Raw genomic sequence first — 134,704 nt, forward strand, 5'->3', positions numbered from 1 at the left:
CGGATTTGATGCACTTGATTGAATGTCAGTCATTCAAGAGAAGTTGCAGGTCTAATGTGTTCGAAGAATCCTTTAAAATATACAACAACATGACAACAAGATAATATAGTTTATAAGAAGCAATTGCTTTCAGATGATGCTAAGTTTACCTCCAAATTCTTCCAACACCAAAGTATGCAACTGTTGAAGAACAAACATCTCATAGACCTCTCATGCAAAGGTGCCTGTAGTATTGATAGAGATAATCTAGCTTCCTTTAAGAAGTGAGTAACATCTAAGTAAAAGTGAGTAACACTTTCAAGAATGGGCTCACACGATTGATATATTAGCAAAAGTCATATTTCCTCGTTAACGACGGATAACATAATCTGAACTTACCAATCTTCTCTTCCTAATGATTGATGAAGAGACCACTCCCTATGTAATATAAAGCGATAAAGAAGTCAGCTCAAAAGCATCCCTCCAACAGTCCGCCTCAAGCACCAGAAATCACCCTCATTAATATCTCTACCGTATAGTGTAAAAGGGGCCGTGGTGAATGCACATCCAGGTTGCTTAGCATATAAGTAAAAAAGCTAAGCCGTTGATCAAACTGGGACAAGAGTTATTTACTCTCTCACTTACATGGTTAATCTATCTCTTCGTCTCTTTAACTTAAGCATCCGAGGAGTCGAGCCAGGATGTCCCCGATGTAGACCTGTTGTGCGGGACTCTCGACGCCCCATCCAAGAGCTCTTTACAAAAAATGTTTTCATATTTTTTGTAAGGAATGCAATCATTTTCTTACAAGAAAAGAAAAATAATTGAGATTATGAATTTACATGTATGCTGAGATGCAAGCAGTCTGCTTCAGTAAGGCTACCTTCCCATCAATTTCCATGACTTCAGATGCTGTGCTTTCCGAAGCAAAGAAAACAGAAACAACTGATGTGGAAACACAAGTTGGTAAACAACACTGATGAGGATATCATTTGGAAAACCATGCAATGAATGATTCTGAGAAGAGGAATCCATATATGATCTTTGGAGTCAGTGACAAGTCTTATTAACATCACCAAACTGTTTTTTGATTCCTGCTTTCCGCTTTAAGCATTGAATGCTGCCTTGGGTTTATATTGTGGTCATTCAATCTCACTTGTGAACATCTGTTGGACACCAAAACAAGAACAAGTCTGTCAAACAACAAAGGCAGACTAAAATCTGCATGATGGTCAACTCAGCTTTGTTTTACTTTGACTAATTGACACATGAACAACCCCAAACATGTTCACAGGAGGCTCTGGTCAACGAATAATAGTATTATATTCTTCTATTTTCCATGATATAAAGAAAATTTTAAGAATGGGGAGAAAAATGGTTTCGAAATCAAAATTGATTCCACTAAATTTGGAACTGAATCAAATCGATTCCAAGTGAAATCATCACTGATTCGATTTCGATTGTCGATCGATTTGGTTCCAACTTCATTTTAATTTGATTATGATCTCTGATAATATCTTATATAAAGGAGCCCACACATGTAGGCGCCACGTATGACATGATGGATTTCATGGGTGATTTGGTCCACCTGAATTGTATTATGCCCGTTTGCACTCTTCACGATTGCGTAAGTAGTCACGTGGGACGATGGCATTGACTCGAGATGTGGTGGCCGTCTCTTCTTGAAGAGTGGGTTGACCAACTAAGGTGATTGAAGTCAAACAACGCCGAGAGGTACGGCGGCATAATATATATATATATATATATATATATATATATATATATATATATTTATTTATTTATATATATAACATTGATGGTGGAGTCGACAAGCTTCCTTCCCCCAACTTGACATTTATTTCTCTTCATTTAATACCACTTGCATAATAAATGCCCAATATAAAACTAATGGGAGATTCATCCACAGTGACACTTGTTATCATGACATATATCTCTAATAATAGTAAAATAGATGAGCATTTTGAGGCCTTCAAATTAAAATTTATATTCATAGTTTAATAACAAATTAACTCATTCATGTGCATCTTTCAAAGAAATTAGAAATTGACATGGATCATTACGTAATATTGGTGTCATTTTTTGCAGTATAAAATTCGTCATAAATTCCAAGTATAAGTTAGTCAGTCGAAGACGAGCATGTGACTGGTCCAAATATAGGGGTCCCACTTGACGAGGAGTGCTCTCATATGTAATCGTGTACAAGGTAGGATGTGGGTTCCGACGGGGCAGCGTGTGGGACACAAACCGGTTCGATTTTTTCGGTTCATCGAACCGCCCGGTTCAAAGAATGCAGCGTGCGATTGTTGACCGACGAAAGGGCAATTCTTACGCGACTAACGTGGACCCCGCGTCAGGTTGGCAATTCCGTGGGAGATGGCAAGATTGGGTGGGTTCCACACAGGTAGCGCGTGGGACGAACGTATGCCGTGGTACGCTTTCGTGGACTCATCGAACCGTCCCGGTCAATTGTTCGGCTTAGCTCGACCGGGTTCCGCGTTTCTTGGCGATCGCGAAGTCGACTATATATTTCCCCATCCCATCGCCTTCCCCGCATTCCGTCTCTCCACGTGCCTTCGGAGCTCCTCTCTCTCTCTCTCTCTCTCTCTCTCTCTCTCCCGGCCCGATCTGGTAGCTTTCTTCTCGGGTTTCTGTCTCGCCCCGATCGATTTGCGATAGTCGATTTAATTTCTCCTTCCGATCGTTCCGGAGACGACGTCGGCGGTCGAAGGTGAAGTGGTGTCGGCTGGTGGCCTGGTTGAGTGTGCTAACCTGCGCCGTGGGTCCTTGGAGGTCCCTCTTGCGTTTCTTTGGCTCTCTGGTCGAATTTCGAGGTGTGTTCCATTCCCCGGTTTTTTGTTCGGTCATCAAGATCGGATCCTTTTTTTTTTTTCTTTTCTTTTAAGTTTTCCGCATAAACATTCCCACTCTCTGTGCTTGCCTGTAGATTAACCCAAGATGTCTGATCTTCTTCTTGGATGAGCATAGTTTGTAGTCATTTTGAAATTGGTTGATTGGACCGAGTAGTGCCTTCTTGGATAAGCAGAATTTTAAGGCCGCACAACACCTTTTCGATGGAAGTTAGTGGTATTTATTTCTTGTTGGAAGTAAAGTTGTGTATGAGAATGGAATTTATATGGTCGATGAGTAGTGTCGTCCTGTGGGAGCAGTGTCGGGTGTCATAGCACAATTCATTTGGTCGAAGAGTTTTCCTGAGGCAATTGTACGAAAAATAGCACAAAGTTGAAGATGTGAGAGAATTCCTGAGGATCTCACAATGACTACCTTGTCCTTCCAAAGAATATTCAGTTTTTTTACAACCATGTTTGCCTTTCCATTTTATTGTTATACCTTTTAGAGTTTTATCTTCATGTCAGTCATCTGATCTCTTAGGTCATTCCCCACTGCAGGCTTTTATTTTTCTGTTGATCCCATCACAAGCTGTAACTGAAATAAGGACACTTGACTTGTTGGTGCATAGTAAGTTTTATCTCTTTATTTAACACAAAGGAAGCCTGTTATTGTAGTGGTATTATTTGATGCTTCAGTAATGGATTGTCAATTGAGATGGTGAGCATTTGGACCCAAGTCAAGGAAAGATGTGCTGGACAAAGAGCAACGGCTGTTTTAACTCGCAAATTATGTCAGACAAAATTCTATAGAACCTAAATCAAGTTTTAAGTGTGATGGATAAAACAATCCACCAATTCAGTCCAACAAAAGCTGATTCAGTCCAATTAAAAGCTGGTTCAGACTTTTTTAACTGGTCCACAAGACTAACTTGTTACACAACTTAATATTCTGACAAAACAAGAAATATCAGCCAAAATGGTAGTTTTTTGGGCCAAAATCCTATATCCATAGTAGGAATATGGTTCCTTTTCATATTACGTGACCGATCAAACTAACAAATCATTATTCGTCTCCTTCGATATATTCCTAATTTTGATTTCTGCTTGTGTTAGGTTTGATATAATATCTATTCTCAATCATGTGTTTATTTTTGCAGGGAATTTTTTGTTTGACAAAAGACAAGATCAGCAAAGAGAGAAATTGGTGGTTTAGGAATACACTATGAGTTGTTTCTCTTTCGTATTTCAAAGGACAAGTTGTTCAGGGGAACAAAGGAATCAACTTTATGAAGGTTAGACATGTCACACCGAGGTCTAAATAAAGTTAATTTTGTTTTCAGTGTTTGAGGTAAATTAGGATTCACTTGTTTCGAGCGCATGTCATAGGTTGCATCCAGTAAGTTCTTTCCACCCTCAATGGGTGCTGATTATGTTAATCTTTTCCAGATATTCCGGGAATCAGAAACATTAAAATCTACACATATAAGGAATTGAAAAATGCAACTGGTGATTTCAGCCTTGCCAATAAGGTTGGTGAGGGAGGTTTTGGTTCTGTCTACAAGGTAAATTCTGCAGACTTTTAATTAACCAATGCTATTTAATTTTGGAAGTTTTCCTAATGATTAGCTATTTTTGAATTAATTGGTTTAGGGAAGGCTTAAAGATGGGAAAATTGTTGCTGTGAAGGTGCTATCCTCTGAGTCAAGACAAGGAGCACGAGAGTTTTTGACTGAAATGACTGTGATCTCTGATGTTGTGCATGAGAATCTTGTTAGTCTGTATGGTTGCTGTGTTGAAGGAACTCACAGGATACTCGTTTACAATTATCTCGAGAATAATAGCCTTGCTCAAACCCTTCTTGGTATTCTAATTTCTTTCTAGTGCTTCGATGCCTGATTCATTATTTATAAGTACTGTTGATGCTGTCAGATTATATCTTAAAGTTCTTGCTTACTTGCAGGTTCTGGCCACAGTACTATCAAATTCAACTGGAGAACACGGGTAAGAATCTGCATTGGCGTTGCTCGTGGGCTTGCCTTCCTACACGAGGAAGTCCAGCCTCGTATAGTTCACAGGGACATTAAGGCCAGCAATATTCTTCTTGATAAGGATCTTACACCCAAGATTTCTGATTTTGGTTTAGCAAGGTTTCTGCCACCAAATACTACCCATGTCAGCACTCGAGTAGCTGGAACAATGTAATTCCACTGTTTAATTTTCTAGCTTCTAATCGATATTATTCTCTCAGTTACACAGTAACAACTTTGCATTTGACTTGATACTGCTTTTTGTGCTCCGTGGCCTTGACTTGTTCACTCTGGAACATGGAATTGCAGTTTGATGCAAAAAAATATAGAATCCAGTTACACCTCAGGCCAAATTGGTTATCTAATTCCTTTTAAATTGTTCGCTTTATATTTTATGCAGCGGTTACTTGGCTCCTGAATATGCAATTAGAGGGCAAGTTACACGGAAGTCTGATGTGTACAGCTTTGGCGTGCTTCTACTAGAAATAGTCACTGGCCGGTGTAACACAAACACAAGATTACCATATGAGGATCAATTTCTACTTGAGAGGGTAAGAAAATATAATTAGACATGGATGTAGTTTTCTATCTTTCCATTTGAATCTGAAATATTTGGTTATAAGCAAGATTTATTTTGTTCATGTCAGTCGACATTTTTGCTGGAATGCTTTTTTACTTGTGTCCATTGGTCTAGTATATAACCAAAATGTTGCGTATGGTCATTGTTGTTGATGGTGACATGCAACTTATGTTTCATATGCTCTATAATCCTGAGAAGAGTTACTACTTTTGCCAGGTTCTTAAAATTAAATCCTAAGAAACACATTTATGTCTTAACTCATTATTGTGCTTATATCGTGTCATTGCTTTACCTCTCCAACAAGCTCAATCAAATTAAAATTAGGCAGCAGGCACTTCAAAGTATCTAAATTTTAATGTTTCTTTTAACACCTTTAAATAAGAGGTGCTTACTTATCGGAATTTCAATGCACAACTTGACATGTTCATGACATATGTATTCTGCATATTGCGTTGATACGAGAAAAATTGTGTCAGATGTTATGCCGGTTGCCACAATCTTTCTGTTATGAACAATTTCAGGTCGTGATTAATAATAGATTTGAGATCAGAAACATATTGAAGATGTCTCTTACAAAAAGAAGCAAGAAATTTCAAAATTTGTACTGTTACCAATAGTAAGGACCATCCTAAAATTCTAGTAGATGCATTAAGATGTATGGAAATTTTATGATAAGAAGTAAGGATGATCACGAATTGACGTCTAAACAAAAGTTTTGACAGACATATATTTCTTTTATGAAAAAAGATCAACGATATAGATATAGAAGAAAAGAAGAGGAAATTTGCTAGTTGTTACTTGCCTTAAATCAATGTCTTCTATTTTAATTATTGGATATAGAATTACAAAATTACAGAAATTTTATTTTTTTAACACTAGGTATTTAAATTCAATCGGTGTAAGTCACCATTTATTCTTTTGCATGAATCTATGCTGTTAATTAAGTTGCCTATGCTTTTTCATCCCAAATCTCCCGAGCAACGTAATCTGATTCCTGTTCATATGAACAAATGACAAATATATGATCTAGCAAGATTATAGAATTTGACTATACTTCATGATTTCCATGATCATATGCTCATCTTAATTTGGCATGGATGCTAAGAGACCCCAACTGCAACTATTGCCTGTCTAATTTTAGTTTTATAAACAGCATGCCATGACAGCTTGGTTACATTACATCAATGCTTTCATCCTGTTAATTTTTTGTCAATCATTTGGTAACTTGTTAATTGTGTCCCAGTTATTCTTTTTTATATGCTTTTCTCTCATCCTCAAATATATTGATGTAAATTTTCTTGTCCTCTCTTTTTCATGCTTGACCATGATTACTGTTTTCAGCCAGTTAGAACTGTATTATATTGTCATTCATCTTCTTTTATATTTGAATCAAAGTCATTTGGTTCCATGACATTGTAGTCAAAGGTCACTGATATGCACATTCTATACATACGCTTGCTCCCAGATTTCACCAAAAAAAGAGAACATACACACTCAACAGCTTAAACTTTACAATGTTTGAATGCATCAAATTCGACTGCTAATTCAAATGTGTTTAGCCACCGAAGCAATTTCTATACCAAACTGCCTTTGCGGAAGTATTTCTGAATATGTATTGACTGCATTCTGTCAGAAGGTAGAAACTGCTCTCATGATTAAGTCTCACTTCTTACTTAAAAATGTCCCAGTTCTTATGATTGAGCTTTCATGTGCATTTATAATGATGAAATTCATACATTAATGATTAATCAATAATGAATCGAAACTCATGGTTTAATCCATAATCCCCAGACGTCATGCTTAGACTTCTCATATTGCAGATATGGTCGCTATATGAACGTGGTGAGATGACGTACATTATAGACACTGATTTGGCTGATGATTTAGATGTTGATGAAGCATGCAAGTTCTTGAAGGTCGGGCTTTTATGCACACAGGACGCTGCAAAGCTGCGCCCTTCAATGTCCGATGTTGTCAGGATGCTGACCGGTGAAAAGGATGTTGACTTAGAGGAAATCACGAAGCCTGGTCTACTTGGTGATTTCTTGGACCTTAGAAGCCAGAAGAGAACTGATGACATCCATGTTCCCTCCCTCATATCCTCCGGTCATGATAGTTCACCATTGTTATCAGAAAATACTACACTTGCATCCATGACCTCTACATGAAGATCGGATTTAGGCTCAAATATCAGTATGCAGAATTAATTGCAAGGTACATAACTTCATGTATATTCCGTGAAACATTTTTTCATTTTTTTTTTGTGAGAAATTTTGTCTGTTTGTTTGCATCCTCGTATACAAATTTTTTTTTTGTTTTTTCTGTGAACATTCAGTTGGAGCCTAATAAATATTGATCTGGGTATTTGCTGGAGCTAAAAAAAAGACTTGAATCCAATCTTGATTAGTTTGAGCGGCAAGTTGGAAGTTAATGCTCGATTACTTTCTCAATTTATGAGAATATTTTTGCCGCACGCGAAGTTTTGTGATTTTAATGTGCATTGCATGGCCCAATTTGTACTTTATATATATTGCAGGTATGAAACTATCAAATTGGAAAACTCTTTGTTGAGTGAATCAATGAAGCCATCATGTGTCCATGTCTTGCCCAGTGTGTTGTTTGCATGAGTTGGACACCTTATTTACCATAATTCTTTTAATGTTCTGTTAAAAGTTGGGATTGGTGATGATTTTTCTACAACATGCTACCATGTTCTTGTCACTTGGAATAGCCTCCATATTAGACTTATTGTTAGACTAATTACCTTCAATAATTGCTGGAGAGGGACATCAGACCAACTTCTTTAATTTAGTTTGTTCAACATCTTCTGTCAAAACTGAGTGGATTCTTTATTCCTTCATTGTTTCCTTTTCCCCTCCAAAGTAATTTAAGATTTGAACCCAAAATCTTATATTACCCATATGGTCTGTTCAACCGATCCGCGCTACGGTTCTTTCCATTTTCGATTTTGTTCATTTTTTCTCTCTATTTCATCATTGTTATTTTTATCGGTCATTTGAGAAAATATTAAAGTTTTTTTATATCTTAAACTTTCATGTTTAATGGTTCAGAGGTATATGCGCCATTGAGACTTGGAATTTAGATTTCCCAACTGTTTTCTAGAGGTCTTCCTTTACAAAGCTTCTTTTTGGATATTCAAATTTTCTGAATCCTAGGAAGGATGGAAAGCTGATCATGACATGGCTAGATTTCGATCTTAGATTCTATATGCTCACAAATTTTATCTCCAGCCTCACTCCTCTTGCACTTTATCACGAGAGAGAGAGAGAGAGAGAGAATGCTTCATTACAACAGAAAGTTATGATGCAAAGACAGATTTCATCCACTTCTTCTGAACCATCTCGACAAATAAAATAAGCATACACCAGAGAGAACATTATAGTGCTCTCAGAGAGAACCTCTGCGGAGTGAAATGAATGAAATGATTCGTGTGTTTTAGAGAGAAAAATAAAGAGATAGACATATATTATATACAGAGAGAGGGAGAGAGAGAGAGAGAGAGAAGAGGCATGCTTGGCTCCTTGCACACCACCCACAGTCACCAATCACCCAAAGATTGGTGTCCATGTGTGGCATACAAGGAGCCAGGCACAACCATTTGTCACCTTCGTGCTTGCACCATGATCAGCTCTTCTTCCTTTGAGGGGACAACCCGATCTCATACAGGAAAAGAATCGACAACATCGTTCCTTCTCTTGCCGTTCTCTCACAATCATCGAAAGCCCATATAACTCTTCCACCCTACGGATCTCCTGAAAGAGAGATGATCATGAATGGGCAGCCATGGAAGAGGTGACACAGGATGATTCCAGATTAAAGGAGCACTTATATATATCACCCACAGGCAAGAGCTCAGTTGCTGTTCTCTGAACCCAGCTGCGGGAGTAGGTGTGGGTAGGGAAGGAGAAGAGGAAGAGTGGGAGAAAGCAAATGGCTGCTGGCTTTCCTCGCTTGCTCCCGGGGGGGGTAGGGATGTATCTCTTTTCCCCGTCTGCATATGGACTGAGTTTTGTCTTGAGCGCTTGGATTAACTGTGATTCTCTCAGACAACTTGACAAACAAGATGTCAATATTTGACAAGGTTGGCACCCAATGGACAAAGGTCTATGTGACCTGAAGCAGCCATTGACGTATTGCTCGCACTGTTTGACCCAATTGGACCACCTAACTTTCGAATCCAGGCAGCAAACATGGCTCTATGTTCTTCTCGAGTTTTTCTTTTTGGTCATTGAGAAGGTTAATAGAATAAGATAGTGTTCTTCACAGAGTCATTTTGGAGAAGTAAATTGCATGTAGTTTTTACTATGAACATGCAAATTCTTCAAAATTTTCACTGTTGTTTAGTCAGTAGCTTTGGGAATGCTTTAGGTTTCGATGAGAATGCCTATTTTGCAACATAGAGAACAGAATCATTTTGCTAAATCATGTCAGGATTTTGTTTCTAGGGTTGAAACTACAGAAACCTTTTTACTTGACAGAACTAACAGTTCAGGAAAGAACATATTGTTCTTGTTCTTCTTCTTCTGTCTTGCTGGAATGGCAGGATGTAGTTGACTTCTCATAGATTGATATACTGTAAGCTAATAGGAATTGTTAATGTTGACAAGGAATTTTTTGGGTTTTGACAGCCATCGCTGCAAACTGTTAATCAGTGACCCCAAACTGGAGTTTTCAGGCTTCAATGTATCTGAAGTATGTTGGAAGCAAGCAATCTTCTTACCTTCAGATTTGATGACACTTATAGAATATTAAAATTTGCAAGAAACACTGAAAAATATAAAGCTCAGAATAAAGAATGAATGATAGTAATATTAAGGAGACCATACTACAACATTTCCATCAAATAAATGGCTTATGAATTCTATGTTCAACTAGGGTGAAGATTGAACAAAATAAGCATATGTCTGATGTTGCAGATTCAAGATTTGGGAGAAGAAACTTTCTTTTGTTTAAGCTATGGGCTTGGACTAGTATTCATGGAAATTTTTCTAGACTTGAAATTCCACTGTTTGATTGGGGCTTCTATTGATTCTTGTCCAGAGATTAGCAAAAAAAGGGAAAAAAAAAGAAGTCATTCCTTCCTCTCAGTAAAAAAACCCTGAATATTCTGAAGAAAGTCATCTGGCTTTGTTGTGCTTAAGATTCTTTCTTTGACAAGCTTGTGAATGCATTGGTTCTTTATTCTAAGATGGATATGACCTATGAAGATAACTGAAAGAGTTAATGGGTGAGCACATTTGTTAAGTTGTTTCATTAATTGCAGTCTTTTTGGAGAAACCTTTTATTGATGATGGAAGTTATGGAGCTCTGCCATCCTATCATCAGATCAAGGTTTATTATGTCACAACATTGCAATATGCAGCGATGCCACAATCTTTGGGAACAAAAGCATGCTTATTACTACTAATGAGAGGCATCTATGATGGGTAAGTAAAGTGAAAGGAAGAAACAGAAAAACAAATGGAGTTGCAGAGAAAATGTGGGCAAACCTCCTTATAATTGGATTATTAGAGCCAGAATCAGAGTAGAATAAGAAATCTAGCTGTGGTGAATGCCCAGCTTGCTTATAACTTGGTTTCTTCAGAGGGCACAATGTTCCTTTCTTTTCCCAGATGTTAGCTTATTGCATTGTGATGTTGCAGAATATATGATTCTTAACATTCACATTGAAATTGGTATACAAAAGCTTTGAGGTTTCACTTAGCTTGAGAGCCACTCTGTTCTACTAACTTTCCATAGGATGTATTATAGATGCTATAAAACTTGGAAATTGGTGCTATCCTCTAAGCATGCTACCCTCTGATTCATGATCTTAACTTTGATGCTTTATATTTCAAGCATGCAAGCTAAAAATATTTCATGTTTCTCATGTAAATATTATTTCTCTTTCCCTTTTGAATCTATTTAGTTATATTTATAGACTGGTCTGGGTCTTCCAAGTCTTATTCTTGCAGCATGATCTTATGGTAAACTAAAGTGGGTGTATTCATCCTTGATGCAAGCATAAGAGAATATTCTTGGAGTTGTTATTGACATCAAATATATATGGCACAATAAAACTGCTAACACCCTCCTTTTCCTGGTTTCATGAATACATATTGGTCTCTGACCTCTGCTGGATTTTATTGTTTCTTGTCAGAGCTGATGAGTATTTATTTCACTGAGGTTAAATTTCTGTCACTGATGATGGCATGACAAGTATGACTAGCACTAGAACTGCTATGGTTCCTTTCTTTTTCTCTTGAATACTGATACTCTTGTGGATTTCTCATTTCTTGGATCATCAAATTGCCTTGCACATAAATATTTTTATGTTTTACATCAAAGTCAAGTCAAGGCAAATTGATTTGGCTCCAACAAAGACCTGACATCCCTTTGCACTTTCATTCCCCACCTGATTCATTGTTATCATTCACATGAGGCACACACTGTGAAGGATCTCACCCCAAACAAATACCATACAGTTGTTTGTGTGCCAGAGAAGCAGCACTGCAGTCATTCGAAAACAAGTTACATAGATTTTGTTCTCCTGATGAGAACACACGGTTGGTGACCAAGAATTAGCTGTATTTGCTTACCATAAATGTGTAGATCTGAAACCTGGTGGGTGTTGGCAGCATTGCTGTCAAGGATCTCAGTTTCTGCTACATGATTTAGGTATTCTACTGCTGAACACATCAACCTAAACATCACACGTTCCTAACAATCCAATTTACTGTAGTTAACTATAGGTGAAGTATGTGCATGTTTGTGTGTCATGAGAGGGCTTGTGGTTGCAGCTAAAAAGTGTTCCACATGTGGGACAAGCCATTGTCAGCGAAGAAGAAGCCCTCCGAGCTTCCCTGAGGCAGAGATGGAGGGAGGAAGTGGTTCAACAGAGTCTTGATGACCTTGTCATCACGGTCACAGGCACCCGAGTCTGGGAAGCCACCTATGGAGGAGGTCGGAGGAGCTGCAGCATCTTGCAGGGGCACCGAGCTCGGCGGGAGGTCGGAGAAGCAGGGCGCCTGCGCGTTGCTCTCCAGCCTCGCAGGGTCGAAGCTGATGAAAGGCTCCATGAGGGGAGGAAGGGAGGAAGCGTTTGCGTGGTCATGGCAGGAAGTCGTCATGGAGGTGGTGGCACCATATCTGCTCTTGTGGAGCACCCTGCACAAGACCCAATCTTCCTGCTCCGATGGAGAAGGACAGAGATAAAGATTGGTGAGGCACCGATCATTTACCGTGAGAAGCTGTAGGAGAGAAGAGAGCAGCGTACACGGAGAGGAGGGAAGCTTGGTGGATCACTGGATTCCATTCGGAACTCATGCATGACCCAGTCGGTCTTCTTCCCCTTGGGAGCTCGTCCATGGTAGAACACGAGCGTCTTCCTCATGCCCACCATCGCCCCCCGCCGCTTCACCTGCCGGTCCTTCCCGGTGGCCTTCCAGTATCCGGTCATGGTGGCGCGGTTGGTCCGCTGCCCCGTCGCGTACTTGCGATCCCGCAGGCTGTAGAAGTACCACACCTTGCCGCCCACACATGCCATCTCTGCAACAACGGCAAAAATCCATGCAACTCTTTCAAGAAGAAGAAGAAGATTTTGTTATTGGGGGGATGGGATGTCACAATTGACATGAAAGATTCATCTCCGATGCATTCACAGCATGGATTATTGTGGTGGTGTGGATGCAATGATGTAATTGGCACATCCACCGCCGCCACCCATGGCCAATAATTCCACCTTGGGAGGATGTGGTGTCTGCATCAGGCTGACAAAACTGGTGATGGCGTAGATCATATGCTATCTACTATTCATTTTTATCTGAGAAGATCAATAAGATTCCGACATAAAATCTATTAATTGATTCTCAGCAGTCTACAAACGATAAATCCTAAGAAGAAAATAGAAACAGCCAATTAAGTCTAAAATGTGGAGATTATACTCTCAAGCGTAGCATAAAAGCAACCAAAATCTATTCTCAAAATATCTTGGAAATCATCGAATTGTTGGGTACTTTTGTTGCCATAGAATATAGTAAATTGGGATCTTTTTTTGAATCAAGACACAGGATTTCCATCCAGCGAAAACCAATAATTTGTGGTGATGAACGAACAAGTGTCTTTTAATCCTCAGAAAAAGAACAAAAAACAGAACTTTGGCATGAACAGATTCGGCTTCGCTCTTCGTTGAGCTTATGGCAACACAGTCAACTGTGTGTGTGTGTGTGATGCAGCGAGAGCGTGATCATCTCACCGGGAAGGTCCCATGGCTCGCACTTGTTGAGGTCGACGTCGACGATGACGGGGTAGCCGCCGTGGGAGCTGCCGGCGCCATCACTGCCGCCTCTCACCTTCTTCTCCAGGTAGTCACACACAAGCTCTTCGTCCCGCGGGTGGAATCGGAACCCCGGCGGCAGCCTCGCCTCCGTCATGCTCAAGAAGCTCATCTTGATCTCTATAGTATGTATCTATACATATATATATAGAGAGAGAGAGAGAGAGACGATGGTGATGAGGGTTGAGGACGAAGAGATGGAGGTGTAAGCCTCCGTTGGCCACCTACATGGCGTATTAATAAGATGCAAAAGTCAACTGCTCGAGAGAGAGAGAGAGAGAGAGGAGAGAGAGCTTGACATGGAGAAGGAAGCAGTTCACACACGGCCATGAGAAGTGGATGCTACAAATTGCATCATTGATTTTTATTCCCACGCATGTATCGAATCATTAAATAATCCGTCTTGCAAATGATAATTATGATTCTTTTATGATGATAAAATCGATAGATCAATATGATATCAGAACAATGATTGTTATGTTAGATTTTGACGTGCCGTGGTAAACTCTCAACAGTAGATATACACGACATACTCCATCTTCTTCTTCTTCTTCTTCTTCTTCTTCTTCTTCTTCTTCTTCTTCTTCTTCTTTTCCTTTTCCGAGTTAAATTCGTAGTCTTCTTTTAGTAAACCCTAAAGCTAGGAAAGCTACGTGTGTCACTTTACTCTCTTAAATCCATTGATATGGATGTTATAAATCCGACTCTTCACCAATTCAGCAATCGAATTGCCAATCTCGAGCTAGAAAGATTGATTCATCTTGGGAGGGGGGGAGGCAACAAATTTGCATCGAGGAATCCTCCCAACTTGATTTAGTTAGACTCGCTATCCTCGAAGATGTTGAGATAGATTGGGGGCACACCCAACACCAACACCTTTTATCTCGTGCTTCCCACATGGATTTCATGTGTTGTCGGTCACTTGTCTTGTCGCTCGTCGTCCTCCGATCACGATCGAACGTCCATAAATCATCGATGAATGGACCCCATCATGCCAAGAGCCATCTTCGCCCATACATCTTTATGGCACACACAACTAATAAATGTCACCATCTATGATTTGGAATTGTCTTCTGATGCCCAAAGGATGTCTCCTAATAATTTCTTATCTATCTTTCTATTGCCATTTTGTCTTTCTACCGATAGCTACCTTCTTATCGTCAAGCGATTAAAGAACTCAAATGGATGGATGAATCATCTTGTCAATTCGGCTTTCATTTACTGATAAATACATGGATTATGCTTCGATAAGATATCAATTATCATTTGATGGTCCATATCGATTATCGATCCTCATCGGACCAAGTATCGATCGATACCTATCAAATTTTTAAAAATTCTAAAAAAACAATTCTAATACTAGTTGGAACAAGTACAACCCTCATCTATATCAAACACATCATTTGATTTATCTTGATTCATTTAAAAATAAATTATTGAACCGATAAATATCATATGTATTGAATCATATTAACTACTCTATTGGGTGCCAAATGGAGACTTATCACCAATTCCATGGGAGAACAAGTTGCTCAAAAAAAAAACCTGAATGCCACAGTTGATGTAGCTTTAGGCCATGAATGATTGCACATGAACCAACTCAAGGAGCAGTGAGGAATTCCATTCCATGATATGAGCAAATGGCTTGTCACATTCTCCATCCACCAATGACAGAGTCCTGCACACATGCTGCTGAGGGTGGCTCTTGGAGTGGTTGCTGCCACCATTGCAATGTAGAAAACTGAGGAGAAAAAGTCAGAATAATATGGCAAGAAATGTATGCTGCCAAACTGTCTCTCTCATTTCGACCTCTGCTGAGACTGAGACCTCTAGTGTGCCTTGGTTGGATAGACATCACCAAGGAGATGAACCTGGTCATGGTGAAGAGCAAGGAAAATGAAGAGACTAGTGCTTTCCATGTAATGAGGATCTCAAAGATGTGGTGGATCCAAGCAGCAAGTCAATGATCAAATCTGTTTGTTTTGACTGCATCAAGGAATGGCTGCAGGAGATTGACCACATGGTTTGAGCCAAAAAGCCTGCATCACAACAAGTAAAGAGATCAAAGCAAGCTATGGCTGTGTTTGAGTCCCCAAAGCAATGCATACTTTGCCCAGTCAGATATTATTAGGAAATAGAAATCATTGTCAATGGTTCAAATAAGCACAAGAAAAACACATGGAAAGTCAAAGCGAGATTGGACACTGCTCCTTCTTCTTCCTCCTACAGTGAACTCTGAGAGAGAGTACGAGAAACTTCAGGTTCTACAGTCTGGAAATCATGAGGTCAGCACAATCATGTTGAAGTCAGATGTTATTACTTGGTCACAGTGATGCATATAGAATTTGGTCTCTTCTGCTTTCATGATCACTGTAGCAATCCTTTTCAGGATATTTTCACAAGGCTTGGTCTTATCTATTGTGGCTCTGATAAATTGGGATATCAACTTCTTCTTTTTATTTGTAATAGAACAATGATTTGAATATCTCCACAGATGACATGTTTTCGCTTGGAATGAAAGATCATCATTTTACTTCACTGAGCATATCTATCACAATGTCAGGTTATGTTAAAGAACATGCAATATGACACTCTTAAAATCCTGGAATCAGAATAAGAGAATAACAATGTTAATCCAAATATATCTTCTTTTTTTTTTTTTTTTTTAAGGAAAGGATGGAGATATCAGCATGTTTATATTCACAAAACATGAAAAGGAAAAATAAAACATGGACCAAAATAGAAATTAGTTCATTGTTCGAAGCGAAATTGGAATTTGTTATTTAATGTTTATGTGATTAATTCACTCTTAAAAGTTTGTGATATTTTATATATTTACTGTTTATTACCTTTTACTTATTTTTTAGAGTTTCATGTTATTTAATTTTATATTATCTTATTGTTAAAAAAATTGTACTATATTTTATATTCCTATAATATGTAAGTTTAATTTCATGATTAATATTTATACTAGGTGGAGCCAGGAATGAATTCCAATTCCTAAGGATACTCCAATTCAGCTCCATAATTGGAAGAAAAATGAGGTTACCTCAATCCAAACACCAACAAAGAGAACCAACAATTCTCTTTCTCATTTCCAACACAATTTTCTTGTTTAGGGAAAGCAAATTCAAAGTTCAAACAAGAAAAAGATGATCCCATCCAAAAGCTCATAATAAAATTCAAATTGCCAACATATTGTGTGTGTTCCACAAGCATCTTTTTCAGTGAGCATGAAGAATGATCAAACAGTTTAAGAGAGATGTAGTTGGTCTGATGATAATTAATGCTGGCAAACATGGGATAGGTGAAGCAACACATGGAGGACTTGGTATTAATGCCAAGTCAAGTTAGAATACTACTTTCTGAATTGGTAGGTCATCAATTATAAGATGCATGGGATTCCATGTATACAATGTTCTACATCAAGTTGCTCATTAGGTACATAGTCTGGGCTTCTCTGATCTCAATATTCTAATCACAGTTCAGCAATACAGCTCATAGAAATCAAGCACAATACATGAGATACATATGAAGTTTGAAGACAATTAACTTCCTCATATGCAAAACCCAAACACCTTAGAATACAATAAGGCTTCATTTTATTCCTTCACCATAAAACAAAGAAGGTAACATGTTTTCAAGTCAGTTTTAGCAAGCAGTGAATTAGTTCATAAAACAATCCATCATAGGAAGCAGTTGAGGAAACACTTAAGACACAGCATTATTAGGTGGATGCAATGGATCAGTTTGATGATATATCCTTCAGTCCATTTAGAGAATTCTGCTTTGTGTAATGTGAAGATAGAGGAGACTAGTCAACCAGAATTAAGGATAAGCTTTAAGACAGAACAATACATCACAACCAGTCAAAAAGTTGGATCATCATGATATTTTTTTTCTCTGGAAACAAATTATTCCACTGATCATTATTATCTTGATGTGTAACAAACAGCAAAGTAAAAATTCCCTGAGATGAGGAAAACTATTGGCTGAGATCCATGATATACTGGAAGACTAAGTCATAGGCAGAGCAAAATCTATATTGGCTGAGATCCATGACAAACTGGAAGACTAAGTCATAGGCAGAGCAAAATCTATGTCAACTCTGAAACAGACTCACTCTTGCAGTTGGCTACAATATTCTTTTACATGAGCAAAAGAAAACAAAAAACTATGCTTGTTCTATCCAGGCAAATTCTTGTGTTAGAATGAAAAGATGTAGATGTATCTATTGATACGTGCAAATTGTGCATTGGTTTCTGCATTCTCTGAGGAGTTTTTCCTGTTATCTCAATGCATTCAGCACAATGCTTTTTTATTGATAGATGCTAATATCTTTTTGGCTCCAATTGCCATTCAAGTTTCACATGTCAAAGGTGTTGACCTTGAAATTTAATCATGTCACAGTTGTGCTACTTTATTGTTATTATCTAATTGAGCTTAGCTGTCTTCATTTTTCCTAAAATATCTGTGAAATTTACTATTTTCTTTTGCTAGAATGTTTTCCTAATGTTTATATGCATGTCTTTCTATAACCTACTTCTGCAGTGCATTCTCTTCATGTTCTATGTACTGAATGCTCTGTTCTATGCACACATCTTCTCCCTTCCAAATCATGATTTTTGATCAAGAATTTAGCAATTCTTTTCTTGGTCTATTCCACAATGATCAAGAATCCTAAAACAGAAAAGCACCTTAAAGAATGTAGGGAAAATGCTAACAGCTACTGTATAGAGCTAGAACATCGGGAAAGAGTAAAAAAGAAAGACTTATGATCATTATGAAAAAAAAAAAAAAGAGAGAATGGCTTTCCTATTTACCATAAATATAAATGATACAACAGAAATGAATCAAGAAAGTGTAGCATTCATCACTAACAATTAATTGTTTCTCGTCTATCCCTGTATAAAAAAGATAGGCAATTAGCACAGCTCCCTCCACACCTGTATGATGAGACTTCTTATTCTGTATCCAAATCTTCGTTTTTCCAAATATAACCATATTTGCTACTTCTATCAAGCTAAGCAATAGATGGCAGTTATCGACTTCCTATTCGAAGTCTGCAACTCCATGCAAATCTAATTATACGCAATTATATTGTTGCAAGGATCAAGTCAAAGTGTGATGACTGATTGTGAGCCATAACCATTAGGATGTGCTTTCTGCCATCTCCATGCAACTGAAAGGCTTTCCTGAAGATTTATATACTGCGCTGTCCAGTTGAGCTCCTGATTTATCTTCGATGGATCACTGTAAACCTCAGCATAGTCCCCAGGCCTCCGGCTGAGATACTCAACTTTAACCTCCACCCCAGTTGCTTTCTTGCAGGCTTTGACAAACTCTTTGACGGATCTGCCTGAAAAAAGGATGGAAATAATTCTTGAACCCTCTCGGATATAAATATCAGAGTACATTATTTCTCCATTACTGATAGGTTAGGTAATTTTATTACTATCTTGTATTGTAATTAGCTTCTCTAGTAGCAACAGTAACATGAGAAACAACAGTATTCACAGTTCATTAAGTCTACTCTAAGAGCATTTATTTCATTGTAGGTTTGCTAATATAATATATTTCTGTTGCTAACATGTATAAAAAAATTAAGTTTCTCCACGTAATGGATAAGAGGAGAATGATAAGCAGAATCAGGCAAAGTGACCTTTTCCAGTGCCGACATTGTATATGCCAACTTTGCTAGGCCTTGCTTTGTCAAGGGCTTTCACATGTGCATCGACAAGATCAGTGACATCGATATAGTCTCTTATACAAGTTCCGTCATTCGTCGGGTAGTCTGTTCCTCTAACCTAATGGACGAAAACAAAATCAGTATCTCAGAAAAGTCATTGTTCAGCTTCCTGAAGCATTACATGACATCAATTTGTACAACAGAGTAAATGGAATTTTAAATGTATACATACATGCTATAAGGAAAAGAAACTAAAGATACCTTCAACCCTGGTATTATCCCGAGTGCTGCATCAAAACATGCACCAGAAATTCGTCCATGCTCCCTTAGCTCAGGTCTGGGGGCTTCACCTAATCTTCCTTCTGGATCTGATCCGATGACATTAAAATATCTGCACATGAAGACAACTAAATTAATCTAAAAACTCAACAGCTCGTGTTTTGAGCTGTTATTAGTAGCAACATACCTTAAGATCATGACAGCCATGTCTGATTTCTTTGAGAAATCCAAAATTATATCTTCTGCCATTTTCTTAGCCTTCCCATATGGGTTGATAGGAAGCTGCATTTGAACAAAACCTTATTCAGTGGAATATCTGAAGCTGCTACTTTAAATATATTAAAGGTTGACGTTATTGAGGTAACACATTTTGAAGGTAGGTAATCATGGAAGTTTATTGAAGGCTAAGCCAAATTGCTTATCCTATTAGAACTAAATGCAATCGATCAAAGCAATAAAATGTTATGTTTCACCAACCTGAGGTGTTCCTTCTGTAATGGGCATTTTTTCTGGCTCTCCATAAGTAGCACAAGTACTCGAGTAAATAAGAGTTTTAACGCCATGTGCTGACATAGCCTCAAGAAGTGTCAAAGTATTTGCTGTGATATTATGATAGTACCTGTTGCAGACTTTGATACTGTTTTAGCAACTATAAGCATGTAATAAATAATGAGCTGACTAAGACACTCTATTATTCACAAATAAACAAAGTAGATTACGTATCAGGTTGGTATAATGATTCATTGCAGTTAAATCATAAATGTGAGATAAGTACTTATGATGAATATTTAATAAATTTAAAGTACAAAAAAATACAAGTAGATTAATATTCTATTTAATAAAAGTAGTAGATAGTGTCATATTCTGCTTTAAAGATCACAACTGAGATAATTTTAACTCAAAACTCGAAATATATAAAGAATCAACGACATAATGCTAAGGACATGAGACATCTGCAATCGAAAGTACCATGCGATGCCAATCCCAAAATTTGACCAAACCTGTTCGTTTGCTAAGTGAGTGCTGATATGATGGGAAGATTTTATCTGTATATTTGCATTGATGACTAGTATTCAGCAAGAAGGTTTTAAAGCATAGGTAAAAATTATCATATTTGTAATTTCTAACATCATGTTACAGGAAGTGTACATCAACTATGACATTGAAAACTAGTCTGTGTGTGTAATTCAGATATCCAAACAGATGCAAATCCAATTGTCTGATGCTCCTAGTAGATATATGGTCACTGTTGAACGAAGAAAAATATGATCAGAATATTTTGAATGCGGTGGAGAAGATGCACAAGGTACCTAAGAGGATCAAGTGTACTTTCACCCACATAAGCAACAGCTGCAAAATGCATAACCGCATCAAACGCGTTTTCTGCAAAAATCCTGTTAACCTAAATGTTGGTTAAGAGAATGAACTGTAGGCCCTTTTGCAGTCAATAATATAGAAAACAACATCACTAGTTTGTTAAAAATCTGCATTATCAGGATACAGCTCTTGCATCGCCTAAATCAGCATAAATAAATTGAAGTCTCCCAGGTTCTGGAAACAGCCCCTCCAGAACTTTGATGGCTCCGATATTTCCTCTAGAAAGGTTGTCCTGTCAAATCATGGCTGAAAATTAATTATTGCTGTAGAAGTCTTGAATCCTTTTACATAAACTCTTATGAGGGTACAGAGATCACAATGATTTTTTCCCGAAAGTGTAGCATAAATATTATTACCACTATGGTTACTCTGTATGAGTCCTTCAATAGGCGAAGAGCAGCATGTGAACCAATATACCCAGCACCTCCTGTTACTAAAACATGGGTTGCTCCGACTTCACGACGTAAAAACTGCAAAATTAAAGATACACTGATGTCAACAACACCAGGGAAACCAAAAAAAGAAACAAGGAGGCACATGGATTTAGATTTACCATTCATACGTTAGCCATGAATTATAAAATTTTTGTCAGCATTTGCAACTAATTTGCAACGTAAAGTAAGCCTGCTAATATAATTGAATCTTTTCAAGAAGAGCACATCAGTGCTGAAGATCTATATGAAAGAAGTTACTCAGCAGAATTTAAGTTCTTTAGCTTTTATAGAAATTAAGACCAACAACGGCATGTAATATTAAAAGATATCTCAGACAGAAAGTCGCTAAATATATAAAACATTAGGGCACATCTCTCATCTCAAGTGTTCACTTGTTACGGATCATATCTAAGTGAATTGACATCATGAGCAAATGTAGTAGTTGAGATCTCCATATGCCTAGACCAGATATTTATCTCAATACCTTCATAATTTACCTGTTAATCAATTCATTTTTTCTCAATTTATCAATATCTATAAACGTAAACGGTCATGTTATCGAGTTCTCTAAGATAACCTCGGGGCTTCAAAAATTAACAAGTCTAGTGAGACAAAAAGTATTGTCATTTTTAGGATGAACAGTTTACTGCATTTTATTAATAATGAAAGAACTATATTGGCTTAATAAATAAATCAAACTTTAATAGCCAAAACTCAATCTGGATGTACATAGTCGTGTCATCAACTCATCTAACTTCCTCCATATATCAAATCAAGGAATCAAATTGCAAATTTGCAGTATCAGTTTCAAAAGTCAAACTGTGAAAGATGCTAATCAAACATGACCCGAAAGAGAAATTTCATGCATCGTCCAATATACTTTCAGCAAACACTGTAAAAAAAGTAAAGACTTGCGCAGAAAAGGAGTCAAGAGAGTACCAGGCTAGGTCCACTGAAAGCAGGGGATTGCTTCAAAATGAATATGCAAAAGGCAGTAAGAATAGCCACCATAACAAGTTTTGCAACAACCTGTGGTTTGCGCCTTGAATCTGAGTAGTCCATTCCTGTAATCTCAGTACATTTAGATCAAAGAAGAATTTATTGTCTATCTCAAAACAATGGTAGAAACTATATCTTGATGTGAATCCCTACCATGTTGATAGTTTCCAAGAATATACTGCTAAAATGCATATAATTCAAAGGATAAGAATGACTACCATGATCATGAGATCAAACCGGTGATCATATGGAATCAAACTTTACTGACTTCAAACCAATTTTATGGATTCTTATTAATCAAGAAGGATGTACTTCAATCATCAACAGAAGAGAACATAGAAAGTATACTAAGATATAGCTGAAACCTGGAAAAGACCAAGGACTACCAGCCCTGGACTGACTTCTGCTCCTATTGATGGGTAGCATGTGAGGAAGACCCTTCAAGTCAAACCACAAGGATCAAACATGCGGTACCCTCAGAGAAACTGGGGGTAAAACAGATTGCTCTTTTCCTTGAACTAACATGAAGTTGCCCACCAATTCCACACAGCTGTGGAACAAAGAGTTGTAAAATTTTAGAAGAAAAAACCAGTTGTTTCCACACTGCAATTGAGGTGGAAATAAAAGTCACTTCAAAAACGAACTTTTCTTAATTGTAAGGGATCCAAATATTGAGTAAAACAACAAGGAGGTCATCCAACCATGACAATCAATCAGACCCCTTTGGAGGCTTGGGATGCACCTTAACATAGACAGCATTAAAGTCTCAGCCATCTCAATCTACCAAAAATTGAAAGAGGAAGACCGCAGAAAACACCAAGATTCAGGAGAAAAGCACCTTACGAATTCAAGGACTGAAGAATGCGAATTCATACTTCCGCCTACGACGAGGAAAGCTTAATCTCCGTATAGTATGAAAGAACAAGTACAACGACGACAAGTAAACTGAAAGAAGAAAGAAAGATTCAACTTACACTCGAAGAAACCAGAAGAGGTTGCTTCAATTCCGAAAAGTAGAGACGATCTCATAAAGATAAAGAAAGCCAATAGAAAGAGGCGGACATATCAAGAGAACACGAACCCACAACGCCAAAGGAACCCCACCGCCCGAAAGGCACCAACCAAACCAAAAGGCCACCTTTAAGATCTCTACATAGGATCCGAGCAACAAGACCCCATTCCCGGAAGGAACGAGCGGCACACGGTAAAAAACCTAAACGGGGTTGCCACACCCCGCACGGAAAGAAACCCGCAAAAGAGTAACCGAAACACATCAAGATCCTCGCAGGGAAATCCACCGGAGAGAATTAACGCGCGATCAAAATCGAGTCTTGGCAACGGCGAAGGTACCTGGCAACAATAGAGGAACAGGTGAGGGGGAGAGAGAGCGAGGAGGGACCGAGAAGAGGGGAGGAAGGTTTGGGGGGAGATTGGACCAAGCCGCGGTGTGGACCATTTAGAGTGGTTGGGAAGAAGAGAGAGAAGAAATTGAGACATTTGTGAGATCTCTTTGACTCCCTCCCCTCCCATGTTCTTCCTATGAGGAGCTTTCCACAGACACAAGGTCCACATTTTGAGCCTTGATCTCATTGGATGCCTTTCCTTGGAACAGAGAGTGAAACAAACCCATTTTTCTTCCTAAATTTCATTTTATTTCTTCATCTAAAATTCTATTTTTCCCCTTAATTATTGGTTAATTCTTCATGTTTAGGATCCTCTCCATTTCAAAAGGAATTGTAGAGTTCCTAATTCTTCAATGCTACACACATCACTAACAAAAAGATGAACAATTTACTCTGCTTTTGCATGTATTTGTTCCACAGGAAGTCTTGCTTAACACATAATAAGTATGACACTGAATCAATTGTTTTTAATTGCTCGACCCAACTTCTGATGTCAGTTCATCAATGAATTGATGCATTTGGAAGGAAGTGTCAATGTTCAAGAGGTAGGTGTTGACTTTGAAGTTTGCATTTGGTAACATTGAAGGATGAACAATAAAGGGGTCTTTGTGGTGGAGATTTGGAGAACCATAATGGCAATATAATTTACATTGGTATTAGCAACAATTTAATATAATAAGGTGGACATTCAAAGCTGCTTTCTTAACAAAGTTATCTGAAGCACTTGTTGAACCATTTGATTGCCTAAACAAGTATCAGAACAGCAAAACATGAATCTGTGTCAGATCCACTTGGTTTGAAGTGAAGCTTCTATAACCAATAGATCTCTACATGATAAGCAAATGAAGAAGGTAGAAAACATTTTCCTCAAGAGATTGTTTCAAAAATCATCAGCACCTGATGCATGTAATGTCCTAAATTTCCATTACTTGGGTTAAAGTCAACCAGATGAACTACCATCATGAATTCTTTCTCTCTTTTTTTTGGGGGTCAAATCATGTCTCTAAAGAAGCCAAGCTGAGTTTAACAAGTCAAACTATTAGGAATAAGGCCACGAATGGCACTCCACCGATTCCCAATCCAAATCTTCTTCTCCTTCAAATGTTCTTCTCGAGTCTAAGCATCTGAAACAGCTTTGAGTCTGATGCTGAACCATCACAACTTGCCAAAGATGCCTGCTTTGGCATGTCCTCGTGGAAGATTTGGTGGCACTCTTTCTCTCCACACTCGAAAGTTTTGACACAGGTGAAACGAGAGCAAGATGAGATTGGGTTTGGTAAGGCCTAACTCACAAGTATTCTCATTGACTCGGGGATTACAGACAATGACCTGCCACCGGCCCTGCTTTGCTGGTAACTCTACACAAGCGGATGCCTGCAGCTGATGCAGAGCACACACATAGATTATGTCATGCACAGTCTCAGCAAATTCATGTTTGAGATCCTGTGATTGAACATAATGTGGCCTGTCACCAACCTTCGTTTGCAGATAACCCCATGGATGCTTGCATCCGATGCAGAGCACTTGATGATAACCGAGTTGAGCTCTCCTCAGCTTCCAACTCTTAGTGTTGGCTCACTACGTCGGACCCTCAGCCGCATGGACAAGCGTGGACGATCGAAGACGAAGCCGCCGCCGGGATTAGAAGGATCGGCTCCGCCGCAGCGGCTGTGGAGGACGCGGTCGATCGAGTTGGCCGGACGGGGAATGCTCTGCTCGTCTGGCTCTGTATGTATGCAATTTTTCATATATAACCCTCTAAATATGTTATTTTTGTTTTTATTCCTCTAATTTTAGATTTAATATATATTTATATCGTACCGTCAGTCGTAACCCGTGAAGATGCCACGTGTCATCGCGGATCCTATCACACTTCGTTCGCTTCAAAGTCTCGGACGCGTCGCGACGCGACCGAACCCGATGCACTCGGCCCTACTCCGCCCTACGGCCGCTGCAGCCGCATTCTGTCGCCTCGGCCTCCGTTCCCTGCCTCCGTCCCGCCGTCCGATCCTCCCCCTGTCCGCCGCCCGGCTCTCGTCCTATTGTGGTGGTGCCATGGACGGCTGCGGCAGCTCCACGGTCCTCGTCCTGGCCGGCAAATCTCCGCAAGAGGACGACCTTGCTCGATTCCTCAAGTCCAGGAGCGACACCCTAAAGCTCCTCGACGAGGAAGCAGGGGAGGTTAGGGTTTTACTCCGCTCCGAGGCGTACCAATCCACTTTCGATCCTCAGTTCTATATGGGCGCCCTCACCGCAAGCCGCTTTGGGCGGCTACTCATCTGGTCCCCGAGGCTTCCCTCCACCCACGACCTTGTTTCAAAGTGAGAACACGGAAAGATCCCGTCTTTTCTTCTGATTCCCATTGCTCGAATCGTTTCTTGGATTTGAAGCCTCATATTTGATTTATGAGTCGTGGATAGGAACTTCGGTGAGCTGCCGGTCGGCACAGTCTGCGTCACGGATGTCCAGATCAAAGGCAGAGGTGTCGATCGAAAAAAATATATGGTTTTTGGTTTCCTCTCTCGGGGTGCGATGAAGTTTTCCTTTCTGATAAAGACCGTATATGTTGTTATTTGGCTCTGAAGGTCGGGCGAAGAATGTGTGGGAGTCGCCCATGGGCTGCCTTCTGTTCTCGTTCACGTTGCAGATGGAAGATGGGCGAAAGCTGCCGCTGTTGCAGTATGTTGTGTCTCTTGCGGTGACTGAGGCAATCAAGGAGTTGTGCCAAACCAATGTGAGCTCTTTCATCCTAATTATTACTCGTCCCCTGTGCCTTCTTGTTATAGTCTCTTTCGGCCTCGTTTTTAGATCGTTCCAAATGTGATCGATATGTGATGGTTTGGTTTGTGAAAAAAATATAATTTCAGGGATTACCACAGCTCGATATTAGAATAAAGTGGCCAAATGATCTTTATCTAAATGGTCTTAAAGTTGGCGGAATCCTTTGCACTTCAACTTACAGATCGAAGCACTTCAATGTTTGTGCTGGTAAACAGGTCTCTTTTTTCCATGTGATGGTGTAGGTTTCCAATACTTTTTATTTCTTTTGACTGCTCTGACCTTCTGAATATAGCAATAATGGATGAAGTTTTAATGGATTGAAAATTTACTTTGATGCTTTTCTCCTCTTTAACAGACTAATTTGATTTACCTGTTTCCTGCTTAGGATTTAAATTTGGATGATGACAACAGCTTAAGCATTTTGTTTGTAACCAGATAGTTTTTCCCTTTGGCTTGATGAATGGATAATTCTATGTTTATAGGTATTGGATTGAACTTGGATAATGAGAAGCCAACTACATGTTTAAATGCAGTACTGCAAGAGATTAACTCAGGTTCACTTTGCTTGAGGAGAGAGGATATACTTGCATCATTTTTCAATAAATTTGAGAATCTCTTTGAGGTTTTTCTAGATCAAGGTAAACTACTACATGATTCTTTCATTTTGTTCTTTTATCTCACTATTAATGATGACAATTGGTCAGTTCCAGATGATCTGTGTTAGTAGGCCCAACCTGAACTTGCTCTAACCCACAAGGGATCAAGGATTCTGGAAGAATGATGGTAACTTGGAATTTGACTGGTTAGGGATAGGTGGATTTGTATTAGACCAGGTTAATTGTCATATCAAGATAAGTTTCTTAATTTGTATGGAGGAAAATTAGGTCGGACTAGTCCAATTCTATTTAAATTTCTATCCGGCTCGAACTTGACTGAGCTCATCAACTTGTAAAAGTTCCTTGAGCTTAAATTTAAGTTTGATCAGATCCATGTTAATCCATCCTCTGTATCAGGATTCTTTACACCTTATCTGAAGTATGTATCTGTTTAAGGTCAATCGTATCACTGCCTTCGTGTTAAAACCAAAGAGTTTAACACAAAGCTTAGTTAGATTGTATTAGAGATGGATTGGCTTACTCGGGTTGTATGTAGCTAAAATAGCTAAAATACAATTTGTAAATAGTTACATAACTCATAGTCGTTCATATTCTAATTTTTTATGGTCTATGCCCTATATTGTCTAATCTTGTTTGGTTTGGTTATACAAGGTCTCGGTTGAATTTATGGTTAACATTATGGAATTAACTTGGTTACCCAATTAGCTTTAACGCTTTTTCTTTTTCTTCATCTGATTATCTGGGTTTAAATACTTCCATTGTATGATTTTGACCCTTCTTAACTCTTGTGCACTTCATGTATTAAATCTATAACCACCAATTTAACGCATAACCCTTAGCTTAGCCTGAGGAATTTGTGGTTGAAACTGGTTGAAACCCATAGAATTGTTTTCAATCATATATCTGCCATCCATTTACTGCTTTTAGTTCTTCTCAGAAATTCATATCACCATGCTTAATTTGAAGGTTCAGTTATAGAGTGAGAACTCCTTTGGATGCATTACAATTTTTTGGCTGGAAGCCAAAGTGGTTACCATGGCTAGCTTTCATGTCATAGATGGTTGACCTTCCAAACTCGGGGGTGATTCTGTAGTGCATCTTGCTTCAACATCATTGCCAATATGTTTTTTCACCCTCCTTAATGAGGCTTCTTTTTTGTGGTTCCTTGCCCTGTTCTTATAACAACAGCTAGTAAGTCAATGTTTAGAAACTTGTAACTGTATCGGGTTTTGTTTTCTTGCCAGGCTTTCAGTCTCTTGAGGAGCTGTACTATAAGACATGGCTTCATAGGTATATTACAATTCCAAAATCATTCTTTTATTTTTATTCATGCACTTGTAAATACTTTAACTTTTTCTTAAACTTCTCTGATTTTCCTCAATAATTTCTTTAAAGCAAGTTTAATGCAGTACATTTTCTTCTTCCTTCTCTTTCTATGAAGATATGTGCAATAAACTTGTATTGGATATACTTAACTTGCAAGGTGTAATGTATCCATCTACTTAATAATTAATTTGAAATGATTTGATTACATAAATGTTTTACTTGGATGATTAAGCTTGGAAATATACTCAAAGTTTTTCTCCCATCATAGCATAATATAAATTCAGAAGTTAGACATGATCCTGTTACCATAGCTTACCTAGATCAACAAGATGATCACTTGCTATCATGAGGCACGACCAACATTTACTACAAAATTTGAATAGCCTACCCGCTGATTGGAAATTGACTAAACATATTATTCCATTTTTCAAAAAAAGTTTAAGAATCTAGATTCCATCCTTCTTGAATTCATATTATTCCTACGTATGATTCTTTTCAGTGATTTAAAATGCGCTAGGCGCCAAGGTGTCATGGACAAAGTTCTAAACAGAATGTTTGATGTAATACTTGTGTATGTCCGTGTCTTTTTGTTTGTTTATGTTTTGCACAGCATGTAGAGGAACGATTGAAGGCTTAACAACCTCATTTTAGTTGAGTTTGATAGCCTTCTTAGGCTTGTAAATAAATATTGTGTCATGTGGACACTTGTGAGAGATATTCGGTCTGTAGTGGACCATTTTGACCCTTTATTGTGTAACCATTCAGAGCTTGTAAAGTCTGTTTGTAATTTGCATTGTCTATGAAGTATTTTTTGGAATGTTTACTTGTGGATCACGAGTGAGACACTTTCTCTAACCCGTTTTCTCTTTTGTAGGTCCTAAGGGACCATGGGAGGTTTCGGGGAGGCTGACTTTTGCGGACGGACACGCAAGGGTGCCGCACGACTTAGGCAAAACCAGCTAAGTCCATGACAGATGGTATTAGAGTGGGACAAGCACTCATAGAAACACTTGGCATGCAAATGTGGGGGACCTAGCGGGGCTGCGTTGAGGGCAATCAGCACACTCGTGACCGTTTGGGGAAAAACGGGCATGGAGATGTAGGGAAAATGAGTCGCTCGGAGGAGCGGGCATCTGAGATTGACATTCAGAGGAATGGCCAATCCTTTGCGCAAGAGGCACCACGAGAACAAGCAAGCTTGGAAGAATGCGGAGTGCACAAAGGTTGGGATGGCTGAGTTCGAGCTACGGCTCGACGTTGACAATGATACTTGATGGTGCTCAAGGCAAGCGAGGCGCTTGGTAAAGGATGAGACCATGCAAGGTGGAATGAGTTGCTCATCGACCGAAAGAGTTGTGCAAAGCTCACAGAGGTGAGGGGAATTGCTAACTCGAAGAATTCGGTACTCATGCATGGGCTTATATATGGACGATAGAAGCGTAGAGAGATGTTGCTCCAACGGGACAGTTATCCAGGAGGGGTAGATCCCGGTTCTCCAGAGGTAGAATCATGTGTAACAGACCGCATATGTTGAGGAGAAGTACCTCAAAAACAATAACTCCATGAAGCTCAATGGATCGAGTGAGCGGCGAGGAGTCATCGCATGATCTCACTTGAGAGAATGCATTGGTGGATACATTGCGAGATCAAGTGGGGGAGCGACCCAAAGCAACACAAATAAAGGCACACTTGGAGTCGATATAGAGATCGGACTAAAGGGAGGGCTACTCAGTGGAGTAGGCGGCAAGGTTGATGGAGAAGACGGTACAATCCCAGAGGCGACCAAAACTATTAGAAACTTACTTCAAGTTGGGGTAAAAACTTTCTGCATTCCAGAAGTTCTATGGCATTGAGAAGGTGAATCACAGTAGCTAACTCAACGCAAGGAGTGCAAACACTTCGAGTGCTTCAGAAGTGTGAGCAAAGAGCAGGCGAAGGCCAGTAACCAGCTCGATGCATGGAATATAACCCTTGAGGAGGCGGGCGAAGTCAAGTAACCATTGTCTTCTCAACTCTTAAGAGAATGGGCGAAACCGAGTACCCCAATTCTCTTATCTATCCAACAGAGGAGCTCTGCATAGGTTCAAAGACCCTTCAAAGATATTAGAAGACAATAGTTGTCAAATCCTCACCAATGGTGATCAGTGCTACTGAGAGTAGATTATCCGCTTCATTTCCCAACAGAATGCCAATCGAAAGCGGAAGTGATGCGAATCTACTTGGAAGTGACAACTAAGTGAAAGAAGAGTCGATGAACAAATTTTGTGGAGGAATGACCCAAAACTTCAGAAGTTTGCGAGGCGATGCTCGTTAAAGCTCCAACAAGCATCCACCCAGTTCAAGCAACATGAGGCATTTGAGAGACTGGCGCATAGTAAGGATGGTTTTTTCCTTTATCTGGAGGATCCGCAGGAACCAACAGGGATCAACACAACTCAGCCAACCCCACACTAGAGTCAGTCATTGGCGAGTTGAAGCAGCATGGCGGATCAAAGGTTCCGACTACTCAAAAATAACAGCGGAGAGCAATTGGGAGTCAAAAGACGCATTGCAGCTGGAGCAAAAGATTGAAGACTCAGTAAAGGCGAGGAGTTGCAGTGTCGGCAAAGGCTTCGACGAGGACGTCGAAGGAATAAGTGGGGGAGAATGTCACGAACAAAGTTCTAAACAGGATATTTGATTTAATACTTATGTATGTCCGTGTCTTTCTATTTATTCATGCTTTGCACAGCATGTAGAGGAACGGTTGTATGCTTAACAACTCCATTTTAGTTGGGTTTGGTGGTCTTCTTAGGCTTGTAAATAAATGTTGTGTTATGTGGACACTTGTGAGAGATATTCGGTCTGTAGTGGATCATTTTGACCCTTTGTTGTGTAACTGTTCAGAGCTTTTAAAATCTGTTTGTAATTTGCATTGTATATGAAGTGTTTCCTGGAATGTTTGCTTGTCGATCCCGAGTGAAGCGCTTTCTCTAACCTGTTTTCTCTTTTGTAGGTCCTAAGGGACCATGGGAGGTTTCTGGGAGGTTGACTTTTGCGGACGGACACGCAAGGGTGCCGCACGACTTAGGCAAAACCAGCTAAGTCCGTGACAAAAGTTCCAAAACGCCCGAGGCACTAGGTGCTCGCCTGAGCGAAGCAAGGCATTCTAAAATATTAAAATATAAAAAATATATAATATTATTAATATATTAAATAAAGATTATTTTGTATAGTAATTAATAATATATTATTAATAGTATATTATTTACTGTTAATAATAGTTAGAAGAGAATAGTATAATTGTTAAAAGGGATAAAAAATATCACCTAGTGAAACCGATAGTGAGAAGTTAGAACTCAGAAGAGAAGCAACGGTGAGAAGCAACGGACAATAGCCGTGGTAGCGAACAGCAGCGGCAGCAGTAGAGTCGTGGACAGCAGTAGTGGAAGTTGAGGAGACTCAATCAACGACAGAGGAAGACTCAAAGGCAGCGAGAGAAATTGTTGGCGATGGAGACAGAGGGAGAAATCGTTGACGGCGGATGTAGAGGGAGAAATCGTCGGCAGCGGAGGCAAAGGGAGAAAGCGCATGCTAGGTTGGTAGTTGGGGTCGCGCGCAGGTTTTGAGGTAATTGTGTGCGTTAGTTGGTTTAATCGAACCAACTAACGCACATTTAACCAAACCCGGTTGCCTTATATCAACGGGGCGCTCGCCTGAAGCACCTAGTGCTTGGGCTTAGGCGAACACCTAGGCAACGCCTTATTGAAGCGCATCGCCTAACCCTTATATGAGGTGCTCGAGCCTCGCCTCGCACGAGCACCTAGGCAAGCACCCGAGCGCCTTTTATATCATTGATTCTTATCACAGTATTCAAGATGGACCTCGGAGACCCAAAAATAATTTAGACCAATTATAAGGACATTCATCTAAGAAGTAGTTTTACGCATCTTCATAAGTCTAGTAAAAAAAAAAACTCATTTGTTTGTGGAGTCATTTAAATTCCTTTGTTAGTGTACATTTTTTCACATTTCCACATCTGTGAAAACAGAGTTAGCATCTGCTTATGACTTTTTTTTTATAATTATATTGTTCAAGGACCAAATGGTTATTGTGGTTATTGAAACCAAAACTTGAATTTGATATATATTTTTTCTTTCATAACTGATGGTTTGGTCTTGGTGATAGCTTAGGTTGCGATGACAGAACAAATCCTAGAAGTTTCATCTCATTGAGAAAGTCACATAAGTGTAGGAGCAAGGGAATGTATAGGGAACTCAGTTTTTATTGGCTTGGAGCACTCTTACCACTAAGTAGGCTCTGTCATGATCACAAGACAATTTCTTGTTACAAAAGACCCTTCAGAGAGCTTTATTGCTTCAACTAAACGTGCTTAGATAGGTGACTTGTGAGTTGCAAATTGCAACGAGTGGTTTCACTGAGCAATCTGATATTCAGTTCTGTAGGTTTGGTGTTAATAACTTTTTTTCATTGCAGAATTAACATAAGTGGCTAGTTATATGGTTAGACATGGCAAATGTCCAACTACAGAAAAAACACATTGCACATGATGATGGATCTTCAAGTAACAATGACATGGCAATCATTACATTTTGTTGTTTGTTTCACAGGAAATGAGTGTTTGATCTCTTAGCTACATCAAAGTGATGTTCCAGAAGGGAGACACATTATAATTAACCAGATTAGTTACTTGAAGTTGTCCACTTATATAATTGACATTCCACAATGAAATAAACCCTTACCTGACTAGCATGACAATGCAGACAAGAAATTAATGGGTGAAGAACTTGGCATTGATTTTCTCTTTGTTCTTTGTCTTTCTATGTGTACACATTTTCGACAACCTCTTATCTGCTTTCTTTTCCATTCACACGCTTTTGTTGGTATCATTGCATATAATCTGATAAGCTCTTATGTTTAAAAATGCAGTGGTCAGAAGGTTGTCATAGAAGAAAAACAAGAGGGACAACCTGAGGAAAGCATTATAGTTACAGTTCAGGTAAATTTTGCAATTGTGAAATTCTGAAATAACTGTTCTAGCTTATCTAATTTGGCTTATTCTACACAGGGATTAACATCCTCAGGATATTTATTAGCTGTTGGTGAGGACGATAAGAGTTATGAACTCCATCCTGATGGCAATAGGTATATTCTGTGTCATCTTACATCTTTAACAAATGATAAATACCATTCTATGCTTATGCTGAGTACAGATGCAGCAATCGTCTGTGTCCTCTTTAAATCTTTGACAAACGGTACAGACTATGTTATCCTACATGGTCTAATTAAAGAGGCAGCATGCCTGCCCTCAATTGTGAAGTATTTCTGTTGTTTATGAGTTTCTTTTTGTGAAAGATATCTGAGCATCAAATCCGTGGAAGGAATTGAATCTCTCATCATCTTGATGCATGATTTAAAAACTTGTTAACTTGAAACTTAGCCAATGTAACTCCAACCAAATTTTTGGTTTTAAGTTGGTGCCATACTCGGTTGCCTGAAACTTGGAGTCGAACTCAATCGACTCATAAATTTCTTGATAGACATGAGCTATAGAACTCATTGATGGCTAACATCACAAAACTATTGTTTTTTAAATGATTTAAACATTACTTTGCTTGCCTTGTCTGATAGTCAACTAAAATTTGATACATCTATTTGAGTTACTTTTCTCACTTTATATATATATATATATATATATATATATATATATATATATATATATATATATATCCTTGTATTTGTTTATAGTCATTATATAGAATTGTGAGTGTTTACCTGCCTATTTGATGCATGCAGCTTTGACTTCTTCAAAGGACTGGTTAGGAGAAGGTTGGAGTGAAGACTAAGAAATTGTGCAGGCAGCAAACAGCACTAGCGGATGTGAGAATTTTGGTGCTTAACCTTCTCAATAAATTACAAATACTCTTAGTAATTAAAGATATGACTTGACAAAAGACTCGTGTAATCAATCAATCTCAAGTAGTTGAAACATTATGTTTTTTTTTTTTAATTATTGTTGTTGTTGTTGTATGTTCGTCAATAAACTAATCAAATAATTGAACTGATTTCAGAAGTTTATACAGTGACAAGTCATTCTTGTCCATCGAAATCTTGTTAAATTGTATAGAATAACAAATTATTGTCTTCTATTTGGTGTTGGTGGGTGATGAACACTGGAATACCAGTGGGTTATCATCATGTATCGTTTTCTCATCTATACAATGTTTGAATGTGTGCAATTTTTTCCACTTAAGTTTATGTTTCCTACTTGTTATCCATGAAGATAATAGATAGATACATACATTGGAAAATCGATTGGAACTTAGAAAGAAATATACAACAATAAATAAATACTTTTAGTTTGTCGTAATTGAGCTATAGATGTATTTAAATTTTTATTTATAGGTTCTAATAAAAATCTGTTTTTAGGTCTATCTCTCCTAACACAATTAATATTAGTTATCTTTAATCTTTTAATTATAGTATTTTTTATGTCTCTTTATCACATGTTTATTATGTTTATGAATAAAAAATAATTTATTTTATTTGTTTATGTACTCCATAAATCCATCTTAACAGTACTTATTTTAATATGTATTATTTCTTAATTAGCACAACATTAAGAATTGACATGTAGAATTTTTCATTCGATTTAAACGATAACCGATGACATCAATCCCTCTTCAATTTAATCCTCTTCTTTATATTATAAAGAATGCTTTCATCAATCTCTTTTTATCTTATTGAATAAATCATTTATAAAATCTAAAACTTCAATTCATCACAGGAAAAAAAAAAACAAGTGATACTAACAAAACAACCGACACAATTTTGGATAGGGCAATGTGCATCATAAACAACATGCAGATAGTGAGATTTCACATGGACCATACAGGTTTAACAAGTAGCAACGTGAAGAAATCAACAGGCACAAGTACCCCTCTCAAGCTGCCTCTTCCTCTTCCTCGTACTCTTCCTCCTCGTCGTCTGCTGTTGCATCCTGGTATTGTTGGTACTCGGCAACCAGATCGTTCATGTTACTCTCGGCCTCTGTAAATTCCATCTCATCCATGCCTTCGCCGGTGTACCAGTGCAAGAAAGCCTTCCGCCTGAACATGGCCGTGAACTGCTCACTCACTCTCCTGAACATCTCCTGGATGGAGGTTGAGTTGCCAATGAAAGTGGAAGCCATCTTAAGCCCCTCGGGAGGACTGTCGCATACGCTGGATTTGACGTTGTTGGGAATCCACTCGACAAAGTAGGATGAGTTCTTATTCTGAACATTTATCATCTGCTCATCGACTTCCTTAGTGCTCATCTTACCTCGGAACATGGCTGAGGCAGTAAGGTACCTGCCATGGCGGGGGTCGGCGGCACACATCATGTTCTTGGCATCCCACATTTGTTGGGTCAACTCGGGAACTGTGAGGGCACAGTACTGCTGGGAGCCTCGTGATGTCAATGGTGCAAATCCTACCATGAAGAAGTGGAGGCGAGGGAAGGGAATAAGATTCACCGCAAGCTTCCGGAGGTCAGAATTAAGCTGGCCAGGGAAGCGAAGGCAGCATGTCACACCGCTCATGGTGGCAGAGATCAGATGATTAAGATCGCCAACTGAAATGCAAAGATTAAATAAATAAGAACTGAAGATTAGCACAAGAGAAACCAAGATTAAATGAAAAGGTTACAGTTCTTGTGACCATTACTAGTGCTGCCACACATCAAAACCCTTTAACTTTGGAAAAGCATATAGGCATAATTTAGAAAGAAAAAAAAAAGGAAATATGGAAAAGCATACATAGCAATTCCATTGTCCACAGTAGAAACGAAAGCAGCAGTCATAGAACAGAGATGCACAGGCCATAAAGGTAGGTGAGATAGATGTAAAGATCTTAACTGTGATAAGAAATAACCTGAAGAATTTCAGAAAATTAAACATGATTATGTTATGTGCTAAAATTACGTTAGAGAAATCGATAAATGAATCAAGCCATGCTTAAGATCTACCAGATGGATCAGAACAGAAAACAGAGGAAAGAGCAAATAGGCTTTTGTATATGCAACAATAAAAGCAACAGCAGACGTGCGTGTTAAGAATGTAAACATTCAGAAATGTAAGTAAATGGTATTAAAGATGGATGTCGACGGTCATAGCATCTGATTATAATGAAAGAGCTGTTCTCGTTGATAGGGTTTACTTACAAGTAGGAGTTGCAAGCTTCAGAGTGCGAAAGCAGATGTCATAGAGTGCCTCGTTGTCCAGGACCATACATTCATCAGCATTCTCAACAAGTTGATGAACGGACAGTGTGGCATTGTATGGTTCCACCACGGTATCTGATACCTTAGGTGATGGAAAAACAGAGAATGTTAGCATCATCCTGTCTGGGTACTCCTCTCTGATCTTAGAGATAAGAAGGGTGCCCATTCCGGAACCCGTTCCTCCTCCCAAAGAATGGCATACTTGGAATCCTTCAGACCAAAAGGGAACAAAATCAGAAATTTTACATGCAGCTATAAACAAATCAGGTGGAACACAGTAAAACATGAACTAATTTTTCAGAATTACATAAGACACTTCACTCATTTGGCAGCAAATCTTGGTAGAAAGATGGAGAAACATGGATAGAACCAATTTTTATCCGGAATCCCTTTGCCCTTCTCTCCAGAAGTGGAGAGATTTGGAGAGGCAGGAAGAACATTAAGTGATAGCTTCTCTTTTTGCTGATCCAAACCAAGTTAACTTTTCTCTTTTAATTTCTCTTCTGCCCTTGCCTTCTCTTCTATTCCCTTTTTCTCCACTTATTTATTCTCTTCTCCTTTGGTTACTATCCAAACAGATATCCAACTACTTTGATGCATTTCCAGACTCAAAAATAAAATATTTTTAGCTCTTCTAATTTGATATAAGATACTACCACTACAACAACAAGGTCACAACTACTTGGATTCGGCTAATTTGTTACAAATGAAAAGGAAAAAGATGCTTGACGATTCATAGATACAAACATCTATTTGCACATGTTATTAAGACAAAATACATTAGACTACAAATATGTCAAAGACATATATTATTTCAAATATACTTAAAACTTTCTTTTCTCTCTTCTCCTTTCAGGAAAATCTACTTGAGCAAGAAAAGAAGATTGAATAGGGTAAAGCCTGTCGGCACCAAGATGGCTACATGATTGTGAAAGAAAACAAGAAAATTCATTTAGTTTCAGTAAACAAACTTGAATCGTAGGTAATAAATTCCCAAAGTAATTCTCAAAATCAAGAAATAGAAAACCTAATTAGTCTCATTTCTACTCTTTACAAATATCAAAGCAATAAAGAAAAATGTCGAACATTACGAACAAAATATAAGTACAAAAATGAAAGTACCTTGCAAGCAATCGCAGTTCTCCGCCTCCTTGCGGACGACATCAAGGACAGCATCGATGAGCTCGGCGCCCTCGGTGTAGTGCCCTTTGGCCCAGTTGTTTCCGGCCCCGGACTGGCCGAAGACGAAGTTGTCGGGCCTAAAGATCTTGCCCACGGGACCGGATCTGATGGAGTCCATGGTGCCGGGCTCGAGATCCATAAGGACGGCGCGGGGGACGTACCGGCCGCCGTTTGCCTCGTTGTAGTATACATTGATCCGCTCGAGCTGGAGGCCGGAGTCGCCCGTGCAATTACCGGTGCTGTCGATGCCGTGCTCCTCGCAGATCACCTCCCAGAACTTAGCACCGATCTGGTTACCGCATTGGCCACCCTGTATGTGCAGGATCTCCCTCATACTCACCTGCCGGAGATCCCAAGGTCGCTAAGTTTAGGGTTCGGAGCGACGGCGAAGGGAAGAGAGGCGAAGAGGAGAAGTAGGCGGAGAAGACGAATGGGATCGGAGACTCACAACCGCCCCTATTTATACCCGAGTTAGTCGTGCTTACCGATTATTTAGGAATTATTTTTAGGAGAAATGGTTCACTTCGCAGAATGTGATACAACTTAAGCTACGAATCACGATTTAGACGCACATCCTTCCGTCGCGACGTAACTCGGACGATGTACGCAACGGCGTCAATCGCCGTTCACAGAACGAGGATGTTAACGACCACCTGGCTCCGGTTTGGCGCGGGAAAAAAACGCTCTTTCGCCTTTGTAACACAGCGATATATGGCGTGCGAACCCGTTATGGACTCTTCGGTAAATCCCGGTTTCCAAGTTTGACTTGTCGATGCCAAGAACAGTGAACTCGGCATCGGATGTCATGATCTACACACATCACAGTTATATCTGTCGTTGGATGAAGCAGTAGGTGACGTTTGATTATTAAGGTCAACACACACACACACACAAGACAAACAAATAGAATTCTCTAGCTAGTTTGTGGTTCCTAGAAATGAGCCTGAATCCGATCTATGATCTTCTTGTCCACCTGAAAGGCCTTAGCGAGGATATCATCCGAGATGGCTGGTTTGGACCCGAAGACGGAATTGGCGATGGTGATCACCCCCGGATTTTGGCTGCTGAGACCGGAGAGTGCGACGGCCTTGCTGGTGCCGTAGTTGAACTGGAAGTGGATGAGGCCTTGGGGGAACACAAACACATCACCCTTGCGAAGCACTTTGGTGACGAGCCTGTTGTCGGGGTTGGAGGTGACGAAGCCGACGTAGAGCGAGCCTTCCAACACCGTTTGGATCTCCGTCGCCCGGGGATGGATGTGAGGAGGGTTAAGGCCAAACGGCGCGTAGTCCACCCGGGCCATGGAGATGCCGAGGGTGTTGAGGCCGGGAATTCGGTTCACGTTTAGGAGCGTCACGTTGGAGCCGACTTTGTTGGTGGTGTCGCGAGGCTCGTCGAGACCGGAGAAGAAGAAGTCCTCGGCCTTGACGAGCTTCGGATCCTTGCAGACAAATCCGTTGACGAACACTGCATGGGTCGAAGCAGGAATCAACATCACGATCCATGATAATAATCAACCCGATCACAGGTACATTAGATAAGCTGTTAGTATACCATTGGACGTGTTATCTGCGACACACAGGTCTTGGAGAGCACCGGGATCACGGGCCATGGTTGGGGAAGAAGCCAAAGCAAGGAGAGCAGCGAGGAGGAGGGCGTAGGCTGCAGCCATGTCTTTGAATTGTTCCGCTACGTAACGAGAGCAAGGAAGTAAAGAGAGGAAAGGATCACGAGAGCTTTTGTCGTTGGATGCAGATAGCATGAGCAGATGGATACATGTATATATATCACATCGGAAGAGTTGACGCTTTCCCGTTGAACAGGAAATGATAGGCGGCAGCTGCAAGAAGGAGTCGATCGCAAGTGATATATACTAGTAATAATAATCAAATGTTTGATGCAGTCCATCCTCTGCTTCACCACGTAACATCATATGCACGCGGAATTATTGATAGCAGCACCAAAGAGAAAGAATGTTACGCTGTGACTGCATCAAACTTGTACTTGTTCTTATCGGCACATGCGAACAATGACTTGTTCAATCAATCATATGCCGGCGGGATATTGTTGATCGATCGTTCACAGCTACTGTAAGCCTTCCTGTTGAATGGGAAAGCATTACTGTGTCAACGCTTTCTTATTGCCAAAAGTCTCTCTATCTGTAGATATCCATCCATCTGCTTCCTCCTCGTTCTACCACCAACTAGTAAAGTTCTCTCTTGGCTCCGTCTTGATCACCAAACACTGTGCAATGAGCATAATATTATTGATTCTTAGGCCATTTGGCAATCGAACTTGCAGAATTGTTGATTCCTTGACACTGTCATGTGATCTAAACTTATCCTAATTGTGTTCTTACACCTCCCTCTTTAAGAGACTTCTATGTTACATAACATTTGGTATCAGCATACTGTCTTCAGCATACAATACATACTATCAAAGGAGTATTAGCAGATTGTAAAAATTAAAGCACCGGAGGCAATGTTGATGGATACACACAAACAAATAAAGTTGGAAGAACAAAGATTCAAAGATCCAAAGGCAAAGAATTATCTTTTCCAAGCGATTGATCACCGAATCTTGAAAATAATTCTTTGTAAGGATACTTCCAAGCAAATAGTTTGGGCTTTGATGGTACTCTTCGGGATCTATTGAATGTCGAATTCTTCAAGCTCGACCGACCATTTGAGCATCTGTCCTGATACATCGAACTTGGATAGAATATGACGTAGTAGTTGATCGGTCACCACCTTTATCGTGTGGGCTTGAAAATATGAGCGCAGTTTCTAGTCGCTTGTGCTAGGGCTAATGCCAATTTCTCGATCAGTTGGTATCATCCCTCGGGCCCGTTCAAGATGTGGCCAGTGTAGTAGATTGGTCATTGTGTTCCTGCATCATCTCGAACTAGGACCGAACTAACTGTGTGTTTGGACGACATGAGGTAGAGGCTAAGCGGTTCGCCCAAGATGACCAAGGCAAGCTGAGGTAGCTAAGTGAGATATTCCTTGAGATTCCCAAAGGCTTCCTCACATTTAGAATTCCACTTGAAGTCTTTGGGATGACTTAAAGCTGGGAAGAAGGGAAGGCATTTGTCTCCCAATCCGGACAAGAATCGGGTAAGGGCGGCTAACCTTTCTGTAAGGTGTTGCACCTCCTTAGCCGAGCAGGGGTGCAACATATCAGTTATAGCTCGAACCTTTTTGGGGCTATCCCCCTCTGGTGAATGATGAAGCTAAGTAACTTACCAGAATCGACTCTGAAGGCACACTTGGCGAGGTTGAGATGTATGCTGAACTTCCTAAGCATTTGGAACATCTCAGCAAGATATGCCAGATGGGTGCTAGCGAGCTTGCTTTTCATGATCATGTCGTCAACGTATACCTCCATGTTCCTCCTGATCTAGTGCTTGAACATCTTGTTAACTGTTCTTTGGTATGTTGCTCTGGCGGTCTTCAACCCGAAGGGCATAACCTTGTAATAGTAGACTCCTCGATTTGTGATGAAGGCAATATGCTCTTGATCTTCAGGAGCCATTTTGATTTAGTTAAATCCCGAGAAGGCATCCATGAATGTAAGGAGCTCGTGCCCCGAGGTTACGTCGACCAATTGGTCAAACCTTAGGAGCGGGTAGCAATCTTTCGGGCATGCACAATTAAGATCGGTGTAGCAACACATATCTTTTAGCTTTTATTAGATTTTTTGACGAGGACTACATTGGATAGCCATCAAGAATACCTTACCTCGAATATGAACCATGCCTCCAATAGACAATCCACCTCATCACTGACCGCTTTCTGTTAGTTGTGAGAAAACTTTCAAGGCCTCTACTTCACCGGCCGCACTTGGGGGCAATTATTCATGTGGTGTCGTGCTACCTTTGGATCAATTCCCAACTTGTCTTTTGGCAACCAAGCAAAGACATCGACATTTTTTTACAATAAGTCAATGATTTGGACTCATTCTTTCTCTAGGAGCTCAGACCCGACCTTCACAAGTTTGTCTAATCGACTTTTGCGTAGGGGGACATCCAGTATCTACTCGGTTGGCTCAGGACGATGTGGTAATTTGGCAACATCTTGGGGGTTGGACACATGCAGCTTGGGTTTTAGCTTCTTACGTAGCATGACAGCTGCCAGATTGCATTGCCTTGACTCCCGAGGATCACTCCTTCTCTAATCCCAATGCAAGTTAGGAACTTTATTGCCCAGTGATAGGTGGAGATGATAGCTCTTAACTTGTTAAGGGTCGGGCAGCCTAGGATGATATTATATGTTGAAGGGAGTCCGACCACTATGAGGTGACTATCATAGTCTTGGACCTCGGTTCCTCCCCAATGGTGACCGATAAGGTGGTAGTGTCGAGGGGCGAGATAGAATCTCCCGTGAACCTGGTGAGAGTCGAGGACATAGGAGCTAGGTATTTTCTAGCTAAGCTAAGCTTCTAGAAGGCGTTGAGGTACAATACTTTGGCTAAGCTCCCGGTATCTACCATTATCCTTTTGACCTGGGCGTTGGAAATCCTGATTGAGATCACCAGGATGTCGTCATGGTCGGGGTGCTTGACTTCCCCTATTGGGAAGGTGATCTCGGGCTCATCCCATTACTTGGGACACCTTTCCACGGTTGCTCGAGTGTAGGCTTTTTTTGTCGATGCGATGTCTCCTCCCAACGTAGACCACCGATGATGACATCAATCTATCTTTCTACAAGTCCCAGGGGGTGCGGGGAGGATTCTCGTGACTTCTTAATGTAGCATCCAAGATGCCCCCTACGAATGAGCTCCTCGATCAGGTTCTTTAGGTCATGACACTCCTCGGTGTCATGACCATAGTTGTGGTGGAACCGGTAATAGTTGAAGTGATCTCTGAGCTAGCATAAAGTTTTCATCGGGTTGGGCACTCTTAGGAGCCCCTTCTCTTTAATCTAGATGAAGATCTCCATTCTGGATGAACTCAAGGGTGGGAGAGGTGGCCACGAGAGTGGTGGCTCGGGTCGATCGAGCCTTCGTTTTAGTGGGCTCGAGGGCTACCCTCAAGATTGCTCCATGCGAAGCCTCTTATGTTCCTCACGCTTTCCCGCTACTGGGGCCTCGGCGGCTATGTACTAATTTGTACGTTGGAGCATCTCGGGGATGATCACCAGCAGTCGCTCAACCAACGACCAAAAAAATTTGGATAGTCGCACGCCCATCAAGAATGCTTGCATGATCAATGAGGGGTGCGTGTCGGGAACTCCTTATATCTTAGCGACGAAACGAGCGACAAAGTGAGAGAGGGGTTCGTCGTCCTTCTAACTCAGACTAAGGAGCTTAGCTGCAAATGGTTTTGGCCATGCACTAGCTAGGAAATTAAGCTTGAATTCCCTTGTAAGATGGTTGAAAGATGAGACCGAGGCTGGCCTAAGTCGGCTATACCACATCCAAGTCAAACCTCGAAGAGTGGTGGGAAACGCCCGACACATCAGGGTCTTCGAAGTACCATATAGGGCCATTTGAGCCTAAAAGGTGGCGACGTGCTCTATCGGGTCGGAGCCACCATTGTAAGCCTCAAGCATAGGGAGGCGGAAGTTTAGTGGTATCGATTTGTCCTGAATCTCTTTCATAAAGGGAGACCCTATCGAGGAGGCCTCCCTGAGCTCTTGGACTTATCAAACTCCCTTTGGACCTTGTCCAAACATCGATTGACCGAGTGCAACTGAGCTCCGAGAGAGTCCACTGAGTCAGATGATAGGGTGTCGGGATCGGGGCAGCTCGGGATGGTGCGTCGGAGGCCTAGGGCGTTGTGCTCTGTTGTTGGTCTCCGGTTCCCCGATTGTTCCTCAGGTGACAGATTCACATCCGTTGCTCTAGGTTGGTGAGGGACCAGAGATGGCTCTCGTGGCACGGTGATAGGGGTCGACGGGTCCCATGACGGCAACGGTTTAGGCAGTACCGACTGCTAGGCATGTTGGGGGATGAGGGGGCTAATAGTCTTCATCATCCCTGCTAAAGCTTGGACTTTGTGAGTGAAGCTGAGGAGCACCTCGGCTGAGACAGCAGGTTGCACCATGGTGGTCTCGGGAGGTGACAGCCCAGGATCATTGAACAACCGTCAATAGCGGCTCGAGGTCGCAGCCGAGGTATTCCATTCTAGGCTTGGAGGAAGTGGGAGCTATCATCCAAACCCGAAGGTCGGATGAGTCGGGAGTGGCTCTTCTCCAAGGTGCTCTCTCGGGATGCTCAATTGGGGGCGTTCTTGTGACATCGGGCTCTCCTTCTAGCACTAAAATATTGGGGAACCTTTATGTTGTAATTGAGGTGTTAGCACGGCTCGGTCCAATCCTGAATATGCAAAGTCGCCCATGCAAATGCTTGGATAGTAGAACTAGGCATCGGGTTGGGTTGGGTTCGAGTCTCGTCTCCCGAGTGCAGTCTTCTCCCTTGGCAAGTTGCCTGCTTTTTTATCACTGAGTTCTTATACATAGGCCAAAGTCGGGAGAGGAATTTCCTAACTTAACCCCTCCAAAGTTTAAGTTAGTGTTGAGTGGAATTAGGGGGAGTTGAGTGCTCGAAATCCCTCTCGACCTTGGTTAGGGGGTTGGCTTTTAGACATACGAATAAGGGTTGATCGTACATGTTCCTTTAATGACTATCAACTCCTTGGGAGGATAACTTGTACCCTACGGACGAGCATCGATGGATATGTACGGATCCGTGCTGTGCGGCACTATTCCGAGCTTTTCGGAACGACTCCGTGGTGTTCGACGCTGACTTGTATGGTGCCAAATAGCCCGAGGGAGTGTGATCGTCTCGTTCCGATCCGAGGTGTTACGTGGTGTCAACTTGTAGGTCCTTTGTTGGCCTTATCATAGTCACCATATGCTGCCACGTGGACGGTGGAGAAATGTGCCACATCAATTACATATTACAATCGGCACCTTGTTTTGCAACGGAAGAGAGAGAGAGAGACTATATATATTACCGAGAACTCATTGAGATAATTAACGATAGCATTAACATTATTCAATCTAGAAACATCAAGAACGTTCACAAGGGACAAAATACATACGACGATCAAATCAAACGAATGAATAGAGAGAATGATGATGATGACAAGGAGCAGCATGCAGCAGCGGTTCCCTAGCTCGTTTGAGATCCTAGAAATGAGCCTGAATCCGGTCTACGATCTTCTTGTCCACCCCGAGGGCCTTAGCGAGGATATCATCCGAGATGGCCGGTTTGGAGCCGAAGACGGAATTGGCAATGGTGATCACCCCCGGGTTTTGGCTGCTGAGACCGGAGAGTGCGACGGCCTTGTTGGTGCCGTAGTTGAACTGGAAGTGGATGAGGCCTTGGGGGAACACAAACACATCACCCTTGCGAAGCACTTTGGTGACGAGCCTGTTGTCGGGGTTGGAGGTGACGAAGCCGACGTAGAGCGAGCCTTCCAACACCGTCTGAATCTCCGTCGCCCGGGGATGGATGTGAGGAGGGTTAAGGCCAAACGGCGCGTAGTCCACCCGGGCCATGGAGATGCCGAGGGTGTTGAGGCCGGGAATTCGGTTCGCGTTTAGGAGCGTGACGTTGGAGCCGACTTTGTTGGTGGTGTTGCGAGGCTGGTCGAGACCGGAGAAGAAGAAGTCCTCGGCTTTGACGAGCTTTGGATCCTTGCAGACAAATCCGTTGACGAACACTGCATGAGTTGAAGCAGGAATCAGCATCTCGAACCATGATAATAATTAACCCGATCACAGGGACATCGATAAGCTGTTAGTATAATACCATTGGATGTGTTATCCGCAACACACAAGTCCTGGAGAGCACCGGGATCGCGGGCCATGGAAGGGGAAGAAACCAAAGCAAGGAGAGCAGCGAGGAGGAGGATGACGTAGGAAGCAGCCATGGCTTTACAACGAGAGCAAGGAAGCAACGAGAGAAGTTTACTTCTTGGTGGCAGAACAAGGAGGGGGCAGATGCATATATATATAGATAAGGAGATGGGTAAGGGAGACTTGGCAATAAGAAAGCGTCGGGGTTTATGGCAGCTCTAACAATCAATGATATCCGCCGGCAAATGATTGACCGAACAAGTCATCGTTTGCATGTGCCTCCAAGAAGAACAATTAAAACTTTGATGCAGTCCGCTACATAACCTCATCCGTGTTTGATTCTTTTGCTTTACGACCATGAAGATACATCTCTTGATGACGGAAAAGGTCAAAGAGAAGCTAATTAATTGAGGACGTTACGTGGTGAAGCAGATGATGGACTTCATCAAACACATAGTAGTTGTTGTTACACAGCACTCGTAGTTGACTTCTTCTAGCTCAGGCCGGCTATGAATGCTTTCCTCTTCGACGGGAAAGCGTCAACTCTTCCGGCGTGGCCAAGTCTCACACACCTTCGATCTCCATATATATCCATCTGCGCCATTCTATTCTGCCATCAAATTACAGATTGCTTCTCTTCTCTCCTTGCTTCCTTGCTCTCGTTACGCGGTAGCACAAATCGAAGACATGGCTGCGTCCTACATCCTCCTCCTCTCTGCTCTCCTTGCTTTGGCTGCCTCTCCAGCCATGGCTGGGGATCCCAGTGCCCTCCAAGACTTTTGTGTCGCGGACAACACATCCGATGGTATACGGCCTATCTAATGTACTTGTGATGCGGTTAATTATTATCATGTATCGAAGATGCTAATTGGTGCTTCGACCTATGCAGTGTTTGTGAACGGATTAACCTGCAAGGATCCAAAGCTCGTCAAAGTCGAAGACTTCTTCTTCTCCGGTCTCGACAAGCCTCGCAACACCACCAACAAAGTCGGCTCCAACGTGACGCTCGTAAACGTGAACCGAATTCCCGGCCTCAACACCCTCGGCATCTCCATGGCCCGCTTGGATTTCGCACCTTACGGACTTAACCCTCCTCACATCCATCCCCGGGCGACGGAGATCCTGACGGTGTTGGAAGGCTCGCTCTACGTCGGATTCGTCACCTCCAACCCCGACAACAAGCTCTTCACCAAAATGCTCACCAAGGGTGATGTGTTTGTGTTCCCCCAGGGCCTGATCCACTTCCAATTCAACCATGGCACCAAGAACGCCGTCGCGCTTGCGGCTCTCAGCAGCCAAAACCCCGGGCTGATCACCATCGCCAATGCTGTCTTCGGATCCAAACCGGCCATCTCGGACGATGTCCTCGCTAAGGCATTTCAGGTGGACGAGAAGACCGTACATCGGATCCAAGCACAATTCTAGGAACGCAAACTAGCCAGACATCTGCTGCATGCTGCATACTGCTACTTATCCTCATTCTTTACTCTTCATTCATTTATTTGTCATGTGCTTGATTTTTCCGCTAAATAAATTTCGATAAAGTTTTATTGTTCTCGTAGCAATAAATGCTCAACAATTTGTTGAAGGAGTTTATGTTGCATATTTGTCATCCAGATTTTGGGAAATTGAAATATATTAACCATACTCAACAATCAAACCCTAGAACCTCTCTCAACCGCCACTGTCATGTTCCGTCGCACCCGGGTCTAGCCGACTATGCATCGACGTGTGCCACCTATGGTCATCGCGGTGCCACCCACATCACCACCCATGGTGATGTCATCACCCACAACCGTTGCTCGTCGACATCATCGTTCTCTTTTTCACTACTCAACAATTGAAAATCATAGCCTACGACGTCCAATCAATGTCAGCCGCATCCAATAGATGCTACAGCGATGTTAATGCTATCGCCACACACAGCGCGAGACTATCACGTTGCACGATGATTCCGCTGAGTATGCAGCTGTTGCCGGCTAGCGATAACCAAAGGTCCCTGCCCCAATAATACTATCGGTAATAGTAAGACATCGAGTGATCAAATATATATCAACAGATTTGTTTATTTTTTTAAATAAACTCGTTAAGAATCATCATGATATTAATAATTTATTATAATTTTTAATTATATCGATGTGAAAATAAGTTTTTTGAATGAGAATCTTGAAGTAACCTAAATGATTTGTAAAGTAAGAATCTTATAATTGTACAAACAAAGAGTTATTACTGTTGGAGAACCTTTATATCATGGTCGAGGTGTCAGCATAGTTCGATCCAATTCTGGATGCATAAAGTCACCCATGTGAATGCTTGGATAGTAGAAGTAGGCATCGAGTCGGGTTGGGTTCTGTTAGGACTGTTTTGGGTAGAGGGGGCTTTCGTAAAAATTATATCGATTCAAAAATTTCTTTCGATAAAGGTAATATCGAAAAAGAGTTTAACTTAAAACATTCATAAAGTAGTGAGCAATTAAATCAGTTAGTAATAAGAATGAAAAGCAAAACAGAAATACAAACCAAATTTATAATAGTTCGGTCATCGCTACATACATCTACTCTCATTCCTCTTCCTTCGAGACTATCGGCATTCACTAACGATATTCATGGGCAAAAATAAACTATTCTCTTACAACTCTTTCTCATTTTTCTTAGGTTTAGGAGATAACCTTTACAAGTCTCACAAAAAGATCACAAAACTATAAGAAGGAGGAGGACTCTTAATACTTTTCAAGACTTTTTCAACTCTAAATTACTAACCTTTTTGTTCACTTTTTATGCTTTTGCAAACAGGAAAGTGTGGGGTATTTGTAGGCCTCAAATGACTTCAAAAATAGAGCCATCGTCATTACTAGGCTGTACCACCATATGCTAGATTGATAACTAGTGGTACCATCGTTTGCCAGATTAACACTAGGTGGTATCATTGCCTAACATTGATGGTACCACCATCAGGTCTTTCGAAAGAAATACATTTCATACTTTTCTAGCTCATGAGCAGTTCCACTGCTTGGTCGTGGTGCCATTGTCTGACCTAACCTTAGGTTACTGAATGGGCCTCCCAATGAGCCCAACTCAACCTTAGATCAGACCCAATAGGCCCTAAATTGGGTTATCATGGTTACCCTCTGAAACTGACTCAATTAAACCTAAACTACTTCGATCTAAACACACACGATTACAAGACTAGAATACTATGTTGTCCGGCATGTAATTGGTTCATCCAATGCTTCGTCTGATTCATCGGTGCATTGTCTTCTCCTTCGGCGTATTATCCAATCGACATGTTGACCTCCCGTAACATTCGATCTCTTTAGTGCAATATATGATCTTTCGGTCTGATGCTTAAACTCATGACATGAAGTCCTTCTGGCACATTGACCAGTCCTTCAACCCGATGTCCAATCTTCTAACATGTTCCACTATGGCCCAACGTTTGATTCTTCTTGTTTTAATCGAATTATCTTTCTATGATCGAAGTTAGTCATGCGTCACTCAAACGTACATTTGATCATAACTTCCATTGATTTCTTTATCAAAATCCAAGTATCAACAATCTCTCCCTTGGAAAAACTACCTCGAGTGGGAGCACCGCCTCAGTCCTGAATGCTAGACTGAAGGGTGACTCTCCCATGGCAGTCTTTTGTGTGTTTGGGATGCCCATAGGATGCTCGGGAGTTCATCAACCCACATGTCATGCGCCTCGATAACCCTTCATTTAGGCCTTCTAGTATTGTTTGGTTGGTCACTCCGGCAAGGCCATTGGTTTGGAGATACTCTACTAAGTTGAATCTTAGTTGAATTTTATAATTTTGGAAGAACTTCTTGAATTTTGTGTTATTGAATTGGGCTCCATTGTTCATGATGATGGCCTTTGGGATGTCGAACCAAGTGATAATGTTTTTTCTAGACAAAGCCTTCGACTTGTCTTTGGATGACGGATGCTAAGGGCTCGGCCTCGACCCATTTGGTAAAATAATCCATCTTGACGTTAAGGAATCTTCGTTGTCTTGAAGTTGGAGGGAAGGGGTCGAGGAGATCCATTCCCCATTATGCAAATGGCCATGTGCAATCTATCGAGGTCAGGGGTACCACGGGCTAATGTTGCACTTAAGCATGCTTTTGGCATTGCATGCATCGTTGCATATAGGCGACGGTGTCCCACCGCATGGTCAGCCAATTGTAGCCTTGTATGAGGATTTTGAAGGCTAAAGTATGGCCGCTGATATGCTCCCCTCAAATGCCCTCATCCTTTTTGTAGTAGAGAATGTCCTCCATCCATCTTGGAGTCACTTCGGTTATGGCGATATCCTTGATTGCAATGGTTCAAAAGGAGAGCTTTTCGACCTCCCGGCCCAAGGCGAGTTTTGCTAGTGCATCTACTTGTGTGTTCTGTGCTCGGGGCACCCTTGTCACCGTGAAGTGTTGGAAGCGAATTGCCAGTTTATCACGGACTTAACTGGTTTTGCCTAAGTCGTGCGGCACCCTTGCATGTCCGTCCGCAAAGGTCAGTCTTCCCGAAGCCTTCCATTGTCCCTTAGGACCAACAAAAGAGAGAACGGGTTACAGAGAACACCTCAATCGGGATCCACAAGCAAACATCTCTGAAAAACACTTCATAGACAATGCAAATTACAAACAGACTTTACAAGCTCAGAACAGTTGCACAACAAAGGGTAAAATGATCCATTACAGATCGAGAATCTCTCACACGTGTCCATATGACATAACCTTTATTTACAAACCTAAAGAGGCTACCAACCTAACTAAAATGAGACTATTAAGCCTTCGGCCGTCCCTCTACATGCTGTACAAGGCATGGATATGCTAAAAAGACACGGACATGCATAAGCATTACATCAAACATCATGTTTAGAAGTTTGTCCATGACATTCTCCCCCACTTATTCCTTCAACATCCTCATTGAAGCCTTTGTCGACACTGCAACTCCTCACCTTTGCTGAGTCTTCAATCTTCTGCTCCAGCTACAATGCGCCTCTTGGCTCCCATCTACTCTCCGTTGCTGTTTTTGAGTAGTCGAACCTTTGATCCGCCATGCTGCTTCAACTCGCCAATGACTCTTGACTCTAGTGTGGGGTTGGCTGAGTTGTATTGATCCCTGTTGGTTCCTGCGGATCCTCCATATGAAGGAAAAGACCATTCTTACTGCGCTAGTCTCTCAAATGCCTCATGCTGCTTGAACTGGGTGGATGCTTGTTGGAGCTTTAACGAGCATCGTCTCGCAAACTTTTGAAGTTTTGGGTCCTTCCTCCACGATATTTGCTCATTGACTCTTCTTTCACTTAGTTGTCACATCCAAGTAGGTTCGCATCACTTTCGCATTCGATTGACATTTCATTGGGAAATGAAGCGGACAATCTACTCTCAGTAGCACTGATCACCGTTGGTGAGGATTTGACAACTATTGTCTTCCATTATCTTCGAAGGGTTTTTGAACTTGTGCAGAGCTCCTCTGCTGGATAGATAAAGAGAATTGGGGTACTCGGTTTCGCCCATTCTCTTAAGGGTTGAGAAGACAAATGATAGATAAGAGAATTGGGGTATTTGGCACCATGTTTTGCGACAGAAAGAGAGAGAGACTATAACAATTATCGAGAACTCAATGCGATAATCAACAATAGCATTAACATTATTCAATCTAGAAACATCAAGAACGTTGACAAAGTAGAAAATGCATACAACGATCAAATAAAACGAATGAATAGAAAGAATGATGATGATGATAAGGAAAAGCATGCTGCATCGGTTCCCTGGCTAATTTGATATCCTAGAAATGAGCCTGAATCAGGTCTATGATCTTCTTGTCCACCCCAAGGGCCTTAGCGAGGATATCATCCGAGATGGCCGGTTTGGAGCCGAAGACGGAATTGGCAATGGTGATCACCCCCGGGTTTTGGCTGCTGAGACTGGAGAGTGCGACGGCCTTGTTGATGCCGTAGTTGAACTGGAAGTGGATGAGGCCTTGGGGGAACACAAACACATCACCCTTGCGAAGCACTTTGGTGATGAGCCTGTTGTCGGGGTTGGAGGTGACGAAGCCGACGTAGAGCGAGCCTTCCAACACCGTCTGAATCTCCGTCGCCCGGGGATGGATGTGAGGAGGGTTAAGGCCAAACGGCGCGTAGTCCACCCGGGCCATGGAGATGCCGAGGGTGTTGAGGCCGGGAATTCGGTTCGCGTTTAGGAGTGTGACGTTGGAGCCGACTTTGTTGGTGGTGTTGCGAGGCTGGTCGAGACCGGAGAAGAAGAAGTCCTCGGCTTTGACGAGCTTTGGATCCTTGCAGACAAATCCGTTGACGTACACTGCATGAGTCGAAGCAGGAATTAGCATCTCGAACCATGATAATAATTAACCCGATCACAGGGACATTGAAAAGCTGTCAGTATAATACCATCGGATGTGTTGTCCGCGACACAGAAGTCTTGGAGAGGACCGGGATCGCGGGCCATGGCTGGAGAGGAAGCCAAAGCAACGAGAGCAGCGACGAGGAGGAGGACGTAGGAAGCAGCCATGTCTTTACAACGAGAGCAAGGAAGCAACGAAAGAAGTTTACTTGGTGGCAGAACAAGGAGGGGGCAGATGCATATATATATATATAGATAAGGAGATGGGTAAGGGAGACTTGGCAATAAGAAAGCGTCGGGGTTATGGTAGCTCTAATGAGTCTTCCATTTCTTTATACCACTTTACAAAATATGGATCAGATTTCCATAATCATATATTTAGCACATGGATGACCTGAAAAACACATAAAAGGAGAATCATTAACAAATTCAATTAAGAATGTCAATTGAAACGATGACCATTTTATTTATCTTCATCTGTAAAGCATGTCCAGAAAAAATTTACTTGATTGTAATTTCCAAAACCAACAAAATTGTCTTTAATCAATTCCTAAATCTGTCTTATTAAACAATTGAAGGTTGCATGAATCGACATAATTTATGAATGTTTAAAGTTAAACTTTTTACTGATACTGTCTTTATTGAACGAAATTTTTGAATAGACATAATTTTTACGAAAGCATTAATTCAACCCCTCGTAGTACCAAAACGGTCTTAACAGAACTCAATCCGACTCGACGCCTACTTCTACTATCCAAGAATTCATGTAGGCGACTTTATCTAGAATTGGACTGAGCTGTGCTGATATCTCAACCACGACATAAAGATTCTCCGATAGTAATAACTCTCTATTTGTACAATTTCAACATTCTTACTTTGCAAATCTAAAATTATAATTAACTACTAATATCTATTAACGATTCTTAACGAGTTCATTTAAAAAATAAAAAGAAGTCTTGTTATGATCGATGGATCACTATCGATGTCTTACTGTTAGCGATAGTATTATTGAGGTAGGGACCTTCGGTGAAACGTGACAGTCTCGCGCTGTGTGTGGCGATAGCATTAACATCGCTGTAGCATCTATTGGATGCGGTTGACATTGATTGGACGTCGCAGGTTATGATTTTCAATTGTTGAGTAGTGGAAAAGGGAACGACGATGTCGACGAGCAGGTTGTATCGTTAGCGGTTGTGGGCGATGACTTCACCATGGGTGGTGATGTGGGTGGTACGGCGATGACCACAGGTGGCACGCGTCGATGCATAGTCGGCTAGACCTAGGTGCGACGGAACATGGCAGTGACGGTCGAGAGAGGTTCTAGGGTTTGATTGTTGAGTATGGTTAATATATTTCAATTTCCCAAAATCTGGATGACAAATATGCAACATAAACTCCTTCAACAAATTGTTGAGCATTTATTGCTATGAGAACAATAAAACTTTATCGAAATTTATTTAGCGGAAAAATCAAGCACACGACAAATAAATGAATGAAGAGTAAAGAATGAGGATAAGTAGCAGTATGCAGCATGCAGCAGATGTCTGGCTAGTTTGTGTTCCTAGAATTGTGCCTGGATCCGATGGACGGTCTTCTCGTCCACCTGAAATGCCTTAGCGAGGACATCGTCCGAGATGGCCGGTTTGGATCCGAAGACAGCATTGGCGATGGTGATCAGCCCGGGGTTTTGGCTGCTGAGAGCCGCAAGCGCGACGGCGTTCTTGGTGCCATGGTTGAATTGGAAGTGGATCAGGCCCTGGGGGAACACAAACACATCACCCTTGGTGAGCATTTTGGTGAAGAGCTTGTTGTCGGGGTTGGAGGTGACGAATCCGACGTAGAGCGAGCCTTCCAACACCGTCAGGATCTCCGTCGCCCGGGGATGGATGTGAGGAGGGTTAAGGCCGTAAGGTGCGAAATCCACTCGGGCCATGGAGATGCCGAGGGTGTTGAGGCCGGGAATTCGGTTCACGTTTACGAGCGTCACGTTGGAGCCGACTTTGTTGGTGGTGTTGCGAGGCTTGTCGAGACCGGAGAAGAAGAAGTCTTCGGCTTTGACGAGCTTTGGATCCTTGCAGGCTAATCCGTTCACAAACACTGCATAGGTCGAAGCACCAATTAGCATCTTCGATCCATGATAATAATTAACCGCATCACAAGTACATTAGATAAGCCGTATACCATCGGATGTGTTGTCCGCGACACACAAGTCTTGGAGGGCACTGGGATCCCCAGCCATGGCTGGAGAGGCAACCAAGGCAAGGAGAGCAGAGAAGAGGAGGATGTAGGACGCAGCCATGTCTTTGATTTGTGCTACCGCGTAACGAGAGCAAGGAAGAAAAGAGAGAAGAGAAGCAGTCTGTAATTTGATGGCAGAATAGAATGGCGCAGATGGATATATATGGAGACCGAAGGTGTGTGAGACTTGGCCACGCCGGAAGAGTTGACGCTTTCCCGTCGAAGAGGAAAGCATTCATAGCCGGCCTGAGCTAGAAGAAGTCAACTACGAGTGCTGTGTAACAACAACTACTATGTGTTTGATGAAGTCCATCATCTGCTTCACCACGTAACGTCCTCAATTAATTAGCTTCTCTTTGACCTTTTCCGTCATCAAGAGATGTATCTTCGTGGTCGTAAAGCAAAAGAATCAAACACGGATGAGGTTATGTAGCGGACTGCATCAAAGTTTTAATTGTTCTTCTTAGCGGCACATGCAAACGATGACTTGTTCGGTCAATCATTTGCCGGCGGATATCATTGATTGTTAGAGCTGCCATAAACCCCGACGCCTTCTTATTGCCAAGTCTCCCTTACCCATCTCCTTATCTATATATATATGCATCTGCCCCCTCCTTGTTCTGCCACCAAGAAGTAAACTTCTCTCGTTGCTTCCTTGCTCTCGTTGTAAAGCCATGGCTGCTTCCTACGTCATCCTCCTCCTCGCTGCTCTCCTTGCTTTGGTTTCTTCCCCTTCCATGGCCCGCGATCCCGGTGCTCTCCAGGACTTGTGTGTTGCGGATAACACATCCAATGGTATTATCCTAACAGCTTATCGATGTCCCTGTGATCGGGTTAATTATTATCATGGTTCGAGATGCTGATTCCTGCTTCGACTCATGCAGTGTTCGTCAACGGATTTGTCTGCAAGGATCCAAAGCTCGTCAGAGCCGAGGACTTCTTCTTCTCCGGTCTCGACCAGCCTCGCAACACCACCAACAAAGTCGGCTCCAACGTCACGCTCCTAAACGCGAACCGAATTCCCGGCCTCAACACCCTCGGCATCTCCATGGCCCGGGTGGACTACGCGCCGTTTGGTCTTAACCCTCCTCACATCCATCCCCGGGCGACGGAGATTCAGACGGTGTTGGAAGGCTCGCTCTACGTCGGCTTCGTCACCTCCAATCCGGACAACAGGCTCGTCACCAAAGTGCTTCGCAAGGGTGATGTGTTTGTGTTCCCCCAAGGCCTCATCCACTTCCAGTTCAACTACGGCACCAACAAGGCCGTCGCACTCTCCGGTCTCAGCAGCCAAAACCCGGGGGTGATCACCATTGCCAATTCCGTCTTCGGCTCTAAACCGGCCATCTCGGATGATATCCTCGCTAAGGCCCTCGGGGTGGACAAGAAGATCGTAGACCGGATTCAGGCTCATTTCTAGGATCTCAAACGAGCTAGGGAACCGATGCTGCATGCTGCTCCTTGTCATCATCAGCATTCTTTCTATTCATTCGTTTGATTTGATCATCGAATGCATTTTCTCCCTTGTGAACGTTCTTGATGTTTCTAGATTGAATAATGTTAATGCTATCGTTAATTATCTCAATGAGTTCTCGGTAATATATATAGTCTCTCTCTCTCTCTCTCTCTCTCTCTCTCTCTCATGGTAACATCATCTTCCCATCGGTCAGCCGTTCGATCTTGTTAGAGTTCCTCTTTTGAGACAAGTATTGTTGCCTCTTACGCTAGGATGCCTTCCTCCGCAGATCACTCTGAAGGCAATGGTGCCCATCGACCACACGCCACAACGAATCTGCGTGGTGGCGCAGAACAACGACGCCGCCGCATACAACTCCCTGCTCCAACCCTCCATCGACGCCCTGAGTGCTTCGCTCGTCCAAAGCAGGTTCGTGTACGTGGACATCTACACCCCACTGATGGACATGATCCAGAACCCTAACAGAAACAGTAAGAAACCCTTCTTTTGCCTTCAAGATCGGACGTCCTCGTTGTCTTCCTCAATGATATGATGCCAAAGGTTTTGAGTCGACGACGTTGGGGTGCTGCGGGACCGGGACGGTGGAGGTGGGTCCGTTGTGCAATGCGATGACGCCGGTGTGCTCGGCTCCTTCTTCCTTCATGTTCTGGGACTCCGTTCATCCATCAGAGGCAACGGACAGAGATCTTGCGGAACAGATGATTCAGGAGGTGCTCCCAAAGTTCGGATGACAAGAATAAGTGACCGTGGATATATATATATATATATATATATATATATATATATATATATATATATGTTAAAATTATTTTTCCCATAAAAATAAAAAAAAAAGTCTTTTAATTTATTCTCAAGGATGACAATGAGAGAAAGGGGTTGATAAATTCAAGTTGTATTTATATATTAGAATATTTTATGCATGTATATTGACTATTAGAACAAAATAGTATAATTTTATTTATACTTTAAATATTCATATTAAGTATTTTTGTGGGACAATATACATAAGTATTCTTAATAATTGGATTTACATATTAGAACTTGGAGTAATTTTTGAAAGGATAGATATGTAAAACTAAAAAGAAAATAAAAAAATAAAAAAAAGGAATAAAGAATAAAAGCAAAGGAAAAGCGCTTCGAATAAATAAACTAAAGGTGGTGGATGCCACCACGCGGAGCCCTAATCCCGTCCCTCGTCGATCGCCGTTCTGCTTCCTCGGCGACGCCCCCAAGGTGCGATCTCTTCCCCGCCATGATCCCTACTTGCCGATGCGTTCGTAGCCCAACACGATGTTCCGTGGAACTCGTGTTTGGACGGGTTTCTTCGTGGATGCTGGATTTGGATCCGCTCTGGTTTGGTTGTCGTCTTGCACCGAGGTTCTTGCGAGGTGCCAGGGGAGCGCTTGTGACCCCTTAGATCCTCTTGATGGGAAGTAGCAGAGAAGGATCGCGCCGGGAGGAGAGGATGAGAGGGAAGATCAAAAGCGGGCGATTCGAAGGCGTAAAATTAGATCCTTTCTAAATCGTGGTTTGAGATGGTGTTATGGTGCTCGTCGATCGCTGTTTGAGCCATAGAAGAAGTTGACCTACCTCTTTCCTGCGTTGAGGGTTAGATAAAATCTTTTAGTACTTATTCTACTTTTCCTGTGTGTGTGCCGATGTGTTAGGCTTCTTTTATAGATGTGGGATTCAGTGTTGAAGGGAGAGTTGTGGGTTTTACTTGTAGTTTGAACCAGATTCTATCTGCATTTTGAAATCTGAGGTTGATAGCTTTGTGGAGGAAAATTTTCAAATGAATAGGATAAAAACTGATAATAAAGCAATGATTTGATGTCTGGGAGCTTGGATTATGGCACTAGCAGTGGCTTCTGCAATCTTGTGCCAGCCAAGTATGTTTAAGACAAGGATTAAATCTTCTTGTTGCAGTATCATTTCATTACTCTCTCTCTCTCTCTCTCTCTCTCTATAATATATATATATATATATATATATATATATATATATATATATATATATATCCTCTAATGTAACAAATTTAAATGGTATTATCACTGAGAAAGATTCAGACAGTCTGCCTGTACATTTCTGTGCTTTTGTGATCATTTGTTATGTTCTGGGCTTATCCTTGTGGTGTTGTTTATTTTATCTAAAAGGTAGCATCCGTCCAGTGGTATTTTTGTCTTTACTGTAGGTTGGGATCCTTTTTGCAGCCAAATAATTATATGGGAAAGCAATTAAACTACTAATATACTGGAGGGATCTTTCAAACTTTAAGGTGACATTTTTAATGTTCCTGTACTGGAATCCTTATTGTTTACCTTTTGGTCTTTGAACAACTTCCTGTGCTTCATATTTGATTATCTGGATTTTCAGTTATGATTGGCGGCAAATTCTTAGGATAATCCGCCTTCTTTCCAAGTTCTCCTCACACTAATCCTTCTCTATCTTTTGAACTTCTGTTTTCTGATCAAATGCACATCGTTAGGTCTTGTGATTATAATCTTGAATATGAAGCTACATGGCTTAGTTTGTTTGCTGCAAGAAGGCTTCAACATAGATATACCAGTTAACTCATTTCTAGATATACTGCTGATATTGTCAGTTTTTTATTTGCTGTTATTATAAATCTTTACGATTAACTGACTTTGCTGACACAAGGTTTTTACAGCGATGATTCCGTTTATCAGGCCCAGAGAGGAGGATCATTCTAATAGATGCTTCTTTTGTGGAAATTGTTATGGTTCTTTAGGAAATAGATTATTTATACATGATCATACATTCATGCAACCTTCAGTTGTTTAATAAGATAGATTTAGGAATTGATTAAAGACAATTTTGTTGGTTTTGGAAATTACAATCAAGTAAATTTTTTCTGGACATGCTTTACAGATGAAGATAAATAAAATGGTCATCGTTTCAATTGACATTCTTAATTGAATTTGTTAATGATTATCCTTTTATGTGTTTTTCAGGTCATCCATGTGCTAAATATATGATTATAGCACCAGGTTCTTCCTTGCAAGGTCCATTCATTATGGAAATCTGATCCATATTTTGTCAACTGATATAAAGAAATGGAAGACTCAGGGATCTCAAGCTTTTGGGGACCTGTTACATCCACTACAGAATTGTGCGAGGAAAACTATGCCCATTCTTCATATATTGCAGAATTTTACAACACCATATCAAATATTCCTTGCATTCTTTTTGCACTTATTGGCCTTACAAATGCCCTTAGACAAAGGTTTGAGAAAAGATTTAGTGTGCTTCACATTTCCAACATGATACTCTCAATCGGGAGCATGATATTTCATGCCACATTGCAACATGTGTAAATTTCTTTGCTCATCTCTGAATTCTTTTTGCTGTCTGTGTCTTTTCATTTTATTTATTCTGTTTATATCGTTCAATCATACTAGTTACTCGCCTTGAAATATATTGGGTTCTGTAGCAAAATAATGTGTATGTTTGGCAGAAATCATTACTTCTTTACATGCATCTGCACCTGAGGCAGATAACATGCGAGTGAGCATCATTTCTTCAATCTTTGAACAACATATGTGCACATCTAATGTTGCTATTTGTGTGCTTCTTGATGGTTAGCAAACGCTCATCTGCATACTATCAGGGCTTCTGGGGTTGGCCCTGGCCAAGCTATTGTAACTTCTGCAACCACAGCATTTTGTGGGGTTGCTTGTGTTTTTTGTGGTCGCTCATAATAAAAGCCTAATAGATGGATTCTAGGTTGGCTTTCATGTTCTACACGTATTCGATGGTAGGTTTGTTTTACTAACTTTTAATGACATGAAATTTGTTTCTGAACCTGATACCTTTAGATGTCATGCTTTGTTTCTATCCAACAAGCCGTTGTGTTGCACATAATTGGAGATGGCTACATGGATATCTTTTTTCCTGTCATTGAGCTCTGTTTTAGGATGTGCTTTTTCTTAATGGTAAAATACGTGGTAGGACTAAAACTGGACTGCTGCATTTCAATATATTGCTTTGATATGGAACTTTATTCATGAATATCTTACATGCCGTGAACTCTCTAAAATCTCTGAGATTCAAATACTGATTAATGTAAGTTATATAATCAGGCTTTACGAAGGTGGCAATTAAGCAAAGGTCCAGTTTGAATGTTCAACACACGAAAAAGTCAGCTGGATATATTATAATCATGCATCACCATCCTATCTGTGATTAGTGGTTCTTGTGTTTTGTCAATATGCTATGATGTATTATCTGGTGCTTTTGCTAAGCTCTAATCATTTGTTAATTAGTATCTGTCCATTTCTGAATTTACCATACATCTATGATTATGAAATAGATCTACTATTCAGATAAATTGATTATCTCAGAGGTCACTGGCAGTGTTAGTGGTACCTGGTATCCACCCTATTAAACATGTTGGATATGTCTCAGTTTGTTGGATGCTTATCATATTATTTGATCATATATTATAATATTAAAGGAGAGAAAGCGGACCTTTTTGTTTTTTTAACATTATTATGCATCCATCTTTGAAGTTTATTATCATGACAATGAAATATAAGTATCGTGCAATGTATTTTAAAAAATAAAGTTCCATATGCCTTGCAATTTCTTTTTTGTCTTCTTTCATACTGGAAGCTTGGATATGAATCCTATTTAATTCTTTTGTCCACATCTGTGCGACTGTTCTGTTTGGTGGCACCTATATGCACCTTCGGTAATTGGTGGATCTGTATTAATGATCGATCTTCATTGTACTAAAGTTACCTACTTTGTGTTTCTATAACGTTGATTCAGTCACTAGTGCTTTATCTATTTGCCTTTTCATTTCTTTCTTTCTGAAAGGAATGCCTTCATGGTGCTTCTTGATTCAGTTGCTTTTCTTTTATTAGTATCGTCTACGTTCTACTTGATTTAAGATACTTGGACGCAAGTGCTGCTTTTTCCAAGTATTCCATTGTTGACTTTTACCATTGTGATTGGCTTGTTATTAATATATGTATAATTTCTTTTGAAATTGTTTGCTTGATTTTATTAGCTTTTATCTTTTTTTATCGTGCATTTATCTATTGCATACTGAAAATTTTCTTTTACCAATTGCTAGGATAATTTTTATGCATGAGATTACATTATGACTAGTTGTCAGTGCTTATGAACAATCTGATCACATCTTAATTCACTTTCAGACTGCAGCAAAGCGATGAAACACCAATGGTATGGGAGATGTTGCTTTACCTTTATGTTCTTTACTCACCGGACTGGCACTATAGGAGCACTATGCCTACTTTTCTTTTCCTCTATGGTGCTGCCTTCGCTGTTGCTCATTCATTGGTGCGTTTTGGAATAGGATTCAAGATACACTATGTTGGCCTTTGTCTTCTATGTATCCCGCGGATGTACAAGTATTACATACAAACAAAAGATGCGTCTGCTAAACGGCTAGCCAAGCTCTATGTTGCGACAATATTTCTCGGGACTATATGCTGGTTGCTCGACCGGATGTTCTGCAAGAAATTATCACACTGGTATATTAATCCGCAGGGTCATGCGTGGTGGCATGTGCTTATGGGATTCAACTCATACTTTGCGAATGCATTTTTGATGTTCTGTCGGGCACAGCAGCTGGGTTGGGAACCGCAAGTTGTTCACCTCTTTGGTGTATTCCCATATGTGAAGATTCATAAGCCCAAAAAGCAGGAGTGAGAAAGAAGCAGTCGGGCAAGTGTTCCATGCTGGTTTCTTTCTGCAATCTTTGGAACAGATGTTTTGTTTAGCGTGCAAACAGGCGGTGGCACTCTGGAAATGAACGTTAGTGACATGGGCTTATTGATGTTTTACATTTCATCGACTGGCGCTTGCTATGTACTGTTCCTAAATCTACAATCTGTGCTTAGAATAGGTTGAATCATGAACAGTATTTTTTTCTTTTTCTTGCTTGATATGTTTTTTTTTTTTAGGGTTACACAAGATGATTGAATTGGAGACTGACCCAACCGGTTAATTGGGTCTATAATTAACTAGTGAATTTAATCTTACATCCAGAGCAAGCAATGATATACGTATGCATGTTAGTTGCTATATCTTTAATGTTACTAAGTGTGTGGGATCTTGTCGAACATGAAAGATGCGATCATGTAAATAAATATTCTTGAGAATGCATACGTATGTGAATGCACGATTGGACAATACTCGGAAGTGATAAATTGACCTTTGGGCTATGGATTCCACTTGCAGAAGATTGTGTTGACTTTGAGGCCCAACCAAACCCAGAAGGAGCCTAAGTCAACCAACCCAAAACGTCCCCCGTGAACAAAGTGAAAAGGTGAAAAGATGATACTTAGAAAACACACACACACAAAAAAAAGGAGAAATCAGGGAGATGGAAACGAAGATTGTTTGAATGTGATTGGTCAAATCCCCTAACATTATCTTCTCCTATCTGTTCCCCCCATATAAAACCCTCGATAACCCAATTTTTATGAGAGGGTGGCTTCCAAGTACCTCATCTTCCTCCTCTTCCCCTCGCTCGTGTTGGCTTCGGGGATCTGCGCCTCCTTTCCGCCATGAGAACCGCCACGCATCACCCTCTCATCACCGCCCCTTGCAACCTGTGGCCTCGACCAAGGCCGACCTCGGCTCCTGTGCTCCCCTCTGGATCTAGACGCCCCAGGAGAGGGGCCTTGGTCGTCAGAGCTGCGGTGGTTGTGGAGCAGGAGGTCAAGACCAAGATCTCCCTTGTGAGAATTGGCACCAGGGGCAGGTAGACCATTTGATTTCCTCTTCCCCCCACCCTTCCTTTTCTGGCTCAGTCTCTAATTTTTCTGTATCAAGATTCTGTTGGTGTGCGGTCGTTGACTCGGGCCTTTAGCTTTTCTTCTTAAAAATTGTATCTTTTCGCCTCCCCCCCGCTTGGAGATCGCTTCAATTGGACGCTAATGAGGTCGCTGGTTTTCCTTAAGACCTCCCTCTGAATTAATTGGTTTTTCACATTTGAGGTTCCTCGCTGTTTTGGTCGTGTGCTGTGAAGGTCCCAATTCGATTCTTTAATTTCTTAGGTTTAGTTCCTCCTACATATATCAGTTTTGGAATTATATTTCTGGGGTTTCCTTTTGACTCAACCGTGATTCACTTCATTTAGTACCCGTTCGATGCTGGTGGTGTTGTTGATATCTCCTCTGGTCTCATTGGCACAATGTCAGATGTTCTGCTCTCTTAGATGTTTACATTATGACTTGGTCTTCATTCGTGTTCTGACCTTGTAATTTTTCTCCGACTTAATTCTTGTTTTGCGCATCATGTTGTGATTATATCTACGCTTGAATTATCAATTTAGTTGTTTTAGCAGCTTTGAGTATTATTCTTTTCCTTGAGGCTGTGCATTTACTATCACACGTCGTGGGCATGTAGGACAGTCCACTAGCACTTGCGCAGGCCTATGAGACCCGGGATAAGCTCATGGCATCACATTCAGAGCTAGCCGAGGAAGGAGCCATTGACATAGTAATTATCAAGACAACAGGCGACAAAATACTCAATCAACCACTTGCTGACATTGGTGGCAAGGGTTTATTCACAAAAGAGATAGATGAGGCCCTCTTGGAAGGTAGCATCGATATTGCAGTTCACTCGATGAAGGATGTGCCTACATATCTTCCGGATGGGACAATCTTGCCATGCAACCTTCCGCGAGAAGATGTAAGGGATGCATTCATTTGCTTGACTGCAAAGTCTCTTGCGGAGTTGCCTGCTGGAAGTGTTATTGGAACTGCTTCCCTTAGGAGACAATCTCAAATTCTATATAGATATCCATCATTAAAGGTAGATGTTGATCTTGATCTTTATATTTTTATATTACTTTATTACAAAGTTGCTTGTCCTAATTTCCCTAATCAGTTGTAGACCTCAGCTGATTATAAATAGTCAGCAGCATGTTTTTGTCGCTAACTTGTTATATGTTAAGCCATTTGACAAGGCAAAACATTATCTCTGTCTGAGTGCTTGAATTGTACATGTTTCTTGATTAATATTGACCTTTTTCTTGACATCTGCGGTTGAGCATTTACAAAGCTCATGCGCCATTGAAAATAGACGCATTCATGTCAATACATATATTCATGAAGTTGTACCTACTTTGCAGACATGCATATTTATACATCTATGTATTATATGTAAGCATTTTCATGTGTGCCTATTGTATACATGAATCTCCTATCTGTATACAATGTTGGTATGCATGCGCATTCACATGTCTGCATTGGAACACGGATATGTGAGTATATGTATGCATATATGCATACGAGTAGGTAATTAAGGTTTTCTTATGTATGCCTGTAAGCATGGATACTGGTATTTAATGACTCATCACTGCCTTCTTATCTAGATGTGCTTCTGGAAGTTTCTCATGACATATTTCTTTAGTATTTGTAATCACTTAATTATAGTGGATGTAAAACCAACAGTTAATCCCGAGGTTTTATTTTAGCAATGACACTATCATACTTTGTGAGAGTGACAAGATGCTTTTGTCTTGCTCTTGAAGTAGATCCGTAAATTACTAGATGTAATACACTTCAATTTGCCGACAGTTTCTACCTCAGGATTCGTGGTGGCCTACCTAGATGAATGATGCAGAATTAAATTTTAATGCAAAGAGACGAGAGTTTAGGATTGTTTGTTGCTGACCATTAAACAACTGTTACTGAGATTGAAAAGTCTATTGTGTGACCTTTTTGCACTGGGAAGACGTCTCAAACTAAATTGATTTTGTTATTTCAGTATGAATTTTATTTACATGTATATGGTTGTCCTATTGTCCATTAGTGTTTTTGGACAACCATGATAATGTGTTCTTGCATGTTTATATGTACTCCTGCTCAAGGATTTAAGCACCAGTTGAATTAATATATACCAACAAGTATTTACCAGTTCAACTAAGTACCAATATCAGAACATATAGCTCGACTTCTGTTTATTTTTTGTTATTCTATTCAATAGGCAATACGTATTGGTACACTGTCCACTATATCTGGTACCATATTGTTCCAATAGGTTACCAGAACCGGTATTATATCAATATTTAGTATTTTGCTCATGCTGACATCCAATCATGTCTATTTTAAGTTACTGTGCCTGATTATTAACATAATATGCTATCAAGGTTTGTTTAAGTAATTGAAGAGAGGGTTAAATCTAGAAAACTGTGCTTGTTTTCATGGAGATTTAATACTGACATAATGTTTTCAAATGTGAGGCATCTCAAAAATAGTATATGCTAATCCTGTCGATCTGTTGTAACTGCATTCAGTGCCTTTGAGGAACCCTATTTATCCAAATTCTCTCTCTCTCTCTCTCTCTCTCTCTCTCTCTCTCTCTCTTCTTTTCACCTTTCCGTTGACCGGTATAAGTATGTGACACATGTAGATAATTATATAGTTACTTTCAATTGCAGGTTGTTAACTTCAGGGGAAATGTCCAGACACGATTGAAGAAACTCAATGAAGGTGAAGTCCAAGCAACATTGTTAGCCTTGGCAGGGCTAAAACGGCTAAACATGACCAAAAATGTCACAGCTATACTCTCTATTGAAGAAATGCTTCCAGCAATTGCCCAAGGTGCTATTGGAATAGCTTGTAGAAGCAACGATGATACGATGGTCAGTGTATTACATATTCACTTGGATTTTTTTTTCATTTAAATGCAACTTCCGAGGCCTTGTATATTTAAGGATCATACTTTTGGACGTGTGATTTGACCTTGATGTACATAGTTAATGCTATTTTGGTGGATGATACTTCTTGACATATGATAACATAATCAGTCATCTTTCATGAAATTCTCACTGTAACGGAACTTCTCGAATAGGGAAATATTAAATAAATTAGTTTTACGAAATCATTTATGTACTTTTTGTCATAATAATTTGGCACTTATATAATATCACTACCCCTTGTCCCTTGGAAACTGCAATGATTATTCATCTTATAGTTTTTGACTAAAACGAAGTTCGTAAAACAGTTTCTTGCAAGCAAATGTGGGAATTTATCAGTTGTCCAGGTGTCAGTAAAACTATTTAAACAAATTTATGCCCAGTCATTTTTTTCCTATCAAATTAGATCAATCAATTATCTTGAAAACAAATATTGCTCTTTACAATTTTTTGTTTCCCTGTTTTTCTAGACATTTTCCAGGTTTAGGAAATCTTGGGATCATTCTTGTTAGCATGAACTTAGTCTGTGTGACTATCAAGGTAGACGTTTTTACCAAACAGTCTAGTTTTATACTTTACTGCAACTCCTTGACTTGTCTAAGTTTTGCCTTCATGAGGAATTTGAGGGTTGCAGTAGGAAAATATGTGGTCAATTTTTTTTCTCGAATGGTCTGGATAACTTTTTTTGATCAACAGGCTTTATCGCTGGTCATTTATTGAGTGGGAAAGCTTTTGATGGTAATTATATTTTCTTTCCTTGGTCTTGCATTATTTTCTGGCTCATGGTTGAATGGAAGGATAAGGCACACTACATGGTTGAGAAGTTTTCATCTTGCAAATACAATATTCAGTATATCGAATTAAGACTTAGCCACGGTTCTTGTTCGTGAGATGGTCATTATCGTGCAAGTAATTGCATATCATATATTGAAGCTTTATATACAATTTATGTTGTCATGTTACCTAGGTTGCCCTATGTGGTGATGCATTGATGTCAATAATAAACTTAGATTGCTTGTTCATGTAATTTTAGGAACTTTTTAATTAGTCTAAATCTTCATACTATTGTCAAATATCTATTTTGCAATACAAAGGCTTAACAAAAATACTCTTAACATCTTTTACTTCCATAGCAACTTGGTCTTTGTTGTTACTTTTCTGCTTAATTTAGATTGCGGGTCCTGACAGCCAGTTAACTTTGTGAACCAGGCTAATTACATAGCTTCACTAAATCATGATGATACTCGGTTAGCTGTTGCTTGTGAAAGGGCATTTCTTGAGACCCTGGATGGGTCTTGTCGTACACCAATTGCTGGGTATGCATATCGTGATAGTGACGGAAATTGTGTTTTAAGATGTTTGGTTGCTTCTCCAGATGGAACCAGGGGTAAATTGACATCTTTAATGTTAAAAGATGTATCTGTTTTGTTCATTTTTGAACTCGTCTTAATTGTTTTTCTTTTCTGTTTCTAATATTTCAGTACTGGAGACATCAAGAAAAGGCTTGTATGCTCTCGATGATATGGTTGCAATGGGAAAGGATGCAGGGAAGGAGTTACTTTCAAAGGCTGGCCCAAGTTTCTTTGATTGGTAATCTCTAATCAGATTGCCAACAAAAGTTAACAAGAGCAAATTAGGAAGGGAACTTAGAGCTTTGGCATTGTTTTATGCTTTCTTCTTTCTTTGTCATTTATTCAGAGTTTGTCTGCAGAGGCTGTACTCCAACTTTTGTATCATTGTAGTTGTATTCATTTGGACCTTCTCATTAAGTTGAATTAACTTGACATCACAAGCCACTGCCCAATTGTTAAAAAAGTTGAGGGCTTTTGTAGGAGTGATTTACCTGCATTGCTCATAATATTAAATAAGTGCTGAGTTCTGTTTTAAACTTGAGATTGGCCATGTGTGTCCAATATATACTTTTGGATGGCCAGCTGACTTTGTCTGTCGACAAACTGAGAGTCTATCATCTAACTCAAATCTTTTTTGTATGAGCTAAAAAGAGGCAAGCATGTGTTGTCATGCCATTATCACTTTTAACTTTTAGAGCTATATGCTTGCAGGTGTTTGGTCTGCAATTCTGTATTATGGACAGCCGGTGGAGCTCAACAGAGGTTGTATTGAAGTCCTCGTCATATTGAGCTGATGCTAATCTGAATTAGCAAATTTCAGGTGTCCTAAAATTGTAGCAATTAAACTTTAGTTTTCGGACATGCATGGATTTCAGCAGAGTGCAGCTTTCATCAGCAAAATGGGTGAGCAAACTGCAGCTCTGCTTTGGAAGGTGAAGAAGCATTAGCAGAAATCATGGAAGTACATAGATGCACACAGATGACCCTTTCTCCTTTCCAAGTTCTCCTTTGGCAAATGCATACAGGATTCCAAGGCCTGTTTATTTCAGTGTTCTTCCATGAGTTCTATTAGGGCTGGTCATACAGGTAAGTTTCTTCCTCATCCTTGTCAAACCTGAAGCATGTGTTGACCTGTACAACTTGCAGAGCAGGAAGATGAATGCAGACCAAGAAGACCAGCGTTTCAAGTTTTCAAGTTCATCTAACAAAGATATGAGAGCTCGCAACATTTGGAGCAAAACAGATACTCCGCAGCAGAAAATAGAAAACTGGCTGTGATCGACTTCGTGGAGGTCTGCATGACATGACAACTCTAGAGCAGAAACAGTAGCTCCTCCGCCAGAGCTACCTTGGAAGCTCTGCAAAGTGCATCATGGTCGGTGGCTTCCACAATCTGCCTGTTGCTCTTCTTGATCTTGGATGAAGAAACAACGTAGTCGTAAAGAATGTTACCTGAATCAGATATTACGATGCATGAACGCCGAGGGTGAATGCGCCGCAGCTGGTTGTCCAGCTCGCTGAAGCTGTTGCAGGGACGATGGATTGGAAGCACTCCAGTACGTGTTCTCTCTCCCCATCAATTCCGCAGGCAACTCGGTGTACCAGTGATCCGATGCCGGCATTCTTCCCGGGTTTTCCTCACCATTCGCGAATCCTGAACTGCTCGAATAAAATGGAGCTGACATGACCCCTCTCCCTCCCGGCTCGTGGAGCAGCATTCCGGTGTTTGGGGGCTCTGATCTCAGCATGGGGGCGGAAGCTTCCATGGCACTCGCAGGAACAGCAGCATCTCCGAAATCGAAGCTGCTCGGGTAGCAGGGAGAGGACATGGTGCCTCCGCCTACCACCTCATGAAGCATTCCGCCGAATGGATTCTCTGATGCTTGCATGCCTGCCGAGTTGCCCATCACGTGAGCGGGAGCGAGGTCTGTGAAGATCCCCCCGCCATGGGTGATCATGTTCTCAGGATTTTGAGCGCATGGCTGATAGTTTGCTGCTGAAGATGAAGCAAATTGTGTTACATGTGGTGGTGGAATTCCTCCTGCAACAATAAAGAGAAGGAGGCTTCACAAGATGAGAACTACACAAGAAGTAATCAGTACCAAAAGATGGAGAAGAGAAGAAAGACAAATAAACAAAGAAACAGAAGCAATCAGACAAAAGAATCCCAGAAATCAGACTCTATTATAGCAATCCTGAAGATGTGTACAGCTTAGTAAGAAGCTGTATCTGTCTCTTCTTATATTGCTAACCTTCATATCCATCTATCCTAAAGTATCCATGTTACTTGTTCATACGTTTAACTTATGTAGATCTCAGCTACATACTATGTTTGAGTTTTCATGTAATTCCAAACCTATCAATTAGATTTGCTGTGACTTTGTGCTCCTGTGTGCAAACTCAGTGAGTTCTTACCAAGTGCAGTTTCACATAGTACATGTTCTCTGTTTTCTGTCTCTTCTTATATTGCTAACCTTCATTGTTCCTAAACCATCTAAATGAAATGAAGCACAACAAAAGCAATGTAAACAAGATAGTAGTAGTAGGAGGAGGAAGAGTTTTAACATGTCTAATAGGAAGGCAGAAATTTACCTGCACCTTCAGATCCCTGACATGAATATCCAGATGATATATTAGCATCTAAGAACTGCTTGCTATAGTGTTGCCCAACCAACTCAGGATTGAAAGATGCATCAAGCATGTTTCCTGTGAATGAGGGTCTTCCCATGAGATTGCCCTCAGGAAATCCAGAACCCAAGTTGTTCATATAACTATTATCTGATACCCTTGCTGTCCCTGTCAACTCCTCAAGAGCTATAGCTCTTGTATCTCCTGTTATTATTCCTTTCGGCACCCTTGCAGTGGGAACCGAAGCACACCGGCCAACATGTGTGCTCACAAGTGCAGGGAACTCATCATGTATCATGGGACTCTGTTGATTGTTCGTTCCCACCATATAGCTTGTCCCTGCGGAGTTTGATCCATGTCTCATTGTATTCTCTGGTTGAGATTGCACTGAAACAACGACAAATTCTACTTTTAGAGACTCGTATCGATCTGCGATCGTGTATTACGATCGATATATCATGAAACGAGAGGGTTAACGAGGAACAATGCCCTCTCTTACAAAATAGGCATGCATTGAAATAGGAGGAAGAAGCATACATGTGGATGAAGCAGCTGCAGATTGAAATCTTTCATGCGTCAGTCTGACTTGCTTCTCAAGAACATACTTGTAGCACAGAATTTGTTTCTTGAGCATCGTTTTAGCATAGTATTGCTGGAAGAACTCAGAGTTGTCCTGCACAAGCTTTTCCCAAACTGGTAGACATTGCAAAGGCATAGGATATCAGATAGATAGAGAGGGAGAGAGGAACATGTCATTGCTTGTCATTGACTTCAATTAGAATAGATATAGAGAAGAACGTAGCAAGTGATATGAAATCTAAAAAATCCAGGACAGAGAACCCAAAGAAAATATGGTGAATTGCATAGAATGGACTGAAACATCAGACAAATGTTGAGGAAGAAGAACGTAATGAACTAAAAATTAGCACGTAAGAGGAATGGATGGATGTGAGTGCAAAAGATGTTTTGCTGGATTAAGTACCAGTCTCAGTGATTCCACGGTCGACTCCTTTCCTTGTACAGAGATCATTCAACACTTCTTCCTTGTTCATATACTGCATGAGGCACTCCTCGATCAAAACTTTTACCTGAAATTGAAATGTTAAGCATGAAAAAAGCAGCTAAAAAATGAGGAAACATAATCTCCAATGTGAATATGCCAGAACTGCATGCTCATGTTCTTAAAATGAATCTGTAAACTGTTTAGCATTTCTACTTCCTTTTGTTGTATCTTGTTAAATTATGTAGGTTAATAGATCAAATATTTCCCCCAAATACATTCATAGAATGTATGTAGACTGCTTCTTCGTCATGATCCATGTGGATTTAACAATGCAGAAATCAAGCTCTTTTATGCCACCAAAAAAAAAACAAATTAGTGAAAAGAGAAAAAATATATATATATATACATATAAAGACGAGAAAAGAAAAGAAAATAGACAGCCTTACTTGATCAATTACTCTGCATGCTTCTCTCTTTTGAGCAATGACTTCTTCTCCGTCTTCTTCCCTAGTCACCGGTTTCTCTTCTTCGGGGTCTGTCCGTTCTCCTGGACGACGTTTACGTGTTCCCACCATCGTGAAGATTACCACCAACGTTAATTCATGGAGATTTCCTCATCCATTGGATGTCAGATGTAATCAACCTGAACATAAATTCGCGGAATTGTCAAAAACATGCTACAGAAAATAACCATGCATGCATGCATTCCTTCTCAACAATCCCATCAAATATCAAGAAGCAGGAAGAAGCCATACTGCAATGCCTCACATGATATCTGTCATCAAGAGCCTCCCTCCAAGATCATGTCAGACTGCTCGACTAATACTGAGAGAGAGAGAGAGAGAGAGAGAGAGAGAGAGAGAGAGAGAGAGAGAGAGAGAGAGCTACTTCTTGCTGCTGAAACCTAAGGAATCAATCATCACCGGCAACTGGCATGGCAGATTCAATCCTGAAAGATCGAGAAGCACACGCGGTCAAAGTAGGAGATTATGGACGCAGAGAGCTTGAGATTTATAGAACCCGTAGCCCTATCCCGAAGGAGACGCTGCTGCGGACGCAGAGACGGAGAAGGAGAGAAGACTGTCGATGGGATTAACGCGGGAATTGGGAAGAGCGCGAAAGCCGGACGTGGTGAGCGCATTCCGTTAGGGGTGTCTGTTGACGCCACCGACCTCGCGGAGCAGAAGAGATATGGCGACGCCGCTTTCGCGCTGCCTCGATCATACGTGTCGAGCACAAAGAGAGAGGGAGAGAGGGCGTGGACGTAAGTGGCTCCGGGGGGCCCCACGGTCGGGTAGACCCGATGAGGTAGGAACCCAAGTTGCGAGGACGTAAACGACTTCAATAGCCTGGACGGCATCCAAGGGTCGATTAGGGCCGGATCGAAGCTTGAACCGGCTCGGTAGCTTCTATCCGAGCCGTACGATCGCACGATCCTACGGTCCAGATCGCGATACTGGGTAAACGATCCACAGATATGTGAAGGACACGACAGAATCGTATTCCTCTTCAACGGACAAGATCCCCAGCAATCTAATCTAAAGAAAGAAAGATTCTACTACTAGAATCGGTGGTTTAAAAATCTAAAATGGTGCGATTCCTTTTCTATATATATATATTTAAAAATAATAATTTAAAAGTAGTAAAAAGTCAATAAAATATGTTCTAACTGAGGAGTTAGATCAGAACATTGTCATGCAGTGGCAAAGTCTCCTCATCTGTCTTTCCAAGAAAAGGAAAACAAAACAAATTAAGTTAAACGCATGCAGCACATAAGCAATGTATCGTTAACCTCTCTCAAACATCTATCCCTGGCACTGCTACATCCACAGTTACCTAACAAGCAAGCAAGCAAGCAGAAAAGTGAAACATTTGTGTGGCTAAAAAGCACAAAGAAGAAGAAGAAGTGATGAGATTGAGGTTTTAATGATCACAACAGAGTTGGCTACATGTCCATCTCCTTCGCTGTGCACTTACAGCTATGACATGTGTGTCAAAGCTGAGAGGACTTTGAGCGTCGTGATTTAGTGTCAGCTTTTATGTCATGAATTGGAGTTAGGCAAGGAGTCATTTCCAGAATTAATATTTGGAGGTAGAGATAACATAATTGATGAACCAATGAAATGCCAACCACTACTCTGAATCCGACAAAGCTCAAATCATGGGACCCGTGGTGGGAACACTGCCCTCTAAGCTTTGGATCAGCAAAAGGGTAGGAAGAGGTGGTGAAGTCCACAGGACATGACTTGGCCTCGAGGAAGGAGGGACTCACTTGGCTACTGTACAAAGGGCAACCATGTGCCCCCTATCCATCAATCGACTGGAAAGGCATATGGTCCCTCTTTGTTTGTTTCTCTCTCTCTCTCTCTCTAATGGTTGTCAACAGCATGACAATGGAACCACCCAAGAGAGAAGACAAGCCCACACAACTGCTTCTTGACACAGTCCACCGATCCAAGCACTCGACATTTTATAAGGCAAATTTCCATGTGGTGCTGAGATAGAGTGAGTGAGTGAGTGGGTGACATGTTATTTGGACATGGACAGGATTGCATCTCATATCTTAGCTTGACAGGGAAGAGTCTAATGCTGGTGGGGGTCTTAATTCAGGACACAACTTACTGTACCAAATGTGTCATCATAGGACATGCATGATCATCTTCCCACAAGCTGCTCCAAATAAGACAAGCCGAACACTGTGTGGATTGGCAAACATGGAATAGCAGAAACTATTACACCAAATATCAGTTGCTATTTTCTTGGCTGCTATGATCCTTTTTTGTCTCCTGTGCTGATGCTGCTATTATGCTGCTACAGTATCAGAGCAGCTAAAATCTGATGAGCATATGTCTTTTTGTTCGACATTCTATTACAAAGAGGATAAACAAATATCATCTGATAAAAACCTCTTACTGCGATCGATGTAGAATCGTTTCGTTGCTACACATCACATGTACTCACTCCGCCAAAGGAACCTAAGGATCTAACTTTGTTTTACTTGGTGTCTTCCATTAAGGTATTCAACAGCATACAGAAGATCGACTTCATATGGATCCAGCGAGAGAGAGAGAGAGAGAGAGAGAGAGAGAGAGAGAGACCGGAGTCACTGTCACTAGCTGTAGCAAGCTAAGCGGCCAAATTGCACCAATGAAAACACTGAAGCAGCACATCGCATGTAGAGAAGATCGATGGTGATGAGGATCATTCATGTGGAGGCGGAAGAGGCGTGACTACAAAGCAGCAGTTCCACAAGGGAAGATGGGGGACCTTCCTATCACCACCACCACCATGCATGGATTCTGTTGGATGGCATTCTGAAAGCCCACCATTACTCTCTCTCTCTCTCTCTCTCTCTCTCTCCTCTCTTATATATCTGCTAGCCAACCCGCCTTTCTTCTTATCCTTCTTCTCAATTCTTGGCTTAGGATTTCTTTGTTGGTGTGAGAGGTTGAAGCTGCCAGCATGATCTGGTCATCGAATGCTGCTCATTCTCTCCATGGCTGCTTAGAAGCTGCCAAAAGCATCAATGGTGGGCAGTCCAATAATGGAGATGTTAGCCGTAGGAAGATTACCTTGTCTAGATAGCTGTAGAGACGGAGCTATATGCCCTGAAACCCAATGTTGCATGTTTAGTTATGAGTATTGGTACGAGAAGGAAGTATCTCATCTTGATCCAACAAGGTAATAGGATTAAGACCCAAAGATATAGCCATCGTTTGAGGTTCTCAAGAGCTCCAATGTGTCTTTCCATCCAGAGAGATGAGGGGGTTATTTGATTCCATCAGATCATCCGGCAGTTTCAATCACTCACTCACCAACACAAGGCTGCGCTCTTTTGCTCTCTCCCTGAATGCTCAAAAGAGGTACAAGTAAACTGCAAAATTATGGTTCCTTCATCATCTTTCTTGCTCTTCTTTTACCTTCTTCTTCTTCTTCTTCTTCTTCTTTAGCTTCCTCTTTGTAGTTTATGCTAGCTGATGACTCTTGCTCACATGAAGAGCCGTCTCGCATTGTAGCCATGAAGAAGAGTGTCTCAGAAATGAGTCATGAGAACACAATTCTAGTATAGACGGAGGAAGAGGATGAAAACATGTCTTCTATTCCATGTTCTAAGAAGAGAAAGGTGAGACACAAGGCATATATCAGTACACAGAGGTAAGTGTTGGTGGCGTCCACTGCGATGACATGGATAATATGGCAAACGACAGTCATGTTATGGGGTTGGCTTTGTCACGTAGCATTCTGGAATTTCTCATAATGTAATATATTTCATTTTTCTCTAGTGGTGAATCGATTCTATGCAAATTTTCTTGAAGATGATGCGAGGATGATTTATGACACACATACATTTTAATGTGCCAAAAGAATGAATGAATCTGTCAATCTTCAAACCATTGCAAACTTAAATAATCATATTACTCTCATTATTATTATATATGAATTATTGGATAATTGACTCCACTATACAAGTAATTCTTGGCAATCTTACTTAAGAAACTAAATGAAAGAATGAGAGTTAGAAAGAGAAGGTAGCTTTATCATGCTTAGCCGATCGGAAGACTGTTCAATTTCATGGCCATCAGATCAGATTCTTACAGTAGTTGAAGAAGAAGCAAAATGGATGATTTCAAGCAAACATTCATGAAAGAGTGAGCGATGCACTGCCTACTTTCCTACTAACACAAGGATTTCTCGGCAACTTGGCAATCATCTGAACAAGAAGAAGAAAAAGATAGGATTATAAAGAAACCTTCTGCTTTCCATGAGCACGAAAAAGTTGAATTGTTTTGTAGCGGCAACAATCGTCTTGCTTGTGACTTTATGAATAAGATTGATTACATTAATCATCATGGCACATGTTATGTCTATCGCCTGCCTAAGATTCCCATGGAATAATTATGATTATATTTCATTATCAGATGTCATCATCATAGTTATCATCCGAATGTAATCATGTTCGACGGCCAAGCAAATCGAAAAATCAAATCGAATCGGCTAAATCGTTCACTAATGAATGATAGGAGTCGATTCGATTAGCAAGAACGGATTGATTTTTCAATCGAGATCATCATAACATTAAAAAAAAAAAAAAATTCTTCCAAGCTTTTCTCTTGCTGTTATGATTACGTTATCCCAAACAGTCTTTAAGAGGAAAGGGAGAGAAAGAAATAAAATATATAAACAGATCTAATAGGAGGAGAGGAGATACATTAGACAAAGAAGAACAAAAGCATGAAAAAAAAAGGAGAAAAATTAAAAAAAACATAAGAAGATGAGAAGAAACAGCAGGAGAATACAGAAAGGATAGAGCATAGAAAAGATAAAAAAAGAAAATAATAATATTATAATTATATTAAATAATTACAGTTTTACTGTTCTCCAAATCATATCAGTGCACTTGTTTCCCATGATTTTCTATGATTTGTTCTACTTTTGTCACTGCAATTAAAGTTGGAATACTTCAAAATTCAGCAACTTTTCTAAATAAATAGGAAACTGAGAAAAACTTCAATACATGATTATACCAAAAAGCACAAATCAAGTATATAAGAATAATTAATGTATTTATCTTTCTAGTCGTAAAAGAACAATCTTACTATTGCATATTGTTTTATCGCTTAGTATATATATATATATATATATATATATATATATATATATATATATATATATATATATATATATTGTTCTATTATTTAATTTTCCAGCATCACTTAATTTGGTTTGCTACACTGGCAAAGTAATTGACACAGCCCCACCAGTGATGGAACAAATGCCAGCCTGCACAAGGGGGAAAGGTGACAGGAGCTACAAGAAATGGAACTAATCTGTCACATAATTCATCATGCAAGATCCATAACTTTTACAACAGGTATGAGTTTCTTGAAGATGCTACAATCAATGGACATGACAGATAGAAGTTCACCAAGATTCAATCCACATTGCAGTTCTAATACAGAGCATAATAATTGTCTCAAGGACTGTTGTTTCAGAGATGTTCTAAAATGTGATTGAAAAAAAGGAAAACAAAGTGTTCTCCATAAGTCCAGCCAAGAAGATTATTGGTTTGATCCACTTTGAATTCCCTAATGTTGATGATTGGTCCACCTGATAGTCACAGGTCTGATTTGCTGCATTTACTAGCAATACTATATACACTTGATAACAATAAACAAATGTCATGATGTACTTAAATTCTAGTAGAACATCTCATGATTGTTTTCCACAATCTTCAGCACAAGTTCATTTCTGTAAACTGTAAAAAAGAAAAAGAAAACACTAAAACAAGTTCAAATACACTGCAGAATGTTCAAGTTCTCATGTTGATTAATTACCATTTCAGCCTGTTCAGTTCTAAACCAGAAGGAAATATAAGGCACCAAAAACCAGCTAAGAATCTTCACAACAACTCATTTGTCTTAAATGAAGTCCTAATATTTGCTGAAAAATACCAAGAGAGATAACCTTGACGAGAAACCTGCACTCTGATACTTCTCATTTAACCAGCAGGCATCATTCATGAAGTCAAGTTTTAATTTTCGACTAAATACTTTGCAAGTATTTCATGTTTTCTAAATATCTCACCATGTATCTCTTCACATAACAATGGAAGAGATTGCAAAACCACAGGAAAATAAAGAGTATCCTGATACTCTTAAAGATGGAACAATTCCATACTGCAGAAAATCACATGTTTTAGAGCAGTTGATATCACCTGCAGAAACTGCCAGATTAACTTAAACAACTAGAATTATTTAGGAAAATGTATATTTAAATGAGTGGATCTAGAATGAACCTTCTAGTTACGAAGCAAACTCAGAAGCATTCGACATCAGAAGTGCTGACAGACATTCCATGTTTGAGAAAAGAAAGAAAAATACTACTGATATGGAATAATATTCTGATACATGAATATGTCAAAGTGGAGCTTAGGACAAAAAGGGCAATATGCTGTTGACATAGTTCCATCTATTACCGGGTCAACCTTTGTGTAAATCATTTGAACATGCAAAACTGCAGGGCCACTGAGCGGTTGGATACTAATCTTGCACATTGCGCATTCATAACTTTTCAAACCCACAAATAAAGATAGTTTAAAGATTGCAGATTCTAGTTTCTCTTGAGCTCAGAAAAGACTGGTGCCTTGTAATCGAGTTCCCCTCTAAAGCCTAAAGATCTTCTGTCCATATGCATTTGCTGCAACTCCATACCCAGATGGACATGCTACCAGGAGCCAATAACAGCTAAATAATCAGCTCCACATGGTTAAATCTGCTACACTGTGGTTACTCTATTTTCAGCGTTGGATCAGGACGCTGTCTTTTATGTTCTCGGTCCCCTAAATATAAAGAAACAGAAAGATCTTCATCGGATGAGTTTACAAGTGCCGAAAGGTTCTTCCTTTCGGGGCTGTCTTCTTGGTTTCGATGCATGGGGGACATGCTGATGAAGTTTGGGATGAACTGATGCTCTTCAACATTGGTTGCCACCTCAATGGTATCCACTTGAAATTCAACACCTGTAAAAGAAGGTTTAATTTCTGAAACAGAAGCACCTTCAGGAGGGAAATGTTGTGGGTTGATGCCTAGAGGTTCGTATATCTCATCCATCTTTTCGTTTGGAAGGGTGCACACTGCAGGAGATGATTCATCCACTGTGGAATTAATTGCTGCTACTAGAGTATATCTCTGCTCCCTTAGTGCATCTTTCATCAAGAAGAAGAAAAATGATAAATAAATTATTCAATTAAGAAAAACAAGGGAGATGATGTTGCAACATGACAAGAAATATTTACAGCCTTGTGATTAAGTTAGAAAAGCAAACCTTGAAGTCCTTCTCTTGTGGTTATAAGATCAAGTTCCAAAAGATCAAGAAGACGACCCAGATCAACTCCACTTGTCCAATTCTCAGGACCCTGACCGCTTTTAAGCTTCAACCTTCCCCGGTTGGCTGTCCCACCCCAAATGATGCCTATAGGCTGTGGCTTCTCGCCATCTTGCCCCGACAGAATTATAAGACTCCCACTATCACCTTCCAGATCAAAGGTTTGTTGGTTCTCACCCACAACGAGGAAATCTGTGAAGAAACATATTCCTTTTTCATCATTATACTCTAGAGCATAAGCCATTACGGTGCCAGTTGTCAATCCAGAGCTTCTTCCAACCTTCACCACTTGTCTCCCAATTAAGCTATTAATCGGTGATTGAAGATCTAATACCTTAACATTTCCAATCTCACCCAATCCCTTCACTGTAGTGGTGACACAGGACACATCAAAGTCATCAGCAAAAGGAATGAATGCTCCATCTGCTCGCACAAAAGTTTCTGCAGGTGCATCACGAGGTAAGATGTATATTTGGGAATCAGAACATCATTCGACTCAATAAGTATATGAACCAAAAGAGATGAGGAACCATGTAAGGAAGTATGCGATAATGATATGATATATCTTGGAGGGAAAAATAGCATAGAACACATATGGGTAAACCATCTGATCCATGCCGTCCAAGTTTCATGTAACTCTCAAGAAAATTATTATTCATCATTACATAATCTTATGAACATTTTTCAGGGTTTTAAATACATGAACAAGATTCTAGCAATGGCATTTAATAACCACCAGTAACCTTCTGGACTTAGGGATATATGAAAATTCATACTAAAATGGATGTTCAAGGATCTAATAATTAGAGGTGTAACTCCATGCAATTGCAGGAAAAATGATTTTGAACTATATTACCTGGGTTTGTTCCAGCAAAGATCCCATACCAAACATCATCTGTGATAAAAGATGTTGCCCTTTCAACAGCACCCAAATAGACCCCAGGTCCAAGATTAGGTGGTAAAGGATGAAACATCTTCTGGTTAGGGTAATCCAAATCAACTGCAACGTGACGGTTTGTTAGGAAACCAACTTGTTTGTTACCTGTTCGACTTTTCACGATAGCACCTAAAGTTCCATATGTTTCTTGGCTTGCAACCTGATTATAAGAATAAATAATCATAACTGACAGCTGACATCATTATATAGCATTGAACAGAAGTACAAATATAAGCATAGATCAGACTCGATGGATGTCACCAATGTAGGAGAGAAACAACATATTTCCATTAAATGGTGATAAGTCAAACAAGTGGCTATGAACCTGTATCTGTACATATTTTTGTCATCAGGTATTACAATTTCATTTACCAGTCCTGTTGCAGTTCTTGGGGAGCCACATACACCAGTTGGTCCGGCACACACTGAGCATTATGAGCCAGTCATACCGCTAAGGGTGATTAGGTACACCCTTGGCACGGTACAAAAACCCATACCATCACTCGAGTGAACTGCTAAAGTACATTCAGTATGCCATGGTACGCTGATCAATGCTTGAAATTAACAGAAAGGTGAAACTTATCAAATCTAACATGGGACGTCAAAATCTCCATACAGCTCCCTACTTCATGGAAACTATTGCTTACTGGCTAAAATTTTCTAAGTCCAGACAGACTTGTGGATATCCAGACTCATGCAACCAAATTGATAATACACATAGTAATGGTGTACATTTATTCATCAACCATACTGGACAAACAACTAATCAATAGATGGAACTACTTCGTATGCATATGGTACAATAGTTTTTAGCCTGCTATTCTTAATTTTAGAGTTAACTTAAAAAACATATAAAATTCATATAAAAGACAATATCACCATTAATTACCTGAAATCTACCAATTTCCACCAAAACTCCTAAAAATGTTGTTTTGTTTTAGTGTTTTGCAAGATAAACTCCAAGAGACACAATGTATACATATCAAAGAAGATATATATGTTGTATTCGAAAAGGACAACAATATGCACGTTCTATATTGGCATGAATCAAATATGTCAGCGAACCTGACTCCAGAACATAAGCAGAACTGACGAAGTGTACCTGAGAACCTGAACCTATACATGGATCACTTCCTCGTAGACCATCAACAAGCTCATTGTACAGTTGCTCCTTAGGTGTCGGTGCTGGTGCACCATAATAAGAGAATTCCACAACATCCACATTGCACCATACACCGCCTGGTCCCTATTCAGCATAAAAGAAAACTGCATCAATAAGCATAGCACGTCTTTCAAATCACTGAAACTCTATAAGCACATAAAGAAGCTCAAAAGTCACATGAGCCATACATTCAGTGACAAACTTGTAATGATAAACAAAAATCGAATGACAAACAACTCCCATATTTTACAAAACAAACTACCAGAAATTAAAAAGGAAAAAGAAGTTTACCTCAAGAGCAGATGGTAGACACTGATCATGGTTTAACCATTTTCTATGAACTTTCCGAGCAACAAATACAAGAATTGCAGGGGTACTCGTGAGTTCTCCTTTTCTGATACGAAAGCCTATTGCTGTACCTAGACTATAACGACGCAAAATTTTGCTGTGGAATGCTCTTATAGTCATTAGGTCAAGTAGTGTTGTGGCTTGCTGCCCAGTAGGAAGCCGGCCAAGATGTGCTGGCAGTACTCCTTTCTGAAGGTTCCCAAAATAATTAGCTCGACCTTCAGCAGCACCATGTAAAAGTGTAGAGGTCGGCCAAGAAAAGTATGCAGCGGTACATTCAGAATGTTGACCACCGGATGCAATAGGCTGCAGAGGAGATGCACTGTAGGAATGGAAATGATTGCATAAATTTCTCTCCATGTCCAAGGCTGATTCCTCAGATTGTGTTGACCCTGAGTGATGCCCTTGGGTGTCCGAATGCCTCATTGTGCAGAATTTGTATCCTAAAAAAAAATCCTTGCTTGGCCCACCTCAAGCTGACCTCTGATTTTTCATGATCGAGATCAAAGGCCCAAGAGAGAAAAATCTGGAGAGCTGGACACCTCCAGACACCAGACTTAAAAAAGAAAATATTGGATGTTACACGATCAGTTACCATATTAGTCCAAGAACGAACATTGTAGAAGTTGCAAAATGGTAGACGAATTGCATGAAGAGTGAAAATAACATAAAACAAGTTACAAAGCTCATTTGCTGCTCACTTATGCACATGGAGGATGAAAAGAACCATGGCTTATGAAAGAAGAAGAGCATGCTGCCTATAGCATCTTAGTGACTTTTACAAAAGAGCATTAAAACTCAGCCCCTGCATAACAAGCAATCTAAATCTTAGATAGAAGAAATAGTAGCATCAATCTCTCCAGTATAATGAAAAAAAAAATCACAACTTGAAATATGTGTGCTACAAAAACAGCAATAGACATAAACATATTTTGTGCTTTTACATAAATATTATTTGAAATCTCTTTTTCCATGCAAAATAAGTTCATAAATATGGAACAGAAGGAACTAAAGCAAAGAACAAAATATTAAAGACCAGGATGCATGGATAAAAAGGTAATGCTTGAAACAAAATAAGCCTCTCAGACAAACATAGTCTGTTTACAACATCAAATAAAGGAGAAACTTTTTCCTGTTACTTCCTTTTCTACTTGGATGAACTTCAAGTAGGAAAAGGGTAAGAAATAAGTAATTACTTTGAGCATGACGTGGCATAAATCCGAGAAAACGAATAAAAATATTGACAATTTGGGAACGGCTAGCGTTATTGGTTTCCGCAAAACATATAAACGATCGAAGGAAAGAAACTAAACAAAAGTGAAAAATATTTGGAAAGACAGGCTACGCACAAGTCCTGGGCAACCCTACAACAAAAAGTCAGTCGCTGGCATGCAGATTCCAACAATGTGGAGAAGTAGTCCGTAAAAGCTGTCAAAACACCTACAGGGAAAGGGTATAGTTTTCATTTTCTTGATATCGGTAACGAGACGGAAGACTACGAACTACACGACTGCTTCTAAAAGAAAGGAGTTCGAAACAACACCATTGCGTCTGCTCAACGATGACCAACAAAATGAACCGAGTGGTAGCGCAAGTTGCTCGAAAAAGCTTACCGGAGCCGAATAAAGTGGAGAAAAGGGGACAAAGCATGAATCACAAGGCCGAAAAGGCACAAAGCCGACATCTTTTTCCCAAAGTAGAACTTCGAACGAAATGTATTCGACGAATAAGAAACCAAAAAACCCCAGATCAAAACTTCAAAAACTAAACGATCCAGAAGGGGGGGAATCAGCTTCAGATTAAGAAACTGCAAGGAAGGAGCGTGCCTCTACCATCTAAAAACCACATATTTCGCCTTCTAAGCCATACAACTGGGAGCAAAAAAGGCAATCTTAAGATGATTTCTCGAAAGCAAGAGGGGGGGAAGTGGGTAGGAGGAGGAAACTCTCACCTAGGGCTCAAGGAGGGGCAAGGGAGTCTCCACCAGAGGCAGGGCCTTCCCCTGAGAGGCCCTTGAAGGCTTTTGGGAAAGGTGGCCACTTGGCCAATGGGACAAAGGGGCTTTTTGTAGAGCAAAGGAGAGATTGGGAGAGTGGTGAAGGGAGAAGGGAAGAGGTCGAGAAGGCAGCTTTATTTTACTTCTTTTAAAGGAATAATAATGGGGGAAGGGGGGCGGGAGGGGTGGGGACCACAAAACCAGTGAGAAAAGACCAGCCCTTTATTGTGGGCGATGGATATGTATGTCATTCACCCCCCACACCAGCAAGGATCTATTTGCTCTGAATACATACATATTTACTGATGGCCATTGCATTCATTACATGCAACTTTTTTGTCATTCAAAAATATAATTATCTTTGTTTGTTTCTGGTTTTAATTTTCAGAACATTTATCCACATTCCCAATCTGTCCTGACATCTAATGCTGATAATTTTGATCCACCAGATCAAAGAAGTTGATCCAAACAGCACAAGTTAGGGCAGAAGCATCCACAATGGACTCACAACAATTGGGCAGGAAGTCCTGTTTGGGTATCTGATCAAGCAAACATGAGATATGGATCTGAGTGTGCCTAACAAAATGTACAAGTCTCTGAAGTTGTAGAAAATGTGACCTATTTAAATCCAATACATGTCATTTTTCTCATCAACACAAGAATGGATTCCAGCAATCATCAAACTAATAATCTTCTTCATCTCTTCAAACTCCATTTGCTTGACAAGTCCCAACCAAAAACTTCTAAAAAAAACTGTGCAATGGGAACAAAGATTGCAGGTAAATGTTTATCTCCTATAATTCCTAATTTATACTTACCAAACACTAAATTTCTCACAGTAAATATCAGCAACTTATCCCACATAGTATCATGATGCATATGACCAGATGGCAACTTCTCTGGCGCAAGTTAACAAATAGGAAATACACAATCCCACGGAGAGCCAACCGATCTTTAAATATTTACCCAAGAAAATCCAAATTTGCATCTTTCCATGTAATAGTCGATCCCAAAATAATCACTGCTCCATATACAGTTAAACGTATACAAGGTTCTCTTTGGAGAGATTAAACATTAAAAACTTCAGTAGATATGGTCATCAGAATCATAAGACCAGCTTTGAAAAGAAAATTAACACAAAAAAAAAGAAAAATGGTCAAGCTCTTTGATCAGCTCATATTTTTCTTTGTATCATGCTCCTCAGCTTCTGCATGTTATTGCCATTTCAATCTCTTGGTCCTTTTACCCTCTTACGGATCACACCATACTCAACTTCTTCGTCTTCTACATTTTTCCTCTTTTTTGCTGCTATTGCTTTCCTTGATTTTCTATTTAACAGAAAGAGGGCATTTGGGAGAAGGCTACTAAAAATATAAAAATCAGAAAAAGATGCAAGTTTAATACCATCAGAGCAATCATCTTGGCATCCAATCCATGTCCCACTTCAGTTTCATTCACTGACTACAGTACCCTGGTAGTTTTCTTCCTGCAAAATAAAGGTATTGTAGTTATATCGATGCTTTCACAAGTCACACATGCGATAGCTCATGTCAAGGTAGTGGTGCCAACCGATGAAATACTCTCTGTACATAACATCCACCTGGTGCTGATTCACTAGCCCAGATTGTCAATACATGCAATTCTGCCCGGTCAATGAACATAATCATGCGTTACATCACTCAGTTCAGATTATGACACTATTTGAGTGAAAAAACTACCAGATCAGTCCAAGGCTGAGAATTTTTCTCTAAAATAGTTGCTTAGAAAATAAAGAATTATTTAAAGCACAAAAATATTCTTCGCCAATTAAATTATGAGAAGTACCAAACAATGGCCCAATAAACAAACATGAGACCAATAAATATTTCAAGGCAAAATCTTTGCTCCTAATAATCTTTAACTTAAAATTACATTTTGAAAATAGTTTTTATGCCATATAGGTAACGAACATCACTAAAAAGATAATGTCCAAGCTGCATATTGTTTGCAGATATAGCAGATGCATATAACCTGGACAAAGATCTCAACAAAAGCACCTACCCGATTGTAGCATATCATCCAAAATAGACTTTTAACATTAATAGTATAAGAGGCTCAAATATACTAAATCTTTATAATCTAAATTCTCCTCTAAATGAGTAACTCAACTTTGTTTGTGGTTTAATATGAGAAATTAACCAAGCGCCTTATAAAATAATCCAAATTTGGGCAGAATATATATCTTAAGGGCAACTCTTAGAGAGGGCATCAGCATGGCATGAACTATTGGCTTACAGGCCAAGGAATTTACTTGAGACCAAGTTAGTTCACATAAGCACAAGATAAATAAGACCAAAATTGCTAGTCCAATAAGTTCCTCCAAAATCATCATCATAAAGGCCATATTATGATGATATGATGTTACTCAAAACAATGTGCTCGAACAAACCACCTAGCAGGGTGAAAAAACAAAATAAAATAAAAAAGTATTAATGGAAAAAAAAAGGTTTAAGTAGGGTTTTTAATTTCGACGGACGGTACGTACCGGTCCGACAGCATACCGATATGCGGACGGCTCGGTACCAAGCGGAACGCTCAATATCGTCCCGTATCGGATGATATGGGGGTATATTGGATGATAACAGTCGATTTTGATCGTTACCGATCTGTAACAATGCTCCAATGGTCAAAATGACCGTTAGAGCCCTTTCTCATGGGTTTTTAAACTCATCTTCTCTCCTATTACACTCTATTTCACTCTCGCACTCTCTTAAACTACCTCAAACTCATTTTTTCTCACATTTACACTCTCTTAAACTCTACAAAACAACGATTTGTTAATTGACAATTCAAATGATTTTTCTATAGATATTTCAATATTTACATAAAAGCAATCCGTAACGGACCGAAATACGAACCTAGCACATGGCTATTACTCAAAGTTCGAAAAAGATATGTGATACTATTCTTACCTAATTTACATTTGTTTTGCTAAATTTATACTATTACTATATTTATTTCTAACTTAAAAAATTTATCATAATTTTTTTTTTTTTATAGATATTTTTGGAGGATTTTATGCCTAAATTAGGTGTACCGCTCGGTACGCCCTGACATACCGCTCAGTACGCCCTAGCGTACTGCCCGGTACATAGTACTGTACTGTACCGAGAGAAGCTCAAAACTTTGGCACGGTACGAAATTTTAATCCTTGGTTTAAAGACGAGGGACATTAAGGGCTACTAAAAAGTTATTGATTTGTTGCAAATAAACATACCTACAATTTTCTTTAAATAGTTTAATAATCAACATTTATGTAGATAATAGATCAGCTCTAGCAAACTCAATCAAGAAACTTAAATTGCAAAGGACTTGTAGATAAAGATCAATTGGAAGATTCTTATGCTCAAAAGATCCTATATCTTCCCTAAACCTGTTTGTGCCGGTCCGAAAAAATCTTTCCCTACCAACCAACATAAAGTCCTTTCAGTTATCCGTATGAATCTCCCATTCAGTCATCTGACAAACAAAATTGAGACATTTGAAGGTCCTGCAGATCATAACGAAGAGAGAAATCAGGTGAAAAAAGTTCCTTGAACAAAGATACTATCAAGACTCGCAATTTTCTGTGCAGCGGAACAGATTTCAACAAAGCCAAAACCAATTAAGGGCTTGAGTTAGAGAAAAGAAAGCCACAGTGAACCTGCTAACTTCAGGGGAATAGAGAATCGCCTCGACTTGGATCTTCGTAGGGAACTTCCACCCCAAGCTCTTGCAGGCTTCCACTCGTTCTTCCCTCACGCCAAGAGCTTTAATGCGAGCCGTCCTCCCCCATCGCCCAGGCCTTCCCTAAATCGAACCGCAAGAAAGACGGTAAACGACGCAGAGAGATCGACAACAGTGGTGAGAGAAAGACGGTCAGGTGAAACCGTAAGCCCCAACACTAAGATAACGCCCGGGAGAGCAAAGCCTTTTTTTTTTTTTTAATGGTCGTTGAGGAAATTACAGATGGTATAGTTACACCTTAAAAATTTTATATAAAAATTTTATATTAGAATCGTTATGATTACGAAAGCATTTTTGATGGATAAAAAGATAATTTTAATATTTAAATTATGTTTTTGATTGTGATCAACGTTCGTATCGTTAGAAGTAGTGGTCGACTATCATGATTGATGAGGGAGAGAGGTGATGAGAAGTGAGGAGATAATGTGCATGCCAATGCCCTGCATCTGCATCGACACCAACACAAATGCAAATGGACAAAAAAGTTGCTCGGTATCTACATCAACGTCGATACAAATGCATATGCTGAGTGGCCCTTTCATCGCTCTGCATTTGTGTCAACACTGACAACGATGCGGGAAAGAGCGATGTCGCTCTGCATCTACGTTAGTGCTGATGTAGATACTAGATGACCCTTTCACCACATTTGCATCGACACTAATGTAGTTACCGAGTGATACCAACGCAGATGCAGAGCAATGAAAGGGTCACTTTACATTCGCATCGATGCCAATGTAGATGCAAAATGACGAAAGGGTCACTCAACATCTGCATCAACGCCGATGCAGATGTAGAGCAATGAAAGGGTCGCTCAACATCTACATCGGCCTTAACGCAAATGTAAAACGACATTGCTCTGCATCTACGTCGGTGCAGATGCAGATGTCGAGCGATCCTCTAGCTACTCTACATCTGCGTCGAAGCCAATGTAGTCACCGAGCGACACTGACGTAGATACAAAGGGTCTACATCTGCGTCATCACCTCACCTCCCGTTGTCAGTTTCTCTCCTCATCCCCAACAGCCACTTGTGACCCCTAGCGACACCGTCGTCTACCACCATCGAAAATATAATTGAGATATTAAAATTACTTTATTGCTTATTATTTTTGTACTTCCATCAATAAAATTAATGACGTTATGATAAATGGAGCTAGATATTTTACTTTTGTAAACATAGGAATTCCAATATAAAATTTTTAAGTTTGGAGATCGGGATATTAAAGAGATCTAATTATGTAATTAGTTGCACAAATAAATGGTAAGAACCTGAATTGTGACCGTTTAAATAGAATACAACGGTTTAGACGTCAGACATGTGGTTATTCTTCTTCAAAGAAGACTAATTTTATTTAAGAAAACTAATATGCAACCGCGTAAAAGCCGAGAGGAGGAAAAGGAAAAGAGGCAAAAATAATTTAGTATATTTTTTTATATGTTTTAAATTTTTCTGATACTTTTTGAACCGACACAAATTATATGATAATTGTATTTATTTTTAATTTTGTAATTTAAAATGAATATATAAATTTTACTAAATAAAATGTATAAGAGATATTTCAGTAAAATCTCGTGTATGTAATCATAAAAGCAAAATAAGAATAATGGCCTGAGTACAGCACAAAACACAGTATGAAAAATTATCCGCTTATAAAATGATTTTGACGTTATTACTTTAATTTTGTCATCCTTTTCAAGGATCGATATAGTTTTTTGTAATGATGCTATGGAAGTCACCTTCTTTCTTCTTTTCTTCTCCCTTTTTAGGTTGTTATACATGTACGTTTCTGTAGTTCATATGCTTGACCCCAATAACTAAACATGGAGACATACACAAACTCATATGCGAAAGTGATGCATGCAGCAAGAAGATCTCACAATTTGCAAGGGCAGATACTGGGTTGACTCAATTTGCAAGAGCAGTATCTGCCAAAAGCTATAATGGAACATTACTGGGTTGACTCAAAACCTAGAAAATTAGGAGAATATAATTAAAAAGTAACATACTGGTATATTTGGAAAACTATCTTCATGTTGTCCCCTGCACTGCAGAAGGAAAAGTTGACGTTTCTGAAGGGAAGCTATTTCTTGCAGAGCCTACTACAGAATAGTCCCAAACAGCAATCCTCGAGACACAACAGCTACTGCTAGACCACTAGTGGACTTCTTTCAAAAAGATTAACAAATAGGAGAATGCATTTTTGACGAGCAATTACTCAAAATGTAATTACATGTTCAAAGACAGCAAAACCAAGTTTCATGCAATCCTCCATTGCAAACAAAAGGGTAGGATCAATACCAAAAACAAACAAAAAACAAATAAGACCCTAAGCCAATCTGAATATTTTGCACTTTGCTTAACTAGCAATGCTCATCAACTGCTGTACAATGGCCAAAGCCAGTGACCACACAAATCTAATTTTTATAAGAAAATTCAACAAGACATTGCTCCATCCATCGGTCAAATTTTCTCTTTTTTCCCTCCCATCTTAAAAAAAAATCAAAATTTTGTTATGTTTAAACACAAGGGACTCGAGCGATCAAGTTAATACCTCTTTCCAAGAATTATCCCAATGAACATTGACACTAGAGCTACTCCTAAGATGAACTTGAGTGCCATGGCTCCGGAAGCCTCTTCATCAATTTGTGTAGCTAGATTTAGAGATTTTGTTTCTAGAGCTTGATTCATGTGGTTGTCATTGTTCTCTTTGATGTTCCTCCCATACATGGTTATTGAGGTTCCCAGTCCAAGATCTCTTGATTTTGCTTCTATTTCATTCTGCAATTCACCTTCTGCTGTTTTGTTCTGAAACTGCAAGATCATTGGAATAAATTTGCTTACATGAGCAATCATATTAAAAGCTTGTGCATATTAACATTGGAAAAGCGAATATAACAAGATAAGAAGGACCTATGGTTCTAATGACTAAGCAAATGGGTTTCTAACACAGATAAGATCTTGCAAAGGTGATCAGAGAGAGTTTTCCTCTCAGGTTTTTCTCTTACTACAAGCATCATGAGCTTTCACAAATGGTGCTTAGGATGGAATTCTGGGTAAACCAAAGATTGTAAATATTTTTTTTTTATTTTCATATAAAGAAAAATGATTTGTCATCTTCTGTAGACATAGACTACAAGCCAAGTATGTAAATCTTGTGTGCTCTTTCCATTATTTCTTACATCATTATTCTTTTGGGATGCTTCTCTGCTTGTGCACACTTGTTCTTGATGCCTATTCTGCTGTGACCCACCAATTGTTAAACTTTTGAAACTCAGAATAGGTCGGTTTATATATTTTTATTGCGACGAGCTGGAGATGGTTGCAAATATCAACACTGTCTTGGCAAAGTAATCCTAAACTATTCTGCAAGGATTCATTATGACTGAAGGTGACTATTGTAGTACATGGGGATGGCTATCGTAACACATGAGGGGCTATTGTCTGACCTCTCTCTATACTTGAACAAAGCAGGAATTACTAATGTAGGTCAATCTATTTCTACACATTGTCAATATTTGACACATGAAATTATCACTCTTACTGTTTTTCTTGGTAAAATAAGAAAGCCAGATGAATGAACACCATAGCTTATGTCTTGTTGTCAGTGAACTTTATGTATTTTCTGTATTTTCAAGTAGGATAATGATGAGATGGATGACGATATCTAGGCAGTCAAGGAAAATCATAGGATGCACTCCAGAGGACTCTTCTCTCGCATCTTTTACTTGTTGCAATTGATCATCAAATAAAGTTCCAGACAGGCTGCAAAATTTCTCCAACTTCTGCCATTTTCATGCTACAATACACATGATAACTTTTGTATTTTACTCCTACCATCTCAAATCTGCATCTGTTATACTGTGTTTTCAGTTATCTTAATCTGCTACACCACTGACCACGTTGTTCTTCAACTATTAAATAACTGGCACAATGGTTTGAATTCATATTTATCCTTCAATGACACTATTACACATTCTCTCCCAGCATAGGTTGTGCTACTTCCAATCTAGCCACTTTGAGGCATTTGATAAGAGGAATTTTCCTTATAAATCAAACTGCTGTCTATAAAACACTTGAATCCTAACTGAAACATGGATCTTTCTTCACCTTAGATCGAACATGTGTAATTTGGATGGAACTTGTCTCAGCCAATCATTAGAATTTGATTTTATTTTGTTTAAGTATAAAAAAGTTTTATGCTCTAATCATTATAACAATTTATCCAGTATCCAAATGGAGATTCTTGAACTTATTAAAAAAATTATCCTTCCACAACAATACAACTCGTATCTCAGATTCCATAATTTGTAGTTTGCACACCACAACCCACATAATAAGAGAGCATAATAAAGGGGAATACTGTTATAAATATAAAAAAAAATGCCAGGAGTAATGTCAAACAATGACTATTCTCTCAAATAAATAAATAATAACTAGCTATCTATGTGGTTGTGAATCTTATGATGGAGAAAAGCAGATGATCAGTTTGGCAGTAGTCGTGAAGATTACCTGCTCTTTTATGGTCCTATGTGCTATGTCTAGATCACTCTGAACTTTCTTTAGCTGTTGAATTAATGTATCTCTCTCTTCAATTATGCATGTGTGCTCCTCTAGTTTAGGAATTAGTATAACATCCTTCTCCACAACTGTTGACCGCATGCCTTCAATCTGAGATAAAGAAATCAATAATGCACATCAAGCAACTTTTGTTTGCTAGACACCTGCATCTTTTGAGGAAAAACATTGAACTAAAACTACCTCTTCCATGTAACTTTTTTGGGCAAATAATAGCTTGCTTTCAAGTTCTGAAATTTGTTCTTGCATCAGAGATTTATCAGCTAACTCTGCTTTAAGAATCTTCATGTCAGCACAGAGAGAGATTTCCTTGGTCTTCTGTTCACTTAATTGTTCTTCGAGCTGGATTATAATTGCTTCAAGTTCTTTTTTTGTCTTTTGGTACGATTCAGTAAGCTTGTTATACTCCTCCTTGGCAGCAGTTATCTGTTGCAGCATATCCTCTTTTAGATGAGAAATAGTTTGTCTGGTCCTTTAAAAATCAAAAGTAACATGTGAAAGTAATTATATAAATTTTACAAATGATTTGTTGTGTAGCATGGTAGTTATCTACTTAAAAATGGACAATATATAACCAATAACCTGCAGTTGGTGTTTCTCTTTATCAGAGTTAATCTGCTGCATGAGAACCTTCATTTCTTTCCGAGAATCATGAAGCTGAATGGATGTAACTTGTTTCTCTGCAACAACAGCATTAAATACAATTTTTAACTCGTTTATCTTTGTCTTATATATTGCCAACTCCTGAGACATGGTTAAATTTTCTCCCATTAAATCTTCATTCTCAAGTTTGGATATTTCTGAGCTTATTTTCAGATGTTCAACAAATGCTTCCAAGTTCTGTAATTTTAAAAGAGTGTCTTCCAGCTTGTCCTTCCGGCTTGATGCAATGGCAGCTAATTCACTAGCCTGTTCGTCATGACTTCTCAATTGTGTTTCAAGAGCAAGCAGCTTCTCAATCAAATCTCTAACTTCAGAATCTTTCTGTTTGAATTTCTCTATAGTTTCATGCAGTTGGACTTCGGTTTCTCTAAGACGATATTCAGTGGCAGATTGGAGTTCCAAATATGTTGAATTTTCATCTGTTAACTTTGAGATGGTTTTCACATGAGAGGCGAGTTGTTCAGAAGTTGCCTCCATCTCTGCATGATTGGTGTTCAACAACTGATTAAGCTGATTAAGTTGGAGTTGACAGGCTGCCAACTCTAACCTAAGCTTTGAATTCGTCACAGCCATCAGTTCATTTTCCAAAGATATTTGTTCAGCTCTCAGATCAGATTCTAAAACTTTTTGGTTAAGCTCCTCGACTTTGTTATCAAGGGATACCAATTTCATTGCATTTGCTTCCAACTCTGCCTTTAGTGAAGCAACTTCTTCATTAGATTCGAGGGCGTGATCTTTGTATAATGTCTTTTGTTCTTCCAGAAACTTTAACTTTTCATGCAATTCCTTAAATTCAGACTCCTTTTGATTAAATCTCAGTGTTGCTTCTTTGAATTTGAACCCGGTATCCTTGTCTAAAGATTCATTCAGTGAATTCATCTCCAGGTTTCTGGTATTAATATCTTCTACAGCCTTTCCATCATGCTTTAACTGTTCTCCAGTAGATCTAAGCTTCTCAACTAGCTCTTTCTCTCGAAGACTTGAGGCCTGAAGTTGTTCCTCAGCACTTTCCAACTTTGCTCCAAGAGATTTCAATTTATTTTGCAATATCTGGATAAGATTCTCAGCTTCAGAAAGACTCTTTGCCTGAATATTGGATAAGTCTTCAAGTTTTTTTCGGTCTTTAATTGTGGCATCCAAGGCATCAGTCAACTCGCTCTCTTTTTCATTTGCAGCTTGCAGCACAGATTCAAGACTTTCTGATCTTGCCTGGTATGCTTCAATTTCAGCAAAAAGCGCAGATACCTTGCTGCTATATTGTTTTAATTCTGTTTCTGTGTCTCTATATTTTGCCTCCATAGTTGCCAGTAGCTGTTCCAGCTCCTGTATTCGATAATTAGCAGTTTCCAGCAGTTGCTCTAATTCATCAGCTCCTGTTACAGCATTCTCAGTTTCAAAATGAGATGATTGTGCCTTGTCTCCTAACTCAACATTGCTTTGATGTGCTGTAGTACCCTGCTTAACACACTTTTCAATCTCAGTTTTAGAATGAGATGTTTGTACCTTGTCTTCCAGCTCAGCATTGCTTTGATGTGCTGCAGTAGCCTGTCCCTCATGCTCTACACACTTTTCAAGAAGACAGTTGAGCTCCTTTTCAAGCTCTGTGTTCCTTCGAAAAGACTTGCTCAACGAAGATTCCAGTTGGCCAATCTTGTTCTCATATCCCTGAAAGCATAGTCTTGATAGTGAATTTTCCTCATCTATTTTTCTTAACAAAGTAGTGAGCTCTTTCACTTGATTATTCAGATCCTCTATCTCACTCTCTGCTTCAAGGCATCTCATCTCTGTAGTATTAAATTGTTGCTTAAGCTCCATATTGCGTTTTTCAGCAGAGAATGATCTCATTTCACTCTGCCTAAGCTTTGTTTTTAGGCTCTCTTCAGCTAACTTTGATGCCTGAACCAGATTCTCCAGCTCAAGGTTTCTCTTGGTAGTGGCATCCATTACTTTTTTCATATCATGATGGAGCTCTTCAAAAGATCTCTGATTTTGTTCAAGCTCTTTGTTACGCAATAATGCTTGTGAAAGAAGTGAATCTGTCTTGTTAAAATTCTGATCAGCCAGATTTAGATTCGCTTCAAATTGTCGGCATTGCTCCTCGTTCATTGACAATTTCATGCTAAGGTCTGCCACAGTACTTTGAAGAGTCACCTTTTCCCTGGTTAAATCAGACAAGTCCTTCTGTAAACTTTGAAGGGTCACCTTCTGCCACAGTACTTGGTTTTTAAAACTAGCTCCAATTTTCTCTTGAAGCTTCAGTTCAATTTCCTCCAAGTTCGCATGCTTTGCTTTGAGTTCTTCTTTGGATGCAGCAAGTAAATTTTCTAATTCAAGAACATGTGTTTTCATCCGTTCTTCAGAAGCCTTATGTATATTTAATTCTTGGGTAAGCTCATGAATGATAGAATCCTTAGAAACAAGTTTCTGTTCGAAATCTGCTACTGTTGACCTTGAAATCTCCAACTTTTCCTGAATTGTTGAAAGCTCTACTGCATTGGCGTGCAGAACTCCTTTGACATGCTGATTCTCTGCAATCCTTTCATAGAGTCCCTTCAATCCTTTTTGTAAATTATCCATCTGACCTTCAATCTCCTTTGCTTTAAATTGTGCTAATTCCAACATGTTCCCAAACTGTAAAGCTCTCTTTGATTCTAGCTCTGCCTGTGAACTACTATGTTTGCTGAACTCTTCAAGTTTACACATCTCATTTGCTGATGATACCAACCCTTCTTGAAGCTCCTTCATCTTTTTCCTCGAGCTCTTGAGCTCATCTGCCAACCCCGTGAATGCTTCCTTTACCTCAAGAAGCTTCTTATGCTTTGTATCATTTGATGTCAGTGCTTCTAAAATATCATCTTTCATTGCCTTCTGGTAAAGTTCATGTTCTTCGCAGTATCTGTTCATTTTCACTAACTTCTGATTTGCTAGATGAAATTCTGATTTTGGTAAGGATTTTTCAGATTCTGAAAGTTCCTGTCCTCTCCCAGATTCTTCAAGCTGAAGTTCAAATTCTTTTTTCTTCTCCATTACCAGCAAATTCACATTTGCCACTCTATTTCTTGTTTTCAGATCTTCAACACTTGAGGCCTCTTCCACTTCCGATATTTGTTTAAATAGGTGGGAACTCTCTTTTGCATATATCGACTCCTCAAACTTGCTGAATTCTCCATCTAATGAAGCCTCCTCTTCCACATATCTATTTCCTTCTTTTTGCAGTAAGTCTGATTCCCCATAAGTTAAGATGTGTTTTCCATCTCTGTCTACCTATGACCAAATCATAAAAGGAACAGGCAGGTCATGTATCTGGCATCTTTCATGAAATTTAGTAGCGGGCAAGTCTAAAACTGCTTGACAAGGTCTTTTTATTTACCAAATTATAGATATATGCAATAAGAGCACTTGAGATATTCTGGACATCAAGAAAGGTAACCATTGCAAGTTTCATTAAGTAGCACTAAATTAAGTGCATATTAATCATAATCCATTCTTGTCAAATCTGGGATAAAACTCATAAATGCTCACTTTCAAAATATATTAAAGCTGGAGGGGAAAAGCTATACTTACGCGGGATTCTTTATCATATGATGTGACTTCTGCATGAATAACGAAGGCTATGTTATGTCCATTTAATCCTTTTCTGGTTTCATATCTAATATTTTAATAGTGACGAAGTCAGCTATTCTTTAATAGCAAAACTGCTGCAAGGTTCAAAGGTACATGAATACCTACCTTTCCCCTTAATTTAAAAATAAGTCACCATAAAACCAATGGTGATTTCCCAATATTCTCTTCTTTAAGCCTTTTGATAATATATACATATGTTATTCACGTTACACGAGCATCAATACTCTCTTTAAATCTCCAATCCATCTTCAATTATCTGTGATAACGAGATAGTTCTAATATATTTCAAGTTTTATGTCTGATCTTTTGGTCCTATTTCAAATGGATCATGGGGAAATGCTCTAAATTTTATTTCTTGGAGAGCCAAAATTGTCAGAAATCATTGGATTACAAAACTTAAATTCAACTGCTCTCAAAAGAAGGGGAAAAAGAATTGACTTATACCAACATTGGTGATTTTGACTGCCTTTGCAAAAACTTGTTGAAAACAATGACGCAAGGAGAGTTAACATCAACTGCTAATTGCTTAACTATATCAAGATAAAGGGAGCAAAAATACTTCTTCATGGAATTTTTCCTTTCCTTTTTATCATAAGGGCTCCACCTTACACAACTGTGATTTCAACAGACCTTTCCCAATAAGCCAAGCACTTGAATAACACAAAATAAGCACTGATGTAGAGATTACCCCCTTTGGCTTATATATTCCACTAAAACAAGAATATAATTCAGAATATTTCTATTTTTTTAAAGAAAAAAGAATATAACTCAGAAAATGAATTTATGCTTGTGTTTGAGAATATGGACTAAAATAACATAGTTCAACACATTTATGTTATTTGCATCTTGCACCATACCAAAAAAAAATTACCACAAATAAATATTTGAAAATTTTAAATTTTGTTTCAAGATTGGAGTAAATGTCTGGCGATTAATTTGGTGGCTAAAATTTAAAAAGTTCACTATTGCATCACCTTCAAATCCTAGGAAGTGGACCACATAGATCGATCATCATTGAGGAGAGTTTCCCATAAGACCCTCGAGGTTTTAGGGTCATACAAAGGAAAATTTTAAACAAGTAGGCTGTAGATGCAGGATAGTATTAAATCTTTTAGTCGTTAAAGAACAATACTAACTTAATTATGGTGGATTTTCAAATACAATTCATTTAAGCAATTTACTTTAAATTCCAATAGTAGTTAATAATCTATTAAACTTGACCCTTTTCTTTCCCCATGGAGGATGTGAAATTGGATTTAAATTGACCAAACAGCCAACTCAAGCTGAGTTTGAATCATTCTAACATTTTCCTACTGACATGCAACCAACCGCATGGTCAAGACATAGACTGAGATCAGGTGTCATGGACGATATTGATACGGTGCATATGATGTTGGAATCAGATCAACCTCGTGAATTATGGTTTAAATAATTGTCTCGTGTAAGGGATTTATTTACAAAAGAAATGTTACATCTTATTCTCTTTGTTTCAACAAATGGAAATATTCAAGACAATGAGTGTACTGAATTCTACAACAAAATGAAAATATTTGTGATGATTTTGGCATGTAAAATTAGATATCTATTGGTTCTCTAATCCTATATAATTCAGTAGCACTTTAATTTTAACACAAATGGAAGTCACCAAGAAGGAGATTATTACCAATAGATCAACTTCCGAAGATGGCTCGGCTTCCACGTGGTCTGAAGTTGCTTGTGACTCTTCTGTCATTATGATCTCAGTTACTTGTCAGATGGCATGACAACCTATGACATTTAACCATATTTAGGTATGCAATCTGGTACCTTCTAATCAAATAATCATGTAGAACTTATTACAAGAAAATATCTATTGAAATGTTAAAACCCATTGCCAAGTGTTGGCTCCCGTATATACACATAAGTAACAAATTACTGAAAATAAGCACCCAATGTATTCTCATGCACACCAACACAAACTTTTGAAAACCGAGGCACATCCAGGTTTAACGATGCAGATTGATTGTGATGGCCCCATCTAAGCCGTCCAGTGCAGGCCTTTGATCACGCGTAGCAGGCGGTTGGTCCCTAGTCAATTGTTGATGAGCCATTCGCCCCGTCAGCGGGGCCCAATGGGTTCCCCAATCACTAGAAAGGTAGGTGAGCGGGTACCGGTGGCAGAGGAAAAAAAGTGACTTTGTTCGGTCATGATGGCTTCTTTTAAGCAACGTGGTGGGGCGGCGGATTTGATATTGTCACCCGACTCAGAGAGCAGAGCTACGCCAACAGTTTCATCATGCAAGGGGTACTACGAAACGGGCATTTCGGACCTAGAAGGCAAAAGCGAGCCCTTAACTTTCGCGTTAGGGGTACTCGGGGAACAAAATTATCCCGGGTGGAAATATAGCAGAAGAAGTTGGAGCATTCTGCGAACAAAAAGCCGATAGGAGTACGGATGAAGACACAGTTATGGTCGCTTCCCCCGGAACAATGCTCGAATCGCCAATCGATAGTGGCGCTTTAAACTGTCGTAAAGATCGGCGTGTTCGATCGACGATACAACAGAAAAACTAGAAAGAATGGCATCGATTCGAGTTTTCGTGAAACCTTCGAGCAATATCGAGAAAACCCATATGCTCCAAGAAAGAGAATCCCCAAGAAATCAAGATCAACTGCTGGGAGCGAAACAGAGCAACAATGAGGTAAACCTAAGCGCTTCATGCGATCTACTAATTACTGGCAAGAAAGAAGGAGAAGAAATCGAGGAAAAAAAGCGCATTCGATGGCATCGAAACGTAGATTTGAGCGGAGACGGAGAGCATTGCGTCACCTGACCGGGAATCGGTTGATCCGAGGACGATAGTCTTTGGAACGGTCTCGTCGGCCTCTTTCCCTCGTCCGTCCGGTGGCGAAAAAGTTGATGCGGGAGGTGACGGAGCGCGAGGTAAAACAATTTATAGTAGGAGTGTCCAGTCACCGCCAAGCAACAAAGGTTCGGTTACCGCCTCGGCGCGGCGTGGCCAAGAGTTCTTGAAGTTGCCCCTCGGGAGGGGTACTTCGGGAAGGGCAGTGGGACCCGCAGGGGCCCGGGCGGGTAGGTGGAGTGCACGTGGTAAGGATCAGACGGCGAGGTCCCTTCGGATGGGTTGGCAGATCCCGTGCAACGCTCGGTGGAAAGGGAAGTCCATCGGGTGGCCCACCGCTTTACAACTGTCCCCAGTCTAAGTTTACATCCGCGTATCGGATGGGATGTCCATTTCTCTTCAAACCCAACTTGCAGAGAATTATAGATTTCTTTTTCCTCACAAAATAAAAATTGCATCAACAAATTGCAATTCCAAATAAGCTTTTGGCTGAGTGTAAAACCAGCTTTGACTAGTAGATATGACTTTTAAATTATAAACATATAATTAATTCCTGCAATTTGACCCTGGAAATCAATTTATTGAAATGGATGATGATGCTTAAGAAGTGGAGTAGGGGAAGAAAGGTGAAGTTTTTGTGCCATCAGACAAGCTTAAAGTGAGTGCTGATTGATTGTGAAGTCAGAAACCCAACTCTTCCTGCTAAACTTCTCAGCATATGGAAATAGTATTTCTTCTTTTTTATCTTCTCTTCTTTTTCCCTGCATATCCATTCCTCTGCTATTGTTGTTGCAGTATGATTGAACCAAGTGCTTATCCTACTCTTAAGTTCTTGAGTTTTTTACTGCTCAGCTAAAGAGACTCAATAGAATAACTGATTCATTAATTTGATAATTTTAGGATCATATGATTCAAAATATTGACTCAAATTAATGGTAGTAGACTTGTTTAGCCATTCTAAGTCTATTCATACTATATTTCAGTTCGATATTAGAGTAATCGGGATATAACATCCTCGCTTTAAATTCTTGTATAACATGGAATAAAACTCTAAAACGATACATATGAGACACTAGTTTTTTTCTATTTGCTCTCCTTATAGGTTTTGATATCATTCATCATAATATGTTTTAATAGAATAGCTGACTTATTTAATTGATAGACCTAACATCACATGATCCAAAATATGTAAACTCAAGTTAATAAATAATATATTTTATTTAATACTAATAAATATATTTAAATTATATTTTTGATTTTATAGGGCTAAATGGAGGTATCTTCAGCAGGTTTCCATCTCTCACATGTGGCTCAATCTCTGAAATGTGCAGGTCTTTGTTCAACAATCTACAAAGCATCAACACATGAGCAGTAAACTGAGACCACACATCCACTGCACAATCATTTAAGAGGCACTGAAGAAGAAACAAAAGGGTTGGATCAGTGACCAGTCACATTATAACAATGGGTCCAAACTACTACATTGATCACTTTCTTTCCTTTTTTCCTTCTGAAAAAAACAGGTTTTCTTTAAAGTCAAGTCAAGTTTGGGCAATCAAGTCAGGTTTTAGGAAGAACTACTGGAGACCCACTTCACTTCTTGTTTTCCTCCCACCTCCAACTAGCAATTCTCTTGTGTGAACATTCCTTCCAGCTTGATAAATCTTGGTTTCTTGATTCTTTTAGTCTCTTGTTTCTAAGAAGCTGCAAGCTTTCATGTTAATAATGGTTGGCATGCTCTCTTCTACATGCTTTCCAGCTTGCTTCTTTTATGGGAGAGGAAGCACAGACTTGGAATCTGCAGCCTTCCATTTCCTACTGATCTTTGATTATTATTTGCCATGGTTTTATTTTGACCTCAAGCAGGCACTTGGAAAACATATAGCTCTTTGACTTGTTCTTGGATTACATGCTGTTCCATCCAACTTACTTGCTCATATACAATGGGATCAACAAAAAGAACATTAATTGTAAGAACAAGAAGATGGAGATAGCCTTTTGCAGCTGTTTGTTGGACCAAAAACCATGATTTCATTCTTCTTTTTACTACCATTAGAAAAAATTATAATTCTTCCATTACATCAAGAAGATATATTATTGTCTATAAATTACTAGTCATCTCAGTTGGAATTGAATTGATTTGTTGTGTGAAGAAAATATCATATATTGAATTTATAGAAACAAAAGATGTAATTATGATAAATCATTTTTTTTAGATATCACACCCAAATAATAACAACTAAAATAAGACATCTCCTCTTTAGTAACCAAATAGGATCCTACTAATTTATTGAATTATCATTAAATATTATATCTATAAAGCTGTAAAAGTAATGTGCAGCCTTTACAAAGGAACAATAAGTCCATCTTCATTCTTGGGAGACCAAACCAAATAGAAACCAACTTGCCCTTTGCTTCTCAAGAACAATAGAAACAGGGAATTTTATGATTTGTGTTGAATCCAACTTAAATAGCCCATGGATTTGTGTTTTTGATGTGGGAGAGCATTGTTATCCTGAATTGATTGGTGAAATTTCTACACCCAATTATGATTATTATTTTTCAATATTGATATTATATTACTATCATTATATATTAATTATTCTTATTGAATAACCAGAGGTCTTGTAGAATCCGTTCACCTACTTCGCCATCACTACGAACACCGAGTTGGCTACCTTCCTTACGGTTGGAGGAAATATTGGGGCCACGCGGGCCCCATTCGACATTGCTGCAAACAGAACGCAGTTTGCGGAGAGGGTACGTTTTCCGGGAAGAAAGAGTGTTCCTTTTAACACATAAAATTTATGGCGAGAATCCATGAGCGCAGAGATCACGCGCGAGTCGTTGGCCGTCCGATCCTCCATTCGATAAATCTTGACCGTCGAATGGATGCCCCAATACAGCGGGCAAAGCCACGGCGGTCCGCCGAAAGCCACAGAGGCGCATAAAAGACGAGAATATTCGCGACCGAAGAGCGCACGTTAGCACGCGCACTTCTCCTCCTCCTCTTTAAACCCTTCACTGAGCTCCACTTGCCTCCGTCGATCGATTCGTCTCCTCCTCCGCCTCCTTGGATCGATTACTTGGTTCTTTCGGTGACTAATTTGGTGGAGAAATGGCGACGAAGAGGAGCGTGGGTGATCTCAAGGGAGACGACCTCAAGGGGAAGAGGGTGTTCGTGCGGGTGGATCTCAACGTGCCGTTGGATGACAACCTGAAGATCACCGATGACACCCGCGTCCGTGCCGCCGTGCCGACCATAAAGTATCTGTTGGAGCACGGCGCCAGGGTCATCCTCTGCAGCCATCTGGTCGTCCTCTACCCCTTGATCCACTCTTGTGCTCCCCGATTAGGCCTTTTATTAGGGCTATCATTTATCCGGTCTATCTCGTACTTAGTTTATTATTTCCCTTTTTTGGTGGTTGATTGTTTGGATTTCGGCTAATTTCCGTGGTTGTGTGTTCTAGTTTTATTTGAATGGAAACTTCCTCCTGAATAAATCAAAAAGGCATATATCTCAGTGTGTGATTTGTTGTTAGATTCTTGCAGTTCGGACCTTTCTGGTTTTCTCTTGTTAATGGGATAACTTTTTTTTATATATATAATCTGCTGCTTTGTGTAATTTTGATACCTCTTTCTGATTTTTTTCTCTTGTTTAATATGATAGTTTCATTTCCAAGAATGTGATTTGCCGTTAGTATCTGAAAGCTTTGTTCTTTCTGTTATTCTCTTGTTTAATTTGAGATTTATGTTTCTGAGCGTGTAAGTTGCTATTGGCCTCTAAAAATTTTAATCCTTTAGGAGGACGAACAAAATATACCTGTATCATACCTGTATGACTTTTATGAGATATAATTTTCTTTTATAAATCCCTAAGCAACAAAATCAAGATTTCTATTTTGTGTTCATGTTGGTTAAGAAGAAAAATGTTGCCTTACTCATGTATAAATTGATGACAACATCATCTTTCTTTTTTCATTTCTTTTGAAGTTGCTCGTAAATCCAAATTGTATCATGGCAATTGGCATACAAGAACTGCCTAATTTAGTGGCTACCATATGCACAGTGTACATTTGGTACTGCTGTTAACATGACATGAGCAGGTGTGTCCTATAACAGAGAGGATCTGGAAAGTTGGGTCCTAGTAGTTGTTGTTTATTGAGACACCTTGCACGATAGAGATGCATATGGAATAGCTGTTCCTTCAAGCAACTTCCCAGTGACTGCACCTGTAGCTTAGCATAAAGTTTGTCATTATCATTTCCTTTCATGCTACCATCGACAACGATGTCACTTATCGACTTATTTGATTCCCACAACATCACTCCTGGATTTCATGGTATATCAAGCTGTCCTTTTGGCCAATGCAATGAACAAAATATAGCATCAGAAAATCCTGATTAATTGTTGAGGTTAGATTGAGTATGCTTCTTTTTGGTGGTGTGCAAAAGGCTCATGCATGTGTTTTTCACTTGAAAAAATCCCTGGTTTTCTTACATTAGCTCTTGTGAGATGAAATTTATTAATGCCACTCTTTTATTGTATACTAAATTCACAAATTTTATCTTTTTGACCAAATCTTCTTTTTTATCATGATGTTAGCTTTCTTTTTCTGATATTTTTATTTCCTTTTTCATGTGTTCATGTTGGTTAAATATTTCATGCAGTATTTCATGAATGATCTGATTGCTTTCGAACTCGTTGGGTCATGTGCCTGACACGACAGACCTGCTCCAGTGTTTGCATGATTCATTCTTCTTTTACTTCTATGAACCATTCCTACTTATTTCAAAGACTTCACCCAATTTCTTTGGCAGAAGATCAGTATGGAACTGATGGCATGGTATCACTTTTCAGGGCCGCCCTAAAGGTGTCACCCCAAAATACAGCCTGAAACCTCTTGTGCCACGGCTCTCTGATCTTCTTGGTGTTAATGTATGTATGATTGTGTTTTTAGCTAAGTCCCTTTTAAATTTAAGTACTCTTGGACTAAATTTTTTTTTGAGATCTAATTACTTATGTAGGTTGAGATGGCTGATGACTGTATTGGTGAGGAAGTTGAGAAGATTGTGGCTGCTTTACCAGATGGAGGTGTTCTACTTCTTGAGAATGTTAGATTCTACAGAGAAGAAGAAAAGAATGCCCCAGAGTTTGCTAAGAAATTAGCATCTCTGGCTGACGTCTATGTCAATGATGCCTTTGGGACAGCTCACAGGGCTCATGCTTCCACTGAGGGAGTTGCCAAATTCTTGAAGCCAGCTGTTGCTGGCTTTCTGATGCAGAAGGTATTTGCTCATTTCACAGTGTAATGTACTATAAGATTATTTAAATTGTGTGCATTAGGTTCCAGACACTTTTTGACAGTTTGTAACTAATTCTGTCATGTCACTTGTGATTGGACCATTCTTGCTTTTGTTTCTACTAAATAAGTAGACATTACAGTTTTCTCTTATCATGGAAAAATGTGCTATATGATTATATATTTTCTAGGATATTTGTTGTTTATCAAGTTTTAGCCTAACACTGAAGATAAGCTTTTTCTCCTTTCAGGAGCTTGATTACCTTGTTGGAGCTGTAGGAAACCCCAAGAGACCATTTGCCGCCATTGTTGGTGGCTCTAAGGTTTCAACCAAAATTGGGGTGATAGAATCACTGTTGAGTAAGGTGGATATCCTCCTTCTAGGTGGAGGAATGATATTCACATTTTACAAGGCACAAGGATACTCGGTTGGATCATCTCTTGTGGAGGAAGACAAGCTTGATCTTGCAACCTCACTTCTCGAGAAAGCAAAGTCTAAAGGTGTTTCTCTACTGTTACCGACTGATGTGCTAATAGCTGACAAGTTTGCTGCAGATGCAAATAGCATGGTATGTCCATCTGCCTTTTGGATAAATTGAGCAATTTTTGTGATGCATAACTCACTTATTAGGTATGTGGAGATAACTAATAAACTAATAGCGATTAGAAATCCAGCATTTGAATTAGTTTTAAGTGGATCTAGTCCATTTTGTAAATCTTTTTTTCTCTAGACTTTCTTATAGTAGGGTAGGCCATACTTTTATTTGGGAAGAGACCAAGGAAAATGGAAATGTGTGACTGGTACCCATGTCAGTGTTTGGAAACCTTTGGAGTCCAAGTGGAAGCCACAGTGACACAGATTAACAGGAAACTGTGGGGTTTACTTAGTTGTTACTTAGTATGTTTTGTTGTGTGAACCTCAACGTTCACATTGACAACGTTAGGATTGATGAATATAGTTTCAACTATGTGGCATTTTAGTTTTATACTGTATAAATTCTAGTCTGACACTTCTCTCATTCCATCAGGTTGTACCGGCTTCTGGCATCCCTGATGGATGGATGGGTCTTGATATTGGTCCCGACTCCATCAAGACATTCAGTGAATCCCTGGATACCACCAAGACCATCATATGGAATGGACCCATGGGGGTATTTGAATTTGAGAAGTTTGCACTTGGAACTGAGGTAAGTAAAACAAGTAGATCAATGCTTGCAGGTTATTTTGTTCGGACATTTAAGTATGAATTACTTCTATGCACAGGCAATCGCAAAGAAACTGGCTGAGTTGAGTGCATCTGGGGTCACAACCATCATTGGTGGTGGTGATTCAGTGGCTGCCGTAGAGAAAGTGGGGCTTGCCGACAAGATGAGCCACATTTCGACTGGTGGCGGTGCTAGCTTGGAGCTGCTAGAGGGCAAGCCTCTGCCAGGTGTTCTTGCTCTTGATGATGCCTGAATGCAATGTTAAATAGACTTAGCTCTATTCTGGAGTGAGTTGATCTTGCTGGAGTTGTTGTACCTTCAAATTTTCTCCTCAGTTTTGTAGATGTGTTCAATAAATTTGTTTCCCTAAAGATTAGGGATGAACAACCTATGATCAAACATTTTAAAATTTACCAGTGATGCTGTGGCTTTCTTTGACAGGAATGATTTCTCTGTGGCTCTTGAATTATTTTTGTTCTCTATGACAGGTACAAACTTGGGTTGAGTGATGCTGTGGCTTCCTTTGAGAGGATTTTCTCTGTGGCTCTTGAATTCTATTTATCCTTTATGACAGGTAAACTCTGGTAAGGCAATTGAGCAACAAAACAATACACAGGTCCTGTGTGTTATATCAACAATTATCCACAACTAACAGATGACAGGTAAACTCTGGTAAGCCAATTGAGCAACAAAACAATACACAGGTCTTGTGTGTTATATCAACAGTTATCCATCCACGACTAACAGAATCTATAAACCCAATATTTCTCTTGAAAGTGCTAAAGCTTGCCCAGAGTTCCAAAGTCTTCATGACTTGCAAAGATATGGAAAAGAGAGTTTCTATTTCCAAACATAAAAAACTGATGTTGCAGTTCTTCTAAGCCAATTGTGTCAGGAAAAAGAAAGAACAGCTACTGAACATTGTCAAAGACAAAACATACATCAGAACAACATAGTTCTTGGAGAAAATTACATCTGGTGACTTATCTACAGAGATTCTCTGATCAAATAAGAAGCTCCAACACAAGGTAGCAATGTGGGAGAACTTGGACATAATGGGAATCATTCTTATGTTTGCTTTGCCTCTATTAATGCAGAGGTAAGCTTTGCGAAAGCAAGTCATTGCTCAGCATCACCTCAAGATACTGGAATGCAGATCTCAAGTACCAACTCGGATGTTTCCGGGATGGCGAAGCCAAAGGGAAAGAGAAGAGGAGGAATCACTTGGATGGAAGATTCTTCTGGAAAGCTCCAGGAGCAAACACAGGGAACGAGTCGACTACTTGTCCCCTCTCTCTTCCACCACGATTCGTATTTGATGCCCTCTCAGTTTCCGGCCACATTCTGGTGCTGCTGTCACTTTGCTTAGTGTCTTTAGCTGGAGCATTGAGAAGAGGACCACCAAAGAATATTGACTGCCCACTGTATGTTAATCTCTCTTGTGCCAGTATAGGAGGCACCACGGACGAAGAAGCCTTTGGTTGAGAAGCCCTTCTTTCAAAAGCACAAGCTTCTGCAGAAGAATTAACCAAGGGAACCCGAGAAGTCCTAGCTGGGACATCCATAGTATTGTCAATTCGATTAGTTCCTGGTACCGAGACATAGCGGCCGGCTTCTTGATCCCAGACAACAGAAACTTTTTTATTCTCCCTAACAATTGCAGTGGCAGTTTGGAACATTGTGTTGGTATGTTGGCTAGTTTGAGGCTGACCTCTCGCAGCAAATGGTGGAGGTCGATCAGGAAGAGGATGCGGCAAAGGAAGTGAGTTGAGGGCAACAGATTCATGAATGTGAACTGGACTGCTCATGCTGCTTGCACTCTGAGTTTGGGTCTCATAGTCATCCTTGCTAGTGAGACTTTGCACATAAGAACTTCTTAGAGGAGATAATTTCAGTTCCCCTCTTGATTCTCTGGTAGCACTATAATCCATGCTTAGACTGCTCCTACCACTTGCATTTCCGCTGGAACTTAAATCAACATCAGGAACACGATGAGCATCTATGGGCCGAAGGACTGAAGAGGATGCCCTGGCTTTGGCCGCCGCTTTTATCGCCTCATTAGAGTCCAATTTGGCAAGCTTCCATGCACTGATCTTAACAGCCTTTTTGGACTTATTTGCTCTTTCCGCATACCCAGTTGCATCTGGATCTATAGTTGATGGTACCATCCCAGGTTCCAAGTGTGGAATTATCTCATCCTGTTATAGAAATATAATGATGCGTGTACTGAGCAAGAACATTTTAGATTAATGACGCCGAGGCAAATTCTGGTCTGCTTGTGGGTTTATTAAATTTAAGCATGCACAGGCAACCAAGTATAATGGAGAAGTAACCTTGATAAAGCTCTACTGATATCATCTTATAAGAAGCCTTATTTGAGTTAAATTGTTTGGCCTACTACAAGTATTATTAATTATAGCAGTAGTATGAAAATTGAATGAAGCTTACCTGGTGATCGACAAAGACCCTTGGAGGAGTGCACCATACGCCTTTGTACTGAATACTGATAGAACTTCCAACACTCAAGCCTGTTGTTGCAGAATTAGTTGGGGAGTAAAGAAGGTTAGGCACTTCTTCATCGGCTGATGCTGGAGGTGCCTCACTCATTGCTCTCATAGCCACAACATACTCATAGGTTGTGATTCCCTGTTCAAGGGAGGAAGGATAAAGCACTTGCTAAATGGAGAATCTGAATGGCTGTTTGTTTGAGGACAAACCTTTTTTATCAGTATCATGTGGAAAAAGAACAATTCTCCCAAAGGTATGCATGCCACTATTGACACTGCGGTACAAATAGCCTAGAAAACCAAAGTTAGCAAAAGTTTCCATGACCAGGGATGTTTTGTTTTTACTGGTTTCAACCTGAATGTTTTTGCTTGTAGAAATAGAACTGCCCCAGAAAGAAATGCTTCCAAAGCAGAAAAATAATAACATTATGTAAGTACTAAAATCTCGCTAATGAAGTTCCAAATTCAATCAATGTTATAAAATACATTGCCCATAATACATTTGCAAAGTGACAATACAAAGAGAAGACAGGAACTTTCATGCCAAATTGGACACTTCATTTCTGACAGGATGGCAATGCCCAACAAATTACTATGGGCAAATAGTAGAACCAGGAACGCGATATATGTTTTCTAGCTCTTTGCAAAAAAGAGAAAATTATCAGAGACCCACCTAAATTCTCCAAGACTCGGCCAACATAAAAAATGCATATCAAGAACCTCAACACACAATGGAATTATAGATGCTGTATCAAGAAAGGAAACAAGGTAGTGAACAAGAGGATTGTCTAAAAAGATTATGAAGTATAAGTTTGAATCGGAACATGTTCCTGCTTAAGGTTATGGAGGTTCATAACACAGGGCATATGAGAGGGAAGGAAGGGGGTCTTGTCTGCTTTCAGTTTTTCTTTTTTAAATGTAAAAACTGGGGCCTTTTTGAGAAAAAAATTCCTGCAAGATTTGAAGAAAAAATTATTGTTCGTGGAACAATGACTTTGATATACTAAACTTACCACAACAGTTGCGAATGGAACTCGAGAAAAACCATTTCCAAGCTTTTCCTCAATGTTGTTCTCCATGTTCTTTTTATCAACGAAGCAAAGTATAAGAACAGCAATACCAACTCCACACTCGATTGCAAGCTGGTAAATGACAACAACAAAATTAAGAGATAAGAAGTGTTGGAATTGCCTAAACTTCCTGCATATTTATTCACAGAACAAATATTACAAAATCAAAGTGCCAACATGTGATACATACCCAAACAAGACTCGTGGCCATAAGAGCTATAAAGCTGACATAATTTTTTCTTCCCACACAATTATTAAGCCACTGTAAATAAATGAAATCCACATGTCAAAGAACATTTGGTATACAACAAAGAACATGAAGGAAAATATTTCAAGACAAGGTACCCGACAATGATGATCAAATCCATCCACACATTTATCACAACTTCTACAATGCTTACTGTATTTGCGCACCTGCGGGGTAAAAGAGTTCACCAAATGATGATGTTAAAAAGAGACCCAAATTTAAATGATCATGTATCTTTAAGCAGAAATAAGAAACAGTTCTGCAACATTACCCAGTCAATGGACAAACCAGATATTCAGATTAAAAGCTTATAACAATGGATGAAAAACAGGAGCCAATGCTACAGAAGTATAGATGAACCATGTGACTGACTGCAGATAGTTGGGACCTTATGTTGTCAATTGAAGTTCCAAATGAATAAAAAAATTTAAGAAAAACAAATATTTGTTCATTTTCACTCGACACTTAAGTACGTACATGCAACCTCCTACCCTGAACCACCCAACAGAAAATGGGAAAAGAAAAATCATGTTCATGCCCTAACCTACACATTCATTTCATAAAGACCAAACATAACACCTCCCAAGATCAAATTTGTATCCAACCAATGTAGTATTAGCTAATGAGAACCTCTGTAAAAAGTCTGAGTGATCTAAGCTACAATATTTTAAACCTTACGAAGCTATTGCCATGTTCAAACATACAATAACAACAACAACAAAGCCAGAAGTTCCAACTATTTAGAGTCAGCTACATGGATCTTTTGCTACCATTGAAATCTATAAAAAACCATATGTTTAGTTAAGTTTATATTACTTAAATCTTTATTTATAGTTTCTATTAAAGTCTTTTTAGGTCTTTCTCTACCTCTCCTCATACTACTAACATTAATTATTTCACATTCTCTGACTATCGTATCTGGAGGTCTCCTCAGCATATGCCTACACTATATTAAACATTTTTCTCTTATCTTATCCTTTATCGAAATGATACTTAATTGTTCACGAATAAAAATAATTTTTTTTTTATCTTTCCTAATAACTCCACACATCCATCTCAACGTTCTTATCTTGACAACACAAACTTTTTTGTATATGTTTTTTATTAACTATCCAATACTCAGATCCATAAAACATTTGTTGGTCTTATAATTATCTTATAATTTTTTTCTTTTAATCTCAAAGGTATCTGATGATCACAAAAGATTCCTAACGCTCCTCACCATTTTAACGATCTTGTTTTTCCTCTATGAATAATATCTTCATTGATCTCTCCATCTAGTTGAATAATTGATCTAAGATACCTAAAACTTTTACTTAAAGAGACTTCTTGTCCATCCAATTTAGTTATATTCTCTGGTTTATTTCTAGAATCACTGAAATCATATTTTATATATTAAGTTTTAGTCCTACCTAATCTAAAATCAGTAGCTTCTAAGGGTTGCCTTTATAGCTCAAGTTTATGATTAATTTCACTTAGGCTCTCATCAACTAAGACAATATCATCAGCAAATAACATACACAAGGGAGGTTTATCATATAAGTGACTACTAAGTTCATTCATTATCAATGTGAAAAGGTAGGGATTTAATATGGATCGTTGGTATAATCCTATGCTAATAAGAAACTCACTAGACACACTCCCTATAGTTCTGACATTAATAGCTACATTATCATACATATCTTTAATAATATCAATATAATTAATGAATATATCTTTTTTTCTAAAACCCACCATTATAAATCTCTAGGAATCTATTATAGACTTTCTCTAAGTCAATAAAAATCATATGTAAATCTTTCTCTTTCTCCATATACTTTTTCATTAATTGTCTTAATAAATAAATAGCTTCTATGGTTGATCTTCTAAGCATAAAACTAAATTGATTTTTGATGATATTTGTTTCAAGCTATATCTTACTTTCGATAACTCTCCCTAAAGTTTCATAATATGACTCATGATTTTAATTTCTCTAAATTTGAATAATTTTGTATCTCACCCTTATTTTTATAAATTGATACTAAAAAGCTCTTTCTCCATTCATTAGACATCCTTCCAAATCTCATGATTTTGTTAAATAACCTAGTTAACTAACCTATTTCCTTGTCTCCTAGACTTTTCTAGACCTCAATAGGGAAACCATCAGACCCCACACTCTTAGATATTTTCATCTTCTTTAATACATCTTTTACTTAATTAGCCCTAATTTTATAAATAAATCTGAGTATTAAATCTACCACTATTATTTATCGTTAAATCTAAGTCTTGTGTGGAATATTTATTAAATAATTTATAAAAATATTTTTTCATCTTTCCTTAATCTCGTTATCATTTACAAGTATTTTTTAATCTTTACCTTTAATGCATCTAATATTATCTAAATCCTTACACTTTCTTTCCTTAACTTTAGCAATTTGACATATATCTTTTTCGTCATCTTTAGTTGTAATTTATTATAAAAATTATTATAAGCTTTATATCTTGCAAAACAAATCGCTTTTTTAACCTCTTTTTTATATTCTATATATCTTTTATTTTTTTTCTCATTTATATAATTTTATCAATCTTAAAGCATAATCTTTTAGTAAAAATTATTTTTTGAACTTCCTTGTACCACCACCAATTCTCTCTCAGGGTTACATCTCTACCTTTAGTTTCACCAAGAATCTTCTTTATTAAGCTCCTAATCCTATTGGCCATCATAGTCCAAATAATATTATCCTCATCTAAGTTCCAAGTCATCTCTCTTTCCATCTTATTCTTAAAAATGTTTACATTTTCATCTTTAAATGTTTAAACATGGTACATCTATATACAAACTTGTGATCAACTGTTTCTTCCACCCCTTCTTGATAGTTGATACTATGGTTTGTGCCGACATACCGTGTGTTGGTATACTGCCACACAGCAGACTCATACTGGTCCAGCCATAGACCAGCATGACCCCAGTACCCGAAATGTCAATCCTAGACTTATCCAACTGAGACGTACCTTATCAAGCACCACTCACCCCCACAACAATCTGGCATCCAGAATTTGTAAAGAAGCAATCAGCAGCATGTCCGATTTTCCTCCTTTTTAGCTTCCCCTACTACTTGACTATAAGCATACACAAGGTGTCCGTTCCTAATGCAGACAAGGAATTTTTGCGGAGGAGATTTTAAGCTGGCATGGTAGGAGAAATTTTATGAAAGAATCAATAACATAATATCAATTTCATGCAGGATAAAGTCTAATTTAATATTCAAAACAATCTTTATGCTCTGAAATCACAAATGTTACGATCATACTTATCTCCATAACTGATGCAGGACAGAAAGAACTGGATAATTTGAGTAGCAATGTTCTACATTTTATTATCAAGAAACTATACCTCAGAATTGCACAATGTACAAAATAAAGCATCTTCGCCACCAGCTTGTTCCTCAGTGTCTTCAAGTTTGCGGCAATCTTCTTTAACAAACAATGCACACATAAATCCTCCAATGCTGCAGCAAGCTGAACTTTGTCTTTGTGGACCAGTTGACATATTTATAGTTGCATCTTCAATGGCTGAAACTTTTCTATTAGAACCATCTAGGGAGCTCCTACATGCGGATGTTGGGGAAGAATGTGCTCCACTTGCATTGTTTTCATGGTTAGAAGGTAAGGTTCCGTTGGGCATTCCAGGATTTTTGTTCCGTTGATGTTTGAATTCATTGTCAAACTTTGACATAATTCCAGGATCAGCAGGGTTTATGCGGGTACAGCGTACATAAAGTATAAAAACCGCAATTGCCTGAATTATAATGATAAGGAACAATGAGTCCACATTACTAGAATCAGAATCCACATCTCTACAAGGCATATGCTGCAATAATATTATCATGGGATAAGAAGAGATTACTTACCACAGGAGTGTAAACAGCAACTGATGCATATTCAAAAATGTGTTTACCAAGGAAAGGTGCAAAGAAGGCATAGAATGCGACAACCAAAAGGAAGAACACTGTTATGGCAACAACCTACGAAAGAGGATATAAGAGAATCATTACTAGTGTGAAAAAGTAATTACAAATTAAATTGCAAGTTAATGCATCATAAGAAATCATTTAAGCTACTTTTAGTTGGACTAAATTGATGAAAATTAATCAGGCGCATAAGAAGTAAATAAAATGCAAGAGGCGAAATAAACACTCCACAAGCATCAAAAACCTGAAATTATACATCTCAACGAGGTTTGTGCACTAGATTGTCCTATTCTAAGCAAAGGAAAGCCATGTCTCTTTAACCACGACTCTATCAACGAGGTTTGACAACATGAAGGTACGACTTACAGATCAAGAGGAGCTATAGAGATCAATGATTGCATTTTATAGTCTGACAATCAACTAGACAAATTAATGTCCTGTTTCCTTGTTGGGCAGCAGAAGTGAAGCCAGTATTTGGTAATAGCCATTTCAAGTAGCATTAATCCAATTTTCATAACTTGCAAACAAAAATGTTTGGAATTTGGATATCGCTTACAACTTCCAAAGCCGAATAGCACAGATAAATAACCACAGTTAAAACATAATGCTGGTTAGAATATCTAGTGACTCATCTCTTCTGCTGTTTCATTAGACAGCAAGATATGAAAACATGGGTCCAACAGATGTGGAGTAAGCATGCAACACAGGAGCAAAATTCTAACAAGCAAGCATCTAACTGAAAAGTGATTGGTTTGGGGAGGCCTAAATCTGTCCCTTCCAATTTTGAGAAAATTGATAGGAGCATGCTAAATTCTGGGAGATTGTGTCATGCTCACAGACACCTCGGCATCACTGTTCAAACTGCATTCTCCTACCTCCCCAGAGTTATTCAGGACAACATCAGGAGATGGGACAAAGGACTCTTAGGAATATCTTCAAGCACTCAGCTGAGGTGGGGGCTGAATTCTATCAGCTTCAAAGGGACACATCCAGAGTTTTGGTCGAGGGACACATCCATCATAAAAAGCAACAAGTATAAGTCTTACGAGTAATGATCAATCTTGACATCAACTTATCTTGGTATATGTTAAGAAAAAAAACAAATAATAAGCACATTCATCAAAATGCATATTAATCAGTGGGGATACTTTAAGGTCATACACATTCGTAGAAATTAGAGCCAACATTGATTCTGAACTCAAAACTGTTTGAAATATGTCAAATGCAGAAAGGTGCAAGATTGATTTCTGCAGAACTAAACGACAACATCAATGAAAATACAACATAATTAAATAATCAACTGGAAGATTTCACAGGGTCAACCCCATCAGAAGTTTGTCAACCTATTATTGAATATTAAAGCACGAGCCTCTTCGATGTCATAGCACAGCCCATTGATCCGGTTGCATCATAAGAACAATGAAAAAATATATATACAAACAGAAATTAGGATTTCCACAAGAAGAAAAGCAAGACAAAATAGGAGGCGGCGCAGACAGAAGAAGACACAAAAGGAAAGAATGTCAACAAGATAATTAGACAACTGTCAGCTTAAGCAAGACTATACTATCTTAGCATTGACAGGGCCCAATTTAACCTGAAGACAGAGTAAAGCTCGGGAATGGATGTGTATGCAGATTTACTACAAAATTTAGCGGAAACAGGCAGCACACGCTTCCAGATCCATATGCTCGGGAAAAGAACAAAACAACAGCCAAGACGCCAACTTGGAGCGCGTGCGAGAATGCTCAAGAATAACAAAAGAAACCTAGAAATGAGATCAACCCTCCTTTATCCAAGAACTCAAAAGAAAAGGGCACCAAGAAGGGTTTTTGGAAGACTGCAACCCTTCTCGAGCCATATTCCAGAGAATCTGGAGGGCCAAGCGAACCCAAAAATGCAAAGCGGGGAGCGTTTGGAACGAGGAGGCACCTGAAAGGTATGAGCAGGGAGCTGCCACCCATGGCGTCTCACCATGATCGAAGAGAAGTGCTTCTAACTCGCAGATACAACCCACCTGAGATCGCTTGCACACAGAGAGACACACAGATACAGAGAGACGCCACAGAGGAAAGAATGGGTTTTTTACTCCCCTTTTCTGAGGGAAATATAAGTGGTTTAGGTGGACAGAAGGCTAGAGGAAAAGAACAAAACCAAACAGCCCTCCTCCTCCAGACTCACAATAGACTCGCAAAGAAGGGTTTGGGCCTCCAAGATGAAGTCTTCTGGGGCACGATCAGTACACGGTTTTCGCAAGGAAATAAAAAGATGTTCTTTTTCCCCTCTCTCTCTCTCTCTCTCTCTCTCTCTCTCTTGTCTCTCTCGGTATGGGCCTCAAAGCTGAAATCTTTTTGGGCATGAACAATTCGTACTGCAAAGAAATAAAAAGATGGCCTTTACCCCTCTCTCTCTCTCTTCTCCTCTCTCTCTCTCTCTTCTCTCACGAATGGTTGCGCAGTCTAAAACCTGTGGGTTGGGCGTGCAAGCTGAATCTACTATGACCAACCATGGCAGAATTCATTGTGGAAGAAGACTTTGAAAGGGCTATTTTGGCTTTCAGCAATGATTATAAATATGCTGGCAATTAATTGAAGACTAACCAAATTTGTGTTGCTAAGAGAAGAGCACCTGCACCTTCCCAGTAGTCCTTGATATGATACTTGCATCTATTTGGATGCTTCTGCTCCACAAAAACTAGGTGGCAGAGGTCACCATTGCATTAAAACCAATTGTATTGATTCATATCATGAGAGAGACTGGATAAAGACTCATATGAGGCAGACAAAGTTTCTGTGGCTGGTCGGGCTTGATGACCCAAATATATGCAGATGAAGTGAAACACATTTAAGAGCCAGAAGAATTGGAAGATGGTGATGATGATGGTCCTCATATGTACACCATTTAGCAAATAGTATACCTATTATTTTTTTGTTTGCTACACTTTACATTCTGAGAAAACAAACATTTTTTGTAGAAATGGAAGTATTTGTTTGCTCTTCATTTCTGCACATAATTGTCACTCTCCATTTTTTTTACCCTCTGAAAAAAGATTTGGTTGCTCAAACTTGTGTAAATCTGACAGCTTTCTTCTTCTTCTTTTTTCTTGTAAGATAGAAACTAAACAAGTATGCAAAATCTAGAATTTTCAAGGTGATTCATATTTTTCTTATTGTGAGTAGAGAATTTTAAGAGTATGTTTCTGCTTGATATTTTGTGCAATATCTGTCCAGAGATTTGAAGTGAGGAAGAAACAGTGCATTGTTTTTATTTGATGCAGACAAACATTTTTTGGCAGGAGGATCTGTTCAGTTGTGAATCCTGAACAGTTTGCCACCAACCAAGTGTAGAAACCTCTTTATCTAATTTTATGTTACAGGATCAGCTACACTCATTAGATTCAAACAACTGAAGATTGAATTAACTATAGTTACCCCTACCAACTCCAACATTATCTTATGGAGCCAAGTTCCAGAAAGTTGATGATAATTGGTATGATCTCACCAATAACTCAATTTTATGCTTCAATTGGACTGGAATGGGGATTACATTTGGTTACTTAGAATTGCATGTATTGAAGTAGCAGAGAAAGCCCACTTGCCTCCCCAATCAATGTCCAAGAACATGAATGTCTAAGAGCATATCACCTATTGCATCTGAGTGGATATGAACACCCAGATGCATGCATGGTTTGGCATCACATTCTTCTAAACCAAATCCACAGAGCATTCATTGAATCATCCTTTCACAGAGACACACAATCATGTACAGAATAAGAAATGAACAGTCTTTATACATTGTGCTCAGTTTAGATATCTATATATATGAAAATTCCATAGTAGAAAAAGGCTTGCTATCAAACTCCTTCACATTCTTGAATCAGTATGAATGCTTAAAAATCTCAAGGGTTGTGTCAGTCAGAATATAGATTTCATGAAGTTTGTTCCATTTTAGCAAGGGGTCAGCAATGAGTGTGTCCAATCCAAGTATCTTCTCATTTAATCTGCTTTGGTGTAATCTCTCACTGGTAAGCTTCTGCTTGAATTTTGTTTGAAACCATATTGATATGTTGTCTTCTTTTGTCATCTTCCATATCAGATACAAGGGAAATCATGGAACATATCTGTTTGGAAACACAAGGGACAATGTAGGCAGTAGCATAGATCATCTGTATGTCCATGAATTAGCATTTTAGATTCTTCTGCAAGTTTCTACCTTGCCAATCCAATCTCTGTTAGAATACATATTTGGCATCAAACTGAATGATGCCAGACTGATGGCTAGTTGTAAATAAAGTTGTTCAATCATCAGTGAAACTTCCTTGTTCTTTAACTGTGCTTTGGAGTCCATCCCATGTCAATGGGAAAAGAAATAGGAGTAATGCATGATGATGACAGTGAACATGAAGGTCATGAGTATGGACATGATCACTGCATGAACTGTAAGGTTGCAAGACATTGAAGGTAAAGAACACGACATCCTTTGGATTAAACAACATTGGCACTGTGACCTGTGTTGGCTGGAGGTGAAATGCTTGTATATGGGCTGAGATCTGCTTGTTCATCAGTGGAGATGCTCAAAGTGGTTCAGCATCAGCATTTTTCCTGCTTCTACCATCCATGGTTGCCTGTCCATTGCCATTAGGTTAACAAAGCTAACACCAAGACACATCTTGTAAAAAAGGCAACAATCTGAGAAAGCTGGAGCAGATAATAAAGAACATATCAACTGTTTCTTTGTTGTCATTGTAAAAAGGACAACAATCTGAGAAAGCTGGAGCAGATAACAAAGAACATATCAACTTTTTTTTTTTTTTGTCTCTGCAGTGAGTAGTGGCTTTTGGGTTTCTGATTTATACTTTTCAGAACAATTAAAGTGGTTTCTTCCACCTTTACTTTGCTTAACAAAAATGTTCTTTTTGTTTCAGAAGCCACAAATTACCAATTAGACCTAGGGACATGAACATGAGCATTTTGGATTAAATTGTATGACAACATGAGAAAAACTCTATCCACTGAACATTGCAAATTGTGAGTGAATTATTGGTTATCTTTGAGACTATCAGTGTAGAATTCATCATGTGACATGCATTATCTGGAGCATATAATATGCTCTTCTCCTTAATCATGCTGAAAAAGCTAGATAATTAGGAATTGTTAGAATTATACACAATCACAATCACAATACAGCTTGGCATGAAGAAGTAGGAATCTAAAGTTTCAAGATTTCTAACATATATGTCATATTGTTTTCCACTAATCTTGAAACTCCTTTTTCGGTCTGTATCCAATGAAGTCTAGGCTCTATTTTGAAGAACTTTGGATCCTTTCCAGCCAAATAAATTCTGCACACCTAGGTATACAAACAACCGAAGGTAGTAGGCCACATAAATATCTGGAATGCAGTGTTAAAGACATGTTTTGCAGATGAATTTTAGTTTTATTGGAGTGAAGGTGATGACACATTAAACAGTGATTGATCGAGACATCATGCTGAGTTTCCTGAGATTAAAGTTTAGGTCAGAAAAATGAAAAGATTTTAGTCTTTTCTGACTATATACATATATATAGTGACAACCCCAAAAGAAGTTAGCAACACTGATGTGAAGTTCAACCCAGTTCTGAGTCCTATATCAAGTTGACTTGGATGGCAAACAGCTGACACTGATAATGAATCACGAACAGATTGATTTAACATCTTTCTCTTTCGTCAACAGAGCTTGTGGATGGCAACTTGTGACCTGCCAAAAATATATGCAGATTAAATCCTTGATGCTTGAATTCTGGTCCCAGGACAGGATTGTTCATCCCACCTGCTTCAACCATGAAATACTTTTTGTTTCTGTCTATCTTGCTAAATCCGATTTGCTAACCCTCTTAAAGCAGTTGCATCGAACTTTGTCAAATCCATGTAGCCAAGTGGATATACTCGAATATGTTCAGCCTCATCAATGATACCTTATGCTTTACCATGATCAACTAGCTAGCTATCAGCAACAATAGCTATAATATGCTTGTTAATTAATGTTAGAATGAAGACCAGATGAAGTCAATATATAAAATTTTGAATGACATGGCCTTGACTGCTGCTGTTGTATGATCTGTAGAATAATCTTTGAGATTGAAGTTTACCATTTAAGCAACAGGGTGTTTGTTACCTCTAATCACAATGTCTGTTTCAGCAAAACTGTGGAAGGACATCCCCAGTTTCCTTCAAAGCTTGGCAGTATCCCACAACATAGCTTCATCTGCATCCTTCCAATATAGGTGAGGGCCATGGACACCACAAGGACACAGACTGAAGCATGAACACATCCTCTTGTCTGCCACAGAAAAGCAAACAGCTTGATGGCACAGCATCGGTTCCGAGCAACTGGGACTCCTCTGTATCACTCAAAGCAGAAACCACAAATCAAAACAAGTACTTGGAGCTGGAAAAGATCATTACATTCATATCACAAGATGGCTTAATCGGTAGTAAGTTCCAAAACCTTGCGAGCAAGTGTTCTCTTCACCCTCACTCTTGTCAGTTGGATGGATGTCCTGTCTGAGGTATCAGATGAACAGCTGTCAGGAGGTGCAGTGTACATGTATACTACCAGCACATTGCTCCCTTGTCCTGGAAGCATAGAATCAATCCACTATGATCCAAGAGGGTAGTTCAAGCCCTGCCTGCAGAGGACCTACTACAATCAGAGAGAGAGAGATGGCAGCTAAGGAGTTGGATTTGGGTCCAACTCTCATGGAAGCAGCCAAGCTGGCTATTGTTTCTGCTCTTCTCATGAGAAGCCACTGTAACTTTTTTGTTCTCCTATCACTCTCATGGCCACAAGAAGGCATTTTGATGGCATATATTCTCAGGATCATGCTTTAACATGATGAAATCCAATCTTATTATGCCTTGTTAACCTCATCAATCTCATGGACCCAAATTCTTGTAATTTAAATATGGTAGATACTTCCCTGGAGATCAAATTCATCATACCATCCATGCACAATCCAATTACATTGGTGAAAAGTGCTTCAAGAAAGAACTCATAGGAAAGTTTTGTGCTGTAGTTAGGTAGTGCATCACAAGGAGTTCCAAGAATATTATATATATATATATTCTCTCATAGGTGCCATGTTGAGTCCTGACAACTCACTCTATGCTCTAAGAATAAACTTTGTATAGCAAAGCAAGGTGATAAGTTTGCTGAAGATTAGGATGACAAGACCTAATCTATCCACTTTGGTTATATTACATGATTCGAGACTTAGGCTATCAAAGTTTGATAGGGATTTATCACCCACCACCAACTTTAGTAAACAGAAAAGAACAAAGAATGGTCCACCATCAAACTTTAGTGCCTTTTAAAAGTTCCTATCAATACTACCAATTGGAGGTCTCATCAGGATAGTACTCAACATTCTTCTTAATCTTAATGATGTGAATAGAAATGTAAAATTTTTTTTTTCGATTCAGACTTTGATTAGGTATATCACCAACAAACGAGGAATCTGATCCCTTCACCCACATACCCTAAAGTAATATCATATGCTAATATTATCTTGTGTTAGATAGGTCGTAAAGAAATAATGTTATTGAGGCATGGTGATGAGGTGAGTGGTCCTACGGTGATAATGATTGGGGCAATGTTGTATGTTGGGTAAGCTGGGGAACGAGAGGAATGATAGTCTGCATCATTTCTGCTAGCACTTAGACTTGGTGAGTGTGGCTGAGGAACGCCTCAACTGAGATGGTAGGTTGTCCGATGGTGGTCTCGGGAGATGAGAGTCTGAGGTCATTGAACAATCGTCAATAGCAACTTGGGGTAAGGGCCGAGGCGTTCCCTTCTAGGTTTGGAGGAAAGGGGAGCTGCCCTCCGAACCCGAAGGTCAGGTGAGTAGCGAGCAACTCCTCTCCGAGACATTCACCCGGGTTGGTTGGCTTTGGGCATTATTGCGACATTGAGCTCTCTTTCTAATGCCAAAAATGTTGGGGAACTTTATGTCATGGTTGATGAATCAGCACGGCTTAGTCCAATCCCTAGAGTCACCACGTGGACGATCGAACGAAGTTGGTCAATGTTGGGTCGGGTCCGAGCTTTGTCTTCGGAGTGTGTAGTCTTCCTCCTTTGGTTAGGTTGTTGCACCTCTTTCGTCGAGTGCCTGCACAAAAGCCGAGTTCGAGAGGAAAATTGCCCGACTCAATCTTTTTGAAGCTTAAGTCAGTATTGAGTGGAATTGGGGGAAGTTCATGTGTCTTTTTCTGTCTGCTCTCGTCAATGGTCAAGAGATCGTCTTTTATACTAGTGAATGAAGGTTGGCCGTAGATGGACTGTTAAAAGCCCCCGACTCCTCGGGCGATCGGCTCGTACCCATTATGGGAGCAACGTCCAACTTGCATAGATCGGTGTCGTCCCGAGTTTTTGGAAGTGGCTCATACCCTTCGTGTGGGCGCTTGCCGATTTGTTCGGATCTGAGCTGTGTAGTGCCATTTCGAGCTTTCTAGGACGACCCTATACTCCACAACGTCGTCTTGTACGACCTTAGGCAGCGTGAGAATAAGTGGTCGTCCTATCCAAGTCCAAAATATCATGTTAATATAATGCACCATGTCACCCCGAGGCTTCACATTAGTGCTCTCGTGGCTACAAACTGTTGCCACGGGGATGGTACCAAAATAAGTCCTATCATGTGTCACGGTTGATTGAATAAATATCTTGATTGATTGAATAAATATCTTGTTTAGAATTAACTCTGACCATAAACATATAACTAAATCTTATCGGTGCCAAAGATATTATTCAGGTAACAAAATTTAAATGCAAAAAGAAAAGTGTATATTAGTGATAAGTAAAAATATGCTACACCAATCAAATATCTACACCTGTCTTTTCTACCTCCCTCGTAGCGACATCTCAGTCGTACTAACTAACGTATACTAAAGGTTTACACTATCGTCAAAAAACATCTCTAATTAATTATACTCGATATATTTAAAGAAGGTTACTTTTCCATTAGACTAATGTTGACTTGGACTTGTCAAATTAGAATTCTCCGTCACAAAGTCCCATAAAAATAATTATTATTGTAACTATAATTATAATCATAACTTAATCTCGGTGATTTATATTTATAAAAAATATAATTATTCCTATGTGTGTGTGTATATATATATATATATATATATATATATATATATATATATATATATATATATATATATATATATAAGATTATAAATGTTATTTTAGTGCACCCTTTCAATTTAATGCACTCAAATCTCTCTTTCCCAAAGCCACTGTGATGGCAGCGGCAGTACAAAACCCCGGTCGGTCTTTCCCCTCTCCGATCCCACCATTTCTCAACCTCCATTCCTTTTTCTTCCCTCCCTCCAAATCTCAGTCTCCTCCCCTCTGCTGAGCACCCCGAGCTGATCAAAACGGCACCTTCGCCCCCTCTCCCGCTCGGGCTTCCTCGCTGTTCTTGAACCTAAAGCCGTGGTTTCGGAGATCGGGATTCGTGCCCGCAGAGTGTTCGATCGTTTTCTATGGTGCTGTTATCTGGAGTAGTCTGGGTTCTTAGGTTTCTGCTCTAAATTTGAAATCTTGATCTGAATTAAGCGACTTTTCATGGTTTTCCTGCTCGTCGAGGAAAAGCTGTCCTTTTGTAGCGGGATGGAGGGATCCTGATCCCTGTATGTCGGTTGGTCGTGAGGTCGAGCGTCGGGTCTCATGGAGTCCGTGCCGGTGAATGTGGAAAGTAAAGGGAGCATGTGGGATTTGGATCAGAATCTTGACCAGCCGATGGATGAAGAAGCTGGCAGGCTTAGGAACATGTACCAAGAAAAGGTACGCATGATCGCACTGTTCAATTCTTTCATATCTTATATAAAGATCATTCTCTTCCTTTACCAGTTTAGAAGACCGCCCATTCTCTTTCTTTCGAATTCCGTCACTCATTGTTTTCATTTGTAACAAGATCTTATGGTCTGTGAATAAAAAATCTCACAGTTCATTTTTGCCCGAGTATAATACCTTTGATGGTGACCTAACTCCTACCTGATGAAAAATGGTGTCGCATGCCGCTCATAAGTTAGCCACTTCAGGGTTATTTACTTGTCTCTGGTCTGCGGTTACCAGTTTATGTGACCATAGGAAGACCGCGAAGCTATCTCTCTGAGAATTTCTTGATATAACTAGGAATAGACATAACTTTTGTAATTTCTTAAAAATAGTGATCTAGAGAACTAAAACTTTGGTCGCGGACACGAATAACATGCCAGGAGAAAATAACTTTTGACCGTGGCGTTTGTGGTTCAATTTGCAGGTCTTTCTCTAGTTTTTATTATGACGCTGAATTTTTTGGTAACCAAAATATGGTCTCCTGACTTTCAAGTGTGTGTGTATATATATATATCTGTTACTTGATATCTTCAATTATTTATGCACGTTGATGAGCTTCCTTTTCTGTCTCCAGAAGTTCTCAGCCATTTTGGTTTTACGGCTCGCATTTCAAAGCCTTGGTGTGGTATTTGGAGATTTAGGGACATCACCATTGTATGTATTCCACAATACATTTCCTTCTAGGGTTGAAGACACGGAGGATGTTGTCGGTGCACTTTCTTTAATTATATACTCACTCACGCTCGTCCCACTCCTTAAATATGTTTTTGTTGTGTTGAGAGCAAATGACAATGGTCAAGGTAAGCCATCACTCTCCGTTTGACTTGTAAATTATAATTGCTACAATTAGTATGATATACCCTTTTGAATCTAGACTTTGTCTTTTATATTGTTAATTTGAAGCCCTTATCAAAAATTTTGGGCTTTATATATACAGAAAATGGACCTTGAAACCAAATTCTAACTAAATTATAACAATGGTATGCTGCTGAGGTACCTTAATGCTTTTCTAAAGAAAAAGATGTCCAACAAAAAGCATCATCTTTCCATGTTTCATTTTAAGAGGCTGAAAATAAAGGCATCAATTTCATATCGGGTAGAAAAATTATTATTCTTTGTACATAAGCATGTTCTGTGTTTGGTTTGATTTGTAACAATAGAAAGTAGAGTTGAAACTAAGGTCATGCTTTTCAGTTTTCTTAAACTAGTGGCAAGCACTTTTTGAAGTCAAGCTGAATCAAATTAGTATGTTTTGATCTGGTCTAGTTGTACTCTAAATGAGGATTATATGAAAACAAGACATCGATGTATCAAGAATGGAGTAAATTCATTCCTTTGTTTCCTTTCTAATTTCACAGTATTTGTTTCCAAAAGATCTGGCAGCATATAAAAAAAATTTTCTCCACCAAACTTTTTAGTTTGCTTGTTAGATGGTTAGATATTTCTGTTAGATCATACATTCAAATTCAGGGTCATATCATAACTTTTAGAGGGTTCTTAGGTTGGATCTGATCATGCATTATTATAATTTTTATCACGTCTTTGTAAATATTAAAGTAGTAAAAAGTCAGGAAAACCATGTGAAATATGAGTTTGCTGTGCTAATATATCACCTCCTTTTGCCCAACCTAATGTACGAGAAACAAATATTGTTGTTTCTTTAACCAACACTCTTTGTTTGAACCCATACAATGTCCTTTGCTGCCAAAATCTAGGAAAAATCTAAAATATGAAATCTAAAGTTTAATTTTTGAATTTTATTGTAGGCAAACTTAAATATTTGACCCAACCTTGTTTTTGCCTGCATTTTCATGTCATACAATTATCAAGGCAGATTGAAATAAATGCAATATTAAGGTTCCGTACGCAAATATTTTGTCAAAGGTGATGGTTTAGCTAGATATTCTACTAGAAGTCAACATAACTGTGAATTTAGTGCATAGCCATGGGTGGGTGCTCCTTCAACAAAGCTGATGTCTTTGAACTGCTGATTAACCTCTGTGTGAAGCTAAAATATATTCCAGAAATTGAAAATTAATATTGTTACTGATACATTGGTAACTTTCTTTGGTAGGCTTCTTTACTTATCTCTTTGTTCATGCTTAGGTAAATAATAATAATTCTGCTTTATAATGTGCAGGTGGTACTTTTGCTCTTTATTCACTACTCTGTCGCCATGCGAAAATAATTACCCTTCCTAATCAACACAGAACCGATGAACAGCTAACAACATACAGTCGTCACACTTATGATGAAGGTTCACTTGCTGCAAAGGTCAAGAAATGGTTGGAAGCACATGCATATAAAAAGAATGCTATTCTATTTCTTGTTCTCATTGGTACATGTATGGCAATTGGAGATGGAATTCTTACTCCTGCTATATCAGGCAAGTTCTTTTGTTAACTCTTCGTAATTGTCAACTCTTCATGATCAATATTTTTCCCCTTTGTCTGGATTACCTGAACTCTTTGCACTAATTATGAAGCTCATTCTTGTTTTGAGCACTACTATTTCCAATCTATACTGAAGGTACTATCTTCAGTCTCTTGTTGCAAGCTTTTGATGTATGCTACAAGTATATATTTGGCTTCAGGAGTTACTGAGGATTCATAATTACCAATTGTTTCCTCCTCAAAACTGCAACCTATCACAAACTTCATCTTAAAATCAAAAATTTATTCCACTTTTCCCTTACAGTTTACAGCTCTCATATCATTTTCTAAGGGAGGAACTGTCATTTGTTGACTTTGTTTTTCTATCTTAAGAAATGGATTAAATAGGTACATGCTCAATAAACCAATATAAACCTCACGACAAATGACATCTTGAACTATGGAACAATGCAAATTCCTATTTCCTTTGTTTGTGTCTTTCTTCTTTTAGAAAAATTTCTGCACAAGAGACTTATAGGTGCTACACGCACATTGTTAGTATGTTTACATACTTCATATTTTCTAAATGACAAATCAATAACAAAAGCTAGTTTTGTTTTTTAGAGAGAGAGAGAGATAGAGAGGTGTATTGTGCAACTGAGGCCTCAAACCTATTGGCCAATAAATTGTATTGCTTTTTTTAAAAAATGAATTTAAGTATGCTCTAGGTCCTCATTTTGCCCTAACTGGACTGGGACATTGATCACGTGTTACAATACTAGCTCAACCACATATGTACATACACATATTTCTTGGACGAGGGCCTTCCCCCACTGTGCCCCCCTCTCTAACAGATATTCTATCAGTGACCACCCTCTGAAAGCTTCGGTCTTTAACATCCCTTCCTCAGATGCTCGAGAACAAAATCTGCCAATTCTATGGAAAATGTCTGCAGGAGGTCAATCATGGAATGACAGTTCCAGTGATTGAAAGAGAGGGGTCTCATGAGAAGATTCATGAGGTCTATCAGGTAAAGTTCTGGAAATGGTAAACCACTGAGAAGAAAAAAGCTGATTATGTTTTGTAACCGGATCAGTGCATTAATGTCAAATGCACAAACAGGAGTATGTTCATCCTAAGAATATTTGATCTCATCTTGTTCATGGATTATACCAAAGATGTAGCATATATCAGATGTTCATGGAAGATGCTTGTGCGATGACATTGGATATTACAACATGAAATCAAATTCTTGATTGATATTTGCTAGTTTTCTGTATATTTTTAGATTTTAGATATGCTTGTCTAGCATAACAATATAAGTTGAAGACATTTATTAATATTTTGGTTGTGGGTGCTTAATCTACTGATGCATCTAGCGTTCTAACATGGACGTTTATGTTTTTTCAGTTCTTTCAGCATCAGGTGGTATAAAAGTTGAGGATCCAAAAATTACCAATGGTAGAGTACTCCTCTGAACTTAGTTATTTCTTTTTTTGATGACTTTATCTGTACTCATGTTATTTTTATACTAAGCCACCTTGATTTCTGAAACTTAGGCGAGGAACAATCAATTGTTGTGAAATAGCATCCCGACAATGTCTTTTTAGATAATATTTTGAATTATTTGCAATAATTATTTGAATTATTCAACATGAATTGCTTCTTTATTTTCATGTTTCTTTGTCTCAGATGTGTCTACAATTGTTGCGGTTGTCATATTGGTTGGATTGTTTAGCATTCAACACTATGGTACGAACAAAGTTGGATGGCTTTTTGCTCCTGTTGTGGTCCTCTGGTTTCTATTAATTGGTGCAATTGGTGCCCTGAACATATGGAAGTATGACAACTCGGTCCTGAAGGCTTATAATCCAGTTTTCATTTTTCGGTATTTTAGACGAGGAAAGCGTAATAGTTGGATCTCTCTTGGAGGAATTATGCTTAGTATAACTGGTTAGTTTTAGAATATGATGCAGCTATCTTCCATCTTGTCATATCTTTTGCATAGAATATCGTTGAAGTCGATTCTGGTTCTGCTTTAACAAATATACAGAAGATAACTTCTCTGTCATGGAATTGTTTTTAGGGACAGAAGCACTATTTGCTGATCTTTCTTATTTCCCTGTTCTCTCGATTCAGGTAAATTGCATTATACTCTGATTAATCATGAACAATTCTCAACTACCACTTGTACTTATATGTTCTCTTAATGCAGATTGCTTTCACTCTTGTTGTGTTTCCTTGTCTTCTTTTGGCATATACTGGACAAGCTGCTTATATTGTTAGTAACAATGGTCAAGCTTTTGATGCTTTTTATCGATCCATTCCAGGTGCCTTCTGATGCTTATAAGTTTCTTTGAGTCCTGTACTTTCTTTGTGGGCGGTCGGTGATGTTTTCTATCCTTGTAGATGGTATTTACTGGCCGACGTTTATCATTGCAACAGCAGCAGCAGTGATTGCTAGTCAAGCAACCATATCTGCGACATTTTCAATTATTAAGCAAGCACTTGCACTTGGTTGTTTCCCCAGGGTCAAAGTTGTGCACACATCAAAAAATTTCCTTGGGCAGATATACATTCCAGACATTAATTGGGTGCTTATGGTTCTCTGCATAGCTGTTACAGCTGGATTCAAAAATCAAAGTCAAATTGGAAATGCATATGGTAAGCTTGTGATAATTTCACAGAGCATCCACTACATAAGATATTCAGTTAATATACTTACGAGTTATATGCTTTAGTGATTACCTTACTAGCATTGCCATAATCTTATTAGTATCATTGTAGTTTTAGAGTAGTAATCCCATATATAATCAGTACTTGAACTTCCTTCAACCAGAGCTGAATATATAAAAAGACAAGTGAGAGGCCCAAGGAATGCGAGATGGCAACTGCAAAGAAGGCACTTTTGACTAAACTTAAGGTGTCACCAGATTATGACTAGATTTAGGATATCTTTCTTTTTTTGACTAGATTTTGGATTTCCTTTCTATAAAACAAGCTTTTCTGGACTACTAGTCTACCAATTAGGTTTCTCCATATAACTGCAATATAAATTGCTCTACCTTGTCTCAATTGTGTTTGCAGATACATAGAACTTAATTACCTCAGTGAAGTTCTCAAATGTCCTCTGTTGTGTGATTCTACCTTAAGCTGACTTCATTCGATGGCATGTTTTCCATGCTTGCTCCAGATTTGTATTGGCAGCCAGCTAGATTTTTATATCTTATCAATATGATTTCCATTGCTAGGCATCTAGTTATCTTCAAATATGAGCCATCCTTTCTTAGATGTTGAGCAAATTCTGGAAACATTTTTGGAAATGGTAGTTTTTAGACATGTTTACCACACTATCATATGTATAAGGACCAAGGTTTAAAATCTGGGCCCGGAACCTATTTTGACACCTTACTTGGATTAGTACTGTATAATGGACGGTATATAGACCTGTAGCATTTGATATCATGGAGGATAAGAAGATAAAATTCCGATTAGTACCGAACTATATAGTCTGGTACTTGTCCTTGGTCGGACAGGTAATACTGCTCAGTTGTACCAGTCAAATTAGTATTTAAAACCTTGATTGCATCCATCATTCATGTATGCTACGTTGAAGTCATGAGCAACTAAACAGTTTTCACCCTAAGAAAACCGTTGATTCGATAGTCTATTGACAGCTGATAGGAAAGCTGCCATTAAACTGTAAAATAAAAGTTACCTATGCGATTCATCCTGTAAATATTTTCACCCTTGCAATCTTGTAGTGTGGCTCGCTGGGAGAAACAGGTAACATAAACCCCTCGTCTTTCCCATTTTTGGTACTCTTTTCATCATTCTCTTTGTGCATCAGCCATTATTATGGGTCCAGTGGGCTAAACCAAGTCTTTTTGGTACTCTTTTCATCATTCTCTTTTCATCCTTCTTTGTGGCTTTTGTGAACTGGCACTGAGAGCTGGTGTTGTGGGAACAACAAAGTGAGAGATGATGATAGGAATTCAATTCCAACCTCCTATGGAAATAAAATGAATGATAATAAGATAATCTTGAGAGAAGCTGGAGATGCTTTTTTTCTTCTTGCTTGGTTGCTATCCGATCAGTTCAGGACTCACCCTTACCATCTTTTTTTTGGTCTCACGCCTGTGATGGCATGGCAGCCATACTGTATGATGTCACATTCCACTTTAGATGTGCACAACATGAACCTGTGTTACAGAAATTTAAACCTTGTTCATCATGAACCCATGCTGTAGAACCTCAATTATTGGTTCATGTTTTAGTAAGATATAGACTAAATATGCATGAAATGGAAATAGAATCTATAAAACACAGAACTCAGGGATAAGTATTTAGATAATCGAGGATTCAGCAAATGATGCTCAAAGTAACATTCAGCTCCATGGCTTTTTTTGGGCTGACAAGACTCCACCAAAAATTGCATTAGCAGCGGAAAATCCTAGTTACTAACTAGTAGTAGCAAATAACTCAGGGGTGCTGTAGACAACAACTAATATGGAAAAAGTTCCGTAAATGACGGATTGCATCTTTTTCAAGACCCAATGTTAATCTGTGCAAAAGTAACACTTGAATCATTTCAAGCTTCAACTACTACAACTGTGAAAATCCTAGTTTCAACTGGTTGCACGGTCCTTGTCGTGTTGTTAATTACTTCGAAGTACCCAATTTAATATTTGGTTGTTTTGTCAGACAAGCATGATGAACTTTCTAGTTTATGAACAGGAACTGCAGTTGTGACAGTGATGCTGGTGACAACATTCCTCATGATCCCAATAATGCTGTTGGTTTGGAGAAGCCACTGGATCCTAGTCTTTATCTTCACAGGCCTATCTTTGTTGGTGGAGCTCCCATACTTCTCAGCTATGCTATTCAAGATAGGCCAAGGTGGTTGGGTCCCTCTTGTTATCGCTGCAGCATTCCTCGCCATCATGTACATATGGCACTATGGCACCGTCAAGCGGTTTGAGTTTGAGTCGCACAGCAGGGTGCCCATGGCCTGGATCCTGGGCCTAGGTCCCAGCTTGGGTTTAGTCCGAGTTCCTGGAATCGGCTTCGTGTACACCGAGCTGACAAACGGTGTCCCACACATCTTTTCTCACTTCATAACTAATTTACCTGCTATCCACTCCGTCGTCGTCTTTGTTTGTGTCAGGTACCTTCCTGTACACACCGTGCCAATGGAGGAACGGGTCCTTGTGAAAAGGATAGGACCGAAGAATTTTCATATGTTTCGCTGTGTCGCAAGATATGGATACAAGGATCATCATATGAAGGATGATGACTTTGAGAAGCTGCTCTTCGACAGTCTCTGTCTCTTTGTTCGACTCGAGAGTATGATGGAAGGATACTCGGATTCAGATGAATACAGCACATGCGAGCAGCAGACCAGGAAATCCATGAAGAAGTCCATCGATTTGTTGGTTACGGAGGGCGGCAGTGGCAACACACTTTTCTCCACTTTGGAGTCTGGTGCATCTTCGTCACTCGACTCGATCATCCCCTCCCAATCTACACAATGTGGGAGCAGTCTGATGATGAGGTGTTCGGGGCAGACGAGCCAGAGACCAGGGGAGGAGCTGGAGTTCTTGAACCGGTGCAAGGAAGCCGGGGTGGTGCACATCCTTGGAAACACCATCGTGAGGGCTCGGAGGGATTCCGGGATCGTCAAGAGGGTCGCTGTGAATTACATATATGCTTTCCTCAGGAGGATTTGCAGGGAGAACAGTGTGATGTTTAATGTCCCTCATGAGAGCCTGTTGAATGTGGGTCAGGTATTCTATGTATAGTTGATCTTGTGAGGTTTTTGACTTGAAATCTTGGCCATGGTTGACTTTTCTCTTCTCCTGTCTTCCTCAAGGTCTTGGCTGTTGATGTCAGCCAATCCTGATGAGTTGTAATGTATATACGACTAATCGTAGTCTGCGGGAGATGTGGGATTCGCTGTATCTCATGCATTAATACCATATTTGTCAGACTGAAATCGTGTGAATTATGGTTGACCTTAGCGATTGGTGTCGTTGTTGGTCAAATCTGATGAGCCGTAACTAACAATCAAAGCCCGCAGATGGTGTGAGATTAATTGTCTCTCATGCATTTCTTTGCCGAAACATGCACTCATTAAAGTTTAGTGTGACAGAGAGATTACACGGTTGGTGGAGACAATGTTGACTTCACCCACCACGTCGAACGAGTAATTTTGACTCCACGGTTGACCGACCTGGTCGACGACTTATTGTTTCCCGCACGTGCCGAAGCTGTTCGTTGTCCTTCGTCCGCTGCTCTGCACCGTTGGATCAGCTTGATCCGGTGTCACGTGCGAGTCCTCGGCCGTTCGATCGGCCGGGGACGAGACCACCTGTGCCACTTGATCTCAGCCGTCGAAATCCATGGCATCAGCGGTTGGAGATGAGTCGCTTCACTGCTTTACGCGGACACCTGTGCTTTAAACTTAGCGCCCGAGCCACCTACCGGTGTCCCGACCGCCCCACCAAACCCGCTCGAACTGTTTGCTAAACTCACGTGCCTTTATTTTACTTACGAAGGGGCATTTATGTAATTTAGAAAATATGTAAAAAAACAAATTAATTATTTTTATAGATGATTATATTGATGATTTTAATGCTCGGCGTTTGCTATTTTTTGGGATTGAATTCCACATTAAGCGACGACAAATTCCAACTCGTTTCCGGATGCGTACGCGTAGCACGTGCGTGGGTGCGGATGGCAGAAACGGGGCGTGGGATTAGCATTTCAAGGCATGGAGAACGCCGCCCGAGAAGGGAGGAAGCTGCCACTCGCCAAACCCTACTCCTCCCTATAAAGGAAGTGAAAGATCGCTCCTTTTTCCTGTCTTGCATCCTTTCTAGCGTTCGCCCTTCGTTCTTTTGGGCCTTCATTTGGGGTTGGGGGGAGAGGAGAAGAAAGTGAGAGAGAGAGAGGGGAAGCCCTTCGATGGCGTTCTCGAGTCTCCTCAGATCCGCGACTTCGGCGCTCGGTGGATCCCGCGATTGTTTTCCCTCCGGTTGCGGGACTCTGGCTCCGGCGTCATTCAAGGTCTCGTCCTCCCCATTCTCCGTCTGATGGTCTTTGCTGTTGATTTTGTTGAACATTTAGCTAAAAGAAAGAATCTCTTTTCTCCTGCTTTTATTGGATTACTGTCATGAGTCTAATTCCTGATTCGGTTTAATGATACTGTTAAAAATCACTTACTCTTTGATCTTATTTTGGCGAAAGAATGCAAATTTACGTATCTTTTCTTATTCTAATGATCACTTCTCGCCCAACGTGATATAAAGTACCTTTTGTTTGCCTTTGTTGAGCTAAAAATTGCAACTTTACCATGTAATATTTCTTATGGTCATTTGTTGATGGACTATGATCTTTTTTTATTATGTAACTTAATCTTTAATTCTTACACCGTCCTCTCTCTTTTTTTCGTTAATCTTGTTCGGGATCAGATATCTTGCGTGGGGAGTCCTAAATCGGTTGAGATTCGTTCAAGTGTCTTGGGTTCTGCACTTCCTTCCGTGGAAGCGAACTCATCACAGTTAAGTTCTGATGTCTAATTCTGTCGGTTCGACTGCTAACTTTACCTTGTAGGGGTGAGCTAACAAAGACTTTGCTAATATGCACAGGAGATCGCGTGCAAGAGGCATTCAGCCAGTCAAAGCCACAGCAACCGAGGTCCCTCCTGCTGTTAGAAGTAAGTTTTGATACTTTATCGAATGCGTTTAAAGGAAAAAACAAGCAAAAACGAATTGATGTACAACTCATCTGCGGTAGGGGACTTTTGTAACAATTTCTTTTTCTTGGTGCTCTTTTTATAGGGTCTTCAAGTGGTGGAAGGACAAAAATTGGCATAAACGGTCAGTTCAATTGTAGATTTAACAACTATATATTTCATCATGCTTAGCAATTTAAAACATGTATGTTTTACTGTTAACTATTGGTTGTAAATTGTGCTATTGACAATTATCAACAGGCTGTTGTTCTGCTGTCTCCATTCAGCTTGTGAGTGTAAAGGGTTTCAATTTTTTCATTTTTCAAATGCCCATCTTTAATACAGAACTCTCCATTTTTATCATTAAGATAACTGAACCTCTTCCCTTCGCCATCATTTATTTTAATAAGTAACAAGGACGGATTTTGAGATTTTAACATTAAAGAAAGTGCAGACCTTTGACCACAAAGGTAATTGCTCATGAGGTGTACTTCTTTCTGTCAAACTCTGTCTTTGCCTGACATAAAGGCCATGTCTTGACCTGCCGCAATGAGAGGTTTTATGCATAGAGACATCCCATAGAGATTAAAGAGAATCTCTTGAATCATTTCTACAACATGCTTCTTAAGCACATCTTTAGTCACTTGAAAGTAGCTCTGCCTTATTTAAACTTGTGCTTTGCAGGCCTTTTCGGTGATTCAATATTGTAACATCTTTTTGGTAACCAATGTGCCTCCAAATTGTGGTGCAAAGAATTTAAATTATCATCTAGGGAGATCAGCCACCACAATATGCTTAGTCAAAGTTATGCTTTTTTGTATCCATTGGAAGTGTGAGCTAACTTGTTGTCAGTTTTGTTATAAACATCAAGAACTTTTTGTCAAATTATCATTCGAAAGACTTATTTTGCATTACTTGATCGTCAATTGAGTGCTGGCCAACTAGTCTAGAATAAAATTTCACTAGAGAAATATTAGAGCACAAAAAGATTTATTGGCTTCGAAGTCGTTCCTATGAATGTATCACTGTAGCTACTAAGTGCCTAAATGAAACACCAAGAGGACAGGTCTGGTTCCTATGACAGTATGATTCAAATTTTTGTCATATTTATTCATTTTAATAGTTTTGGTTCATTCATTTAAAGATGATGAATTGAAGTCCCATCATGGATAGAATTCTAAAAGCTGTAAATATCCTTCAGATTATGTGAACCCTGGATCTCTGTTTTGCATTCTTCAATCATGAAGATTTTTTGCTTTATACGGAAGCTTGTTTTAGATGTTTCTTACATATCTCTGATGAATGGGTTTGTATTTTTATGCAGGTTTTGGGCGTATAGGAAGGCTTGTCCTGCGCATTGCCACCACCAGAGATGATGTTGAAGTTGTTGCAGTCAATGATCCATTCATTGATGCTAAGTACATGGTTAGGATTCATTACTTTCTTTAATTCCATTGGTTTTTCTTTATTTTTGTGATTATGTAGGTGCAAGAAGTTCTAGCATTAGTCCACTGCATTCTCAGGTATAAGGAAAGTGGGCTAAATTTATTTATTTGGACTAATAGTTACTAGACAAGTCAATTTCCTATCATTTTTAGTGCTCCCTGGTAGTCGTAGGATTTTTTCCCTTTTGTGTGTGATGTATATTTTGGGTCTTGTAGGTGGTCTCCCTTTTTTATGGCTTAAGTTTTAAAGTGGGCAAAACTATATGATAATATTGTATCCTGAACAAGGTTCAAATATTGAGCCATGTTTACTGATGTGGTGATATGTCTGATAGCGTCTTACATGTATTATCGAGGGTATCTGGGTAAATGTAGAGGGATGGGCAGTTGCAAAAGAGGTATCAGGAGATTAAGAGTTCTAGACATAGTTTGGCGGTCATAATCTAAAATATACTTGGGGCCAAGATTCAAGTTTTGGAA

General features: G+C 39.5%; 21 protein-coding genes and 4 long non-coding RNA genes across 44 annotated transcripts in view; 11 read left to right on the top strand and 14 right to left on the bottom strand.

Annotated features, from left to right (window-relative positions):
* The first annotated feature begins 2,607 nt into the window (after positions 1-2,607).
* On the top strand, positions 2,608-7,744 carry LOC135644872 (cold-responsive protein kinase 1-like). 2 transcript variants are annotated; one of them, XM_065162813.1, is made up of 7 exons: positions 2,608-2,831; positions 4,007-4,141; positions 4,296-4,411; positions 4,500-4,710; positions 4,810-5,047; positions 5,277-5,427; positions 7,277-7,744. In XM_065162813.1, exons 2-7 carry the CDS (start codon positions 4,072-4,074, stop codon positions 7,622-7,624), a joined length of 1,134 nt encoding a protein of 377 aa, XP_065018885.1. In that variant the 5' UTR covers positions 2,608-2,831; positions 4,007-4,071; the 3' UTR covers positions 7,625-7,744. The 2 variants fall into 2 exon arrangements, with proteins under 2 accessions (XP_065018885.1, XP_065018886.1); XM_065162814.1 differs by lacking the exon at positions 2,608-2,831 and having other exon boundaries at positions 4,505-4,710.
* A 1,001-nt stretch (positions 7,745-8,745) lies between these two features.
* On the bottom strand, positions 8,746-9,902 carry LOC135644915 (uncharacterized). The gene is made up of 2 exons (XR_010498626.1): positions 9,320-9,902; positions 8,746-9,229 (listed from the first exon to the last, which is right to left on the bottom strand). It is a non-coding gene; the product is annotated as an uncharacterized LOC135644915 (long non-coding RNA).
* A 2,125-nt stretch (positions 9,903-12,027) lies between these two features.
* On the bottom strand, positions 12,028-14,014 carry LOC135644659 (NAC domain-containing protein 21/22-like). Its single transcript, XM_065162439.1, has 3 exons — positions 13,711-14,014; positions 12,733-13,004; positions 12,028-12,643 (listed from the first exon to the last, which is right to left on the bottom strand). The coding sequence occupies exons 1-3, from the start codon at positions 13,901-13,903 to the stop codon at positions 12,257-12,259; spliced, it is 852 nt and encodes a 283-aa protein (XP_065018511.1). The 5' UTR covers positions 13,904-14,014; the 3' UTR covers positions 12,028-12,256.
* A 4,626-nt stretch (positions 14,015-18,640) lies between these two features.
* LOC135581499 (probable UDP-arabinose 4-epimerase 2) lies at positions 18,641-24,091 on the bottom strand. 6 transcript variants are annotated; one of them, XM_065162088.1, is made up of 11 exons: positions 23,920-24,091; positions 22,935-23,119; positions 22,510-22,634; positions 21,493-21,606; positions 21,261-21,368; positions 21,070-21,161; positions 20,237-20,378; positions 19,947-20,041; positions 19,742-19,871; positions 19,454-19,598; positions 18,641-19,150 (listed from the first exon to the last, which is right to left on the bottom strand). In XM_065162088.1, the coding sequence occupies exons 2-11, from the start codon at positions 22,993-22,995 to the stop codon at positions 18,909-18,911; spliced, it is 1,254 nt and encodes a 417-aa protein (XP_065018160.1). In that variant the 5' UTR covers positions 22,996-23,119; positions 23,920-24,091; the 3' UTR covers positions 18,641-18,908. The 6 variants fall into 6 exon arrangements, with proteins under 6 accessions (XP_065018160.1, XP_065018158.1, XP_065018162.1 ...); XM_065162086.1 differs by having other exon boundaries at positions 20,237-20,374; positions 21,066-21,161; positions 23,920-24,078; XM_065162090.1 differs by lacking the exon at positions 23,920-24,091 and adding an exon at positions 23,544-23,856.
* Positions 24,092-25,579: 1,488 nt separating this feature from the next.
* On the top strand, positions 25,580-34,843 carry LOC135644715 (biotin--protein ligase 2-like). 2 transcript variants are annotated; one of them, XM_065162573.1, is made up of 10 exons: positions 25,585-25,700; positions 25,800-26,293; positions 26,393-26,454; positions 26,558-26,706; positions 26,840-26,960; positions 27,236-27,391; positions 28,615-28,660; positions 33,626-33,695; positions 33,765-33,841; positions 34,493-34,843. In XM_065162573.1, the coding sequence occupies exons 2-10, from the start codon at positions 25,815-25,817 to the stop codon at positions 34,533-34,535; spliced, it is 1,203 nt and encodes a 400-aa protein (XP_065018645.1). In that variant the 5' UTR covers positions 25,585-25,700; positions 25,800-25,814; the 3' UTR covers positions 34,536-34,843. The 2 variants fall into 2 exon arrangements, with proteins under 2 accessions (XP_065018646.1, XP_065018645.1); XM_065162574.1 differs by lacking the exon at positions 27,236-27,391 and having other exon boundaries at positions 25,580-25,700.
* A 659-nt stretch (positions 34,844-35,502) lies between these two features.
* On the bottom strand, positions 35,503-38,578 carry LOC103995617 (tubulin beta chain). Its single transcript, XM_009416240.3, has 3 exons — positions 38,081-38,578; positions 36,899-37,168; positions 35,503-36,310 (listed from the first exon to the last, which is right to left on the bottom strand). The coding sequence occupies exons 1-3, from the start codon at positions 38,472-38,474 to the stop codon at positions 35,640-35,642; spliced, it is 1,335 nt and encodes a 444-aa protein (XP_009414515.1). The 5' UTR covers positions 38,475-38,578; the 3' UTR covers positions 35,503-35,639.
* A 399-nt stretch (positions 38,579-38,977) lies between these two features.
* LOC135644730 (putative germin-like protein 2-1) lies at positions 38,978-39,884 on the bottom strand. Its single transcript, XM_065162599.1, has 2 exons — positions 39,695-39,884; positions 38,978-39,607 (listed from the first exon to the last, which is right to left on the bottom strand). Exons 1-2 carry the CDS (start codon positions 39,810-39,812, stop codon positions 39,072-39,074), a joined length of 654 nt encoding a protein of 217 aa, XP_065018671.1. The 5' UTR covers positions 39,813-39,884; the 3' UTR covers positions 38,978-39,071.
* Positions 39,885-45,108: 5,224 nt separating this feature from the next.
* Positions 45,109-46,063, bottom strand: LOC135644728 (putative germin-like protein 2-1). Its single transcript, XM_065162593.1, has 2 exons — positions 45,899-46,063; positions 45,109-45,809 (listed from the first exon to the last, which is right to left on the bottom strand). The coding sequence occupies exons 1-2, from the start codon at positions 46,017-46,019 to the stop codon at positions 45,274-45,276; spliced, it is 657 nt and encodes a 218-aa protein (XP_065018665.1). The 5' UTR covers positions 46,020-46,063; the 3' UTR covers positions 45,109-45,273.
* Positions 46,064-46,581: 518 nt separating this feature from the next.
* Positions 46,582-47,556, top strand: LOC135644757 (putative germin-like protein 2-1). The gene is made up of 2 exons (XM_065162644.1): positions 46,582-46,750; positions 46,835-47,556. The coding sequence occupies exons 1-2, from the start codon at positions 46,633-46,635 to the stop codon at positions 47,368-47,370; spliced, it is 654 nt and encodes a 217-aa protein (XP_065018716.1). The 5' UTR covers positions 46,582-46,632; the 3' UTR covers positions 47,371-47,556.
* Positions 47,557-51,732: 4,176 nt separating this feature from the next.
* Positions 51,733-52,478, bottom strand: LOC103995613 (putative germin-like protein 2-1). The gene is made up of 2 exons (XM_009416236.2): positions 52,358-52,478; positions 51,733-52,268 (listed from the first exon to the last, which is right to left on the bottom strand). The coding sequence occupies exons 1-2, from the start codon at positions 52,476-52,478 to the stop codon at positions 51,733-51,735; spliced, it is 657 nt and encodes a 218-aa protein (XP_009414511.2).
* A 1,236-nt stretch (positions 52,479-53,714) lies between these two features.
* Positions 53,715-54,659, bottom strand: LOC135644589 (putative germin-like protein 2-1). Its single transcript, XM_065162297.1, has 2 exons — positions 54,492-54,659; positions 53,715-54,407 (listed from the first exon to the last, which is right to left on the bottom strand). The coding sequence occupies exons 1-2, from the start codon at positions 54,607-54,609 to the stop codon at positions 53,872-53,874; spliced, it is 654 nt and encodes a 217-aa protein (XP_065018369.1). The 5' UTR covers positions 54,610-54,659; the 3' UTR covers positions 53,715-53,871.
* A 530-nt stretch (positions 54,660-55,189) lies between these two features.
* LOC103995615 (putative germin-like protein 2-1) lies at positions 55,190-56,133 on the top strand. The gene is made up of 2 exons (XM_009416238.3): positions 55,190-55,343; positions 55,433-56,133. The coding sequence occupies exons 1-2, from the start codon at positions 55,223-55,225 to the stop codon at positions 55,966-55,968; spliced, it is 657 nt and encodes a 218-aa protein (XP_009414513.2). The 5' UTR covers positions 55,190-55,222; the 3' UTR covers positions 55,969-56,133.
* Positions 56,134-56,308: 175 nt separating this feature from the next.
* LOC135644305 (GDSL esterase/lipase At2g31550-like) lies at positions 56,309-56,756 on the top strand. The gene is made up of 2 exons (XM_065161774.1): positions 56,309-56,495; positions 56,566-56,756. Exons 1-2 carry the CDS (start codon positions 56,309-56,311, stop codon positions 56,754-56,756), a joined length of 378 nt encoding a protein of 125 aa, XP_065017846.1.
* Positions 56,757-57,148: 392 nt separating this feature from the next.
* LOC135644755 (alkaline ceramidase-like) lies at positions 57,149-62,054 on the top strand. 4 transcript variants are annotated; one of them, XM_065162639.1, is made up of 3 exons: positions 57,149-57,258; positions 58,998-59,356; positions 61,206-62,054. In XM_065162639.1, exons 2-3 carry the CDS (start codon positions 59,100-59,102, stop codon positions 61,720-61,722), a joined length of 774 nt encoding a protein of 257 aa, XP_065018711.1. In that variant the 5' UTR covers positions 57,149-57,258; positions 58,998-59,099; the 3' UTR covers positions 61,723-62,054. The 4 variants fall into 4 exon arrangements, with proteins under 4 accessions (XP_065018711.1, XP_065018714.1, XP_065018712.1 ...); XM_065162642.1 differs by having other exon boundaries at positions 58,998-59,269; XM_065162640.1 differs by having other exon boundaries at positions 57,191-57,633.
* A 418-nt stretch (positions 62,055-62,472) lies between these two features.
* Positions 62,473-67,613, top strand: LOC103995611 (porphobilinogen deaminase, chloroplastic). Of its 2 annotated transcripts, none has more exons than XM_009416233.3 (5): positions 62,473-62,779; positions 63,432-63,837; positions 65,468-65,671; positions 66,935-67,112; positions 67,207-67,613. In XM_009416233.3, exons 1-5 carry the CDS (start codon positions 62,583-62,585, stop codon positions 67,317-67,319), a joined length of 1,098 nt encoding a protein of 365 aa, XP_009414508.2. In that variant the 5' UTR covers positions 62,473-62,582; the 3' UTR covers positions 67,320-67,613. The 2 variants fall into 2 exon arrangements, with proteins under 2 accessions (XP_009414508.2, XP_065018710.1); XM_065162638.1 differs by having other exon boundaries at positions 62,640-62,779; positions 63,427-63,837.
* Positions 67,614-68,458: 845 nt separating this feature from the next.
* LOC103996410 (uncharacterized) lies at positions 68,459-70,816 on the bottom strand. The gene is made up of 4 exons (XM_018830523.2): positions 70,688-70,816; positions 70,243-70,398; positions 69,670-70,092; positions 68,459-69,118 (listed from the first exon to the last, which is right to left on the bottom strand). The coding sequence occupies exons 1-4, from the start codon at positions 70,764-70,766 to the stop codon at positions 68,535-68,537; spliced, it is 1,242 nt and encodes a 413-aa protein (XP_018686068.2). The 5' UTR covers positions 70,767-70,816; the 3' UTR covers positions 68,459-68,534.
* Positions 70,817-73,312: 2,496 nt separating this feature from the next.
* On the top strand, positions 73,313-75,028 carry LOC135646264 (uncharacterized). Its single transcript, XR_010499029.1, has 2 exons — positions 73,313-74,571; positions 74,659-75,028. It is a non-coding gene; the product is annotated as an uncharacterized LOC135646264 (long non-coding RNA).
* A 2,538-nt stretch (positions 75,029-77,566) lies between these two features.
* On the bottom strand, positions 77,567-83,151 carry LOC135645843 (protein NARROW LEAF 1-like). Of its 4 annotated transcripts, XM_065164659.1 has the most exons (8): positions 82,991-83,151; positions 82,389-82,479; positions 81,741-81,844; positions 80,983-81,595; positions 80,632-80,775; positions 79,449-79,689; positions 78,533-79,033; positions 77,567-78,413 (listed from the first exon to the last, which is right to left on the bottom strand). In XM_065164659.1, the coding sequence occupies exons 4-8, from the start codon at positions 81,463-81,465 to the stop codon at positions 77,995-77,997; spliced, it is 1,788 nt and encodes a 595-aa protein (XP_065020731.1). In that variant the 5' UTR covers positions 81,466-81,595; positions 81,741-81,844; positions 82,389-82,479; positions 82,991-83,151; the 3' UTR covers positions 77,567-77,994. The 4 variants fall into 4 exon arrangements, with proteins under 4 accessions (XP_065020731.1, XP_065020730.1, XP_065020732.1 ...); XM_065164658.1 differs by lacking the exon at positions 82,389-82,479; XM_065164660.1 differs by lacking the exons at positions 82,389-82,479; positions 82,991-83,151 and adding an exon at positions 82,872-82,889.
* An 881-nt stretch (positions 83,152-84,032) lies between these two features.
* On the bottom strand, positions 84,033-86,977 carry LOC135645371 (uncharacterized). Of its 3 annotated transcripts, XR_010498752.1 has the most exons (5): positions 86,718-86,977; positions 86,448-86,564; positions 84,605-84,677; positions 84,440-84,521; positions 84,033-84,363 (listed from the first exon to the last, which is right to left on the bottom strand). It is a non-coding gene; the product is annotated as an uncharacterized LOC135645371 (long non-coding RNA). The 3 variants fall into 3 exon arrangements; XR_010498754.1 differs by lacking the exon at positions 84,605-84,677; XR_010498753.1 differs by lacking the exons at positions 84,605-84,677; positions 86,448-86,564 and having other exon boundaries at positions 86,718-86,972.
* A 2,153-nt stretch (positions 86,978-89,130) lies between these two features.
* LOC135645306 (uncharacterized) lies at positions 89,131-98,597 on the bottom strand. 2 transcript variants are annotated; one of them, XM_065163574.1, is made up of 6 exons: positions 98,472-98,597; positions 97,326-97,429; positions 91,958-95,302; positions 91,559-91,801; positions 91,310-91,468; positions 89,131-89,611 (listed from the first exon to the last, which is right to left on the bottom strand). In XM_065163574.1, exons 2-6 carry the CDS (start codon positions 97,392-97,394, stop codon positions 89,345-89,347), a joined length of 4,083 nt encoding a protein of 1,360 aa, XP_065019646.1. In that variant the 5' UTR covers positions 97,395-97,429; positions 98,472-98,597; the 3' UTR covers positions 89,131-89,344. The 2 variants fall into 2 exon arrangements, with proteins under 2 accessions (XP_065019646.1, XP_065019647.1); XM_065163575.1 differs by having other exon boundaries at positions 91,958-95,298; positions 98,472-98,596.
* A 2,863-nt stretch (positions 98,598-101,460) lies between these two features.
* On the top strand, positions 101,461-105,450 carry LOC135644670 (phosphoglycerate kinase 3, cytosolic). Its single transcript, XM_065162449.1, has 6 exons — positions 101,461-101,818; positions 103,366-103,443; positions 103,533-103,793; positions 104,059-104,376; positions 104,836-104,994; positions 105,071-105,450. Exons 1-6 carry the CDS (start codon positions 101,624-101,626, stop codon positions 105,263-105,265), a joined length of 1,206 nt encoding a protein of 401 aa, XP_065018521.1. The 5' UTR covers positions 101,461-101,623; the 3' UTR covers positions 105,266-105,450.
* A 385-nt stretch (positions 105,451-105,835) lies between these two features.
* LOC103995605 (probable protein S-acyltransferase 19) lies at positions 105,836-115,467 on the bottom strand. 2 transcript variants are annotated; one of them, XM_009416226.3, is made up of 9 exons: positions 114,719-115,240; positions 112,727-112,840; positions 112,210-112,614; positions 108,935-109,003; positions 108,780-108,851; positions 108,533-108,661; positions 107,730-107,810; positions 107,461-107,658; positions 105,836-107,210 (listed from the first exon to the last, which is right to left on the bottom strand). In XM_009416226.3, exons 1-9 carry the CDS (start codon positions 114,761-114,763, stop codon positions 106,233-106,235), a joined length of 2,091 nt encoding a protein of 696 aa, XP_009414501.2. In that variant the 5' UTR covers positions 114,764-115,240; the 3' UTR covers positions 105,836-106,232. The 2 variants fall into 2 exon arrangements, with proteins under 2 accessions (XP_009414501.2, XP_065018520.1); XM_065162448.1 differs by lacking the exon at positions 114,719-115,240 and adding an exon at positions 115,387-115,467 and having other exon boundaries at positions 106,090-107,210.
* Positions 115,468-117,208: 1,741 nt separating this feature from the next.
* On the bottom strand, positions 117,209-119,600 carry LOC135644795 (uncharacterized). The gene is made up of 3 exons (XR_010498590.1): positions 119,274-119,600; positions 118,941-119,166; positions 117,209-117,410 (listed from the first exon to the last, which is right to left on the bottom strand). It is a non-coding gene; the product is annotated as an uncharacterized LOC135644795 (long non-coding RNA).
* Positions 119,601-122,060: 2,460 nt separating this feature from the next.
* LOC135646090 (probable potassium transporter 11) lies at positions 122,061-131,063 on the top strand. Of its 2 annotated transcripts, none has more exons than XM_065165234.1 (9): positions 122,061-122,618; positions 123,250-123,472; positions 124,813-125,058; positions 126,455-126,505; positions 126,737-126,997; positions 127,131-127,183; positions 127,260-127,374; positions 127,454-127,708; positions 129,782-131,063. In XM_065165234.1, the coding sequence occupies exons 1-9, from the start codon at positions 122,502-122,504 to the stop codon at positions 130,843-130,845; spliced, it is 2,385 nt and encodes a 794-aa protein (XP_065021306.1). In that variant the 5' UTR covers positions 122,061-122,501; the 3' UTR covers positions 130,846-131,063. The 2 variants fall into 2 exon arrangements, with proteins under 2 accessions (XP_065021306.1, XP_065021305.1); XM_065165233.1 differs by having other exon boundaries at positions 122,062-122,618; positions 123,247-123,472.
* An 804-nt stretch (positions 131,064-131,867) lies between these two features.
* LOC103995602 (glyceraldehyde-3-phosphate dehydrogenase GAPCP1, chloroplastic) overlaps positions 131,868-134,704 on the top strand; it is a 6,868-nt gene continuing 4,031 nt past the window's right edge. Inside the window, exons 1-5 of the mRNA XM_009416223.3 lie at positions 131,868-132,112; positions 132,517-132,605; positions 132,694-132,761; positions 132,886-132,924; positions 134,104-134,204. Coding sequence (XP_009414498.2) covers positions 132,011-132,112; positions 132,517-132,605; positions 132,694-132,761; positions 132,886-132,924; positions 134,104-134,204 — 399 coding nt within the window. The 5' untranslated portion in view covers positions 131,868-132,010. The remainder of the gene's footprint in view (positions 132,113-132,516; positions 132,606-132,693; positions 132,762-132,885; positions 132,925-134,103; positions 134,205-134,704) is intronic.

This window comes from Musa acuminata, chromosome BXJ3-8 (assembly GCF_036884655.1).
Source record: "Musa acuminata AAA Group cultivar baxijiao chromosome BXJ3-8, Cavendish_Baxijiao_AAA, whole genome shotgun sequence".
NCBI classification, from domain to species: domain Eukaryota; kingdom Viridiplantae; phylum Streptophyta; class Magnoliopsida; order Zingiberales; family Musaceae; genus Musa; species Musa acuminata.

Bases quoted from the DNA above. Each gene is read 5' to 3' on its own strand.
- LOC135644872 (XM_065162813.1), top strand. From the start codon at position 4,072: ATGAGTTGTTTCTCTTTCGTATTTCAAAGGACAAGTTGTTCAGGGGAA. The intron at 4,711-4,809 runs GTATTCTAATTT...GCTTACTTGCAG, and splicing joins CCTTGCTCAAACCCTTCTTG to GTTCTGGCCACAGTACTATC. The intron at 5,048-5,276 runs GTAATTCCACTG...TATTTTATGCAG, and splicing joins ACTCGAGTAGCTGGAACAAT to CGGTTACTTGGCTCCTGAAT.
- LOC135644659 (XM_065162439.1), bottom strand. From the start codon at position 13,903: ATGAGCTTCTTGAGCATGACGGAGGCGAGGCTGCCGCCGGGGTTCCGA. The intron at 13,005-13,710 runs GTGAGATGATCA...CCGTTGTTGCAG, and splicing joins CGAGCCATGGGACCTTCCCG to AGATGGCATGTGTGGGCGGC. The intron at 12,644-12,732 runs GTACGCTGCTCT...CCATCGGAGCAG, and splicing joins CAAGCTTCCCTCCTCTCCGT to GAAGATTGGGTCTTGTGCAG.
- LOC135581499 (XM_065162088.1), bottom strand. From the start codon at position 22,995: ATGCTACCCATCAATAGGAGCAGAAGTCAGTCCAGGGCTGGTAGTCCT. The intron at 21,607-22,509 runs GTACTCTCTTGA...TTAATTTTGCAG, and splicing joins CTTTCAGTGGACCTAGCCTG to TTTTTACGTCGTGAAGTCGG. The intron at 20,042-20,236 runs GTTGGTGAAACA...GTTCAAATGCAG, and splicing joins TTACAGAAGGAACACCTCAG to CTTCCTATCAACCCATATGG.
- LOC135644715 (XM_065162573.1), top strand. From the start codon at position 25,815: ATGCCACGTGTCATCGCGGATCCTATCACACTTCGTTCGCTTCAAAGT. The intron at 26,455-26,557 runs GTGTCGATCGAA...TTGGCTCTGAAG, and splicing joins TGTCCAGATCAAAGGCAGAG to GTCGGGCGAAGAATGTGTGG. The intron at 26,707-26,839 runs GTGAGCTCTTTC...ATATAATTTCAG, and splicing joins AGGAGTTGTGCCAAACCAAT to GGATTACCACAGCTCGATAT.
- LOC103995617 (XM_009416240.3), bottom strand. From the start codon at position 38,474: ATGAGGGAGATCCTGCACATACAGGGTGGCCAATGCGGTAACCAGATC. The intron at 37,169-38,080 runs GTACTTTCATTT...TTTGGTCTGAAG, and splicing joins GAACTGCGATTGCTTGCAAG to GATTCCAAGTATGCCATTCT. The intron at 36,311-36,898 runs GTAAGTAAACCC...TTTGCATTTCAG, and splicing joins GAAGCTTGCAACTCCTACTT to TTGGCGATCTTAATCATCTG.
- LOC135644730 (XM_065162599.1), bottom strand. From the start codon at position 39,812: ATGGCTGCAGCCTACGCCCTCCTCCTCGCTGCTCTCCTTGCTTTGGCT. The intron at 39,608-39,694 runs GTATACTAACAG...CGACCCATGCAG, and splicing joins CGCAGATAACACGTCCAATG to TGTTCGTCAACGGATTTGTC.
- LOC135644728 (XM_065162593.1), bottom strand. From the start codon at position 46,019: ATGGCTGCTTCCTACGTCATCCTCCTCCTCGCTGCTCTCCTTGCTTTG. The intron at 45,810-45,898 runs GTATTATACTAA...CAACTCATGCAG, and splicing joins TGCGGATAACACATCCAATG to TGTTCGTCAACGGATTTGTC.
- LOC135644757 (XM_065162644.1), top strand. From the start codon at position 46,633: ATGGCTGCGTCCTACATCCTCCTCCTCTCTGCTCTCCTTGCTTTGGCT. The intron at 46,751-46,834 runs GTATACGGCCTA...CGACCTATGCAG, and splicing joins CGCGGACAACACATCCGATG to TGTTTGTGAACGGATTAACC.
- LOC103995613 (XM_009416236.2), bottom strand. From the start codon at position 52,478: ATGGCTGCTTCCTACGTCCTCCTCCTCGTCGCTGCTCTCGTTGCTTTG. The intron at 52,269-52,357 runs GTATTATACTGA...CGACTCATGCAG, and splicing joins CGCGGACAACACATCCGATG to TGTACGTCAACGGATTTGTC.
- LOC135644589 (XM_065162297.1), bottom strand. From the start codon at position 54,609: ATGGCTGCGTCCTACATCCTCCTCTTCTCTGCTCTCCTTGCCTTGGTT. The intron at 54,408-54,491 runs GTATACGGCTTA...CGACCTATGCAG, and splicing joins CGCGGACAACACATCCGATG to TGTTTGTGAACGGATTAGCC.
- LOC103995615 (XM_009416238.3), top strand. From the start codon at position 55,223: ATGGCTGCTTCCTACGTCATCCTCCTCCTCGCTGCTCTCCTTGCTTTG. The intron at 55,344-55,432 runs GTATTATCCTAA...CGACTCATGCAG, and splicing joins TGCGGATAACACATCCAATG to TGTTCGTCAACGGATTTGTC.
- LOC135644305 (XM_065161774.1), top strand. From the start codon at position 56,309: ATGGTGCCCATCGACCACACGCCACAACGAATCTGCGTGGTGGCGCAG. The intron at 56,496-56,565 runs GTAAGAAACCCT...ATGATGCCAAAG, and splicing joins CCAGAACCCTAACAGAAACA to GTTTTGAGTCGACGACGTTG.
- LOC135644755 (XM_065162639.1), top strand. From the start codon at position 59,100: ATGGAAGACTCAGGGATCTCAAGCTTTTGGGGACCTGTTACATCCACT. The intron at 59,357-61,205 runs GTAAATTTCTTT...ATTCACTTTCAG, and splicing joins CATGCCACATTGCAACATGT to ACTGCAGCAAAGCGATGAAA.
- LOC103995611 (XM_009416233.3), top strand. From the start codon at position 62,583: ATGAGAACCGCCACGCATCACCCTCTCATCACCGCCCCTTGCAACCTG. The intron at 63,838-65,467 runs GTAGATGTTGAT...TTTCAATTGCAG, and splicing joins ATAGATATCCATCATTAAAG to GTTGTTAACTTCAGGGGAAA. The intron at 67,113-67,206 runs GTAAATTGACAT...CTAATATTTCAG, and splicing joins TTCTCCAGATGGAACCAGGG to TACTGGAGACATCAAGAAAA.
- LOC103996410 (XM_018830523.2), bottom strand. From the start codon at position 70,766: ATGCAGTATATGAACAAGGAAGAAGTGTTGAATGATCTCTGTACAAGG. The intron at 70,399-70,687 runs GTACTTAATCCA...AATGTCTACCAG, and splicing joins CCGTGGAATCACTGAGACTG to TTTGGGAAAAGCTTGTGCAG. The intron at 70,093-70,242 runs GTATGCTTCTTC...TCGTTGTTTCAG, and splicing joins TGCAGCTGCTTCATCCACAT to TGCAATCTCAACCAGAGAAT.
- LOC135645843 (XM_065164661.1), bottom strand. From the start codon at position 81,465: ATGAGGCATTCGGACACCCAAGGGCATCACTCAGGGTCAACACAATCT. The intron at 80,776-80,982 runs GTAAACTTCTTT...TATGCTGAATAG, and splicing joins GTCTACCATCTGCTCTTGAG to GGACCAGGCGGTGTATGGTG. The intron at 78,414-78,532 runs GTTTGCTTTTCT...TCTTGATGAAAG, and splicing joins CACAAGAGAAGGACTTCAAG to ATGCACTAAGGGAGCAGAGA.
- LOC135645306 (XM_065163574.1), bottom strand. From the start codon at position 97,394: ATGACAGAAGAGTCACAAGCAACTTCAGACCACGTGGAAGCCGAGCCA. The intron at 95,303-97,325 runs GTAATAATCTCC...ATTTGGTCATAG, and splicing joins CTTCGGAAGTTGATCTATTG to GTAGACAGAGATGGAAAACA. The intron at 89,612-91,309 runs GTAATCTTCACG...ATGATCTTGCAG, and splicing joins ATAGGACCATAAAAGAGCAG to TTTCAGAACAAAACAGCAGA.
- LOC135644670 (XM_065162449.1), top strand. From the start codon at position 101,624: ATGGCGACGAAGAGGAGCGTGGGTGATCTCAAGGGAGACGACCTCAAG. The intron at 101,819-103,365 runs GTCGTCCTCTAC...ATCACTTTTCAG, and splicing joins TCATCCTCTGCAGCCATCTG to GGCCGCCCTAAAGGTGTCAC. The intron at 104,377-104,835 runs GTATGTCCATCT...TCATTCCATCAG, and splicing joins CTGCAGATGCAAATAGCATG to GTTGTACCGGCTTCTGGCAT.
- LOC103995605 (XM_065162448.1), bottom strand. From the start codon at position 115,452: ATGCAAGTATCATATCAAGGACTACTGGGAAGGTGCAGGTGCTCTTCT. The intron at 107,659-107,729 runs GTTTGTCCTCAA...TCCCTTGAACAG, and splicing joins ACATGATACTGATAAAAAAG to GGAATCACAACCTATGAGTA. The intron at 107,211-107,460 runs GTAAGCTTCATT...TTTCTATAACAG, and splicing joins GGGTCTTTGTCGATCACCAG to GATGAGATAATTCCACACTT.
- LOC135646090 (XM_065165233.1), top strand. From the start codon at position 122,502: ATGGAGTCCGTGCCGGTGAATGTGGAAAGTAAAGGGAGCATGTGGGAT. The intron at 123,473-124,812 runs GTAAGCCATCAC...TATAATGTGCAG, and splicing joins AGCAAATGACAATGGTCAAG to GTGGTACTTTTGCTCTTTAT. The intron at 127,375-127,453 runs GTGCCTTCTGAT...CTATCCTTGTAG, and splicing joins TTTTTATCGATCCATTCCAG to ATGGTATTTACTGGCCGACG.